General features: G+C 39.6%; 1 protein-coding gene across 2 annotated transcripts; it reads left to right on the plus strand.

Moving 5' to 3' along the window:
• The first annotated feature begins 6024 nt into the window (after positions 1-6024).
• On the plus strand, positions 6025-81459 carry LOC109042693 (uncharacterized). Of its 2 annotated transcripts, XM_072295987.1 has the most exons (5): positions 6025-6384; positions 6834-7260; positions 72274-72572; positions 75795-76103; positions 80841-81459. In XM_072295987.1, exons 3-5 carry the CDS (start codon positions 72281-72283, stop codon positions 81257-81259), a joined length of 1020 nt encoding a protein of 339 aa, XP_072152088.1. In that variant the 5' UTR covers positions 6025-6384; positions 6834-7260; positions 72274-72280; the 3' UTR covers positions 81260-81459. The 2 variants fall into 2 exon arrangements, with proteins under 2 accessions (XP_072152088.1, XP_072152089.1); XM_072295988.1 differs by lacking the exons at positions 6025-6384; positions 6834-7260 and adding an exon at positions 40352-40360.
• The last annotated feature ends 20189 nt before the right edge of the window (positions 81460-101648 follow it).

Genomic DNA, 101648 nt, shown 5'->3' on the forward strand with positions numbered 1-101648 from the left:
TTACCGCGGGAACGCTCGAGAAAAAAGTCGAAAAGGTTCCATAAGCCTGGAATAATGATGATAGGTTATCAAATCATTTAGGCTAGACACCTATTGTATTTTTCGAGACTCTAGAAAATAGATTGTTAGAATAATAATGTTACGTAATGAGACCTCAACAACAAAAATATTTGATAAATTTTCTCGAGAAGAGGTGAGAAGACTCTCGGGAAGAGACTCCACAAATGGACTACATTTTCCAATTTGGAACTGTAAATTCTAGCCCGGTTTAAAAACAACGTATGTGCTGTTAGTTTCCCTATACACATATGTGTTTTTCCAGAAGAGCCAGAATCCATAGTTCCAAATTGCAAAATGAAGTCCAAATAAGCTGGGGAACTTTTCGGGTCATCGGTTATACATTTCTCCAGGGCAAACACGGCTTATCTATACCTAACTCCAGTCAAGATTTTGCATTTTTCCTCCAAACATTTGCTTCATTACGAGCAAGCATAATTACCATCATGCTTTCAGTTTTTATTTTATTTTTTTTTTTTTCATTTTTATTTTATTATTGTTTGGGAGTAAGAATTTTAGGTAAAATTGTCTTGTCCTCTTGTCTTTAATTTGCACATTCGGCCTTCATGAAGAGCACTAGGTAGCACATTTTTTAGGATTTTTTAAAATTTTATTTTGGCAAGAAAGAGCAAAGTCTTTAAATTTTTTTATCTAAAGTTGACACCTCTACGCTCTGCTCAGATGACGGAAAGTACCTTCTTAGTGATAATATTATCAAACCTCACCTCAAACCTACGTTTTTATCTGAAAACGTGTCAGTTTTCCTTCATTTTTTGAAAAAAGGACGCAAGTCCAAAATCTTAAATTTAGCTTGAGAGGCAACAAAAAATGTGCCCTCCAGAAAAACTCTGTAAGAGCTTTCAAACAAATGTCGCGGGTGACAGATCAAAGACACGTAACTTCATTTTTGTCGATTTTGAGTTAGCTGTATAAATGTGCATCGGGGGTTACACTTTATCTGTCATAAAAAGATTTTTGCCGAAAAAAGTCGGGAAGCTATTTCAAAACGACGAAAAATCTTATCACGTATCTCCCGCTTAGCTCTAAAAACTTGTATCTCCGAACCTTGTCCTTAGCGCCTTTTTTAGTGTGACATACGTCTCTTGTTTTCTCTCGAGGTCTAGTGCGAAAAAACTTTTGGAAGGTTCTTTTAGATACTGTGTGATTGATTCGTTTTCCACGAGTCGAATTCTCTGGTGCTTCAGTGCGATGACACTGCACGAAGCAATCAACAACGTGAGACTTTTTTACTTTCTCGCTACCTTGCGGGTGTCAATAAAACCATACTTGAAAAAAATTATGTCCGTCTGTCCGGCGGACCCTATTTCTGTGTACAGCAATATCCAGGGCCGGATTTACCTACTTGCCACCCATGGACTGCCTGTATTTTGCCGCTCCCTTCTCATTCGTTTTGAAACATCAATAAAAACCATCAAGTGAAGGGAATGCACCCTTGCACAAGACGCGTTTACTCGTGTTGGACACATTTTTTGCGAAAGTCCTGTTAACACTACTAGATAAAGTTTACGGAACTTTGCGCGAAAGTTAAGTTCCCTAGACCTATCTCTCTGTGGACAAGGTCTTCCTTAAGTAAGAAATGAACGAAAAAATTATGAAAGAACAAACATAAATGTGGCCCGCAGCGCTGCGCTGACCGCACTGTGTTTGGCGCAATGCGTGAAGTATTTCTGCAGTCTTGTAGGCGCTATGCGTTTCACGCCGCGCCGACCGCTGCTGAACGCACTGTGTTTGACGCAATGCGTGAAGTATTCATCCAGTCTTGTAGGCGCTAATATGTGTTACATACCGACAGCGCCGCGCCGAGGGCTTCTCCTTTTCATCCCAAGTCCTCGTCATCATTGCTCCCTGCGCCGCGCCGTTCTAGGCCAAATTACGTGTTTGGTTTCTCTCTTAATTCGACTAATTAATGGTGCTGTCCCCTGTATCATCGAAAGATGACAAAATTAGAAATTGCTATACTCTCAGGAAATGAGAGATTTTGTCGCCTTTTCTCGTTTGTGATTTTTTTTCTGAACCCTATTTTTTTTATACCGCATTAAAAAAAAACTGCAAAATTTGCCGGCCCCTAAATCCGGCCCTGATCTCAAAATCTACTTGTTCAATTTCATTCAAAACTGACTTGATGAACCATATCTATGGTCCCTTTATGCACGTCAAGTGATTCTGGGATACGCCAAAATTTGGGAGTGGGGGGCTAGAGGCAAAACAAGATTTCAGCAAATTCACACAGTGTGCGTTGTGCGTGGGCTGGTTTGAAATGACTGTAAATTTTGAAAATATTCCCTTTAGTTCTTTGAAAATTGGCACCAAGCACCACCGGACTCTTTAATGTAAGTTATTAGCTAAAAGATTTTTGGACTAGACTCAAAATTGGAGGACTACGAGTCATCCAAAGAGGGCACATCTCCCTGCGATACCAAATGGAAAGCTCATTTTGAAGCGTTTTTTCTACAAACTTTGGCTCCTACCTCACCGGGTTTAGAACTGACCGTAGGTTGATGCACATTTCTGGGTAGACTTTTTTATAACTCTTCCTTGAAGGAAAAAATCAAAGGAAAACGATGTAAAGTTGTGCCTCGAAAAATGTTTCCTGGAGTGTCCATGACCATGACTCCGCCGCACTTCTCGTCCTCAGGCCTTGTCCACACGAGCGCAGTTTGGACAAATTAGTTCCACGACTTGGGGGTTCAAGGAAAAAGTAATAGCTAAGTTATAACAAGGTTCTGAACAAGTTCGCCCGAAGTTCCTCGAACCGCGCTCTTGTGGACAAAGTCTTTGGTTTATAGGCGTAGGGACAGCAGCTCACATTTCAGGACGGAAAAAGTGTAATGCATATAAACGAACAGACACTGGAAAAAAAAGTCGCTTGGATCTAGAGTCCAGACTCTCGACAAGAATGACAAGAAAAAATTCTCTCGATTCATTCGGATTTTTGCTTGAATCAAAAGGAAATTCGCTTAAATTGAAAGGATTGATTTTCGATTTAATAAAAAATCCAATTAATTCAAGAGTATTTTTTCTTGTCAATGTTTTTAAGATTCTGGACTCTAGATCCAAGCGACTTTTTTTCCAGTGAAGCAGACTTCGGAAAATACTTTCAACAATGTCATTGTAAAAATTAGTATTAGTTTAAGTCATCGGTAAATACAATAGGCAACGCTAAAATTAAGTTAAAGTATGAGAGAAACATGCGAAGTGCCCTCGGTTAGTATTTAATGCGACAAACACTCAACGAATCTCAGTATAACGACAGGATGCAACTATTCGGGCTTCACGGATGTGCGTGATGCATAAGCACCGAATTGAAGGCGTTTTGGCTCTCCAGCTACTTGTCGCTTCATCATCCGCCACGCGGCGGGCAGTACTTACTGCAAGAATTCGAAAAGACAGAACGGCATGAATTGTTGCATGCATACAGGCGCAGGATATGATTATCTTTTTCCTTTAAGGTGATTCGTCAATCGCAAAATTAGTGGTCGAACTGGCATGCGATATATCGCATCTTTCAGGTAAAAAATCTCGGCAGATTTTGAATTTTTAGCAAAACAGAGGACGACAGCCCCTGCGCATGAGCCTAAAGAATTATTCTATACCCAAGAATCGGCAAAACTCAGAGAAATGAATGCAGAATAGTGTTTGGAAAAAAACCTCGTATTCGATTCAGCTACCGATTTCTGTATCGAAAGCGAGGTTTTTTTCCAAACGCTATTCTGCTTTCATTTCTCTGAATTTTCCCGATTCTTGGGTTTAGAATGATTCTTCAGACTCATGCGCAGGGGCTATCGCCGTTTTTTTGCTAAAAATTCAAAATCTGCCGAGATTTTTGACCTAATCGATGCGTTATATCGCATGCCAGTTCGACCACGTCACTTGAGCTTGACGAATCACCTTAAGTTTTGGTAAGTGCTGAGCATGACTGGTAAAGTCCCTGGTAAAAATTGGCGATAGGACCTGCGTTTCAAAATACCATAGGAGTTCTTATAGCCGACTGAAGAAGGCGATAGAAAATCATATAGCTGGCTGTAGAAAGTGGAAAAACTTATACGGCCGGGCTACACGAAGCGATAAAAAATTATACAGCCGGGCTATAGTTCCTATCGCCGGGCTTTACACTTTATCGCCTGGCTGTTGCTTTTCCGCCTTCGGCTATAAAAGGCTATAAGAAATTGTGTAGAAATTCGTGTGTTTTTGAAATCATTAAGTTTGATACGGAACCACCTTAATATGTACAAAACACACATTATATTTTCCTTTACTACATATTTTTTTTCCATCAATTAAAATGAGAATAATCCATACAGAGTGTGCAAACATTTCAAAGTCATGAGTTAAAAAACACTGACTCCACGAGATTCAATATTAGAGCCTAACACAAAGCGGAGTGACGACGCACTGGCGCACAGAAAAAAAGAGATGGTGCTGACGACAGAACCTTCTGTTCATAGGGCTCCCGCAGTTTCTTTGTTACACCTACAGAATTTTTCTGTTGTGAGAACAGAACTTCGGTCGTGGGAATAGAGTACTCTGTCCTCATAACGGAAGCTTCTGTGACTGTTACAAAAGAAGTGCAGGAGCCCTGTGAAAAAAAGGTTCTATCGTCAGCACCATCTATTTTTTTCTGTGCGCCTACAAACCTAACAGGGATACTTCACGCATTGCGCAATGCGTGAAGTATCCCTGTTAGGTTTGTAGCGCATGCCGCGCCGCAGCGTACCACGGCGCTTGAAGCAACTATTTCACACCAGAGGTATTGCACAGTATCGTACGAAATTGAAGGCGCACCAACTTATTAGGAATGGCAGGCATCCTTCAAAAGAACGGAGCTTTCCTCGCAAAATAAATCAAGATACTACGGCCCAAAAAGAGAGCGGTAGTCCATAAACTCACTAAGTCCTAGCATCCGTAATTAGTAACGTTTAGCATACACTTTATCGCCAGGCTGTTGCTTAATCGCTATCGGCTATAAAAGGCTATAAGAAATTGTGTTGCCGGCTATAGAAGCTATCGGAAATCTTACAGCCGGCTGTAAGTGTATGGTATTTTGGAACCCTAACCACCATTGTGAGCTAATTTAACCACGGGGGTGGTTAAAGCAGCATTTTTTTGTTGTAAAATCAACATTGAAACATTGCGGTCACTTTTTTTTAGCAATTGAATTGTTAAATCAGCAATTTGATTTGTTTCGTATACGTTTCAAGTTGTTGATTTGGAAGCATAATCAAAGGATAGAAGGTTCCTAAAATTGTTGTACATTTTGTTCCTAGTCATTCCAAAATTGAAAATAAACTCTACCCTCTGGTGCTTCAGAGCCTCATGAAGCTTCGAAACTATTGAATTTGATTTACTTACTCTACTAATTATTACTATTGCTACTTCTACTACTACAACTTCTACTATTATCACTACTACTACCAGTGCAACTATTAGTATTACTACTACTACTACTACTACTACTACTACTACTACTACTACTACTACTACTACTACTACTACTACTACTACCACTACTACTTCTATAATAACCATCACTACTACTACAACTACTACACTGCATTTACTACTACCACCGCCACTACTACTACTACTACTACTACTACTACTACTACTACTACTACTACTACTACTACTACTACTACTACTACTACTACTGCTGCTGCTACTACTACTACTATGAATTGTATTTATTTAGTTTTTTATTCGTTTACTGTTATTTATGTAGATATATTTCATTATTTGAGGAAGCATCAATCTGGAGATTGTCAGTGCATTCTCGCATAGATGTTAAGAGAGGGCGATGATGACGCGGGGGGCGGGGGGGCGAGGGGTACGAGTAAAAGCGGAAGGAGCGGGGCGCGGATCAATAGCCGGTGCTGCTACCTGTGCGCGGGGGCCCGAATTTCGCCACGCCCCACCCGACCCTCCAGCCCAGCCCAGCGGCAGTGCAATCATAACCGCAATCCTCCACTCGCGTAGTGTTTCCCGCTCAAATCTCACTTTTCCAAATATCCCGGCAAGTGCACGAATTTTCATAAACAAAGTGTATTCATGAAGATAGCTTGCCCCTTCGGAGTTGAATTTGACCAGAATTTATTTCCGTTTTGAATAAAACCATTGCTGACATCCTTTAATTGTCTTCACGATTGAAAACCCAACCTATCTCTATTATTTTACATTGTTTTTAATGAAGGATTTCCACTATCACTATGATTTTCCTTGATGCATCATCTGAACTTTTTTCCACCATCTGATCATTGTGCATACCTTAGGATGATGTAAGAGTGCATGCTAGACTGGACAATTTTCCAGGTAAAGTAAATAAAAATGATGCAATATTATAACTCTCCCCCACTGACCCACTCATAGTCATATTCTGGTTACTGCCTCTGACATTGACTCCCCTAGGGTCCAACATGTGTGACCACCCTCTTAAAGTATCACATTGATACTTGTGTAGTGGAACAATTCAGATAGATATTACATTGAAACGAAGTCCACCTATTTAATGCTTCAATGTATGTATTGAAATATACTGATCGGAATGAATCTTATAAAGTCCAAAAATATTTAGATTTAGAGCAAATTCAATTTCGTTATGAGTGATACTCTCGCTCAAGTGTTAAACCCCTCTCTTCTATTTCCAATGGCTCTCTGGGATTTTTTCTCCAAATCATAGTTAACAGTCTCTGTTTTCTTCTGTTTATATAGATAGTAATAATCTAAGATTGTTAACCTAATACATTTTATTTCTTTTCCAGGTTACAGCAGAATACTCAAGATTCTCTAAAAGTCAAAAGGTCGATTGTGCGAAGCCGAGCTTTCAAGTGTTCTTCCTGCAGTGGAACAACTGAGGGATTTAGCGAGAAAAATATTCCTTGAGACGTGAATAAGTTGTAAAGTTGTAGGCGAAGAACAATCGTGACTTTTCCGCCTCGCCTAATGTCATTTCGCGCGCGAAGACCACATGTGATAAACACGGCATTCTTCATCCTCCACTACGCGCAAATTCCGGACATTTTCGCGTGAACGTTTCGGTTAAGTGCAGTGAGAGAGGCGCTCGTTTTGGCGCCAAAAATGGGGCGCAGCTGTTAAGTTGCCCCCTGCCAGTGCTCTGTCGAAATACTAGCGGGGTCGGTGACCCTTCCATAGCGATCCAGCGCCCTTCAGTCAGTCCCAGTCTAAAAAGTGAGTGAATTCTTACTTTCTTGTCTTTGCATGTAACTAATTCAGACAACCCATCTATCAGTAATTTTCTGCAATCGGAAATTATGGATCATACCCACTAAAAAACGATCATGTTGGTACCATGTTAAATCATGATGTTACTAACATACTACCAACTTGGTCGTAACGTTACTCCATGATGGTACGTAGCACCATGTTGGCTACTGTTTATCAATTTAACCTACTTTTTACCATGTTGATACCATGTTAGCGTCAACATGATATACTTGTTTCACTCACTAACATGGTGGGTTAAGCAGGGCACTGCTGTATTGGGAAAGATTGTAGTATCAGTTGAATGTTCGATTTTGGGATTATTTAAAAAATTAACATAGTTTAACCACCAGGTCCAGTAAGAGGTTGGCGGGAGGGAGTGGAGGGGGAGATCAGACGGTGTAATCTGCCCGATGATTTGTGGGAGGATCGATTCCGATTGCGATTTGGAGTCGCAGAGTAAATCGCCAGCAAGTTTAAAAGAGAATTATACACTCGTTTTACCGTATGTGGAGTGATCTGGTGTTGCACACTATTGGTAAACAACCCTTACTCCTCTCACGGGGGGAGCCAAGGGGGGGGGGGCGTAAGGGGGCGTGCGATGCCCCCGTTCGCCCGAAAAAAGAGGAAGAAAACGAGAAGGATAAAAGACTGGAGGAAAGGAGGAAAGAAGAATGCAAGACGCTTACATTTAGTAATTATGTAGGACAAAATTGACCCGTGCTGCATATTAGATGCTTCAAAAATTTTCTGGGGATTGCCCCCGGAACCCCTTACGCCGCCTTTTCGAGGGGTCGGGATCCACCTATGACTCCTCTGGACGAAAAGTGTGGATGTATCCATACAGCTGTTTTCATGCTACATGCCAAAGATGATCGTATGCACGAGCATTGTAGAGGTTGGGATTGTGTTTGTGTGTGTGGTGGGGGGGGGGAGGGGTAGGAGTGTCGAGGGTTGTAGTTTGTAAAAATATCCGTCCGGTGCACAGATTTTGCATTGACTGATCCGTGCATACAGTTGACTTCCTTAGCATCGTTATACCTCAGGATCAAACTTTTAATAATTCAAATTCATCCTACTGCTCTCTTTCTTAGTGAAAAGTCCCTTCAAAGGTAATTTCGAGTCATCTCATTGGCAGTAGGTCGCATCATATACCCAATTTTCGAATTGGCCTTCCGAGAGGAATTCAAAACTGATTTGTTGGAGTCATATATTGAGATCAGAAAAGATCGGAAAAAATTACAGTTATCCATCTTCGAATGTTGTCAGCTGTTTTGTTTGCAAAGTGGTGAAAACTACATTTCATTAAAAAATGTTTATGAGATCCGATCGCGAATATTTGCTCCATGTCTGAAAGTTCAAAAACCCATCAGACCCTCACTAATGCCGGTGTGAATTAGCTAGGCTCCAAAGAGGGGGCCAATCTAAGCTCACGAACCACCTGTTCTCATTGCCAGTTATCTCATATTACTACACTGAAATCAAGATTAGCTCACGAAAGCTTAGTGAAATCATACCTACAGAACACGGGTTTGAATTTGTTATTCACATTGCTTTTTGAGATTTCATGAACCAACCATAGAAAATTTGACTGCTTTTTGGAAACTACATGCTTTTTTCAAATTACGTGACCTTATTGTTTAATCCCCCTATCCAAAGCTCCCATTTCATGTCCGTTAAAAGTTCCGAGGTTCGGAACCTTTTTGTTCCAATTTCTCCCACTCCATGACCGTCAAAAGTTCCGAGATTCCTTATAGATTTTTTAAAAGTTCCGAGAAAGTTCCGGAAAATGCGAAAGATCCGGAAGATTTTGGGAATTTCCAAAATTCCGGGTAAATTTTAGGCAAATCACAAAAGTTCCGGAATTCGGAACTACTTCCGGGAAATGGGAGCAGTGCCCCTATCTATAGTTTCTAGACCGTTGGTTGAAACGCATTTCAAAAAGCTAGTATTACAAAGTCAAGGCACGAGTCTAGCTGTAATATTTGCCTCACTTTATGTTCATTTTCTCGTGAGTTACTCAAGGCCGAGGAACATTATTCACTTGGTTCCTTTGTGAGATGTAATCCAGGGATGCTCCTTATTTGGTGGGAGAGGAACGGATGTGTGAGGTCGGGAGCGCGTGACCTTTGGCGGTTTACCCCGGTGTAAACAACCTCGACTGACCTCGCCTGCGCGCCGCGCCGTGGCCATGACGCAACCATCTCTACATCGAGACTCAAAGACTCTATATGTTGATTATTAGGTCCCGAATTCGCTCAATTGCACGTTACAGAATTAGAAAATCAATTCCTACAGACGATAAGACACATGTGGATCGTATTCGATAGTGGTTCGATGTATCGTTTGGTTCAAAACAATTGAACATAACTTCAAACATAAATTTTAGGATTTCAGTCGAAAAAACTGAAAATGAGAAAGTTCCTGACAATTTCACTTTTCATTACCATTTTGTACTCATATGAATAAAAAATTTATCATAGAAAACCCGTTTCCTCAGACTACTCAATTGACTTTCGAGGCTATGTTTACATATCGAACGAATCGATATCGTTACAATCTCACCTGTTTGATGTATCGAACACGCACTATAATACTTACTTGATGAATAATTGAAGAACGTTTGTGAGAATTCTATGGGCGGACACGCACCATATTCTATTCAATCAGAGCCTGTTCTATTGTGCCATAATCTGACCTACACCCGTATTAACTCACCCAGAGACTATATTCGAGAACTCGCTCTGCTGTCTTCCCATTGGTATGAATTTGTTGTTTTTGTTGCCCGTTGTTTACGATTTCGCACGTCAAGAAAATTAATCCAAAAGAAAAATAGGAGAAAACCCCAAAAGAATGACGACTCATTAAAAAAGTTTAAAAATAATTTTACATGCCGTGCTCGGACACCACCATTTTTTGCAATTTCTAGGACCCGCGGTAACGTTGTAATACATTCAAACGATCAATGCGATTGCGGGAAAATTGAACATTTCGCTATGAAAATCGGTAATAGTTTACTTCATTGGTACAGTGTGAGAGAATCATACAAAGAGCTCTCAGTTATCGCAAGTGATGAACACTCGACTAATTTCATAATAACGCCTGAATGCAACTATTCGAGCTCTACGGATGTCCATGATGCATAAGCACGGAATTGAAGGCGTTTTGACAGTTTAGGCGCTCGCTGCTTCATTCGCGGCTCGCTGCAAGGATTAAAAAAAAAAAAAAAAAAAAAAAAAAAAAAAAAAAAAAAAAATCGGCATGAATAGTAGCATTCACGTGGGGTTTTTTTTAAAGCTTTGCTCGTCTAGTGGGAAAATTACTGTCAGTTATCAACGCCAAGATTCGCCTAATAATTGAGTAATATGTTTAGTAATCCTAGCCTAATTGGCCAAAACTTGCCTAACAAACTCTCTTCCCCGACATTCATAAGGCATCATTCTGGGCGAATTGTATTTTATTTTTTGATCGACAAATTGCTCATCAATCCTGGCCGAAAAAAGCTTTGACTTCCGATCTAATTTGCCTTACCCAATTGCACGCACTGGGAAAAAAAGTCGCTTGGATCTTAAGTCCAGACTCTTAAAAACATTGCCATGAAAGTATACTCTCGATTGAATCGAATTTTGCTTAAATTGAGGACCAAGCCTCTTAATTTAAGCGGATTTCCTTTTGATTCAAGCAAAACTCCGATTGAATCGAGAGTGTTTTGCTCGGCATGAGAAATATATTGTCTCTGACTTCACTTTAAACTATTGAAAGGTAAGTGGAAAAAAGGAGTTTAACTGAGTAAAACTGTAGCAACTGAACCTCTTAATTTTGGGACGCTGTGGAGATTTCGAATTGTACGAAAAGTAAGAGAGCAAATTTCATGCTTGCAAGAGGGGGCAAAACCCCCGTCCTCCGAACGCTTATTGCCTTTAAAAGTTTAAAATGCTGTTTGGTTCATTCTCTACATTTTGCTCCAGGGCCAGCGAATACATCATCCAGCTGCTACATTCATTCAGTTGCCTGTGGAAGACCATACCTTTGAAGTCAAACTTACTTTGACCCCATCGATACCTTATCCAGTCCTAATCTGATCTCAATCGTAATATTCCTCGCATCCGATAAATCTTATCATCTACGATTTTATAAAATCCGTATGCTGACATTTTGAGGCGCTCTTTGAAGGTTCCTTCACTTGAAATCCCTTTGAACTGTTCTTCATGTGAGGTGAGCTCCCCTCATCCACGACCTTATCAAGGAGATTTCACGTCGATGCGGTTTTAAGTAACGTCTTAAAATGTCGGCTTCAATGTTACTTGACAACCTCTACTCCGTCGAACAAGTGCACTCAGACTGAAGACTGAAATTTCGAGTATAATTTTTGGTTACGAGGTGTTTCGATATTTTAAATGCAGTCGTGCATTTGACAGGTTTGCCGCTGGGAAATTCAGGGAGTGACGTGACTAAACTTATCTATGTACCGCCTACGGAGACAGGCGAAAGGTATACTGCCGTGCTAAAGAAGAACTCAGTATGAGTCCTTGGTCGTTGTCAAATTTCCTTTGATAAAGTACAAATTGTCAGAAAAACTTATTCACGCTTTTCCTCCAATTTTTCGAAGAATGTAATTCGCTTTTTAATCCAAAAAATTTGAAAATTTCAAAGAAAAATATTCATAACTTTAGTCGAAAATGAATATTGTACGGGAGAAGATCTGGCAGCATTCGAATGTTCATATAAGGCTTTATTTTTTATTTTATTTTATTTTTTTTTTAGCACGACCGTACAGCATCCATACTCTGCTGCGCTTGGGCAAAACGCCGTTTGAGCCTTCAGTTGTTTTCAAATTCCCCTTAACCAATTGAAAATTACCGGGAAAATTTGTGGAAAATTTCTCTCCCAATTTTCAGAGAATTTTGTCCGTAATTTGATCAGAGGTGCCTGAAAATTTCTAGGAGAAATATTCACGACTTCCCACAAAAATAAATATTTTCTGAGAGGAAATTCGGCAACATTTGAATGCCCATACGGCGTTCTTCCTCAGCACGGCAGTCAGTACTTCCGTGTTAAGGAAGAACGCCGTATGAACATTCGAGAGTTGCCAAATCTCCTTCAATAAAATGTTTATTTTTGAAGAAAGTTATGAATATTTTTCCTTGAAATTTTCAGGAACTCTAGGTGAAACCACAAGCAACATTATCTGAAAAAATTTGAAGGAAAATATTCATAAGTTTACCAGGAATTTCGTGTTTTATAAAAGAAAATTTGGGAACGACTGAAGGTCCATACGGCGTTTTTCCGCACACTGAAAAAAAATTCTCGGCGTTTTTACCAAGGTCCGTTGGTACCTTTACCATCCCATTTTTTTTACCAATTATTGGTAATTTTACCAAGACAGACTGGTAAACTTACCTGAAAACCGGTATTTTTACTGTTTTTTTTCAGGTAAGAATACCACTTGTATTGCTAATCAATTCCCGGTAGGTAACTTTGCCATTTTATCTCGGTAATTCTACCACAGTCGATAAAAAATATTGGTGTTTTCACCAAGGTCTAGTAAAATTACCGAGAAAGTTTAATAATTTTACCGAGATTTCTCGGTCAAATTACCAATTCCATAAATGGTAATTTTACCAAGAAAAAACTGGGATCAAATAGAATCCTGAATTCTTGGTAATTTTACCCTTTTCTAAGTAAATACACCGATATTTTTTTTCAGTGTAGCCCGGCAGAGCATCCCTTGCCGGTTTGGCTGTCACCTTCCTTTTTTCTTCTGCTCCACATCTTCCTTACTTTTTGTTTTGATTGCGGAGGTGAGCGACGCTCTCCGCGGAAAGGAGGGGGGTAGGGGTAAGGGATTCAATCACACCCACCTCCTTACTAACACTGAAAGCATTTGCAGCGCGCATCCCGGTGTATATTAGTTTGGACGGCATAGGGCGACTGCTCCTGCAACGCAAATAGCGCTGAATCTTTTCCGCGCGCTCAACGTTGTGCAATAATAAATAACCCGTCATCTGCTTTTGCCTTTGTCTCGTTTGCAGATGGTCGCGGTAATCGCTGGTCTTTCGCCACAATCGGGATGGGGTTTGCCGAACACGCGAGCGCAAATGAAATGATTTATTCATAGAGGCTAACAAGACATTGTGTAAATACTAATACTGAGTCGTGCCAAACGACGTCAAGAATCACGGAGGGTTTTGGAACTTAATTCAGTGCTCCTTAAAGAGTGCCCCCTGTATTCTTTTCTTTCGAGGCAGGGATTTCTTTTATCCTTTAACTCAGCGAGCACGAGACATGCAAGGAAAGATCCTCAATTGGTATCTTGACAATGGTGAGAGCTTTTACTTTCTCGGGATTCCAACATTCAACTATTGACCTACCCCTTAGATGGATGTTCAACAGTGTGTTGAGCATTTTTTCAGCAAACAAGCTGAGGTTTGGCGTATTGTGTCTCCCGAAGCTCCTCGGCCAACTAGTAAGAAGGTCAACAGACAACACAAGGGCGATGACTATTGCTAATTTGTAATTACTCATAAGGCAATGTTGAATCCCTGAAACTAAAAGCTTCCACCTGCTGCCGAGAGTTTAGTTTGGGTCTTTCCTTGTCTCTGGTCTCGAAATATGACGCCTAGTGTTTGACAAACAATAATAATTTTGATGGTAAAGTAATTGCCTCATATAGAATGCGTATTCTAAAAGAAGCACAAATTACCCATCTTCAAATTCCAAAGATATAATACAATATTCTAATATCTCTATGATTAGCTACCTGAAAGCTTAAACTTTCTTAAATCGAATTAATACCTACTTTAATAAAAAAGCAAAGCTTGAAAGCAGCTAAAAAAGTGAAGAAAGACAGAATTTCTGCAACTTTGAGGATTAAATCAAACTTTACAAATCAAACCTTACTAAACTTACAAACTTTAAAAAATATTTAAGTCTATAAAGACGGTGTTCCAAACTTCTGCTCCTTGTCTATTTTTTCTCAAAGAGTAGGTACACTTCTAGAAATTTTCTTGCGTACAGCATTTTCGGAAAATATTAGTGAAGAGAGCCAAGAAAAATCTCCAAAAACTTTGTGCAGCAACGACGATCAGTCATCCTTTGAAAAGTAAAGCAAATAATAATGTAGGATATTCGACGTGCCATTGAAAAAGAAATTCTGATTCTAAGGGCGGAGAGGCAGAAATTAAGAACCAACTAAAGAAAGCAAGCGAATATTTAATCAAGGTCAAACTTCAAGGCCAGGTAGTGGAGATATTGAAGAGTTAATAACTTTGAAGCTCCGCCATATACCTTCCCTCTCTCCTAAGTTTTCGCCAGCTTAAAGTTTTACGAGTAAGCAGCAAGCGCCCCTCTTCAAAGCGGTATCCGTCAAAAATTGAAGAGCGAACGTAAAACCGCCTCAATTTAATCCGTGTTATTCTCTCATAGTTAAAAATGAAAAAAGAGAAAGAAACTATGAAAGTCTCTGAAAAGTAGCTTTTTTAATCTGCCTTAGAGCTCAGTCGGAAAGGGAGAGGATGGGTAAGAGCCAGAGACAAGGACTTTTAAACAAAATAAACAGAGCGCTACTGTGCCTTTGAGCCATAGCCCCTTTCACTCCCCGATGAAACTACCCTTGCAGAAGCGTGTCGTGCTTTGAGATGAATCGATCGATCTGCCATTTAAACCCGTGAAAAAGGATCGATTATCGAGGTGTTTGTCGCCAACACCTTGGTAATCGATTCTTTACCTTAGGTTTAAATGGGAAAATATCGATATGATGATTCACACTTTGCCTCCGAACCCTCGTGCTTGTGAGTCTGTGGGACAGACTGTGTGGATATCAGTGGCGTGGCGTGAATGATCGATTATCGATATTTCCCCATTTGAAAGCTATGGTAAAGAATCGATTACTAAGGTGTTCGTTGCGAACACCCTGATAATCGATCCTTTTCCACAGGTTTAAATGGCAGATCAATCGATATATCGCAGAGCACGCCACGCCATTGGTGGATATTCAAACTACGGATGCGCAGGTCTCTTTAGATACAAAGCCCACAATGAGTGCTTTTCAAATGCTCGAACCCTTTTCTGAAGCTTCTGTCTAAGCATGATTCTCTTTTCGGCATTGTCGTATTGGAGTAATGTATTGATTGAATTCAATGTGTCTTTATGTCTCGATGTGTGTGTATTTTCGGAGCGGACGAAATTGAACGTAGCTGCCGGGGAACTTTATGCCTTTTTAATGACTTGACTTGGTGGTGAAATGTCGGAGAGTAAAAGTATTCGATTGAGGCCATGACTGACGGAGATGAAAAACTCACATGTTCCACCACACGAGCATTACGTCTTTTTTTTACTTTCATTTAAGAGGACTATAAAAAATTCTGAGCTCAAACATTACGTGGTGATCTCAAGATTTGCTGAAGTCGTACCATGCACGCGACGTTGTTTGTCTCATCAAAAGGAGGATGGGGCGGGGAAGGAGAGTAAATTATTGTCGGACTCTAAACTTGAGTTGAAACTTTCCACATTTAAAGTGAAGGATCGAAAAGATCTCCTCAGTTTGCCTTTCATCAGGCACAAGCGTAATTGTTGTTCAACATACAGACTTGAAGAAATCTTTTACTTCTTAAAATCAAATCCCTGACTAAATTTCTGTTTTTATACTTCTTTAACCTCTTAAAGTTTCAAGCTTTGATCTGTAAATGGTACTGAAAATCTGATGTCAGGTTTGGCTTGAGCCCCATTTCTCCTTTTTAGGCACAAATGGATGAAAGTTTACAGAGACGCACCAAATTACATCAAATTTGGACTTAGAGAAAGATTTCTGAAGTTTTATCCTTGCATAAGACTCAATGTTAAGGACATACTTCAACAACTATTTTCATGTTCAAAATATTTTTCTCGACTTTTGACAGGAGATAATCTACGACTAGCCGAGTTTTAAACTACTCCTTATTCTCTTTACCCATGAAATTAGACATTGTGCGTTCAATTCGATCCAAGTGAGGCACTCCTCGATCCTTACCTTCCCCTAGGACCCTGAAATAATTGGACGTATTTCTACCAGACAGAACTACGTGCAGGTGGGAAAAATGGGATGTGCTCGTTAGTCGAGGGCCGTAAGAATGGATGGGAAATATAAAGCGCCAGTGACGTCAGCGGCGACGATGAAGCCGGAGAGTGAGGATCCGACTGATGAATTCATGAGCCTTGCCCGCAACGCACTATGGTCAAAAACTCAAGAATAGGAAGAAATAAGTCGGATAATGACTGAAAGAGTACGAAAGTTTGGTGACAGATGTTTTTGAGTCGCTAATTTCGAGTTTGATGTCAAATTTCCCTACATTTTAACACCCTGACCTGTGAATTGTGGGCAAATTTAAGGCACCCTGCAGCACGACGTGCTGCCAGCTTGAAACGCGCACCGACGCCTACAAACCTAAGGGGATACTTCAAGCATTGCGCAATGCGTGAAGTATCCCCTTAGGTTTGTAGGCGTCTGTGCGCGGTTCGCGCTGGCATGGCAGTACGCCGCACGCCGCACTGTGGATCGAAGGATAGGGCGGCGCGGACATAGGGTTATCGTGTGACTGTCAACCGCCATATGATACACAAATATATGTTTTCTACGGTAATTTTTCACGAGAAAGCTGAATATCATATTGAAAAGGCGTTAAAGTCAGCGGTTTGTAGGAAAAATTGATTTTTTTTTCCTCTTTGAAACCCTTCAAAAAATAGTAAATGCTCTAATAATTATTGCGATTAATTATTCTTTTATTTGTTTCTGCTGAGCTACAAATATTTTGTTTTCTTCTTTTATTTTGCTGTAAACTCAATGTGAATATTTTTAAACAAGCAATGCCCCCCCCTTCCCCCGCTTCCAAAATTTACTAGCTGGATACGATGCGCGGTTAAGTGAGCTGTTCAGGTACAAAGCAAAACTTAATTAAAATAAAAAAGAGAGTTTATGACTCACAATGAAAACTGAGGGGGCAGAAATATTCCACTTATACAGGGTGCTCCAAGCACTGTTCCTTGACGAGCAGATCCAGAGCTTCCGGTAAAAGGAGTTTTGACTTTTTCTTCACCGTAATTTGGGGTCGGAGGCTCGAAATAATAGGATCTGAGGAGACCAACAAAAAATGCATGATGCCTTCATTTGCAGTTTCGAGCAACTTGCAGCTTTGAGACGTACTATCATCTTGATTCAGTTATCAGTATCGCTGATTGATCGCTTATCGTAGCGAAGTAGGAACAAACGCAAATCTGAGGATATGGTGACCGCTCAAATCGTCGCTCCTCTGACGTAAAGGCGTAGCTCAATTTCAACGTGAACCCCGTTTTAGACATAAGTTCATCTTTCTGGGGCTCATGCGGAAATAGAGATAGGTACGCCTTCACGTTAGAAGAGCGACGAATTGTAAAAAACTCAAACCAACAATCAAGTCGAACGATTTTTCATGAAAACCAGGGGCATCATTTCTGCAGAATTGTAGGAGGTTGAGAGTAACATTTGTTTAAAAGAATAAAAATTACTGAAAGGGAGGGGAGAGTAAAATTTTATAAAGTCAAAAATCCCTAAAATTGATGCATATATTGACCAAAATAGAAATCAAATTGCGCTACGATCAATTGACTTAGTGTTCCCTCCTTTTTTTCGATATAGAAAGAACAAGATTGTGGTGCAAGATGATATTATTGGCGTTGGAAGGGAGAGGGGGGGGGAGGGCATGACTAATTTATTCCGAAAGCCAATTCGAAACGGTGGTAAGTTATACCAACCCAATGGGAGCCTTCCAGCCTTCCTAGATGCAAAAAACTAGGACTTTTCATTTAAAATTCAAATATTGGTTTTTTCGAGGAGCGAGTTGTCATCACATTTATAGGCCTAACTTCTAAAAAGGCAAAAAAAGGCAAAACTTCTCAATTGATATTGGTTCCTAGGGATATAAGGAACATTCCTCTAGGTCGGTTTTCTTTGAAATGTTCTGAAACAATGTCGAAATCATTCACTGAATTTGGAAAACCGGTTTTTTAGGGTATCATGTCTGTGCACTGATATTAGTATTAAAAATAAGGATGAAAAATATGGCAACGGGTGTTTCTCTCTCCCCATTGCATCAATAATAGAGGACAACCCCAAAATTTGATACAAAAATGCAGGATAATTAAAATATAGGAGTAACGTCTAGGCTAAAAATGTACCCGAAATTCACCTCAATATGGACACGGTGTATCACACGTCCGTTACATCGCTTTAAATTTTTTTTCAGATGTAATATTGGTATTTTATGTTCGGCTAAAGAGTCTACTTTAAGAAAATGCCAAGAAACATTATGTCCCTTCACTTTCATTTTTGGGCCTATGTCCGACCTTTACCATTGGCTCGATCCACTGTGCGCCGCGCCAACGCTCAGGACACATGCGTGCAGCTCAAACGGCCCATGGCATGGCGGAGTCCCGTATACAGCTGGTGGATAGTTCCGTTTGATAGAATGTGAAATCCCGCTTTTCCAATTCAGCAAACGGATCTATATACCAACTGTATGCGAGACTCTAGAGCCGTGGGCATGTGTCTAGAGCGTTGCGGGATCCTCTCTCTCCGGCTTCATCGTCGCCGCTGACGTCACTGGCGCCTTATATTTCCCATTCATTTTTACGGCCCTCGACCAACGAGCACATCCCATCTTCCCCACCTGCACATAGTTCTGTTTGGTAGAAATACGTCCAATTTATCAACAGCTTCTTAAGTTTAAATGTAGTTTAAGGTTCACAAAATTCCTTGGCGAGGACCACTGAGCCATGACGGAAGCGGTGTAAAGGTGTATGAAATCAAATTCATCCACGCACTCACCCACCTATCCCTTGTTTAATGATACAACAAGAGGTCCGTTTCCTCCAGGAAGAGCTTTATTTCAAGTTAATGGTGGTTTAATAAAAGCTCGCACGAAACCGTGACACGATTACTCTCTTCCTCCAAAAATGCTCGGCCTTAAACCTTAATGGCCATAGGGTCTGGCTGTATTTTCAAACTAAATCAAGTTCGTTAAACGAAAATCTAACTACCCAACAATAGTTGAAGTATTTTTAGCCGAGCACTGCTTTGTCAGCGTCTGAGAACAAGCGTGGCATAGAGAATTAAAAGGAACAATGTCCGTTTTTTGGTGAAAACTCAATAATTTTTGCCGCTTCAAATTCTTAATGCTGATTTCTCATGGCATTTGCAACATTTAGGCTCTTTCGACAAATACCAAAACGACAGTCGTTTGAGATGCTGAAATAAAAAAGTTAAAGATTGTTCGTTAGGATCCTACACACCTCAAGCAAGACTTAAGCGCATCCCTGCGTTGAGCGCCAACAAAACCGGGGCGCCTTCATCGGTATACCGAAGCAACACGCACAGCCATAAAGCACGAATAGTTGTATCTAAGCGCCGTGTTGCTTCCTGTGTCAGTTTAAGCGAAGAAATGGCTCATGATTTACTAGGAAAACGTTCAGAGTACCGACAAAAGAGAGCTATTGTTGAGGTTCCGTTCAAGAATATTGCGCCCGATGTGTAGCGTCTTTTATTTCAAATTAAAGAAAAGCAGCGCACTGCATAACTAGGACTATGCACCGTAGTGATTATAAGTATCTTTTTTTTCGACCGGGAAGCAATCATTGGACTCTCTGAACATTTGTAAAGGATCTTCTCGGTCGCAAAAGATAGGGGATTCTTTCGAAATAAAACGGTCCTCCAGATTTTCTCCCCATCTCCCTCCACCCTTTTTTGCCAATGATTCAAATTTCGCAAACGCTGCGTCAGGAAGCGTCGACCCGAAAGAAAAGGTCCCCGGCCAAAGTATCACAAGTGCCATGCGACGTTTTAAAATTTTCGCCATTTTATTATTTTACAGAGAAACTTTTGGTTGAATCTGTTTGAAACTTTTACTGGATTATATCGACAGTACAAAGAAAATTCAGCGAAAGTTTCGGACAGCTATTCTGAACAATTTCTCTGTAAAAATTAAAATGGCGGTGGAAATTTTGTGACGTTGCATGGCGTTCGTGATACTTTGGCCGGAAGTTAACGATATCTCGCTTAGAAGTTTATTTCCGAGGTTTCCGGTGTATACTTCGTTATCTACGTATAATTTGGAAGCGAAAGCATGTGACGGTTTTTCTAGTTCAGACCTTGTCTAGTGGTCGCTTCGTACCCCTCCCGAAGCGCAAAAGTGGGTAAAACGAAAGTGTGTCAGTCGGGAGTACGGGCTACGGTCTGTCGTCGCGACTGTGAGGGGTCGGAGCTCGTCGGAGAAACGGGGTCAATGCTCAACACTCACCGAACACAACTTGTTGGTATGTCTGCTCGATGCTCTCTGCAGCCCCCCGCTCCCTCCTGACGCTTGTCGTGGGAAATGACACCAGTCACGACATCGCCGGCGCCAAGAACAGGTGGGAGGGGGCGCTCGACGGAGGGGGCGCTCGACGGAGGGGGATGCGGATAAGGCTGCAGTTCCATCCCCTCCCACCACTTTCCCCCACTTGCACTTGCACACGCCATGGATGTCCCTTCATGTAGTGTAGTCCTCACTCAGTCAGCTGCCATTTTTAGGGATCCAGCAATTTGGCAACACAGGATTTCCTCAATTTAAACCTATGTTAAATAATCGATTCTTGTCAGAGTACCTGGCTCCTTCAAGAATCAATACATTTCTGTAGGTTTAAATGAATAAAAGACATTGTTGCCAATTTGCTGGATATACCAATGGGGACCGAATTTTTGTGAGGGGGAAGTGAGCATTCCCTTGGACGAGAACCGTTATTTTATAACTTCTGAATTGAGTTTGGAGAGGGTTAATGCGTTCATCAAATTCTACAAAAAATTTCTTTGAGGAAACATATGTTCCAGTACGCAATTTTATGCTCTGTCTTATGATCCATCAATAAGCCCCAAAACCATTGGGGAAAAACTGAATGCAGCAGGTAAATATCCTCTTAAACGCGAAAAAAGAAATAAAAAGTTAAATTTCTGAAAAACTGAGCAAATTAGAGGGGTGAAAACTGCTCCAGGTCATTTCAATTTTCTGTGACGCACTGGGTTTTCGCAAAAAGGTCAGCACAATGCCCTGATCAATTTTTTTTTGAATTTTCTGTTGATTTTAAGATGTGTGCCAAAGCCGCATCATTCTACAAGAGTTGAAAATCTGAAAATTGAAAAATCTTCAAAAAATATTCTCAGAATTCCACAATCTTTAAGACAACTCCACAAGTTGGTCGCGACTGCAGGGTCGATAACAATTAAACGTATTTCTGTCTAACGGAACTATGTGCATCATGACCTGAGCTCCTGTTATGCATATATTCTCACGGGTCTCAGGGCTCATGTCTTAATGCAAATGCACATAGCTCCGTTTGCCAAAAATACGTCCAAGTTGCACCCTTGGCACATCATTAATACTAGCTCTTTACTTTCGCACGAAAGAGAGTGTTCTGGTCTTCTAGATGAAATATAAGTGTCTACGACGTCAAGAGGAAAGTAGAATGCACTCAGAATACCCCCAACAATGAGGTCAGTGCAATAATCATCCAATGAGAACGCAAGGGAAACTTAACGAGTCGATTCATGGACGAGAATTATGCAGGGAGCTCGACCATCGTTCCAACCCGTTGGTGCGGGGTGCGTCCACATGACGTCCAAGAAACCCTTATAACGGAAGAATTCTTGGAGCAGGGGTAAGTAAAGAAACGGTCGGTGGAACGCAATGGTCGGGACGGAAGGGTTCGTTGATTACCTTCCGTTATTAGTCCCCGTGCCTCTTGCAAACACAAATATATTCAGCTCATACACTCGGAGCTGTTGACTGAACGAAACGTAAACGCAGGTATGTATACTGCCTTAAAAGAAAGAGCACAATATGTAGAAGAAAATTAGATTTTTACCATATGTTGTTTTATTGAGCGCGCTATGCAATGGCGCACTTATTGCAACACATCTGTCGGCGGCCCCTAAGCTTCCTGGGTTATTCTTAAAGCCTCTTTCTGGCGAAAACGGGTTTATTTTTGCATCGTCACGGTTTAACGTGGAGAGCGTTTAGGGTGCTGCGGGCAGAAGCGGATCCAGCAAATTGGCAACACTGGATTTCCTCCATTTAAACCTACGTTAAATAATCGATTCTTGTCGGAGCACTTGCCCCCTCCATGAATCGATACATTTCCATAGGTTTAAATAGAGGAACCCCGGTATTGCCAATTTGCTAGATCCGCCAATGGCTGCGGGTCGATCGTTGAATCTATATCGAATGACCTTGATCGATAAAAAGCATTGCTAATATAAGGATCTATCGATCAGGATCATTTGGACGTATTTCTGTCAAACGGAACTATGTGCACTATGACATGAGCTCTGAAACCCATTACATGTATACCAGGGCTCGCTCATAATGCGCATAGTTCCGTTTGGCAGAAATACGTCCATTTGATAACGATCCAACAATCGACCCGCTGATTGTGGTCTTCAAATCAATGTGAGCATGAAAGGTACCCATCATACTTTTCCATGTCTCGCTAAACCTCTCCTCTTCACGTGGCCACCAATTTGCTTAGAGCAAATAGCTATTCTAAAATGGTCTCTTTGTTTACACGTGCAAGCACGGAACACGGTTTGTAAGCGCGTCTCTGATTATGGTTGTTACTATTGCACATCGAGGTTGGTGGTGTACCAATACTGAATCGTTGGTACTTCACGTTGTCACGGTGAAATGCTATCTCGGTTCCTGTTAAACCGATTTTCGTAAAACTTGGAATCGGGGACAGGACAGTTTCAGGACGTTTTGTCAACGATTTTTGTCCGCGCACTTTTTTTGTCCAGTAATTTACGCCCACACGTAAAATAAGCAACAGTGACTTGGTGTAAGCGTTACATTTTAGTCGGTATGTAAAATTATATTGACAATATGGAAATGAGAAATTGAGAGAGAAGGAGGTGTTGTTATGGTTGCTCATTTTCTAAATGAAATGTTATTACTTTCTCCTTTTGAATCATCTTTTAAAATTGTCATTGGTGAATATTTGTTTTATTTCTATCCTTAAAATGTTTAATGTACAATATATCTTATATATGTATAGGTACTTTTTTATATTTTTTTTTTATTTTTTTCTTTACGAAATTATTACTTCATTTTGAAGACATGTATACTTTTAAAACGTGACAAATACTTGTAAAACCTTTTCCAAGCGACATTAATCTCAATGAGCCGCAGTTGTGCCGACAGAAACTGCAAAAATGAATAAAAGAGGAAAAAAAACCAAGAAGCACGCAATCTCTAGTTTTAACCCACTCGTACATCGATCTTTTAGAGTCAAATACGTCAAATTTTGAGCATTTCTTTGCGCGCACACCTCGCTGCAGCACAATAAAAGCAAAAAATGTAAAATAAAAATTAAATTGCTTTGGAAATCACTAAATTTGACACGGAACCGCCAATATTATAAAAACATACATTATATTATTATTCTCCTTTGATAAATTGATACATATATTTCCCATCAATTTAAATAGGAATAATCAATGCAGAGTGTGCTAACAGTTCAAAATCATGAGTTATAAGACGCTGACTGTGCGAGTATAAATATTAAAGCCTAACAGAGCGGAGCGACGTGCTGCCAGCGCGAGAAGCTCACTGGCGCCTACAAACCTAAGTGGATACTTCACGCATTGCACAATGCTTGAAGTATCCACTTAGGTTTGTAGGCGCTGGCCGCCCGCCCGCCGTGCGGCGGCGCCTGAAGCAACTATTTCACAACAGAGGTTTTGCACAATATTATACGAAATTGAACGTATTAAGAATAACAGGCATCCTCTAAAAGTACAGATCTTTCCTCGCAAAATAAATCAAGATACTTTTCGTACACAGGAAAAATCTAAGAGCCTTTATCTGAGGCAAATATAGAGGTTTATCCGGTTCAGGTATAACAAGGTGGGAATTTCTTGAAAGATAATTAAGTCCTGCTACACCAAAGAGGTGTAGAGAGTTTTAGTGAATTTTGTCTCATGGAATTGACGCTCCCCTATTTTTACCAAAACTCTCAACTATATATTATTCTCCGTTGGACCAAACAGACAAAACAAAAAAACAAGCAAACCCTCATTCTTCCAAGACATTATATATTTTCATCCAAAAACGTCGTGAGCAATTGTCGTTTGTATTTACATGTAGGCCAATTAACTTTGGGTCTCAACTGGCACGTGGACCAAGAATCCCGTGCCGAAAAAACGTAAATTACTGGAAAAAACAGGTGAGCGGACAAAAAATCGTTGACGAAATGTCCTATAACCGACAGGACCTTTGGATCTTCCTTTTGGATCTTTTTACAGGACACTTGATTATTTGGTCGAATTTTCAAAATCCCAAAATCCAAGCGGACGAGCGGTAAAACAGATCTTATTATTTTTTTGCTAATCTATAAGTTTAAACCATCAAAACTTAATTCTGTGAACAGCGCAACTAATCCATTAGCGGGAGACAAACTTGCGGGTCTAAATTAGTATTTAGCAGGCTTCTACAATTCGGATGATGAAGTGAGAATTTATCAAATGAATGGAGTATTTTGAGCACTTCACTAGGTGTCACAAAAAGCTATAAGTTCCTTTTAATCATAATTTGTCTCGAGTAACCTTCCAACCCTCATCTCCTCCCTTGCTGTATCCTCGGGCCGCTGCAAGAGTTCGAAAAGGGAGGAACCTTCCCGATTAAATTGGTGTAATATCTTTTAATGCTTCTCATTCGCCAAATGAATGAGGTCATGAAAAATACTTTATCCCATCTTTATGAGTTTTAACATTTTTTAAGACTTTGCCCCATTTCCTCTAGCTCGTTGGAAAGTGGCTACGATTCTGATAGTAATGAGATAGACAGATTAAAGAGAAAACATGAGAAAAATACTAAAGTATGTGTGATGCAAGTTGTCTTGTTTGTTTGGTTCGCTAAATTTCCCAGAACAAGTGACCGCAAAATTGTAAAAAAAATAATTCGCGCCCAGCTGCGGTTTTTTTTTTGGCGAAGACGCTGGTAGATGCGGGGCAAAGCGCTCTCTTTGTGCATATATTTTGCTACTCAAGAGCAAATTTTACAAGTCGTTCTTATTTGCTTACTTTTCTACTTTCTCATTTATTTAATTTTTAAAATGCAAAAATCTTCCGTTATGTTTCTCACGCTCTTCCGTAGCTCTTGAAGCATCACTACAAATAAGACAGGCGGAATGAATACTACGTAAAAAAAGAGCAAGGGAAAGGGCTCGCGTCGATGACGGCGTAGAGATACAACTATTCGTGCTCGGTGGATGCCCGTGTTGCGTCTGCGAAATTGACGGCGCTACGGAGCGAGGTGTGAACTCATAGTGCTCCGTTCTTCAGTGCCAATGAGGTGTCTCTCAGATTCGGGTGAAAATTTTAAAAAGGAAGCCCGATTATGTCTTTCTTATGTTCGGCTGTGTTGGCACTTGATGTTTTTCTTTTTTCCCCATTTGATCTGTATTTGTAAATACCCTCATTTGTTAATTTTTATCAGAGAAGTAAATGGCTTTCGGTGTTAAGGTACCTCTTAAAAATAAACTTATGATACTTCTACTGTTGATTCTTTTTATATGATGTATTTGTAGACCACTCGCGCAACCACTCTGCGACACACTCGCTTAAAAACAAAAAAAACATGTTTTTTTGTTTTCTCACTCTCGTAACCCCTGAGAAAAATCATTTGAACTGCGCGAGGCCTAATTAATGTGACCTTTTTCATCAGTTCAAACAGCATTTTGGGAGGGCTGAATGAATTTCTAAGACTCTTGAGTGACATCGAAAATGCGGAGAGAGTCGCTCTCGCCATGCTCTCTCGAGCAAAAAGGTAAACGCTCAATAGAAAGTTTTAATGGGCCGTTCCACTTCCATTCCTCCTTCGTAATTTAACGTGCGCTGAAAATTTTCTGAAAATCTCTTATTAAATTAATATTGAATTAATCTAACACCTGGAGATTTTAAATTACGGTTGATTTCACGCCTAAAGTTTATTTTTTCTTCGTCTTTATGGCGTTGATAATTTTCATCACTTTTAACTGGAATACAATACAAATTCCCTGAAAATAGACAACACGGTCTGCAGTTCAGAGAGTCGCCAATTAAGGGAGAAAACGGGAGAGAGAATTTATAGCTGGGGGGATGATACTGCGTCCCAAACTTTTTAAACGATGGAGAGAATATTGACTTTGCTGTGTGGTTGAACTATCGACATCACCCGAATAGGAGTAATTCATCAGTCTAATAAACGAGTATTACACGTTTAATTAATGCACTTGGGAAAAGTTTGAACTTTATCCTTTGCTTAATTTAACGCCAAAATATGCAATTAACGGAATTTTCAGCCTTACGCTAGGTCAAATTCTCTCTTCATAGGCATTTTTCAAACTGTAACTAAGTAGTTTTATGTTTCCAACCCGCTTCTTAAATGCCTGGCGTAGTTAATGGGCAGGGTAGTTCCGGAACCTGCTCACTAAGAAGATAAAAGATTAATCAAGAATAAACTTTTAAAACAAGGAACTCCGTAATGTTTTACTTTTAGAGAGAAAATAGTGGATATTGGAAAAGGATTACTTAGCCATTTACATATTTACATAGTAATTTAAGTTTCCACCTGACCAGCATACTTAGCCTGGCTCAATCAAGTATTATGAATTTGAATATCTGAGAAATATTACAAACTTTCGAAGAGTTTAAAGTATGTGCTTAACCTTCCGCTCGAACTTCGGCGTAATTTTTTGCAAGATAAGCGAGAGGCCAATGCAATGCAGTCAGCTTTTTTTTATTCAATTCACTTTTTTTCCTCTTTTTTCTCGTAGATGCACATCGTTGTTCTCAGGATATTTAGGAGATACCATACAAAATAGAAGATACAGTTGAAACATAGTTGATTTTGTGCAGCTACCATTATTAAGGGGCTTGGAGGACAGTGCGTATGAGTGCAGTTTTTGCCATTTCGGGGAATACGTGTTTAAAGCTTCAAAATTACATGGAGCCTCATGGCGGAAAAAAAGTGCAAAATATATTTTTGATGCTTCAAATTTGGAACTTGAGAGGGAATTTTTCACAGAACAGAATATTTTTTTAAGGCTAGATTTAGTTTCAATCACTAATACATCGAGTTTTTCAAAAACTGCACTACTGCGACTTGTCCTTCAAGCCCCTTGATTCAGCCCTGCCCGATTTTCAGTGAAATTCTGTTGTTAGCCGGAAAGAGTTACCAATCAAATTAGCACACCGAAAAAAAATTGAAGTTGATTTAACACTCTGGATGTAGAAAAAGTGTGCGAGAACTTATAAAACGCTGAATTACCCACTGTAGCAGTTAGTTTTACATCTTGTCATTGCTATAAAGTAACTCCTGTAGCGGGTAATCTAGCATTTTATAAGTTCTCGCACACTATTTTACATCCAGAAAATTAAATCAACTTCTCTTTTTTTCGGTGCATCTGTAGAGTGGCGTCAGCAGCTTTGAGACAGTATCTGTACCCATGAAAATAAAATAAGTTTCTCCTGCCCACTGTGCCTCGTCGTCCACACAGTTAATTCCCAGCAAAGGCTAACGGTGCGTAGATAGCGGGGTGTGTTGGTGAGCGGAGGCGAGGGCTTAAGTTAAACTGAAATTAAGAACTAAAAACAAAGCTGGGTCCCTCTCTCTTCTCCCCCTCTCCCTCCTTCACCACAGCGGAACTTAATTCCAGGCCCCGTTAACCTGACCCCACCCTAGGGCTTGAATGAGAGTAGTCAATCACTGCACGGCTCACAGTAGGCAGGAAAAAACTTTTCGAGGCTACAGAGCTGGGGTCAAGATTGATCCAATGTAATTTTGAACCTCGTAGTGACTTTTGAGTCGCATTTGTTACACCTTGTGTGCGATATCATTTAACTCGTGGAAACAGAATACACATTTCATCAAATGATTTCATATCGATGTAACCGTGAAACTACCAGACCACGAATCTCATTTGGGATGTTAAGAAATCTCCGCTCCCCTTTTATTTTTTTTTGACGGAGAACGACTCAATGTCATTCCTTGGAGTCTTCACTGAGTTTTCTTCGGGTTGAAAAAAAAAATCACGAATGTTTTGAAGAATTGACAATTGGTAGTTTTCTACTTAAACAATAAAGTATGGCAGGAAGTATACAACGTCACAAACCGAGATACGTGCTCTGATAATTTCACCGTCGATATGCTTCCAATCAAGTATGAAAAGTTTTCTTCCGTAGTGTAAAGTACCTAATTTTAATTTTTTGCAATACTGAAAGATCATAATTATCGACGTGAATATTATTGCAAACTTGAGGCAATTTCACTGTAAAACTGTCTCTTCGACTTTTAACCAACACGAAACAAATAAATAAAATCAGATAGATGGATGGATAACAATACAATATAATTCCACCGACTCTTTCTAAAATTCCAAAACACAGAAAGCAAAATGAGTTGGTTTCCTAACTTTCCGTTGCGTGAACATTTTTTGCGCAAGGGTTTGAAAAGAGAACATGAGACTTTTTTCATTAGACCAGACCTTGTCCAGTACACTGAAAAAAAAGTTCCGTAAATCCGAACTAGTTAGGATCTTATGGAACCAGGTTTTGTTCGGTACACACAACCGCATTATTCGGTCTGTTCAACCGAATTGTTCGGTTTGTGCGACCGAACCATAGTAAATTCTTACAGTTTGGTAACAGTTCGGCTGAGCAGATGGAATAATTCGGTCGTGTGTAGGGGAGACCGGGGCACAGTGACCTGGGATTTTTCCTTTTGCTTTCTCTGCTCTTCCTGAAGAGGTTTCTGAAGATCTGCTATGAGGGGATGATAAGTGTATGTCAGTACCTTAAAACCCCTGGAAGTTCCAAAGATCTGCGCCCATTAGAAAAATTGTGAAAAATCCAAGAAAGTTGAAAAAAATGTTGGCCACTGTACCCCAAGGCTGGGGCACAGTGCTCACGGGACTAGGGCACAGTGACCATTTCTCTTGTGAGTGGCCTTAGGAACCCTCTCTACCCATACAGGAAAGGAAGTTCGAACTTTCTTATCCTGGAAGGGAATTAGGATTCATCTCCTACTCAGAGGAGGGTATTAACGAAATCGGGGGGGGGGGGGGTAAATTTTTGGAGGGCAACAATTTGCCAAAATTCACCAAATAAGTCAGTATTTTGGTCAAAGAAGTGATTTAAAGAAAACGAAGGGGGGGGGATCTTCATCCCATGCTCCCCGACGAGTTAGGTTAGGTTGGGGGGGGGGGGGTGCCTCCCCCCTCTCTGCCCCTGAGGAAAGAAATCAGTGTGCCCCTGTAGGAGTTTTCATGAACATAACCTTATGACGTGATGATTCTGAAATAGTGGTAAACTTTTCAGTACAGGGTAATACACCCAAAGACATGTGCATTCGAAAATAGCAAGTAGATTTTCCTTGATTCATAATGTTAACGCCAAAAGAAATCAGAAATTAAATATTTAAAATGTGCAAAAACTTCCCTCAAAATAAAGGACCTGTTATCATGTAATTTCCGTTGTCAACAAACTGAAGATGCACAGCATAGAAATGAAGTACCTATAGAGAGCTAACACCATACACAAACAAATGTTTCCCCGAGACAACCATAGGAGCGCTAGCGTCGCTTTGTTCACTGTGCCCCGGTGGCCACTGTGCCCCGGTCTCCCCGAAAAAAATCGTGGTTCCATATGATCCTAAATAGTTCGGATTTACCGAACTTTTTTTTTCAGTGTAGCTCATTTTATGGACCGTGGTTAACGCAATTATTCCAATTTTTCCCCGCACTGTTTCCCTCTCGTGACCCAGTGAACCAATTTAGGTGCTACTAAAATTAAATCAAAGAAAATGGAGCCCCGCCTCTCCGACCAAACACGGCTTTGTTTCCTTTGAGATATGAGACCCAGAGGGAAATCAGAGAGATATAAGTGGGGGTCATCGGTGCTGCGGTGAAAAGGGACAATTAGTCTTTGCGGCGATATGCTGCCCGCTCGTCCGCGGTCGCATTGTCACCACTCACCGTTCACCGATGTGGTTGATGGAAGTTGTGCGGTGACATGGGCCATCATGTCACGCCGGAGCCGCTGAATTAATTACAGGCCAGCTTCGCGATCCCAGTTAAGCTCTCTAATTACAGCTTCCCCGTGGAACTGCTCCGCGACGGCCCTGATTCTGGCGCCCTGTCACCGTGACGAGAGAAAAGCGGACGATCGTTATTTTTTTCAAGAGGGTCGATAGTGGGAACGCCATTTTTATTTTCAAATAGATAAGACTATAGTGTATTTAAACATCGTGCGGATAACAACAATAAATAATGAATAAAGGCCATGAAAGCTCTGAATGGCCATTAGCTGAGATCAGTTTATTAAGTGCGTTATCACGCGTGCATTTATAGTGTATTTGATGGCTGTATGCAAAAAGTGCGTAGAGTAACTGAATAGAGACTCAGAGACTTTAGCCGTTGAAAAATTAAATTGAGCAGTGCTTATAGGAAAGAAACCGAATCGCTTACAGATTGAACCGAGAGAAAGATGTTTGCAGTTTCATTCATCCGTAAAATTCTATGTCAGAGATGAACTACAACACCTGTTTCCACACTCAACACTGGAAAAAAACACAATGGATCTTGAGTCCAGACTCTGAAAAACATCGATAAGAAAACATCGACTCTTGATTCAATCAGAATCTAGCTTAAATCAAGAACCAAGCATTTTAATTTAAGCAGATTCCGTTTTGATTCAAGGAAAAATCCGATTGAATGAAGAGTATTTTTTCTTGGCAATGTTTTGAAGAGTCTGGACTCTAGATCCAATGTGTTTTTTTCCAGTGAAAACATTTTTTCAGGACTTTGAATTTTTGGTAAGAAAAAAAGAGTGTGGTTAGTAAGGTTAAAACTACATCTGACTCATTTCCCCCCCAAGATTTGACTAGCTTGTTGCATGTTGAATTCAGTCTAATTTAGATAATGGAGCAATTTCCTGGAATATTCCCGAGGAATCAAGATTGTTTATTTTTGCGGAGAACCCTGGAGGAAAACGCATATCATCATATGTTCATGCACTGAGTAATCAACTAAATTATCTCACAAATTGAATGTCACCCGAGAATTTTCCCGGAAACTTTCACGAGACCTCTGCAACTCCATTTTTCTCTCCTTTCATGACATCAGCTTTCCTTGGAAACTTTGATCGCTAGCCTTCGGCCGGAATTTGTGGCATTTCTGACGCGAGTGTGTGTGTATCTCTGCTCTGAGAAGGGACTTTTTGACCATATAATTCCTTGCTTGTCAGGGCTCGTGTGAAACTTTGAGCACGCTTTTACGTAAAAAAAGAGACGAATTGCAGTCTAACGGCCCGCCATTAAAGGCAGGGCTTAATGGCAAATCATATCAGTTCCAATTTCCCATCGTTTATCTCCCAATCACAAGGATCATTTCATTCTTTCATTAATTCTCATAAACTTCGGTATGGTTGGAGTAATTAGAGATTCTGTATTTTACGGCGGAAAATAAGTTTAAACTCACTTTTTGATGCCTTAAAGTTGGATTTTCGCTGTGCATTTTTCACAGCACATACTTTCAAACTAGTTCTTGTTGAGTTCATGAATGTCTCAATTTTTCAAAAACTGCACTTATGCACCTTGTCCTCCAAGCCCCTCATTTGTAATTCTATCGAACCAATGTAATTTTGTAATTGGTGTTATCATCTTGTAATCCTAAAGAGAAAACTGTTATGTAGTGCCTGATTCATACCTCGTCCATAGAGGCCCATTAGCGCCTCCTCCTTTCGAGGAGCCATGAATGTGGCAGCAGCCTTATAAATGGTCAATTCCGGACAGTCTTTTTCACTCGGTCTGAGATAAGCCCATTTTAGACGCGATAAAATTAGATCTCTCAACTCGAAAAATTTACGACATTCCACCCCTCACCGCGTATGATATAGCCTGAGTTATGGCTCGACACCGAGGCAAGCTGGGAGCTCGATTTCAATATTGGAGCATTTATAATCTATGAAAGTTCAGATGAGATGCCTTCGCCTTGGCAGTAAAGCTGAAATGTAATCGTAAAAAAACACCAACGACCCAACTTTGGCACAATCTTTCTGCTTGGCATTTTTCATTTTTTATTAGAGACGAGAATGGGCCACAAGATAGAGTGAGAATTAGACCTCTAAAAAGCTTGTTTTCTCATCAACATTTCATGAACTTGTTTTTGAAGATACTTTCTGAGAACACCTAAAATTAATTCATGAGTCAGAATTAACGCTTGTAGTTTACATTACAAATTGTGAATTCAAATTTTCCGCTCACCGGGATACAAAATTCAACGTGGGTCAAACTAACTATGAAGAACAGCATACGTTAGGCTAGAGTACCCCCATACACAAGTGCGACAAGCTGAGTATAAAAGAAACACAAACGGATTTCATTTTGCAAAAAGGAACCAAGAGCATTTCAATGTTGGTACTATTGTGCAACTTGAATTCTTTGCAATAACAATGATTTTCGTCTTGACTTCACAGTTTATTAAGGGGAAAGATAAAACTTGTTTAGATGATCGGTTTATATATGCAAGGTAAAAAAAGTTGCAGAATCTTAACAAAATTGGAATGCTCTTGGTTCCTTTTTGCAAAATGCAATTCAAATATTTGTCTCTCAAAATTTTCTTTGGGAATGGTCAAGGAATATTTCTTTGATTCGGCCGAAACTTCCATCGAGGACTTGATGTGCGAAGCTCGACGTGCAGTGTTCACGGGGAAAAAAACGCCTTCATTTTGATAAGATACCATCTTCCAATACCGGAGAGTTAGTATAATGGTATCCTGAAATGTGTGCAATTAGAGCGTTTTTCCAGACTTTTTCTAATGATTAATATCCCGACGACCCGTCATATACATCGTAAATTCCATATGGATTGCATTTTGCAACGTAAACTGCCGTGTAAGCTTTAGAAAATTAGTGACCATTAAGGTGCCCTGTTTTTTTCAATATGTATGTTTTTAGCCCTTTCCACCCGTTCTCTCGTTCCTTTTCATTTGTTAGATTATAATTGTATGGCTTCTCTTTAAGAAAAGATAAAATGCGCCGCTCGCAATTTACTTCTGAAACCTTTTGAGAATTTTTTCGTCGAAAACTGAACTTCAGATTTTTTTTTAGGCAACTCGATGAAAATTACTCTCCGAAAACCCTCACCCCTCTGCGGGAAGGCCTTCTCCCCGCGGAGTTCAAGCCTCAAGAATAATGTCGCAAAATATTCTCACAGGTCGACGTCTCTCACGCTGTCAACTGCAGGCAAAAATTGGTAAAAGACTACCCCCTGTAAACGCTTTCCAGGGTTTCATCTCTCCACCTCGGGTGTAGCATGGAGGGTGGGAACGATAGGAAAAAAGAGAGATGAAGGCCGAATACGAGTGAAGCGTGGACTCGTTCGTGATGATGTTGATCAGATGATCATTCCCGAGGGAGACATTCGGTCATTTACGCGACGGACCGCCGACCCCCCCCCCCCTCTTCCCCCCGCTCATACATGCCCAGTTTTCGCTCAATTGACCGAGGTACACCCTGTTGCCGGGCAAGGACTGAGTAGCAGAATTGAGGGGCTTGGAGGACAAGGCGCATAAGTGCAGTTTTTGCCATTGCGAAAAATACGTGTTTGAAGTTTCGAAATTGCGCGTCTCTCTGATCCTGTGCTTCAAATTATGCAGCATATTTTTATTATAGTTACAAATTTGTACAGCGCAGCTCGAGACAATGGTAACAGTAGAAAAACAAGAGGGGGAAAACGGGAAACAAGACTAAAATGCCCAATTTAAAAAAAAAAAACAAAAACGAGACGTTTCGGCTTAAAACCGAGTCATTTTTAGTCGGAAATGTTACGATAAAAATTTAGAAAAAAAAAGATGAAAAATCTGAGCCCTACATGATGGTGGCCGGGATCCAAAATTTTTTGTAAAATTTTCATTGTAACATTTCCGACTGAAAATGACTCAGTTTTGAGTAGAAACGTCTCGGTTTTTTTTTAAATTGTGTATTTTAGCCATATTTCCCGTTTTCCCCCCTTGCTTTTCTACTAATTTAATCATATCGATGGCAATTATTTCCCGTTTAGACGCCACTGGGTCCATTTTCTAAAAACTCCATTTTTGTACCTACTGTTCTCTCAGATAACACAGCAGCACCATTTCAGGCGCAACTGACTCACGATCGCATGACGTGTGAAGCTGAGTTAAACGCACCGATCGAACATCAAAAAACGCGCCGCTTCCACCCTCTTTTACCGGTCATTTTTTTCCACCAAAAAAGCCGCAGGTGGTTCGAAACTTGAACTGACAACGTAGAGAGTACTCCTGTCGAGTACCCTCTTCGTCCCCCTCCCTCCACCCCCCGTCCCACCCTTGTAAGCCGCTCCCCGCTACCCCTGCTCACACACCGGCTAGCCTTGTATTTACACTAGGTCTCCGAGTTCATCTCGCCCCGACCAATGAGGGATGCCTTGCTTACGTACACACGCACACAAGCGCGCGAGGAATACCCGCACACACCCGCTAAATAAGTTAACAGCTTTCACTTCGCGTTACGGCCGCTCGCCATCACGCCGCACAGTGGAGCGAGACAGTGGCAGAGGTCGGACATAATGTGAGGAAACTTCAAGAACTCGTATATTTGTTAATCCGGAACGCAGAAGTTTGAAATTGGTTTCGTGTGTTGCCTATTGGAATTTCCGCATTAATTACCCCTCGGTTTTAAAATACGATCGAACAAACACTAAAATTTGCAGTTTTTTTAGTGAAAAGAATACTTGTCTTACCTCTCCCAATGATTCGCTCCGCTGTGCGCCGCGCGCCGTTTACGGGCCGAGTTATGATGTTCCCGTAGGAGAGCTACCGTGCCCTGCTGAGGAGAAACGCCACACCAACATTTCGACGTTGCCAAACTATTTCAAATAAAATGCAAATTTTCTAAAGAAATTGAATTTTTTTTCTTCAATTATTTTATGCAATATTCTTTGCATTTTAATCAAGCATTTGTGAAAATTTCTAGGACAAATTTTAAGAACATGTGTTTGAAATAAATGTTTTACTGAGAGAAATTTGACAGTATTAGGATGATTCACGTCGTTTTTTCTTTACGCGCCATTTAGGGGCCGTAAGCGGGGACGGGGAGGGAGATAGGTCGCTCCAAAATGGGCTTTTAACAAATTGAATAGCGCGGTTCTTTTTTGACTGCGAGAAGTAATTTCTCAGGATCTGAACGGGAAAGATGCTCGTGATCTCATGCAGGTTCTATGTGATGCGAGAGTCTTGGTTGATTGATGTTTCAATGCTTCGTAGAAATTGTACTGATGATCTGGATCACGACACTGTGGAGCATAGCTTTAAAGTTAACCATGACGATTTAAATCCTTTGAAAAATCGTCGTGGTAATGCCTCGCCGTCTTTGTTGATTAATATTCTGATGCCATTCTGTAAGATTATGCCTTAGTTTTTCATCCCTCGTGTTTGTAACATTTTCAACATACAGGTCTAGTAAAGGGTTTTAATTTTAAAAGATGGCTTAAACTAAGGGTGCAACGACTAATCCAAAATTGAATCATGAAGGTTCAAAACGCACCATCTTATTTTTTTCTAATAATCTTTTCTCCATACTCTTCGTCGCGGCGTGACTGTTATAATCATCTCTTTCCTTCAAGTAGCGGAGGATCTAGCAATTTGGCAACGCCGGATTCCCTCCATTTAAACCTATGTTAGCTAATCGATTCTTGTCGGAGCATCTGGCCCCTCCAAGAAACGATACATTTCCGTAGGTTTAAATGGAGAAAAACAATGTTACCGATTCGCTGGGTTCGCCAATGCCCGCAAGAAGGTGATTTTAAGCTCGAAGCGCGTAATCTATTCAACCGTGCATGACCGCCATTTTAAATCTAGAGGAGGCAAGGGTCTCCGGAGTTTTTTTCCTGGAAAAGTTTTTTTTATCCTCTGTCTAATGATTTATCACTTGATGGAAGTCATCAAACCAAAAATTTAATCGGCAAGAAAGGAGGCTGTCAGACTCTGAGGATATCATATTTGTTCGTAAAATCTCACCGAGTGATAAATCATTATTGAGAAGAGGATGAAAAGAGAAACTTTTCGGCAAGACTGAAGTGCTTTATCTTTTACCAAATTTGAAATGACGGCTCGATAAAGTTAGAATTGAAAAAACTCCGATCGACCGTCATTTTGACTCTGACAGCACGAGTTTCGGTTTGTGTTAAAAAATGACTATTTCTTCTTGCTCTCTCCAAAATACAACAAAATACAAGGGGGCGGGCGGGGGTGTCTTTATTTGAAAAAACGATATTGTGGTCCGTAAACGAGCCCTCTCAAGAAGTCTTCCTAATTTTACAGTGGAGAGAGGGAGACTTTAAAAATTAGTCCCTTCAATAAAGTAGAAATGTGAAAATTGCAAGGTATCAGATGCTTGATTCGAAATCGCGATTTTGAATTACGGCGATCAGCAGAAATTTGGCAACATCAAATTATCTGTATGTGATTTTTTCGAAGCATGGCTGTCCTATCTACAGAGTATTGAAAGAAACATGTAGCCGCGAAAGTTCTATTGATCGAAGTTGTAAAAATAGCGTGTGTACTGTAAAACTTCAGGATTGGAGCGCCTTCAATTCGAGTGATACTTCTAGCTTTGCCGGAGAGTTAGTTTAGTTGCGTGACCTAACTTAACCCAACCTGACTCTCATGCGATCGGTTACTAAGCTTTGTGACCGTTCAGAATCATAAAACTTGGCATACTCAATTACTATAAAGACAAAATGTGCTTTAACATTCCGGAATTACTTTTGATGAATTAATTTTTACCAGGAAAAAACTATAATGTTGTGTTTTTCCAAGTTCTCCGTGAATTTGTGTCATTTTGTAGATATACTATTTCGGCTCTCGTTCAATCGATTTTTGTGAAACTAGGTATTACGGAGTATTTTTTGACGAAAAACTCTATTTTTTGGTAGAATTTTCAAAATTTCAAAATCCAGGATGGCAAACGTTGCTTAAAGTACCATATTGGCTTTTTCAACATAACCTATCCTTACATTCAATATATGCATTTTTTCAAATCCAATTCACCTTCAAGTATTATAGATAAGATTTAACACTGATATGTTGAAACTGCTAGTTTTATTCGAATCATTTCAAGAATTACAGGAATATCCTACGAATTTCGGATATCTTTATAAATAGATTAAAAAAAGCAATCCTATGACAAGCGCAGCCATCTATTAAACTGCTGGTTTTGATAAGATTTCAGCATACTTGGAATGTCGAGGAACGCCATGTAAAATTATACCGCCTTTTGTGTAACCTAACTTCCACTTGGACTACATTTTGCAATTTGGAACTATAAATTCTAGCCCGGTTTAAAAATAACCATTAGCCATTAGTTTCCCTATGCACATAAGTGTTTTTCCAGAAGAGTCAGAATTCCAAATTGCAAAATGCAGTCCATTTGATCTGTGAAATATAATATGGTATACATAGTTTATACTTAATATCTCGTTAAAGAGTTGATTTTTTAACTTTCCATGGTACAATGAATATTTTATAAGTAAGATTTGGAAGCGAAAACATGTGCCTTTTTTGTTTCAGACCTTGCCTAGTGGCCCATTGGCACAGAGCTCCATCGTCGAAAGAAAAGAGGCTAATCCAATTTATTTTGAGAAAAATTCACCTGGGATTCGAAGGAAAGGGTAAAACTTTTTGTACTGGTGGATTAGATTTGATGGATGAGGCACATTGCGAGAGCCTTCGAATCACTCCCAGCCCGGTGGGGGACGCTTAAGGGCAGCAGGGGGCGTGGCGTTTTAATAAAATCATCCAGCAACCATCTCGCTGTTCATTGTTGGTAGCTCAGTTTGTGCTTTTGTTGACGTAGAATGACTGAGGCTCGCCGCGTGAAGCCCAGGTTTTTGTTTTTGAATCAATGCGCACTCCTGCAGGCAACGACGACGCACCGACGTAGACGCAATCTTGTTTAAATCGGTGTCTGCTTGACGGGCGCAAGCCCAAAAACTCATGAGCCTTGGCTTTTGTTTATTAACAAGGACGTTAGGGCTTATCAGTTTTTGAACTCACGCCCATCCAGCAGACACCACGTTTACAGGTGCTGTCGAATTGAATGGCTTTGTTGTGCCACAGAATGAATAATTTTCTGTTGCGACAAACACGGCTAATATTGAGGGAGGGTTTTTTTTACCATGAAGAAAACTTATCAATTTTTCTTGAAAATTTCTGTAAATATTTTCACCCGTTCAATTACAATTACAGGTATTTCAAGGATAATATTCCTACGTTTATCTTCTTCTAAAAAATCAAACATAATCGAAAATTTTGAAACGTCGCGATAGAGATACGTATTTACCGACTAAAATCTCGGTGTGTCATTGTATATGATCCGGTTTGATATGGCTGACATTCGCCGTGTCAATAGACTGTTTTGGTAGTTACCTCATTCGAGACCTATACTGCAATTAAATTGTGCCAACCTCAAAAGGCGCAGTAAAACAGTCGAAACCAAACAGTTGATTAATTTATTTTGGGTTTAACCACTGAATGTATCAAAAATTGAATGACGTGGTCATTAAATGAGTCTATTAAGAAGCCCCATGATAGCGCCATCTGAGGGACGTTCTCATTTGATCTCATTATGCCATCGTTACTTATTTTTTCAATCAATTTCAAAGTTATTACGAAGTTTGATGCTGCAACGACTAAGCATTGCTGAGCTTTCAGTCTTTGTGGAAACACAAATGAAATGTAAAAACGTGGCTCTGCTTTGTTATAGCGTTGCGATTTTACGGATGAGTTCAGGGTCAATGGTTCTAGACTCTAGAGACTCTTAGCAAGATTTATACATCATCAAAACACACAAAATGTTGAAGGGTGACACCCCAACCTTGACTCTCGTGAGGAGAGGGCCCAAGGAGGGAGTCAAGGGTTTCAATAAACCCGCCTCGATTTTAAGTGCTCAGTAGTAAAATGACCCATCATAATTTCGACTCGAGTAAATTTAAGGGTCTCTTTCCGTCCGGCGAATTTTACGACGTTCTGTCTCGTATACGCTTTCCGGACTTCGCCCACTGACCCACTAACCGAAAAATACATCACTCAAGTATTTCGAATGCGGAATTAGCTCGTATGCGATCCAATCGTGCTGATAAGAAACGAATAAAGTAAGAATTGGACTACATTTTGCAATGAGATATTACTGCATATGGTTAATTTTAAAAACAGCGTTTGTGCTTTTAGTGTCTCCATGCATGTAGGTGCTTTCATGGATAAGCCAAAAATAGTAGTTAGTCTAATTAAATACAAAGAACCTCGGATTCTCTGAATGCCTTTGTTGAAACATATTCCTCACTTCCATTCGGCGGTCTGACCGTTCGCAGAAAAAAGTCACGGATTATTTTAAATAGATAAATTTCAAACAAACTTTTGTTTAAGTCAACTAAAGAATTGTATCTATCTTGTATGCTGAAGTATAAAATTAAAGTAGTTTACATTGATTTCATCGATCTCTACCACGAGTAAGATTTTTTTCATATCAGAATATTTTTTGGGAGTTTTTTGTCTCAGAATAGAAAGGAAAAGAAAGTAAAAAAGAGAGAAAAAAAAATACATACATAAATCGATTTTCTAATGAAGGCCAGGAGAAGACACCGTTTTGCTTATCAGAAATCGCGCATCACAGGGTCATCTCAAAGGGCGCATTGAATATAGATTTGAAGCCAATGCTCTCTAGTCAATTTTCGGTGATGCCACTATTGCGACGCGTATACATATTTTTTGCCTATACGGCCAAATGAAGGCTAATCAGCCGCCTCATGACATATTCATGTTGCATCTTCATCTCTGTTTCATTTATAAATTGATTTTAATTTCTTTGCAATTTTTCTCATTTTATCATCAGCTTTGTTCTTCGTGATTTTTAATATACTTTTTTTTGTTTTCTGTTTCAGGTATGTAATCGAGTTCATATCGTACATCCTCTCCCTGGTTGTAAGTATAATAATGTTAATTTGTCATAAAGTTTATTTTCCGATTCAATTAAACGTTTATGTTATATTGACTTTATCTCACTATATCTCTGGCGTAGAGCTTGAGTGGTACTCTGTATACTTATTTACAACGGAACTTCAGTACACGAAAAAATAAATTTAAAAAGGACTTCCCTCACAGTATAGTCCTATTCCGTTGTGTCATAACAAATGGTAACAGCAGCTCATGAGGTTTCGTGCGTCGCAACAAACGAGACCTAAGTTATACTTTGCTGTAAGGCCTCATGTAGTTATCAAACCAAAAGCCCTTGATTTTTATAGATCTGTATGTTGTTTAGTTCTTGTTTTTTCCTTAAACCCAATCTACCATAATAATCTTATACCAATTGTATGAGGAAGGAAATATCATGAAAATGAATCAATCATGTATGGCAGGATCGGAGGTAAACTTTTCTATTTGTAAATCAGAAGGGATCTTCACTAAACAGAGCTGTCAAATATTTAACAAGCGTTTTGAAGGGTATTTTATAGTCCCTATTACTGTATAGGTTCTCCATGTAATTTATGTGCGATTTCACCCTGGAAAAGTCTACTCAGTTGGCTGTGCACATTGTGTGCAACAGACTTACTGTGCATGTGCATTTGCCATTACGTGCCTCTCGTGAATATATAATTTATGGAAGAGCTTCCATATTGCTGAAGGATACTCGTATGAACGAGAGGCAAGAAATTAAGATAGGATAGTCTTGCGTAAATTAGATGCGGCTGAAAAGTGCAAAGCGTGAATTTTTAGTAACGCCTCAAGGCAGCTTCTGGATCCCTCCGCACCGCACGGCCGTGATAGGGAACAACGCTATACGCGCACATTGAAGCGTTGCCAAATTTCCTTCAATAATATGCAACTTTTATAGGAAATAATAGCGCTTGCCTGCAATCAGAGTACCTTCATAGGGTGAGTGAGGCTGCTAGAGGACCCTTTTCTGATCAGCTCAACCATCTTATAGACCTCATTGACCTTCAAGAATAGGTAAAAAAATTTTCTCATCCTTATCGACCACTATTTGGCCCACATTTTGCAATAAGGAGCCACTATTTATGGTCCATTTTAGAAACAACGTATATGTTATCGGTTACCCTATGCAGAAAGGTGCTTTTACGGAAAAGCTGGAGAGAGTGGCTCCTTATTTCAAAATGTAATCGGTTCAGCGGACGTTGCATTCAGATGATTCTAATGGGCAGATAATGAGGTTTAACTTGCTTGTACATATCACCATACACTTGACTCAAATCACACGTTTAGGTATGATTCAGTTTTAAAACCAAATTTGTTTATTATATTTGAAAAACTCCTTTTAACTTGAACCTCGACTACGCCGGAAATGAGTATGGCAAATTGAACCAGAAGTTTGATAAATTCTATATTCAGTCTCCTTGATTTTTGAGACAGTCATACCGCAGGGAAAGGATACCCAGACATATGGTAGCATTTACCATATCGACGGTAAAACTACCTGTTTGCGGTGTTTGAAAATGTCCGTTCCCATTTCATATTTTTAAAGAGGAACGAATGAAATCATTCCTTGAAGTTTTCACAGAATTTTCTTCACACTGAGAGGAAAAATCACGGAATCACGTCTCTGTGTCCCTTCAAGGAAAATGTTTAAATATTATTAAAAAACACGTTATATGAGGTGAAATTCGGCAATATTTGAAGGATCATACGGCGTTCTTCTCTAGGACGGGAGCGCAATACTGCCCTGCTAAAGAACGCCGTATGAATATTCGAGAGTTTGCCACATTCCCTTGATAAAACACGTAGTTTAGACGAAATTTATGCATATTTTTCCTTGACATTTTCAGATATTTTAGATTAAATTGCGTACAAAATAGTGTGAACATTTTGGAAACAAACATTTACAATTTTCTCAGTAAGCTCGGTTTTTATTGAAGGAAATTTTGCAACGCATGAGGGTTCATACGGCGTTTTTCCTTAGAGCGACAGAATACCCGGACGGAATTGGAATTCCGGCGATGAACGTTGCGTTGCGTCGCGGCGTCACCGCTACAACTCTCCGCGTGGAGTTCAATGTTTTCATAAGCTCTGACCCACATTTCCAAGTTCCCCTCCTTTTCTATCCCTCCCACGATGCGGTCGTGCACCTCCCCTCTGCTTCCTTAGGGTCGTAGCCCTTCCTCCCCGTTCACCCCCGCCGCCAAATTGCGAGGGTGCTCTTGTTTCAAGCACGATATCAACAACGAGCCAATGTCGGTGGGGGACACCCAACAAGGTCCAAGCTAGAAAATAATTCATTTTTTCTCTCTTCGAGATTTTTTGTAGAGAACAATTCACACAACGGAAAATTCGAGGATCAACTCCTGAACAAGATACTGACAAGAATTTTAACACTGATCAAAATGGAAGTTAGATTTTAAATATCATTAGTTTTTTTTTCCTAACCAACGAATGTTAATTCTAAATACTTATATCGCATCTAGGAGTTGATTTCCATCTTTTCCCGTTTCTTCGTAAAATTTTGAGGAGATATCTTATAGTGCGTTGTGTTTAAATTTAAGGCCCATATGGCACCATGTTTCCCTCGTCAATTTTCGGAAAGTGCATAAAATATAAAGTACGTAGGTAAAACAATAACGTAGTCCAAAAAAAGATGCCATTTTTGGGCTTACGTACTGACCCAAAGTGAGTATGATGACTCGCTTCCTCTTTTGTCATGTAATGACATGTTTGTCAGTAATGACTAGATAAATCTCCGCAAAAAGGAACAAAGAACTAATAACACATTTATAATATTTTTATACTATATTTTTGTAGGCAAATCAAAAGTAGATATGTCGTTATTGAAATAAGCCAAAAAAGTCGGTTCCTTATGGACAGATATTCCGTCAAATTGAGCAACTCTGCACCTGCTCAGGGCAGCAAAACGATTTCTCAAGAATAATCATGAGTTGAATAACGCTGACTCCGTCAGATTAAGTATTAGAGCCTAACACAAAGCGGAGCGGCGACGCCCTGGCGCCTACAAACCTAACAGGGATACTTCACGGATTGCGCAACGCGTGAAGTATCCCTGTAAGGTTTGTAGGGGCCAATGCGCGTTTCGCGCTGGCTGCCCGCCTGCCGCACCGCAGCGTGCCACGGCACTTGAAGCAACTATTTTACACAAGAGGCATTGCACAGTATCATACGAAACTGAAGGCGTTCTAATATATTAGGAATGGCAGGCATCCATCAAAAGTACGGAGCTTTCCTCGCAAAATAAATCAAGATACCACGGCTCAAAAAGAAAGCAGTGGTCCAAAAACTCACTAAGTCCTAGCATCCGTAATTAGTGACGTTCAGCGTACACTTTATCGCCTGGCTGTGAGTTGCTTAATCGTCATCGGCTATAAAAGGCTATAAGAAATTGTGTAGCTGGCTATAGACGCTATTGGAAATCTTACAGCCGGCCGTAGGTCTATGGCATTTTGGAACACAGATTCTACTGCCAATTTTTACCAGGGATGGACGCATTTAAATCAAAAGAAAATATATCCAGTGTTACATAAGCCCTTTTATGTATCAATTCTCATGGATCTTAGGGCTCATGTTAGAGTAGATATAGTTTCTTTGATTTAAAAACGTCCATATTATCAGTTAAATTATGCTACGACAGTTGAACGAGTTCAGAGAAAGATCAGCCTTGCAATTTCAGACTTATATTGCAAAATTTTACGTTTATTTCGTTATGATTTAAATTTTAATGGGTTCTTCTTGAAGAAAATTTTACGAGAAAACCACTGAAACTTCTTTTAAACTTTTCTGTATCATATAAAAGAGTATTTGAGTTTTCTACGTTTCAACATCTTGTCCGATATCTCTTGTTTACTCGATCCTTTGTGCGACGCTTTTAGAGGGCACTCTTTCGATGCCCGATATCAGCTCTGACGGAAAGCGGTCGATGACGTCACTAGCGAAACATCTTGTAAGATCAGTTTACGGATGCAAAAGAGGGGTTTTTGCGCGGTTTCAATCTACCTAGACCCGATGGTATCTCGGGTTTCAAGACATCGTCGCCAACCGGAAAGGAAAATCTCCGCATTTCCTCAAGAAATGGTCAACGATGCAAGTGAAGTTACTCGCCTAGAAACTAGCAGCGCTGGAGAGGTAGTCGGCCCCGAGCTGGAGGCTAAAAGCTACCCTTGTTGACGGTGAACGAGGAAAAATGAGGGCATAACAAACAATTTAGCGGGGATGATAAAAAGGGGGTGCGTGGCAGGGATGAGCCCTGCGCTTGGATACCGGAGGGAGTTTATCAAGATTACCGCGCAACATGTCAAACGATGCTTGCCGGATTGTCTCGTAAAACAACATGCGCTTTAGATAAAGCTTAGTGTAGTCAGCGTGTTTGGAATATATAGCCATGTCGGCTTCCATTATTTGAAGAGTGGACATTCGTACAACCTAGTAACCGCCATTAGGTGTCGCTTAGATTGTGTAAGCGTGTCTCCAATTTAACAGAAATATATAGTGGTCTGAGCAGGACAATTGGACCGCGTTAAGCAGGAAGGAACCAACAGTTACTGCCAAATTTAATCGGGCAATTTCATTTTTTACATGAAAACGATTGTGCAGATTTTTATACAAATTTCAGTTAATTTTCTGCATGGCAGGATGCAAAGTCCTTGAAATTTTGAAAGGAATCCGCACAAACGTTCTCTTTTAAAGAATTAAATTGCCCAATTAAATTTGACAATAGCTTGTGTGGATTGGTTCCTTTCTGCTAAACGCGGTCCAATTCTTATCATGAAAAGGAGACAGAATTATAAAGAAAATTTCGTAATAAAAAGACTATGAGGCGAATGCATCCCGGGTGTTCTCTGAGGCAATGGACAATCTCGGCAACACTTGAACACGCGCCTTTTCCACTCCTCATTTCTTGATTTGGAGCCGTTAGATCGGGAGCAGAGATTACTAGTTACACCACTGGGTAAAAGGAGTTGAAGCTTTTCTTGAAATCAAAATTTCGCGTGTTGAATGCGTCATTAATTGATGCATGATTATCATTGACAAAATTGTAATAAATAAAACGTAATTAATTTTACATAGTTGTCTCTGGAATTTGAATACGAGGTTTTGTGCTATTGTGTTTGTTTGAATCGCAAATCGATATCGGTGAAGCTAAGGAGCGATACTGCCTTCCTAAAAACTGACGATTTTCCAGGATGAAGAGAGAACTCCACCATTTTTGTAAATATGAGATTTAATTTTCAATTTTTGTATACATTACAGCGTCATTACTGCGCTTTGATGCGGAATAACTGGTAAAAACGAAATACACCAGCATGCGTATTTTATACTGTAGATTGCAGCAAAGTTGCTTGCTCATTTTCGCTAAAATCGTCAGTTAGGTGGTATTGTACCCAAGCCATAGATTTAGTATCATAGGAATACTGATACCATCGAAACTCGATATCGTCAAATTCCGCCCAAGGTATCACAAGCGCCATGCGACGTTTTATAATTTCCGCCGCCATTTTATTCTTTTACAGAGACATCGTTGATTGAATCTGTTTGAAAATTTCACTGAATTTTATCGACGGCACATTGAAACTTCTGTGAAATTTTCGGACACCTCCGTTCAACAGTTTCTCTGTAAAAAAATAAAATGGAGGTGGAAATTTTGAAACGTCGCATGGCGCTTGTGAATTGGACTGCATTTTGCAATTTGGAGCTATAAATTTTAGCTCCTCTGGAAAAACACTTATGTGCATAGGGAAGCTAATGACACATACGTTGTTTTTAAACTAGGCTACACTCAAAAAACAAGTATGAGAAGAGTGACTTACGGGCCAAGTTATGGATCATGGAGCCATAGAATATAGTTCGTGGAGCCATGCTTATTATAGGTTCACGACCAATGAAGTATGGCTCAGAAAGCCATACTGTGGACGGTAAGTCACTTTGGTTGGAAATTATGGATCTCCGAGCCATTTTTAGCTTTTTCTGAGTGTAGAATTTATAGTTCCTAATTGCAAAATGTAGTCCAATTGTGATACTTTCACCGAAAGTATATTGAAAATTGCAAGAATGACGTAGCTGTTAAATGAGTCTAAAAAGGATCTTTACGGTGAAGTTACCAGGAACGGTATCTATATCTCTCAGGATTCACCTCGAGATAAGTCACACGTCTGCTTTCGCTTTCGACGATGAGAATAAAACGATTTCGAGGGTGCTTTTTCCCCGCTGCGACCTCGGCGGTTGTCACGGTTCATTCGGAGGGCGGTTAATTTGTCAGGAAGAGTCTTGGGAGGGTTCTTAAAGCACTCAGGAGTGGCGGAGGGTCATTAGACCGCGTTGTCAACACCTAAGAACCATTAGTCGACTACTCATCAGCATTTCAACCGAGATTGTCAACCGATCTCTCGCTACTACCACCATGAAACGGGAGCCGTGTAAACACTCTCGCTCGCCGCACGGTGGGAAATTGTCCCACTTAACCTCTGATATCATATGTAGAAGTTATATATATGACCTCTGATATCTGATATCATATTCGTAAGAAACTAAGGGGTATGCTTCTGACCGCTTCACCGTGCAACCCCCCCCCCCCCCCCCAGAGCTAAGCTGCTATCACACGCACAGTCCGACTGCGTAATCAATGACACTCGCGGGCTGAATGGACAGTCGGCAGTCATAGAGAAAATACAGAATGTGGTGGCAAGGCAGCCTTCTTGAAGATTTGCTGTGACGTAGAAAAGTACACGGACTGGCGCGCTGTTCAAAAAAACTGCTGTTCATGCATTTCATGATGGAACCTGTTTCAAGACCTACATCACCACTCTAACTAAAATTGAAGGTCATATAATTGAACATTATTAGTTACCATGACTCTCCAATTTCTGCTTTTTTGACGCACAGAACGTAATTTCAAAATTATACCTTCAATACCCTATACCTACCTAACCTGGGCGATAGTCATATCTACAGATATTTCCGTCCCTTTCAACATTATACGTAAATTATCTCTATTTCTTTTTTGTAACTAATTTCTATCTTTCGTCTCATATTAATTACTATAAGAACTTATATTATGTAAATTGTTGAATAAAGTGAATGTCCTGGATAAAAAAAAAAAAAAAAAAATACCCTATACCTATTATACCTAATACCTAATATACCTATTATACCTTCAAAACGGGATGAGTCGAGATAGAAGTGGTTATTATATGAAATAAATATTTTTAAGTTCAGTTACAGTCGAACATTAATAGAAAAACATATCGAAACATAAAAAGTCATAGTTACGAGTTTTCAAGGAATTACTCGAAAACGGTTCCTATTCTCATCTTGGAATTTTTTCCTGAGTTTTCTGTTATTAAAAGCTTCCACTTAAACCTTGGTTCGATGGTTGAATCGAATACCGTAAAAAGGGCGAAAGTCAGCCCTTATTTTTGGAGGCTCTTTGGCAACGGCTGAAGTCTCATACGGCGTTCTTACTTAGCACGGCAAAGTGGTTATCGTAACTACCGCACCGTGGCTGACGCATTCTTCACCAGCCGCTGGTTGGGGTGACTATCTTTTTCTCCGCGTGTAACCACGCATAAAACTCAAAGATTGACCATAAAACAACTCCAAGCCAGGGCGGGGAGACGCTTGCAATATTTAAAGAGCATTTTCCGTGTAGATCCTTTCTCGCTAAAACTTGTTCGTGAAACACAAAGCAAAGTTTCGCATAGAGATGGTATTAGTGGACGGTCCGCAAAATACAGTTGTCTGGTTGGAATATCAACGATTCGCATAAGAAGGGAACAATAAACTACCCACATATTCCGGCCGTTGCCTTGCGGGGGCCGCCAAATCATTCCGGTTCTCAACCCTGACTGCTTCGCCCCTCGAGACGCAATCCGACGTTCCGAGAACTCTGATCATAACTGAATCGAAGAATCAATCCCCAAATTGACGCAGCCGTCAAACGGAAAAATCGCTCTCATAAAAGAGGAAATAAAAAATTAGATCAAGAGCGAGACCGCCGCATAATCTCTCGCGCTCGGGCAACTTTTCAATTTCCTTCAATCGACCCCTTCTCAGCGCTAGCCTTTAAACTCACCCTCGTGGAAATGAGAAGTGGTGACAGATTTAGAGCCACACTGGCTAATCCGATGGACCGAAAAACGGAGGCGAGTGATAAGGGTGGGAAAACTGGACAAGGGTTCATGAAATAAACATTGGTCAGGGTAACATATCTCCCATGTTACTGGAGAGAGCGGTAACGGCGTAACGCCAACATTTTCGAAATCGAGTCTCCCTCAAAGTTCGACTGATGTAATTTGAATGAAACATAAAATTGCCATTTAATGCAGAAAAAACAGCAAAATTCGTCTTAAAATAAATATTGGCCGGAGTAAAAAACCTCACTTGCAACTGAAAACATTATTAGTATCGGCATAACGCCAACATTTTCGTAATCAAGTCTCCTTTAAAATTTGACTGTTCATGTAAAAACAATTAATACTTAGTACTTATGTAAAAACAATTAATACTCACTAGTTTTGTTAATAAATTAAAGATATATTTAAAAAAAATCGACTGATCTAACTTAATGAACCTTAAAAATGCCCTTCAATGCAACAAAAAAGCAGAATTCGTCTTTTTTTTAAAAAAAAAAAACAAAACAAAGAGGGGTATCTCAGAAAGTACAAAACAATTGACGTCCTTATAAATGAAAATAGCAGTACGACGGTGTAGGTCGGCAATCATATAACTCGGAAAACGCGATTTTTCAGGAGAGGGAAAAAACTCTCTACATTCCTCATCTTTGAAGGTAGAGAGGAAATAATTCTTAGAGACAGTAAGTATAAGATGCTTTATAAGACTCTATCATCATTTTGAATAATATGCTCGTTTATCTGGAGAAATGACCGAAAAATCGAGTTATGTGTTAGTGGAACTAAAGTCCAACACTGAATTTCGAGATACGTGGTTGGCGAATTACTGATTCAAACCTATTCTTTGCCGATGTTAACTGAATAAAGACTGAATAAGACTCCTCTCACTTTAAAAGTAGCCTAAAGTTCCTTTCAACAAACTTTAATTGGTAGCGAATCTTTAGAATGACACCGGAAAATAATTCGACGGCGTAAGTTGGCAATCACATAGGTAACTCGGTTTGCGACGTCGCAGACTTCCTGTCATACTTCATTTTTTGATCGGAAAACTGCTCAACGGCAATTCTTTAAAGCTGCCGTGAGTTTTCCTCTCTATGCGAAGAAAATTCTGTATAAACTGCAAGAAATGATGTCAAATGTGTCGAACTAACTTTTAATTTTACCTCCTAAACTGTTCACGATTTTTCCCGGGAGAGCGCGTGTTTTGTAAAAAAGCGGCGCCGGCACGAGTTATGTGTTAATGGAATTAACGCCGAGATATTATATTGCAATAAGTTTCAGTAAATGGGGCCCCTTCAAATAGGAGCTAGGCAATATACACAACACTCAGTTGAATAGCAATATTTACATTATGTAATTACTACGTATTGTAATCGGTGCGACTTGGGGCCCCTTTGACGGTCACATTTTTATAGCTCAAAAAATGCGTTTTCCAGTTTGCGACGAAAAGTGAAAAATGCGTTTTCCAGTTTGCGACGAAAAGTGAAAAATGCGTTTTCCAGTTTGCGACGAAAAGTCTCCGATCATGTTTTATTTTTTGAGTGAATATCAACCAAAATACTTATAATCATGTATTCTAAGTAAATCATAGAAAACTTCAAGGAACCATTTTGGTTAGTAATCTTTGCAGAGAATAAAACATATAATCGGAGGTTTTTAAAACGCTTAAATTGAGATACATCTTTTTCGCATTTAGCCATCGACACATGACGAGCAGAAATTCAAAACCTGGCGAGCGTCATCAGGTTATTGCTAAAATATGCATGTCGCTCCTCAGCGTAAAAGATCCTAAATGCCCCGTCTTCATGAGGAAATTTTCTCTAAATTTGGTCTATTAGAAACTTAGAACATTAGGTATAGCAACACCTCATAACACTTACAAGATTTTGAATTTCTGCTCTGAATATAAAAAAAAAAAAATTCACAGCTTCTACAGCTTCGTGTTGCTCTCACCTGAAAATTTCAGTTTCTCACGGTTCAATAAAAAGATTCTCAGGTTTTGACGTTACTTATTTATGTTTTTCATGTGTACAGCTAGAAACTAGAAAGTACAACTCGAAAAGGAATGGGGAAACAACTTTGGAAAAGCTCATTTCCACACCACCTTAGGAGAGTCCGATCAGGAAAATGATACGGTACTGCTCCTGGAGGTAGAGCTTTCGGCGCGCTTTTTTTAACGTGGTGTCGCCATGAGCCCTAATCCACGGGGGAGGGGGGGGGGGGGGAATAACACACTTACAAACGCTGCCGCAGCTCCAGCTTCCTCTGCTCCATGCCGTTCTTGATTCTGCTAAAAAAACAGCTCTGCTCGTGAGACGGAAGTAGTGCCCACTAAAACTGATTATAACCCTTACTTATCTAGCAATGAGGCGAAATAAAACGGTATCTTACCTTCGGTTGCGAGAACAGCAGCAGCAGCACCTGAAACAGAAACAGAAAAAAAAAAAAAAAAAAAAAAAAAAAAAAAAAAAAAAAAAAAAAATTCGATGATCCTGGTACGACGATCCCGGTACGACGATCCTGGCACGACGATCCCGTTACGATGACGGCCTCCCCCAACCCCGGCTTCCGGCCCCCAGGTTCCTTTCCCACCTCCTCCCTTTTTTTTTTTTTTTTTTTTTTCCCACTCGTGGCTTGCTGAGATCCTCCGGGGCGTAACGCCCCGGAGCCGCCGTCGCCGGCAGGGGCGCCCGCCGGGACCCCATAAGGGTCCGCTGGGCGCCCCCACCCCCAACCCCCCGCGAGGGGGGAAAAGCCCCCCCTTGCGGGGGGGCAAAGACCCCCCTCACGGGGGGTCGGGGACAGGGACGCCCAACGGACCCACGGGGTCCCGGCGAGCGCCCCTGCCGGCGACGGCGGACCCCGGGACGTAACGCCCCGGAGGATCTCAGCAAGCCAGTCGCAGAAAAAAAAAAAAAAAAGAAAAAATCCTACGCCTCCCCCCGTGATTCTACACCGCGGCCCCTCCCCCCTGGGAAACCCTACTCCGCGATCCTACTTAAACCCTACGAACATCCCCCCTCTCCCCGGGAGCCCCATAGGAAACCCTAGCCCGCGATGCCGCACCAACCCCACGTACCCCCCTTTCCCCGGGACTCTCCCCCCTGGGAATCCTCAAAACCGCGGTACTTCCCAACCCTACGAACCCCCCTTCCCTGGGAACCTCCCCCTCAGCGATCCCTCCCCCCAAGCCCGTTTCTTCAGCCGCATCTGAAACAAACAAGGCAAATCAAGAATTATTAGCATGATTAGCAACAGGTGACAAAACTGGCTTCTACGTTTCTATTTAATCTCTCATCCACGTTGTTAAAAGTTCTGTTCTATGATCATCAGTGGCTTGGCGTGTTTTGCGATATATTGATTGTTATGCCACTTAAACCTATGGAAAAGGATCGATAAACAGGGTGTTCGTAGCGAACACCTTCATAATCGATTCTTTACCATAGGTTTGAATGGCATATTAATCGATATGTCGCAATTCATGCCACGCCACTGATTATTAATCTGGACTTATGGATGCTAAAGAGAACTATTTGCATGCAACATACTTCCTTTTAGCGTGCATAGGTCCGATATCCTTATGTCCATTTATCTCTTGTCAAAATTCTAGTCAAGGCACCATGCCAAAATGTATCAAATTTCAGGTATTACTTTTTCAAATTAAAGTTGCCGTTCCGTGTTGCTTTTTGACTATACCATGCAGCGTTAATTGCAGAAAGGTGGTAAAATAGTGCTGCATCCACACTATTTTGCGGGGGAAACGAGGCCAAAGAGAACTTCTTGATTTCTTTTTTCTTGAACTTTTTGGCCTTGTTTTCCCAGCAAAATTGTGTGGACGCAGCACTATTGTACCGTTTGGCCTATTTTACTATTGATTACTATTGTACCACCTTCTTACATAGTGTCGCCCTTTTGACTTAAAGGCATATCTCAATTTCCACTTGAGCTCTATTTCGCATATAAAACCATGATTTTTGAGGCTCATGCGGAAATCGAGGTACGCCCTTACGCCAGAAGAGCGACAATGCGTTCAATGCTTTGCGGTTTTATTTTTCTCGATAATTTCAAGCATGCATTCATCTGTAGAGTAACTGAACTACATCACGCGAAAAAAAACCAATTTTCCTGGCTCACTTAGAAAAATGTATGTCTTCGCTACAATAAACCGAAAAGCTAACTCCTTTCTACATGATTCAGTCTAATTACTTTCAGTTGAATGCAGTATGGTTCGATAGTATCACAAGAGAGCCATGCAGAACTGAAAGGAATTGCAAATACTTTTCATCTCGCGCAACAACTGAGGGCATTCAAGTTAAGGATACGATAGAACAAATAGGTGCACATTTTGGAGGGCACTACTTCCGTCTTCAATGGCTCATCATGCGGAGCATTTTCTTCGTTTTTTGCAGGCCTGAAACAAACTAAGAATAAAAAAAAGAATGATTAGTTGGAGCTTAACCTAACTTGAAAATAAAAAATTTATAAGAGAATTAGTTTTCTTCATGTAAAATCAGCTAGTGTTTTTGGACTTGTGCCTTAGCTCCAATAATGGGGTTCTCATGTACGTAAATATAATAAATAAATAAATAAATAAAATAAATTTGATAAAGCTGATACCCATCTCTTATTCTAATCTAAAATTAATAATTTATTTGGAATGTAATGAAGCTAATTTTCACTTTTTTCTTTTCTTTCGCTATTTGATAATTCGTCACTTGCCTTACAGAAGGGCGTAACTACACATTGAGATGAGCCCGGAAAAGCATTGAATTGTGTCAGGGTTCAATGCAGAGTGTAGTTACTCCCTTATGTCAGGTAGGCGATGATGTAAGCGACTAATAAAAGTCATTTTAAAGTGATTATAAATGTTAAAAAAGTGATAAGTGATTAAAAATGTTTTAGTATTTCCTGCTAAATTATGCGAAAATCTATGTTAAGGCGATTCGATGGACGCCATATTTTGTGTCAGAACGGCATGCAATATATCGCATCAATTGGTTCCATTTTCTCAGCTACTCGTCATTTTTCTCCAATTTTGAGATCGCAATTTTGTTGTCAGGAGACAAAAGCACTCACTTACCAATTTTAACAAATAAATTCAACGTAATAAAGGCGTGGTTTTTTTCGGAGAGAAAACATCACATTCGATACTGATATCGAAACTGCACTCGAATGCGATATTTTCTCTCTAAAAAAACCACGCCTTTATTACGTTGAATTTATTTGTGAAAATTGGTAAGTGAGTGCTTTAGTCTCCTGACAACAAAATTGCGATCTTAAAATTGGAGAAAAATGGCGAGTAGCTGAAAAAATGGAACCAATTGATGCGATATATCGCATGCCCGTTCTGACACAAAATATGGCGTCCATCGAATCACCTTAATATTTGCAACACTAGAAATAATGAATGTGAAATTCAATGATCAAAATGCGTGTAAAATTGCTTTCACTGTGAGCGTACTAAATTATGCGAAAATCTATGTTTATATTTGCAACACTAAAAATAATTAATGTGAAATTCAATAATCAAAATGCGAGTAAAACAGCTTTCACTGCGAGCGCTTCGTTTCTTGCCGATCTGAAAAAAAAAAGATACACAAAAGAAAATTAGGTAGTTTGAGGTTTACGGAATATAAAACGGAAAATGAAACCAAGCTGAACAGTTTGAAAAACTATTTTTCCTATCAGTCTGAAGCTATGGAAAAAGAGGAAAAGTAGTTTAAAGTATAGAAGAAGAACACTAAATAAAACAAGGTCTTTTACTGCGTCTGTTTCATACTAATCTGATAAAAAATAAATGAAAGTAAAACACAGAGACTAGAGTTAATACTTTGCAGTTCTCTATATTTTGAATGAAGAGAAAAAAAAAAAAAAAAACACACGCTATAAATTCTGAAAAAACACGTACGTGCATAGGGAAACTATTGGCACATACGTTGTTTTTAAACCCGGGCCAGAAATTAAAGTTGCAAATTACAAAATGCAGTCCAATTTTCCTTGTGATTAAAATGCTGAAAATCATCTAACCGCATCTCTCGTAAATTCTGAAAGATTCATACAAATGAGAAAGAAAAGTAACTGTGAAGCTTTTGAAGAGGGGAAATATACGGCTTAAGGTGATTCGATGGACGCCATATTTTGTGTCAGAACGGCATGCGATATATCGCATCAATTGGTTCCATTTTTTCAGCTACTTGTCATTTTTCTCCAATTTTGAGATCGCAATTCTGTTGTCAGGAGACTAAAGCACTCACGTACGAATTTTAACAAATAAATTCAACGTAATAAAGGCGTGGTTTTTTTTAGAGAGAAAATATCGCATTCGAGTGCAGTTTCGATATCAGTATCGAATGCGATGTTTTCTCTCCGAAAAAAACCACGCCTTTATTACGTTGAATTTATTTGTTAAAATTGGTAAGTGAGTGCTTTAGTCTCCTGACAACAAAATTGCGATCTCAAATTTGGAGAAAAATGACGAGAAGCTGAAAAAGTAGAACCACTTGATGCGATGACACGAAATATGGCGTCCATCGAATGACCTTAAGAAGAGTTTAACAGTTAACAATCTTTACAGTTTAAAAACTTCATTTTCGATTTTTAAAATTTAATTTTTTTTAATTTCAAACATTTTATCTTTTAAATTTTAGAAATAAAATTTTTACCTTTTAAATTTTAAAATTTTTATTTTTCAATTTGATTTTTATGTTAATGTTTTACATCATTTTTAACAATTTTTTCAGACTCAATAGATCAATAGTATATATACATACTAAAAACATAATAGTAGTGAGTATACAGTGAGTAGTATAGTAAGTAAATCAGTATAGTACGTATAGTAAGTACAGTAAGTAAATAAGTATAGTATGAGTAGTAAGTAAGTATATAGTTGTGGTAGTAGTAATATATGTGTACTATTGACCTATTGAGTATGAATCGATTGGAAAAATGATGTGAAACAATTAAAATAAAAATCAAATTGAAAAGTTAAAATCTTAAAATTTATAAAGTAAAAATTTAAATCTAAAATTTGAAAGGTAAAAATTTTGAAATTAAAAAAAATTAAAAAATAAGTTTTTAAATTGTAGAGGATATAAATTTTAAACATTAAATTTTGTGACAGTAGAAGTTATGAATAAGATATCATACGGTGTACTTACGGATTAGAACCTGCAGCAGAAGTGTTGCAATTCAAGTATCTGACTGCACTACACCACTACAACACAACAACACAACATCACTGACCCACTGGCCTGCTCACCCACTGAACTATTTCACTTGCTGAACCCAAACTGACATAAGTTAGGGGTTGGGGTTTCCCTTTTATAAGCTCAAATCCTGTTTGTCTGTATCCACCACAAACGATCCCATCTCCCCCTCCCTTGCTGACCCCTCTCGCAATTAGGGTGTATTCCAGAAACTTTTTCCTGTTTTCCAGTGGCGGGAAACCCGAACTTTACGGATTTTAGGAAGGGGTGCAGTATCCCATCGTAAAATTCATTAGTCAGGTGGTGCGTAGGGTGGGTCCTTTGTTCCACTGCGAGGTGGATGATGGACCTCACGGGCGTCATTGTAATCAGGACATGGAAATCCCTTGTTTTGTTTCTTTGGCGGTCCGGTCAGGGAACCTCCGGGCTGCGAAACAATGAAAGAGGGTTAACTTTTGTAAACAGGAAAAAGAACACGGTAATAAATAATTTCGGAGACGTCCGTTATAGTGAAACAGCAAAAAATACTGAACTACAAAAAAAGAGAGGGGGGGGGGCAAAGAACAGAAAAAGTCTCTAAGTGAACTGCGTCGTGCGTAGTTCCACAAACAAAAGCGGTGCGTATCACGATAATATTAATATTATTTTTTGGTAAGGTATGGTATGAATATTTTTCCTTGAAATATTTAGATGGTTTTGATGAAATCGCGATTAAAATTCATAGGCAAATGGAGAATTCGCAGGTGTCTGATATTTTATGAATTTCGTGTTTAAGTGGAAACTACTGAGTGAACTGAACACGAGGATGCCTTTGGTTCATAAATTGAACAAATATTGGTATAGATATGACAAAATAACCCAATCTGCTAAAATCCATGTGTTACAGAGTTCGGTCTGACGGGATTTGAGTATCGACCTCAAACATTTTTTCTGCCGATTAATTTTTTCGGCTATCGATGAGAGATATTCTCCAGCTGAACCCGCTCTCCCTGGATCAGGGTGTCTACAGGTCCGGAAAACCCGGAGTTTACTGCTTTTTTTAGAGTGGCTCGGAAGCACTCATAATGTGTGGTTTTTAAAGACAGCCTGGAAAGTATGCAATCTCTTGCGCATCAATTCTTAGTCCACCTAAGAGTTCGCCTTCAATTTTCCGCATAAGCATGGAAACCTACCGGGAAGCTCGAATAGTTGTTTATTCTAAGAGAGCAAATTTATCTCGCATAATAAGCTTCAATAGAGAATATGCAGGTGTCTTAAATTTTGTGATTTTCATCTTGAAAATTGAGTACGAGAATATCTTTGGTTTCTAGGTCGAACAATTATTGGAGAACATATGTGTTTTGAGTTCTACGTTTTTAGGTGACTTCCAGATTTTTTTCGACTGAAATATTTTGATAGCAGGTAAAGGGCATCTACTACACTTCATTTCTGCAGCTTACTCAAAACCGCCAAAAATCGAGTTATGTGATTGCCGACTTACACCGTCGAGTAAGTTCTCATTATTATACTAGAGAGCTGTACGAGGGCTGTCCCAAAAGAAACCGGACTTTTGTCATAGAAGGCGAACCGAGCGTCGTAATGAAGTTTTCTTGGGCTTGTTTGAAAGCTGATAAGCTACTGGAGATGATTGTTTTTACAGAATGCAAAAATTCGTCTTGGTAAGGAAACTACACGCTTTGGAGTAAAGGAAAGTCAAACTCGAGTTGCGATTTTTGTCTTTATTTCAAGAAAAATTTGGATACAACTTAAAAATAAACCCAGGTTTTAAGTTAAAAACTTCGTTGCTCTCTTATTCAAATGCTTAAAAATAAGGAAATTAACATTTTAAGCAGCTTACCAAGTCATCACCTATCCCCTTCAAAATACTCGCCAGCTTTGTCGATGCATTTTTGCCACCGTTTCTTCAATTGGAAGAAAAACTGTTGGAAATCCTCAGGTTTGAATGATCGCAATTCCTTCAAGGTGTTCTCTTGAATTTCCGGAATGGTTTGAAAACGTCGACCTTTCAAGGTAGATTTAAGTCGTGGAAATAAGAAAAAATCACACGGAGCCAATTCCTGGTTTCTGCATCACGATAATGCACCTGCCCATGCATCCCTCCAAATTCGCGAATTTTGTGCAAAGAATGCCATGAGTGTCCTCCCTCATCCCCCTTATTCACCTGACCTGGCTTCGTGTAATTTTTTCTTATTTCCGCGACTTAAATCTACCTGGAAAGGTCGACGTTTTCAAACCGTTCCGGAAATTCAAGAGAACACCTTGAAGGAATTGCGATCATTCAAACCTGAGGATTTCCAACAGTTTTTCTTCCAATTGAAGAAACGGTGGCAAAAATGCATCGACAAAGCTGGCGAGTATTTTGAAGGGGATAGGTGATGACTTGGTAAGCTGCTTAAAATGTTAATTTCCTTATTTTTAAGCATTTGAATAAGAGAGCAACGAAGTTTTTAACTTAAAACCTGGGTTTATTTTTAAGTTGTATCCAAATTGTTCTTGAAATAAAGACAAAAATCGCAGCTCGAGTTTGACTTCCCTTTACTCCAAAGCGTGTGGTTTCCTTACCAAGACGAATTTTTGCATTCTGTAAGAACAAGCATCTCCAGTAGCTTATCAGCTTTCAAACAAACCCAAGAAAACTTCATTACGACGCTCAGTTCGCCTTCTGTGACAAAAGTCCGGTTTCTTTTGGGACAGCCCTCGTACGTACTGCTGTGTTGAATAAAACGGTGAATTTTTCTGCAAATTTTTAATTTAAAATGTGTTCGTTGTGTGTTCAATACGTAATCATACCAACGTAACCATAGCATACAATAATGAACGTACATATGAACTTTGTACCGTGTTTAGCAGAAAGGAATCAAGCCATATTAGCTAATGCTAAATTGGGGCAGTTTAATTTTTACGAGATAACTTTTGAGCGAATTTCTTTGATAGTGCTGCGCAGCAAATTTACTAAAGATTGCACAAAAATCCGCACAACCGTTTTCATGTAAAAAATGAAACTGTCCAATTAAATGTGGCAATAGCTGATGGTGGCTTGGCTCCTTTTTTATTAACGCGGTCCATTTAATGTACAAATTATAATTGAGAGCATGGCATATACTGCTGTCTTGCCGTACATGAAATGGAAAAATCCCTTTCTATATGTGCAGTCGAAATTAAAATTTGTCGATTTTCAATCATTTGAAAAATGTCCAAGAATGTTTGAGTGTGTGAAGATCATTGAAAATTTAATGAGGAACGGAGGATTCGCTCAATTAATTAAACATTGGATCAAACTTGGATGCTAATGCATCAATTTCCTCAAAATTTCATTCTTGCACTTACCGCTGGAGGTAAGTGAACCGACCTTTCCACTACTGATCATCCAAAATCGATTAAACGTTCCGTTCTCTATGCGTCTTGTTTCAGACTTGACGGGAAGCTTTAAAAAAAAAATGCCGGTTTGAAAAATCCGACTCTCATTGGTTCAGTGGCTCCTCGCACAGGAGGCAAGTGGATAGGATACCGATCACAATTGGACGGCATATTGCATTTAAGTATCACTATTTCAGGTTCATCCGTAATCACTTATCTACACACGTATCTACTTAAGAAAACTAATGCCACATACCTAGTCTCTAAAATGAGCTGGGAACATTAGTTCCTTCCTGCAAAATTTAGTCCAAATAATCGAAGATTCCCACACGACAGTGGCCACGACAGGAAATTACCCCCGTGAAATTTGCCCCACGCGCAGTTGCGCCATTGCTCAGAATATTCGAGGACAAGTAACTTAGTCTGAAACGGAATACTGCCGTGCTAAGGAAGAACGCCGTATGATCCTTCTGACGTTGCAAAGTTTCCTCCGATAAAAACCGAATTTACCGGGGAAATTGCGAATATTATTTTCTAAAATTTTCGAACAATTTTGTACGCAATTCAATCTAAAATATCTGAAAATTCCGAGGAAAAAAATGCATGAATGTCGTCAAAAATACAAGTTTTATCCAGGGAAATTCGGCAACTCTCGGATGTTCATAGGACGTTTTTCCTTAGCACGGCAGAATACTGCTCGTAATATTCGGTGTTTTTAATGGAGATTTCCATCGCTGAGTGCGACAGTCGTCACGGAGGGATAGGGTAGGCGTGGATGTTTAATGGGGCTTATCGTGTAAACACCCGTGGGAAACGCCACGGAATTATCCTTGTCGCGCTTATATTTCTTGACCCAAGTTGTCAGATTTATGACGTCATCGAATGCCCCGGGCCGGCCAATATAAGGAAAACAAATTATTCTCGGCGATCTGTCACTTTGGACTTTTCGCCAGGCTTCCAGGTCATGTACATAGTTGTAATGCTAATCCACAACTGTGTGGATGAGGAGTTTATTCTTAGCATAGGCGGTGCTCGGGCTTAAAAAGGCGAGGAAGGGTTAAAATTGGACGTATTTCTGTCAAACGGAACTATGTGTATTATGACGTGAGCCCTATTATGCATGCATTCTTATGAGTCTCAGGGCTCATATCTTAATACACATAGTTCCGTTTGATAGAAATACGTCCAATTGGAGAATCTTTCTCCTCCTCATCTGGACGTATTTATGCGGAAAGAAAAGATGTGCAAAACTGTAAAATCAAATTCTTTATTACACTGTCCCTTCTAGCATGAATGGACATAGCGTTTAGCAGAGAGGAACCAAGCCACATCAGCTATCGCCAAATACTTGGCAATTTAATTTTTTGTAAGAGAACTTTGGTGCGGATTCCTTTGAAAATTTCAAGGGATTTGCTTCGTATTATGTAGAAAATTCACTGTTTGCACAAAAATCTTTACCACTGTTTTCATGTAAAAAATTGAACTGCCCAATTAAATTTGGCAACAGTTGACGTGGCTTGGTTTCTTCCTGCTTAACGCGGTCCAAATGTGCCCGGTTCATTTTGCGAATCCTCAAGGTTATTTTTCTATTCTTTATTCTTTTTCGTTTCCGTCTTTTCTTCAATGTCCTTTTTTCTTTTCCTTCCTTCTCCTTTTCGTCTCCTAACATATTTTTATTTTTCATTATTTCCCTTTTCCTTTATATTCTTTTTTTCAATCTTTTCCTCTCTCTCTATACCACATGTTCTGGAAAGATTCTTCGCCATGTTTTTATTGACGAAGCAAAAATATTAGTTCCTTATTGGGAAATGTAGTTCATTTATAAACAGAGAGCGTCGCCACTGAGCGAGGCAAAGATCGATGAAAGAGAATGAACACGACAGCTCAGAATACAGAATCCCAGGATATTACTATTTTAACACCCATGTCGGGCAAATTACATACTTTACAGTTTGAAGGCGATTTGCAGGATTACACGTCTTACTCTCTGTCCTATCTATCAGATATAGCCATACTCGCACACCACGCAACTACATACGAACTTTAACTTTTTCTTCTCGCTTTAAATTCGACTGCGTGAGCATCAGAGAGCCGATATGAAAAGATAGAGGTCGGAGATGAAAAGAAATTCTAAGCCCCCCGATTTTATTCGTGCTTAAGTACTTGTATGTCATCTTTGTGAGGAGAAGTATCGAAAAATAAACCTCACGTCACAGGATCAAAGGAATTTAATTTTGCAATAAGGAACCGCTTTTTGGACTCGTCGGTGTAGACACACCTGCGAGGGGAAACAAATTGGTTACATTTCTTCTGGTTACGGCTCCTTCACAAAAGCACATTTCTGCATAGGGAAACCAATGGCATATATCGACGGTGAAACTACCAAACCACGTATCTCGGTTTGCGACGTCGCAGACTTCCTGTCATACTTTATTTTTTAAATGAAAAACTACTTAACGTCCAGTCTTGAAAATTTCTGTGATTTTTCCTCTTCGTGCGGAGAAAATTCTGTGAAAATTTCAAGGAATGATATTTATTTGCTCTACTTCAAAAAAATAAAATGTGAGCGTAGATTTTTAAACACCGCAAACGAGATACGTGGTTTGGTAGTTTCACCGTCGATATGTTGTTCCTAAAATGAGCCAGAAATAGTGGTTCCTTATTGCAAAATGTGGTCCAAATGATACATGCGTTGTTATTGAAATGAAGCAGAAATAGTGATTTCTTTTTGCAAAATTAAGTCCAAACCTGAGCAGTGGCGTGGCGTGCTTTGAGATTTATCGATTGATACGCCACTCAAACCTATGAAAAAAGATCGATTATCAGGGTGTTCGCAGCGAACACCTTAGTAATCGATTCTTTACCATAGCTTCAAATGGCGAGATATCGATAATCGATCATTCACGCCACGCCACTGAACCTGAGAGTGGCAAGCTTAGATCAACAATGTGGATACCTACGGATAAGTTATCTAAATGGAAAGTTACCATTTTTAGGCAATTTTTTTAAATAATAAAGCATAGAATGTTGAAAATAATTTCGTGAAAGAGGGGAGGATCAGGTGTAGAGCGGAACGTAAAGTTTTATGCACTCATTTTTTTTGTATATTCTTCGACTTCCCGGAAACTAGTGTTTTTCTCTCTCTGTGGGTCTGATCGGTCAAACTGCGAGACACGCTTATTTTTCAAAAGTATGATGTTTCCCCCGGCGAATTACAAAACCACCGGTTGAATGTTATTCGGAAACTCTTCGCCCCAGATTTATTTCCAAGGGATAAAAATCTGCTTTTGACGGGAGGCGAGAGAACAGCGATCGCAATATTTTCTGCACAATAAGGTGGGGGAGATGGATAGAGAATGGATCAGACAAAGTGAGGGTGAAAGAGATGTGCATTATTGATGCCTCTCTGTAAATCTTCATCCAACAGTAATTCAGTGACTTGCGATATTGCCAGGTTAAATTCAAATCATCGGGGTTCTTTTGCTTTTTCTTTCTATCTTTTTCTTCTTTTACTTTGTATCATCTTCATGTTTTTTCTACCTTTCATTTCTCTTTTCGTTTTTGCCTTTTTTTCTTCATTTTTTCTCTTTCTTTCCTTTCTACCGTCCTCTTTTATTTTCTATCTATCTATACTGTTTATCTCGTATTTTGTCTGTAAATGAACGAAGTCATATGAAACTTAAAATTCAGGACTTGTGTTTCAACTTACATTTTTCACCCATGTCCTCTTGCCATCGATCGAGGAGCAAAATTTAGTGCTTTTGAGGTCAATTTATTTTCAAAGGTTTCTTTTGAACGAGTTCTGCTCAAAATTTACTACGTCAATTTTTTACACAAAATACCGTTTCATTTACTGGGGACCTTAGTAATCTGAGTTCATACGATTCTCATTTTTCATGTTTTCTTGAATGCTGCTATACATTCAAACATTAAAAGTCACGAAATTTCTGTTGCAATGTTGCTTAGTTTTTTGGTAAAAAATTAAAACATGAAAATAAAATAGGCAACCTCTGTTATAGTTAGGATGTTTCTGGTTAAACATGTTCAATTGATGTATAAGGAATCCTCATGCTTTCAAATTTTCCTTTTTCCAGTGCCCGTGCTTGAAATTTTGTTAGATTCCTCAGTCGTCATTTTCGGAGCGATATCCTCTCCGAAACTGAGTCTTCAATCACCGAAGATTGAAGCAAGGGATGAGAATCCGGCAACGATAAGGACAAATGATATCTAAACTCATGAGCTCATTTTTCTCGATCACTAATCCGTCTCGATTTGTGATTCTCGATCCCCTCTTTGAACTTTCCTTCCCCGGCGCACAGTGGAGTGAGTCAGTTCAAGAAGTTGGACTTGATATATTGACTCGAAATACAAGTTTAAAAGTAGCTTAATTGGTTTAATCGCTCACTTTTCCTCCCAAAACATCCCTGATATCTATAGTGACACGAATTGAATCTCAAAATTTGGAGCTTGAGTCTGATTTTTTTTCTTACCTCTTCTGAAATCTCGTTCCACTGTACGACGCCCCTTCATCCCACGGGTGATAAATATCCATCTCAGGTTCATCGAGCCATCTCAACCGACGTCCATCACTAAAGCAGCTCGGTTTCAAATCGCGCTTCGCGGTTACAAATTGTAGTGCGATTCATTTCGAATCATCAGATTAAAATGTATTGAAGTTGATTGTTGATTCTCATCAGCAAATTAGATTAAAGCAACCATTTCACGGTCGAATCCTTCAGATTTCTTTACAGTTTTTAGTAAACCTCGGCTACAAGGGGAATTCGTGGGTTGAGTTCAGAAAAGCAATCGATCCAGAGAAAATATATTTTAAAGACCCTTCTCTCTTATATTCTCCATATAGTGTAAAAGTTACTTTGGGAGGTCACCGCTCGATTCGCTTAATCATGACTGGTAGCCAAAGAGTTGAGCCATTAGTTTGGACAATTTAACCTAATTTGCGAAAACTGGCCACACAAAGTGCACACCCGAACATCCGTCAGTCATCATTTTGCAACTTTTATGCAACAAGTTGCTCGTCAATTACGATCGGTGGATTTAGAGTCGACCGTTGAATTGAAGAAAAGTTCAGGACAGACATTCAAAGACATTCTAAGTGAATTGAAAGAAGCAAAAGCTTCTTTCAATTATATCACTTAGAATGTCAGTCCTTAAATGTATTGTTTCTTGATGGATTAGTGCCACTAGTCGTAGGATCATGTTTTGCGAGTTGAAAATATTGAAAAGCAGATTTGTCCAAAATTTTAATTTTTCACAGTAAACACCAACCATCTAGGCAGATGATGCCAACTGTTGTGTCCCATTAAGTTGATTCGATGGTTTGTCAGGTTGAGAAACTATGATAAGAGATCGCGCCACAGTCGACTAAGAACCGCGAAATTCGAAAAGCCGCCATTACGCGACTCTCGCGAAAATGGACTCTCTTTGAAAAAAAGAGTCAGAATATCAAATTTTTGGAATCGCACTTGTTGCCAGACGTTGTATCAATTTGCACTCAAAATTTTATTGCAGAAATATTGAATGCAGAACTGTGCTGTTTGGGCAAATTCTACTAAATTTGGCGAATAAATGTATCTTCTTGGCCTCATGTCTGAAAAACGTCAAACGTAAAACGCCACAAACCGAGAGAAGTTTCTTACTTAGTTTTGCCATCGTATACAAAACAATTATCACTCTTAACACTAAAACCGTAGGAGGTGTCAGAACTGACGAATTATGGACACCTCCTTAACCAATATATCGACGGTGAAACTACCAGACCACGTATCTCGTTTGCGGTTTCTGAAAATCTCCGCCTTCCTTTTATTTTTTTGGAGGAGAACAATTCAGTATCATTCCTTGAAGTTTATGCGGAATTTTCTGCGCACTGAGAAGAAAAATCCCGGAAGTTTTCAAGAATTGAAATTGTGTAGTTACCTATTTAAAAATCAAAGTATGACAAGAAGTCTGCGACGTCGAAAACCGACGTGGTTCACCATCGATATTCAACAGGTTCACTGAAGTCTAATGCGGAATCATCAAAATTTAAACGCGCATTGGAGGGCCTCGCGTTTTCCATTGAGTCCGGAGGAAATGTAACAAGCTTTGTTTTCCACCGGTATTCTTGGACTGGAGCAAAGCAACACTCGTGTAGGTTTTAGACAATAAATCTCGATTCCCCATTTTTACATATAATGAGTGTCAGTCATTCAATAAAAGCCTCACGTGGTATGATCCTCACACTTTTGTTCCCTGCGTTCAATGCAGATAACACAAGGACCGTTCCAAATCCAGATGATGAATGTATATTTCATTCCATTAGGCATCGGTTTTCTCACTCGATTCAGCATTCATAACTTGGTCACACAGAAGGCGAGACTGACAATTTCCATGAATTAATGATTCCATGTAGTTATATGATAGAATAGAACTGAGCAGCGGGCCGATTATTGAAATTGATAGACAAAGCTATAGACAAAGATGACAAAAGGGATATGGTGGATTCCTATTGGTGAAAGCTGGTGGTTGCAAATGGACAAAGGCATGGGTAAATTAGAAACTAACGGAAACCCCGAGAAACCCGACAGTTAGTCCATAATTTTCTCCTTCGTCTATAAGAACCACGATTTTCAACAATAGGATCGCTCCATAACCCCTATGTCTTCTTTGTCTATAGCGTTGTCTATCAATTTCAATAATCGGACCGCTGAGTCATTACTGCCGTCCACGGTAAAAATGCCGTAACTCCACTCAAAATTTTGTATTTTTTTCAAGCACGCACTGTTCTATTCAAGAAAATTCAACTGCCAAAAGGCTTCATTTTCTCATTTTTAGTTCCGAACAGTATGGCGGAGGAGAATCGAAAAAATGAAAGATGAATATTTGTTAGATTTTTTGTAAAACAACATTTTGTTAGAAGCAAATTGAAAAAATGTTAAAATGTTGAGATACGGCATTTTTACTTTGGATGGCAGATTAATACAATGATTTTAAAGACAGATGGTCAGACAGGAAAAAAAGTACTCCATCATATTGCAAATCTATGCGTGGTCGCAATTTACTGCAATTTTTATCTGATAATTTTGCAAAATCTCGACGTCGATAAAATTGCCATACATTCTCCGATCAAATCGCAACTAGCGATTACTGCTACTTCGGTATGAGTAGAATTTTAAATAGTATACGAAATTTGCTAATTTCTAACTTTTAAGTAAAATTTGGAAATTTTTAATGTGTTCAGTGTATTCTACATGAAACTCTGATAGAGAAAAATATCCATTTTTAAACGAAAAGAAGCGTAACTCGATTGTGGTTTTTCAAAATCTCCCCTCTCAGATTATTTTATCCAAGGAGCACAAACCAAAATCACTCCTGGAAATTTGCCCAGAATTTCTATGCAAAGAGAAAAAATCAAGAAGATTTAAAGAAATGACTTGAGTATATTTCCACTAAGAAGATGTAGAATGACAGGAAGTCTGCGACCTCTCGATCATACTGAAAGCGATTATGGAACATTTGCACATTATCGGAATGATTACTAGTGCACATGACAAACAAAAACGCCTTCAATTTTCTGGATGCAACACGGACATCCATCGAGTAGGAATAGTTGCTTGTAGGCCCCTGGGACCAGAGTTTCACCGCAGTACCGCAATCGATAGACGCTCTGAAAGTTTTACCGTCGATGAATTCGTTGCATGGCTCACATAAGGGCGTAACTACACATTGAGATGAGCGAAAAAGCATTGAATTGTACTGGAGACAGGGTTCATTGCAGAGTGTAGTTACGCCCTCATGTCAGGTAGGCGACGAATTGTGGTCTTTTTTCATACTTTGTCCAGTGGCCATTACTCACATGAGTCCAGCAACATTACAATGGAAGAGTGACAAAGACGGAGGTTTTCTGCCGTGCTAAGGAAGAACGCCGTATGAACATGCGAGAATTGCCAACTTTCCCGAATAAAATAAGTATTTTTGAAGAAAATAATGCGTATTTTCCTTATTTGCCGATATTTTAGATTAAATTGGGAACAAAATTTTCCAAAAAATTTGAAAAAAACTATTCAGAATTTTCCCGGTGAATTCGTTGGTTATTAAAGGAAATATGGCAACGCTTGAAGGCTCATACGGCATTTTTCCTTAGCACGGTAGTTTTAATTGAACAGGTAATTTGTATTCTTTCCGGCCGAGGCCGAGCGTGTTGGGGGGGGAGGAGGGGTGTGACAGGGGACTCGGGGGAGCAACAAGTTGAAGCCCTCTCGGTGTCTAACGCTGTCGCATGTACAACAGGAGCCGATAGAGGGATCCCTTCAAAGGGGCCGCAGCCTCAATAATTGATCATCGGGCAATCGATTTATTATCCCCGGCCGCCCCGACGCCATCCCACCGGGACGTGACGAGCCGCGTGGGGCGTCGCGACGCGTCGCGGGCCCATCTCATTAACCTGGTTTCCGGCATTGCCGACTCTCCGGGCCGTGCCCTCCCTCCGCGCTCGGGAATTGCAGTTCCTTCGATCGTTTCGCAATGGAGCTGTCGGCTCCGTTGACTCGACTGTCGCGACATCAAACATGTCGCGTTCAATCTCAGGCCGCGATATATGCTCGGGAACACTAATTGGGCCGCGTTTAGCGGAAAGGAACCAAGTCACACCAGCTATTGTCAATTTCTATTATTGTCAATTGGACGTATTTCTATCAAAGGGAACTAAGCGCCAATTTGAGTTCCTTTTGAGGAATCTAGAATGCCGAATAGCGCGTTCTGTCAAACGGACCTGAGCGCCATGGAAAAGCATTGCGAGTATAGGACGGAATAAGCCGGACGCCCGATTTCGCCGCCAATCCAAGCCCCCCTCTACCTTCCTCACCCTATGGCGCTTAGGTCCGTTTGATAGAAATGCGTCCAATTATAAATGCTCTGCCCTGGAACATCAAACAACAACTCCGCGATGGCGAAGTAAAGAAATTCTTCAATTTACTTCGAAATCTCCTCTTAACCAATGCATTTTATGATATAAACGAATTTCTGACTTCAGCTGTGGAATAACATTCTACCAACCACCACTTAATTTAACATTTTACAATTAAAATGTATATTTTTAATCATTGTATATTGTAATTCCTAGTGTTTTTTGACTTGTGCCATAGCTCCGATAATGGGGCTTTCATGTACGTAAATATAATAAATCAATAAATAATTAAATATTCAATCGGGCAATTTAATTTTTTACAAGAGAGTTTTTGTGCCGATTCCTTCGAATTTTTTGAGAAATTTCTTTCGTACTATGCAGAAATTTCACCGAAATTTGCAGAAAGAGCCGTACAACCGTTTTCATGTAAAAATTAAATTACGCAGTTAAATTTGGCAATCGCTGATGTGGCTTGGTTCCTCTCTGCTTAACGCGGTCCAATTGGCAGCTATCTACTTCTGAGATCTGCAAATATTTACCACGCATGTGAGCCCCCGGATTCCGGCAGCTTGTCGTTTGCTTAACGCGAAGTTAGCACGTGCTAATATCAACACGACGGAAAAAATCAGGGTAGGGTTCGGCACTACCTATGGGTAGTTTTAGGGTCGGTAGTCCTGAGGAACAGAACATGTATTCGTCAACGCTACCTCTCGCTGTCCGTAGCGCCTACCCGCCGCTTGACTGACACACACGCAAGCTTGTTTCCACAAGTAGAATTTCTCTTGCGGAAGGCTAGAATGTCCGGGATGCGTATGCGCCGTGGACTGCTCGACTACGTCATCGTATTCGCCTCGGACGAGGAAAGAAAACATGGCTGCCCCGCGTCGCGTTGCCCAGTCCGGCGCTTTATTTAAAGTAATAGTTTAATACTATGAGGAAAGAATCAACACCCAAAAACTCAGATTTTCCTTGACATAATCAAGCTGGCCAGGTTGGCCTAGTGGTTAGCGCGTCTGACACTAGACCCATAGATCCCGGGTTCGAATCCGGTGTGGCGACAAATTTTCACCGAACTGATGAGTGGATCTGCAGAAACAGATTCTACTCGACCTTAATCCCTGAAAATTTGAAAGCCGGAGCTATGGAGCATGAATGTTCTAAAAGTCCCCCTGATGCCCGTTGACAATCAAATAATTTCTTTGTAAAAACTCGTGTCTATAGCTAGCTTTTGGCTTCCTGAGCAACAAAAAAAACAGGAAGAAAAGCCAAATAAACTGCAAGAAAAATTTAAAAAAATAAAAAATTAAAAAAAATAAAAATAATTGAAAAAACTATATTGTGCGCGATGAAATTATGCTCTAACTTGGGTGTAAACAGATTTTTTTCGCACATTTTGGCAACTTTGCATCAAGTAGGCTTCAGCCCTGCCGGATCTATCCTTGGAGCCTTCTGTTTCTGTGCCTACGCGCTGCCAGATCTGTTTCTGAACGTCACGGGTCATCTAGCGTGGAACGCAAGCGCGAGGTAGGCTTCAGCACTACCTTGGCTTACGACTGCGAAATCAGGTACCGCGCGGTAGTGTTGAAGGGCAGAAACTAGTCCTCAACCCTAGCTCATTTTTTTCCGTGAAGGATTGGATTTTTTACATCAGATTTATCCTGATTGACACGATTAATGCTCGTAGGAACAAAAATGTAGGTTGGGCTCACTGGGTCGTATTTTAATTTAATGCAAGCTTAACTATGTGCAAATATCTGAAATCGAAAGGAACTGTTGACGCAAGATTTGCTTACTCCAGGGTTCGTTTTGATTTCATTCAATTGTACATAGTTCGTTTGAGCATACATACATACGTCAAATTAGTGCTCTGATTTAGTTATTCACGTGGACTACATTTTGTAGAAATGTACCGAATGTATTGTAGTTTGCTAATAAAAAAATAAGAATATTTTTTTCAAATTTGAACTCACCACTTTTATTTACAATTTCAACATCACAAATTAGTGGTATTTCAAAACGGATGAGGAGACTTTCGCCATGTTGAAAATCTATTCATAGGCAAAAGCTGTCCTGTCGTGTCAAAAGCACTGAACTGCTGCTAATTTTGTGCTTTTTTATATTCAAAGTGAAAACACAAACAGAAACTTAAATAGATTTTCTTTATACACCATATGAACTTTGCAAAGAACCAGCAAATCTGTTGTTTTGTCAATCGTATTTATTTTACAGCAAATAATAAAGCTACATAATCTTGATATCATACGACTCCCTTGGTTTACTTTGAAAATATGCAATCCGTACGATATTGCACTCCTGGTATATTTTCCTTCAAGAGTAATCTCGGATTGATTAGAATGAAACGCGATACCTTACACTTGTGTGCTGAATGGAATTCAGTCTGATATTTTTTATTCACTAATAATAATAATATATTTGGGGCTAAAATAAAATATTCTATCCTATTTCAACCTGAAATATCATTTTAATGTATGAAAATTACTCATCATTTTGCATTCGACATATGTAGCACAACAGCGCTCAAAGTCATCACGTCGCACCTCTCTACTCTTCGGAGGTCGCGGTCGGACCAATATAAAACGCCTTCAAATGAGTGTGATACTGTGCAACACACCGAAGTTGATATAGTTGTATTCTTAGGTTGGAACCTAACTGCAGTGTTTTGCTCTATCAAAATAAGACATGTCAACCTGTTATCTGCTGTATTTTAAGTTATTTCGCATATTTGATGCCCATTATTGCTCGGAACAAAAATTTAAGCCTCAACTGATGAAAAAGAAATAATTATTAGTATGAATGTGGTCAACGAATGAGGCTCACCCGAAAGGGAAACTGTTGAAACTTTTGTAGGTTTTGAGAGTGCCCGTTATAAGGCGAGGGTATTACTTCAGAGGAAATTCGAATTTCCGGTCAAAATTTTGAAAATTCCAAAATCGAAGATGGCATATGCGCCTAAAATGCTATCTCGGCTTCTGTCCGATCGATATTTGCGAAATTTGGTACCAAGGGTTATTTTTTGCCGGGAAACTAGATGTTTTAGTCAAATTTTCAAAATTCCAAAATGAGAGATGGTGGACGTTGCTTAAAGTACCAAATCGATGATGAAACTACCAGACCACGTATCTCAGTTTGCGACGTTGCAGACTTCCCGTCATACTTTTTTTTTTTTAGTGAAAATCTACTCAACAGCAATTTTTGAAAATATCCGTGATTTTTTTTCTCTATGTGAAGATATCTTTGTGAAAATTTTGAGGAATGATACCGACTTCTTCTCTCTCGAAATAATAAAATGGGAACGGAAATTTTTGAACACCGCGAACTATTTTTTTGGTGAAACTTCCAGACTACGTATCTGGAAGTTTCACCACTAATACTGGCTTTTTTAACAGAAACTATCCTTGCAATCAAGATATGCATAAATTTATTTTTTGTTCATTTTCAAAGTTAATATACCCTCAGCAAATATAGCCTTTGACATGATCGCACAAACGAGATACATGGTCTGGTAGTTCACCGTTAATATTTGCTTTTTCAACAGAAATCCTTGCAATCAAGATATGCACAAATTAATTTTTATAGAATTTGACATGATCGTTGGTCGCGCTCTCCAAGATTAAAGTGCCAGATACACCTGTGACCTAGACGCGCGTCTTGAGCAGCGAGTAGGCCTTCAGCCGTGTTCGGCAATCTCCGTAGCCAATCAGGTTGCAACTCACCACTCGTAACTTGCTCAAAGTAGGATTGGATCCTACTTCTTGTCTAGATTAGAGTACCTATATAGCGAGAGTATGGACAGATCGCTCCATGGAGGATTAGGGCCCAAAAGTGCAGCCACCCTTCTAACCAACTTCTAACGCACAAAACTTCACTGCCAGTCGGCAAATTCCAATTCTAGCCAAGATGGCTAAGAATGTACATAAATGAACGTTCTTCCGCAAAAATGAGTAAATTTATGCAAAAACTAAGTCAAATACGTGCTTTATAAACGATGGTTCGTGATAATTGTACTAGCAAATCGCCCTGGACGATTGAAATTCATAGGTTGGCTGCATTTCTGGGCCCTAACTTTATTCGCGGAGGCATCGGTGAAGGCCTGATGGATTTTCGGAGTTTCACATCTGTCTGTACTCTCGCTATATACAGGTGCTCAAGTCTAGATGCGCGTCTAACAAGCAGGTGTATCTGGAGCTTGATGTGCTGAAACTGGGTGTTTTTACATTTCTCCTTGTACAATTTTTGACTAATGCTTGTGTATTGTTCTGTTGCTAGAGCGAAGATGCACGCGGTGGGGCTGCACTCGGCGCTGGCGATCAAGCGACAGCGGAAGCGGCGGCAGGAGCAGAAGGTGGCCCGAGAGCGGCGCTTCTCCTCCAACTCGGCCGAGTCCGGCGTCGGCGAGTCCCGCTCGACCTGTCCCAGTCCGCACTCCAGCGAGGAGTCCGGCGACCACCCGCACCACCATCGCGGTCACCGCCACTCCAGCGTCAAACCCATGAAGAAGCACCTCCTCTTCCACACCACATCCAACATCGGCATGCTCCACCTTGGAATCATGTTCCTCATCATAGGTCTGTATCCAAAACAGAACGCCCCCAATGCAGTGCTGCCATTTTATTTTATCAGAGGATTCCGAAATAATCCCCCCCCCCCTCCCCGATCCGAGTTTGATGGTCTTTAACAAGGGTTGCCTGGGACTAGTTCTAGGGACCGAGAGGAGACGGGTCAAAGCGCAAGGATTAGCCCTTGTGGGCTTTTTAAAGTAGTGAAAAAAAAAAAAAATCCGATTTCCGGAAACATATTCTCATTTGCCAAAGTTCCGAGAAAAATTCCGGTTTACGCCCGGAGTTAGTTCCGAAGATCGTCAAATTTGATCAAAAAGTCCCTAAATTTGATCTAATATATGGTCAAACTGGCGGAAAACCTCAAATTTCGAGGAAATTCCGAAAAAAGCTGAAAATTCCGGGAAAAGTTTCGAGCATTTGAAAAGCTCCAAATTTCAGAATTAATTCCGGGAAATAGTAGCACTGCCCCAATGGATTTCTTTATAATAACTTGATATAGATAGTGTTGCCATTTGGATACGACTTTTGATTGGCTCCTCCATCTCTCAGCTTCATGCAGCTCTTCTTCTTTTTGTTCCTCTACAAATGACTAGGGCATAACCCTGTTTATCTGTCTAACCCTGTTTTATAAAATACAGTGAGATCAATTTTTGCATACTTGCAGATTTCCCATTCTTTTTTTTGAAAAAACAGAGTTATGGGAAATCAGCAAGCACGCAAAAAGTGATCTCACTGTATTTTATAGAACATCCTGTGTATTTTGAGTAAAGTGTTCATTCCAACACATTAATTATGAAAAAATTCTCACATAACAATAGTATATACATATTTAAAACTATCTCCTCATTGGCGTGCTCACTAAGAGCAATGTCATGTCACGAATTAGCAAAAATTCCACATCGCGAATCCTAAAGAGGAAAATATCGACCATTTCCCGGGGTGTTTGGCGGAATGTCTAGTTTGAGAATTTGCCTGTGAAACACAGGAAAGAATAATGCCCTAGTTAAAACTCCGCTTTGGTTTGAAAATTTTTGTGCCAAATTTGAAGAACACTCTTAGAAGTAGACAGTGGTACTAATCTCTAAATCTAGAGTTTTCCGGCACAGTAAAGCCTTTTTTCATGGATAGCCTCACATCGTCGCTCCTCTGAAGTAAGGGCGTAACTCGATTTCCAGGAGATCCCTGTTTTACATGTAAATTTATGCTTTCTGGGGCTCATGTGTAAATCAAGATACGCTCTTACGTCAGGGGAGCGCCGATTTTATCCTTCGGGAAACCACGAGGAAACACGTATCTGTTTTTACTTCCGAAGCCTTGCATTGGACCTCGACGGGCAACTGTCCAGATGGCACCACGCCCGGGTGATACTGCATCATTGAAGGTGGGAAGGGGTATTCGGTCATTTCCTTCCCACTCTCATTTCGATTCTGGCCCGCTGTATCTGCCGTTCTAAGGAAGAACGCCGTATGAGCATTCGGAAGTTGCCAGATTTACCTTGGTAAAACTTGTATTTTTGGGAAAAGTTACGCGCATTTTCCCTCGCAATTTTCAAATATTTTAGATTAAACTGTGAACAAAATTTTCTGAGGAATGAGAGGAAAATTATTCAAGATTTTCCCACTAAATTTGCCCAGAAATATGGAATTATGGAAATATCTGAGAGTTCAAACGGCGTTTTTCCTTAGAACGAAAGTATAAAGCAGAGGCTTTTCCAGGAGTATCTTTTGAAACCAGCCTCGTGTGACCACACGGCACCATGGTGTATCTAACCAGATTATTTTGTTGTTATACGCATGAGTGTAACTTTTTTAATGTAGAAATCTTGCATACCGCCGTTCTTTGTAAGCGCATGGGCTGATTCAGCAAGTTGGCAACGTTGTTCGCTCTCCATTTTAACCCAAAACTATGTTGAATAATCGATTCTTGTCGGAGTACCTGGTCCCTTCAAGAATTGATTCATTTCCAATAGGTTGAAAAAAAGAGAAATTGAACTTCATTAGGAACTAGAATTTCTGGCTCATCCGTAAAAAACACTTTTGTGCACAGGTAAACTAATGGTTTATACCTTGCTTGTAAACTGATCCAAAATATGTAGTTCCTAATTGCAAAATGTAGTCCAATTAATGGTAACTTAAATCTACAACTATGGAAAGTACGCTTAAAACTTTTAGAGCCCAATTTTCACCAACACTTTGACACCTTCCAGCCAAAGTATTAAAAGCACCACTGTCGACGAATTGAACTAAAAAATGATTTTTTGGGGCTCGGTACTTTTCTGATGTAGTTATAACAATTGGACTGCATTTTGCAATTCGGAACTACAATTTCTGGTCCAGTTTAGAAACAACGTATAGATTATTACTTTACCTATGTGCATAAGTGTTTTTACGGATGAGCCAGCAATTGTGGTTCCGAATTGCGAAATGAAGTCCAATTCAGCTATCAAAAGTGATTATAATTTTTACATTTTCGAGAAAACCTATCTTCTATCGTTTTATCTAAAGCTAAAGAAATAAAAGACACGGTATGGTATTTTAACTATCGGACACACTCTATGGCGTGGTTATACGCTCAAATTTCCGTCAAATTCCGATCAAAATGATGACCAAGATGGCAGTCGAGAGTTATCTAGATTGATGAGTAAAATTAATTAAAACAGCGTGTTGATTGGAATAAGCATGAAATAAGCACGGTTGTGTGGAAATCAGATGAAGGATGAGCCCAGAGACAAGAGACCCTCCACTAGTATCTTGGTCATGGTGGAAGCTTTTACTTTCGGGACTTCAGCATTCTACTGTTGACTTACCTACATGGTTGATGTTTAACAACGTGTTGGCAGTTTCTTTTCGCAAACAAGCCGAAAATGGCCGAAGTTTAGGAAACTTGTTTGGCTCATGACGTCACCCGAAGCTCATCATCGACCACGTAGGTAAGTCAACAGCCGAAAATAGGGTGATGACTGTTGCTCCCTAATAATTGTCCATAAGGAATTGTTGAAACCCCGAAAGTAAAAGCTTCCACCTGTCGCTAGGAGGCCAGTGGAGGGTCTCTTGTCTCTGGATGAGCCCCACAGCTCCATCATCTGCCATCATATTTTTTGCAGGCCGCAGAGATTTGATGGTCGATGGTGCGCACCAGTCACCATTTGATCGGAAATTGATGGAAATTTGAGCGTGTAACCAGCACATTATACCGTCCCTATAATCGTTCTCTTTTGATTGGTTGTAGGGATCTTCCTGATGGGGGCGGCGTTCGTGCCTGACGACGACGGTGACGTATCGACGACGGTGGCCAAGTTCGCGTACAAACGGACGCTGATGGCGACCGGCGGGGTGTGCATACTCATCGGCCTGTTCCTGATCACGGTGAACCACTGCACGACGAAGAAGGAGGAGGACGACCTCAAGGACTACGTCGAGCGGCAACTCACGCGGTCCCGCTCCGGGCGACGTCTCGTCAAGGACGTCGAGACCGGGGCTCTCAAGTCCAAGGGCAAGCCGCCCCTCGGCAAGGCCTGGAAGCCCGGCTCCATCGAAGGTAAATAATCACAACCCGGACCCGGGGTCAAGACACTCCTTATTGAGTGCCTACTCTCAAATGGATTGCGTTAAACAGAAAGGAATCAAGCCACATCAGCTGTTGCCAAATTTAATAGAGCAATTTAATTTTTTACAAGAGAACGATTTTGCGGATTCTTTTGATATTTTTGAGGAATTTGCTTCGTACTACTCAGAAAATTCACTAAAATTTGCAGAAAAATCCGCACAACCGTTTTCAGGTAAAAAACTAAATTGCCCAATTCAATTTGGCAATAGCTGATATGGCTTGGTTCCTTTCTGTTTAACGCGGTCCAAATCGTCGTCCCTATAACGAAAGGGTGGCCTATGAACCCCGGAAAGTATAGAGTAAAACGGAGAACAGGGCCAGATACAAGAGACTCTCTACTATACCTTGGCAATGATGCAAGCTTGTACTTTCGGGGTTCCAACGCATTCAACTGTTGACATACCTTGAGTTCTGCAGTGCTCAGGAAGAACGTCGTTTGAACATTTGAGAGTTGCCAAATTTCCCTTGATAAAACATGTATTTTTGACGACATTCGGGCATATCTCTCCTTGAAATTTTCAAATAAATTAGATTACGTTGCATAAAAATTACCTGGAAATTTTGGAAAAAAATATTTACAATTTTCCCAGTAAATTCGGTTATTATCGAAGGAGACCTGGTACCGTTTGAAGGCTCATTCTGGGTTCTTCCGTAGCACGGCAGAGTACCTGTATAGAGAGAGTATGGACAGCTCGCTTCATAGAGAGCGTAGGCCGTAGGGCCCCAAAGCATAGAGTACATAGAGTCGCAACATAAATGGGAGAGCTGGCGCCATTCTGGTTGACGAGTTCCGAGCCCGGTGTGCGCCGAGCTTCGGTTACTTTTTTGATATATTTTCGATCCAAAATGGCGATGTAGAATACGTGATAATTCCTATCCTCTTTGTTTACATCGGATGGCTGGGCCCCCGTGTATCGGAAAACAATCGATTATGTATCGAAAAATTGACCCAGCGTGACACAGGAGTCTAGGAATTCGGGACCAGGAAATTGCTGACAAGTGGCGCCAGCTCTTTCATTTACATTACGACCCTATGTACTCTAACACACAAAATTTCACTGCCAATCTTCGGATTCCAATTCTGACCAAAATTGTCAAGAATGTTCATGAATGAGTGATCCTCAGAAAAATGAGGTAAATTATGCAAAAACTAAGTCAAGTACGTGCTCTACAAACGAAGGGTCGTAACAATTGTAACAATGAACCGTTCTGGATAATTTTAATTCATAGGTTGTCTGCCTTTTAGGGTCCTAGAAGCGGTAATCCAGGATTGCGCGAAAGGTCTAAGAAAATATATGAGGATTGCGCGAATAGAAACCTAAACATCTGCTACAAGAATGCGCGCGAATTTAAAATGAAGTAAATTTTAGGTAGAAGTCTGGTAAAACGAGAAACAGTCGGAAAAGAAATGCATTTGTGTGTTAACGCTAGTTTAGGTTAGTTTGTTAACAAGTTATCGATATTTTACCCTCTGATGATAAATGAAGTGAAAAAATCGAATAATGATTGTGGGTAGAAAAAAAACTTTCCCAACGTTTCTCGGAAACAAATTTTAATCGGGAGAAGCGAGGCAACGTTGGAATGCTTATGCGGCGTCGAAACACCACAAGGGCCTTTTAAGCTCTGTTATTCGATGCCGCGATTATCCTGACGCAAGTTCGAATTATCGCGCCAAACACAGTGCGTCCGACGTTAAACGTATATTAGCGCCTGCGAGACTCAAGAATACTTCAAGCATTGCGCCAAACAGTGCGGACGGCGCGGCGCAAAGCCCATATTAGCGCTTACAAGACTGCATGAATACTTCTCGCATTGCGCCAAACGCAGTGCTGTCGGTTAGTTGGCGTGAAACGTATATAAGCGTAAACAGCACTGTAGGATATTCGACTTTTTACTTACTACTACTTACTTCGACAGCACTTTTTAGAGCGCAGGAAGCAATTTCTACTAATTGAGGAATCGCGTTCCAAATCGTTTGCATTATGGAGCCAGACTCGAAATTATTAAGGGGCTACTTCAGCACTTCGCAGAAAGATTCGATAGTTGAACGATCATTTGTATAACAAGTAATTGGATTTCAGAGGATAAGATCGCATGAGAATTACAATGGGCAAGTCAAAAGAGTCTGAAATTCTCTTTTTATCCCACAATTTGCATAGTCCTCATCGTGAATTCTCAGTTCCGCCGCCAATTTAAATAATCTAAAAAGGCGGGCAAATTTTGTCTCTGAAAAGGAAGATAAAATGGAAGAGACGATTCTGGATCTAGAGGTTATACGTTTTCTTCAATTTTATAATATGTTTTTTCGTATCCGAGGAAAACCGTCCGAAACGATTTTGTGGCGCCTTTCTAACCACAGCGTGGGCCGTTAAAACTTTCGAACTTCATGCGTTGTTCTGACTTCATTCGTCGTCTAAGCGAAAATTATCCCGCGTTATGGTTATGCCGATTTAATATCCCTTCAAATCATCATCATTATTGCTTCCAAGCACGCTGCGCTGGTCCTTGCCTCCACGCTATCCAATTCTAAATAGGTGGAAGTTCAAAGTGCAAACAATTTCTAATAGCCGAGCCGGATTACCAGTTTTGAAGTTGTCATATTTTTATGAGGAAAAAGACCGTCACGGTAACATTTAGTGTTTGATTTCACTCTAGTACATTATGTTTTTTCTTTCTTTCTTTTTATTTTTATTTTAAATGAGCAGGCGGATAACGTTAATATCTTCGTTAAGAGTTCCTGTCAGTAATCGTTGTGCAGTCGTGTTTCACATGAAATTGTGATGAGTAACGCTTTATTCATGACTAAATTGCGAAACCAAGTATTTCCATTGCGGTGTTTCAAAATTTTCGTTTCTATTTCATTTTTTCGAAGGAGAATAAGGCAACTTTATAGCTTGTATCTGTATAAAGAATGCTCTGCTAACGAGGGAAAAAAATCAAAGGGAAGTTGAAGAAATAACGCTGACTGGTTTTCCAGAGAAAAATAAGCTATCACAGCAAGTGTGCAATGCCGGAAATGGAGGTACGTGATTTCGCACTTTGACCATCGATATGATAATGCTTGAATGGGGAATTTGCATATCGACGGTGAAAGTCGGCAATCACATAACTCGGTTTGCGACGTCGCAGACTTCCTGTCATACTTTATTTTTTAAACGGAAAACCACTCAACGGTAATTCTTTAAAACTGCCGTGATTTTTCTTCTATGTGCGAGGAAAATTCTGCAAAAACTTCAAGGAATCATGTCCATTTGTTCTCCTTTAAAAAAATAACATAGTTGCGGAGATTTTCAGACACCGCAAACGAGTTATGTGATTGCCGACTTGCACCGTCGATATGTCTGAAATTGATGGATTTCGTGTTCAAGTGGAAAGTACTGAGTGAACTGAACACGAGGATGCCCTTTGTTCATGAATTGAACGGTTATTAGAGGAGATATGAGACAATGATCTAATATGCTGAAAAGCATGTGTTTAAATGTGAAATTCTGCCAGATGACATCATTCGGCGGATCATTTTCTGACTCACACATCTATTTTTATACTATATCCCATATTAGAAAAAATTATGAAAAATACTGCGAAATCAGTTCTTTAAGCACTCTCAGATGAATCAATCAAAAATTTGCGTTCGAGCTCTCCATTCTCACCATATTTAGTGATCCATTTAGACGTATTTCTACCAAACAGAACAATAGACGAGTGGAGAAGATGGGGTATGCTCGTTGAAGCTGCAAAAGAAACAATTGGACTGCATTTTGCACTTTGGAACTATAAATTCTGGCTCTTCTGGAAAAACACTTATGTGCATAGGGAAACTAATGGCACATACGTTATTTTAAACTGGGCTAGAATTTATAGCTCCAAATTGCAAAATGAAGTCCAATTTAAAAGTGGGCTTGGTTCTGTTTGGAGAAGTAAGATTTCACATTCTGACAAACGGAACTATGTTCCAACTGAATGCGGCACTCATGAGCCATAGGCATGGGACAAGAGCGTTTTGAACACAGTGCTCATGCGTTAGTCATTCACCCGGCAACCGCGATGCCGGCCTCGTTGCCGCTGACGTCACTGGCGCTTTATGATTCTCATTCATTCGACTAACAAGCACACCCCTTCTTTCCCACCTGTTTCTGGTTCCGTTTGGTAGAAATACGTCCAATGGAGATGTTGCATGTGTGAGGAATTTGCGGTTTGACTGTTGATTCTTACGTAAAAGTTCGCGAGAAACACGTTGGTGCCACTGGTTTTCTCTGAAATCATCTCCAAAGCTCAAAAAAAACTCACAACTTGAGGCCAAAATGGAGGGGATATCCCACGCTATCCTGAGAGTCCACCTTTACATCAAAACAAACTTTCCATTCAGTATTAGAGTTCCCAAATGAAGTGGCAGCCCTGTCCATGTATTTGCTCCCTATCTTTGCATGGAGAGTTTGTTTTGATGTAGAGGTGGACTCTCAGGATAGCGTGGGATATCCCCTCCATTTTGGCCTCAACTTGAGAGCTTTTTCGGAGCTTGGGAGTTGATTTCAGGAAAACCAGTGGCACCATCGTGTTTCTCGCGAACTTTTACAAAAGAATCAATTGTCAAATCGCAAATTCCTCACACATGCAACATCTCCATTGTGTTAGACATCCCGTATCCTAATCCCACGATTCATGTTCCAGGTGACGACGACGCCTTCGAAGCAGCGCCATGCCTGAACATGGTCCGAGAAGAATCAGACGGGAGCCTGCCCGGGGTGCACCACCCCCACGGGGGCCACCCACACCCGCATCCCCATCACGGGAGCCACCCCCACCACGGGGCACCGCTGAGCCCGACCTCGAGATCGGCGCCGGAGTCGCCACACTCGCCTCCGCCCCGCCTCGACCTGGAGCGGATCCTCGAAGAAGAGTCGTCCTACGAGGAGGAGGAAGGACGGGTGGCTCGCCTCGCGGGGGGTGGCCCCGGGTCGGGGGTCGCCATGGCCCCCGGCGGCTGCCTCAACCAGTTCAACCGCGAGACCATGTCCTCCAACAACGACGGCTGCTGGAGCGAGACCCAGGAGCTCCTGACCACCCGGTTCGTCTGCACTCGAAACTGAGGCGACGGATGGGTCGACTGTACATAGACGCACTCTTGCCGATTTTTACGTCGTTTTTATTTTTCGCAGGTCTTCATACAAAACCAAAGCCCCGTTGAGGTTGAGACGATGGTATGGAGGTACGGACCCTCCACAAATACACTGAAAAAAAAAAAAAAAATGGGCTATATTACTGTTCGTTCCGGGCTGAGAGGCCGAAAGTTCCGTATTAGTCTCGGGTACGGGGTAAAACTGAGCCGTAGTATAATATGCGGTAAAGTATGCGGCTTTCACGGTCGGAGTTTTTTTTCAGTGTAACTTGAAGCTCTGTTTCTACAATCAACAGAGCCGGTCGGTGAGCTCATTATTGAAATTGAAAATAACGTGATGGACAATGAAGACAAAAGGTAAACGTAGCGATCCTATTGGTTGAAACAGGTGGTTCTAATAGACTAAGAGAGAAAACAATGGACTTACTGTAGGGTCTCGAGGTCATTTTTGAAATTGAAAGAAAAAGTGATAGCCAAAGAAAACAAATGGGAAATGGACCTATTGGTTGAAACAGGTGGTTCTTGTAGATGAAGGGAGAAAATGATGGACTTACGTGAGGGTCTCGGGGTAAGTTTAAGGTGATTGATATCCAATTCCAAAATGCCTAAGAGAAATGTCACATGGTTGGATTGGAAGTATACCACGCAAAGGATGTATAATATCATAGAGTCATCTTATATCCATCATGGTCATATTTTATATAAACTTTTTTGGTGCGAGTGGATTAAGTTTAACTCCGTTCCTTCCTAAAAAAAAGTAAAGCTATTCTTTCCACTAAATTCACTCGATTAAAATATAGAAAGGATCTCGCATATTTGAGCTTATTATAATAATCAAAGGGAACTACTTCCATTGTGACATGTCGACGGTGAAACGCCAAAACCTCGTATCTCGTTCGCGGTGTTTTTGGCCTTGAATTTAAAAAATACATTATATGAGGAAGAATTAATTACATTTTTGGGTGGGAGCGACGTAAAAATTTGATGTGGAGCAGGTCCTTACCATCCATCCACGATCAGAGGTTATGATGTATTTTGCCCTCTCCTTTTCCCCTTAGAATTAACCTGCGTGGCTAATATCCCGTATAAAAATACGGCGTTTAATTAAAAGGTTGCGCAAACACAGAGTAAGATACCATTAAGACCATTAAGATACTCCAGGTGCAAAGGAGGAAATAAATTCATTTCAACATTGCTGTCGAGTACTGCTATTGTGTATACTCCTTAATTAAATTTTATTCACAGTCTTGTTTGTTCTCTAGTCCTTTATATCAAACGAAACATCGTTTGCACTATGTGATGAAATGAAAGACATTCTTTTTCTTATCTGTTTTTGAACATAACATAATGTCAAGATACCACTCAAATGTAAATTCAGATTTTTAAATGCCTCTGATTTCTAATTATGGGAACAGTTATGTAAAGCATACTCTGACAATTGATCTCAGCAGTGTTTGAAATGTATAACAATCTACCTTTGGGTGTGATCTATAATTTCGTCTTGTGATTACAAGTGCTTAGGTATGAATTAATTTCACTTCAGGATATGCTTCAAGGTTAGGCCTGGATTCATGAAGTCAGATTGGCTCAAAATCGTTGAAAAATTTCTGGAAAACCAAAAAAATTAGATAAAGTTATCATTCTATTATGCTACAGTTGAGCTGCTATATTCTCCATTAGTGCGAGCATACTTGAGAAAGACTCAAAGCAGACTTTATTAGTGCCTCTGTAATGTGAAATTAATCAAAAGAAAAAGTTCAAAGTGTTTTAAATTTTTGAAAGTAGCTGATAAATGTGCATTTACGGCTCTTAAATGATAATACGAGCAATGGAGGCTTGTGAAGATGATGTTTATTTTCACAAAGCAAATCCAAAAATTCAATCTCGGTCCTGAATTTTCCAGGTTGATTTTGTGAAATTGAAGTACTAATAGTTGTATCCCTGCGCCAACATTAACATGTTTGTACAGCTAAAACCTCCTTATTTACAAGCACGTTTCTCAGTCACCGTTAACTTCCTCCTCCCTGAAGATGAAGGATGCAAACTTCATACCAAAAAAATATCCGATCCTTATATATTTTCTTAATCTCTTATACACTGGATCATGTTATACAAATTTGCACATTATTTCTTACTTAATTCATGCGCACACACTTAACTTTCTTTTTAAATCTAAAAACTATAATGCCAAAAGAATTCGATGTGAATTTTAGGAAATATTTTGACAGTCCTTCTAGACATAAATATCAAACTTATCTTTGAGCGCTAAGAAAATTAATTATATTTTAAAGAATTGTTACGTCACCTCAAGACGCATAATTTAAGTGATTATTAAGTGACTTTACAACACTCATTAACTCAAATATCATCACATTACGTTGGGCGTGTAGTATGAAGTCCTTTAAATGTAAGAGATCAATTTTTTTTCGCATTTAGTTATTTTCATTATTTTTTTGATGTCTCACCGTTGACTATTGCGCCAATTTTAATGTGGACAACACGTCAACTTTGCTTGAAAAATATTTGAACGCTTAGTTTTGTCATCGAATTAGTTTTTTTACTTTTTTCACTGTATGTATTTTGATAATGATTTTCACTATATATTTTTGAATATTGTTGCCATTTCAAACAATCAAGTAACGCACAGGACGAGGTGCCGAAAACTTTTGGCTGTATGAATAAAATTATTACCGGGACGTAGAAGGCGCTCACATCGTTTGTAAAGTCTGGAGAGGGGTAGATAAAATTAAAACTTGCACATAAAAGGAATACGAACATTTGTTTTGGGGGGGGGGGGGAGGGGGGGCTTTCGTAAAATTGGAAGAATTTCCATGCCCGTGGCCTTAATTTGTGTCGATTACGGGTGAATAAAAGATTACAGATACCACAGAATATAACTGTGTCCATAAGCTTATCATAAAAACGATTTCAGACCCAGGAAAAAAGTATCTTTTTTATAACTTTAAAAGAACTGCGCAGTCTGCTAAATGACTCGCATTTGAAAAAAAAAATCAATTTTCATTTAAATGACAACATAATGTTGGTAACATGAAATATACGATATTCATTACTTTTATGTTATTTTAATCAAATTTTCTCTGCATAAGCAGGTGCATTCGCAGGTTAAAAGAAATGGATCTATAATTTTAAGGAAGTACGTGCCATTTATAACCTCTGATAAATCCACTGGACGAATTCAATAGGAATCAGACCCAATTTTTTTTTATGTTTTAGCCTATTTTAAAAATCACAAAACTAAACAACTCGTAACTTGAAAGGTGGGTACATTCTTAATAACGAGGGATAAATTCACAGGAGATTTCATGACGTGTATTTTGTTTAGTTATTTTGTCAAAATAATGAAACATGAGATTAAACTAGGCAACCGGGAGGAAATACAGTGAGGCTGATTCTAGGTGAGGCCGTCCAGTTAATCCTTTTCATTGTCATTTACCAGTTACTAAAACATTTCATCAAGTTAAGGTCTGAAAAAATAATAATAAAAGGAAAAAAATAAATAAGATTAAATCGGAATCTCAAAGGTTATTTAATTTGTACATCCCCTCATTGGATCCACCGTTGATCTTTGGTTATACATAAATCAAATTTCGCTTGGCCATTGATTTTTTAGTTTTAAACTAAAACCTGTGTTTAAGTAAGACAACCAAAGCCTCCATTTTTCAGAATACAATTTCGTCCCAATCAGGGGGAACAACTGTGCAATTTTTTTTTCGGGAACAATTTTTTAACCTCTCCTCATCAAATGTAAGCTTTTGTTGTATGACTCAATGATCTCCAAGTTTGATCGTGCTAGCTTAACGTATGTGATTTTTACCTTTTTCAACAACATTTGTAAGATTGTTGTAAATACATGTCTCATTTACTTTACTTGTAAATATGATCTCAGGCAAGAGGCCTAACGAATCCACTCTGTTACGTTCCAAGTATTTTTTCAACTATTTTACAGATACAATGTAAATATTTAAGTTGTTCTCTTTAAAAAAAAATATTTTACTCAGTGTAATTCTTTACTCGTCAAGGAATCGTTTTCAAAAAGATTTGATCAAATACTTCGGGAGTTTTAATGTTCCTCTGAAATCAGGCTTTAATTTTCGTGGTTGAGGAAAGAATCTCGAAGTTATTAAAAACACAAGCAGTAGGACAGTTCCATACGAGAAATAGTGCTATATGCTCAGAAACAACAATAATTGGATGTGTCTGCCAAACGGAACTATGTGCATTATGACGTGAGCCCTACTATGCTTATATCCTTATGGGTCTCAGGGCTCATCTCTTAATGCACATAGTTCCGTTTGGTAGAAATACGGCCAATTCAGGGATTCATATTGAGAATAAAAGTTGTTTTCTTGCCTTCTGATAATTCGCCATGACATGATCTCACACGAGGGCCAGAGGCGCACATATTTCTATACATTTATTCTACCACATATTTCTTCGTCAAGTATTAATCAGAGGCGAACTGGAAATTGGTACCACCGGAAAACGCATCGATGAGCCTTTGAGAGCTCTAGTTTCGAGCATTTCGAGAAACGAGACCGATGAGTAAAAGAATACCGTGCGCTGGTTTCGCCTAACTTTTTCTCATCTTGTCCAAAATTATATTTTCTTTGTCACTCATTCCATTCCTCGCAAATGCGAAGGCTTTTATCCAGAAAGACTTGTCCATCATCTTCATTTATTTGCTTATCTGTTTTTTTTTTTATTGATGCTACTGTATTCGGAACGTTTGCTAACGAGACTTTGTTCGGAGCTTTGCCTCGACTACTTTTCAATCGACTTAATCTTACCTCTCCTAAGCAGTGGCGTGGCGTGCTTTGCGATTAATCGATTGATCTGCCATTTGATAAACAGGGATAAACAGGATCGATAAATAGGGTGTTTGCAACGAACACCTTGACGATCGATTCTTTACCATAGCTCCAAATGGGGAAATATCAACAATCGATTATTCACGCCTCGCCAATGCCTCTAAGATTGAGCAGTTGCGAACAAATATAGCCCGTTGATGCCACTTCAAGGGGAAAAATACATATCGTAACACCCAAAATCTCTGATCATCATCATCTTGTAGCTATGGCACTGAGTCAAAATATTTTTAATCTGAATATGCGGAGACTTCGGATATCTGCGAATATCTGAAGAGCTTCAGAATTTGTTTATAGATGTATTTCAGTAAATTGTCATTAGCTCAGAAGTTTTCAGCAGTTTGTTACAGTTGCAGTGTGTTTTACATATGGACGGAGTTCAACAGAAACACGCCGAGTCGTATTTTGGAAAAATGTGTGTTGAGAGTAGTTTTTCATTTAAACTTGCAAAGTCGAGCAAAAATAACTTGAACGTGAAAAGAGTCTTTAAACTTTGTCCATATAACATTTAATCCTACGATGGTTTTATAATTTCCAACCTCTTTTTCTCTGTTCAAACGGAATGCGATTTGGTGCGTTTCCGTTAAAATTGGTGCATAAGAAAAGCGTTTGCTGCACAATCGCCCAGGGAAAAAAGAAGTCACAGCGACCCAATTTTATGGAACTTCAAACAGCCTCGCTTCTTTCATCTGAGTGCATTCGCTCTATTGTTTGAATCCTCCAATCAGGGGCATTATGTTTTTCCACTTTTCCAGGTTTCAAACAGTCGTTGAGGAAAAAAACTGGAATCACTCAAGCGCACTCGAAGGAATCCTTCTTTGTGAGAGCGAATGTGCGAGAGATAGTAAGGGGTTATAGGAACTTTCAATTTTGTAACTGATAATTTTTTGGTTCACATACCACACATATACGATTTATTTCGCCGATGAGAGGGATCAATCATCTTACATTTTATTCCAAAAATAGGGGAAAGATTTTTGCCAGTGAAGCTATTTTGAAAATAAGTAATTGAGGAGGGGTTCAAGTGGACAGGAGCATACTTGCTGCAGTGACTGGTGTGGGGGTAGATGAGAGTGAAAAATTGGTTTCAAGTTTTTGGCATTTTCGATGAAGACGTAAAGGTGCCATGAGACTTTTTTCTCAATTTTTGCTGGTGCACCGAACTTACTTATAATCAAACCTCCAGACTTTTTTGCTGGTTAATTTTCCTTTCAAAAGCCAATTACTAGTGGTATGAAATTCACAATATGCATTTATTCTATTCTGACTACGCATGAAAAAATTAATTCACAAATATACAAAAATTTGTTGATAAATAAAAACAAGAATTACACTCCCAATGTATGTTGCCTTTGTGAAAATTATATCTTCAGGGGAACCTTGCACAATTTATGTTACAAACAGAGACAACCCCTATGAGTTGTTTGTATCTAGTTCTGATTATTATCTATTACTGAATTTCAAACAAAACTGCTAATAAGGGTCTACTACCTCTTCTTTTTATCTCGTTTCCGAGGCACATTAAAAAGAAGTTGCTCATAAAATACAGAAGGTGTAAGCAAACGTTCCAATAATTTGGCAATTATTTCCATTTCATTCATTTGTTTGTGATTTTGACCTTTTTAAGACTGATATTACTTTAGCAGCTGTATTCTTAAGTGTACATTTTTTTACCCCTTCCGCGCTTTGAGAGGCTGTTTTGCGCTGTGATTTTTGAACAAAGGCAGAAAGCGATCCCTATTTCCAAACAAATATTTGTTCCCAAATTAATGGCTATTTTTCGGAATTTGTACTCCCTCTTAAACAAGTGTAGCAATTCACAGTAATTTAGACAAAAACTAGAGATGGTTCCCTCTTGTTTGACCATAGTTTCTATTTATTGAAAGAGAACAATTAAGAAAACACGGAAACTTTCTTACACTTAATTTCTAATAGATGTGCTCTAACTCACACTTATTTCCCAAACATTCCTGTTGAATTATATCATGTCGCGTGAACAAGAAGCACTTTTGCTGCAGGAGATTCTACCACATTTTTGCTCCATTATCGAAAAAAAGTATAATAAAAGTTATCAGCATGTCATATTTTTTTGCCGTTCAAAACAATCTCAGCGCTTTGCCAATCTTTTTTTCTTTATCACACGTCATTCTTTTAATTTCCCTTTAAATTCATTGGATAAAGATTCTACTCAATGTGATTACCTATATTCAGATTTTTATACTTCGCCTCTTTTCTGTTGGGTCTGTCTCTTTGTATTATCAATACATGAATATCAATAAATGATTTGAATCTGACTAAATGGTGTTTATGTCTAGTTTTGTCGTCAGGTATTCCTCAACCTAAAATCTTATTCGGTACCTGAATAAGGCAATTGTGCATCAATCATAAGGGGTAAATTAGTAATAATCACCGAATTTAACGTTTGCATAATCCGATTACAGACTACAAGGCTTGAATTAAAAGCTCGAGATAAATAAATCGAGGAATATATTTGGTTGAAAAGTTCTTTTCACTCATAAGTGCGGGCTAGCTTGGAGCTATACGTACACACTGCCGTTCTGGAAAAACGCCTTATGAGCGTCCAGACGTTGCCATATTTCTTCCAATAACAAATCAATTTACTGGGTGAATTCCAAATATTCTTCATTCAATTTTTCAGAAAATTTTGTTCACAATTTATATAATATATCTGATATATAATATCTGATATATAATATAAAATATCTGAAAATTTCAAGGAAAAGTATGCACGACTTCCTTCAAAAACGCCTATTTTATTCGAGGAGATTTGGCAACTCTCGAATGTTCATACGGCGTTCTTCCTTAGCACGGCAGCACAATACCCATATGATTTTAAAGTAGGTGATGTCATTGACATACCTTAACGACAGGCCTGACGGGAACACTTTATCAGGATAAGTGGTTTTAAGCGCAAGAGCTGTAAAATAGTGAAAGAATGATAGAGCTTGCGGCTCAGAAATTCATTCGATGAATTCATGGAGCCGAGACGGAAAGGGGATGAAAATGAGGGTTAGATGAGGCCAGAGGCGCCGCGCTTTTTCGTAATTATTACGGTCGGCCGTCTTAGCGTCGCCTCAAACCGCCCGTTAAGGCTCAGTATTATTCCGCATAGACTCTTTGCGTATTCCGTAAGTTAACTTTAAATGCTGGATCCTATAGACGCAGTATTTTAGACACTCCACGCTGGTTGCTGAACCAACGTAAAGGGTTTGCCAATAAGTTTTTTTTTCCGTAAAAACACTATTTTTTGCCCAGGGGTGATGCATTTTTCCATGCCCTAAAAATTGCCTACTCTAACTCTTTGAGGGGTTTTTGATCACATACATTTTTAGTCATCGTATTGTCTTGATTCTCACTCCTTAAAAGTTTCTTTTATTACTTGCCTTGACAGAAATAATGGAGTCTATTGTTCGTTTAATTTTTTTAGGTAGTGGGCGGCCACTGGGCTGAAAGTTTGGGTAAGTGGCAAAATTTGGAAAAATGAAAGAGGAAGATCTGGGGAGTTTCCCCTAGGCAAGGGGCGAAAAGGATCCTCCATGGGGGAAATTTGGCAAATCAAGTTCCTGTAGAACACAATTTTCAGTTGTTTTATGGTAAAATATCACTTTTCTGGGTTTATTTTTTATTTCATTATCAAATCATTAGAGGAGAGGAGGGGGCTTGCGGCTTGCCTCATACACGCACCGTTTTTGCTCTTAGGGTAAGAATTTCCAAACATTTTCAAGTCTCTTAGCTTTACTGTTTATACGGCCTGAAAAATTAGCACATTGGTTGAAGATTGAAGAGGAGGAAATAGCTGTCGACTCTCCAATAGCCAGAGAAAAAATATGATACCCCCTGGGCAACACATATCTTTTTTTTACCAAGTCCTCTCATTCAATTCAATTCAATGGGCAGTTGTAGCTTTGAAAGTTGTCATAAGCCTTGGAAGTTACTGAAAAAGGGAGGAGAACGGAAGAGGATCAAACTTGAAGTGTCACAGAAACAGAGTCTCCCGGCCGCATTGTAAAACTAGGCAAGAAACTTATTACTTCAACGTCACTGAGGCAGTCCTAGCGACGGCTATAGTATCATATGGATTGCATTTTGAATAAAGAAACTATATTCAGTCACAATTTTTTCATTATTTTTTTCCAGATGTTGATTCGACATTATTAAGGGTTAACATACTGGTACTGAAGATATTACTCTTACAGCATCCGCACATAGGTACATATTTTAAAAAAATATATTTACAAACATATTATCAACAACATATATTTAAAAATATATTTTTAAAATGTTTCCAATGACACTTTTACAATGACACGCGTTAAAACCACCGGTAAAACATCACATTTGAATGTATCGGTGAAAGGTATCAAGAATGTATTGGGACCAATTTTTTAAAAATGTTTTGAGGGTGTTTTAGAAATATTTTGGATCTTTGCAAAATGTAACCAACATTCAGGACTATCTTTAAAATGACTGACGATTGCAAACATTTTCTTCAAACTATGGATTCCAAAATGTTTTATTGACAAAAAAATGTCACGAGTCCTTTGAAGTTACTGGAATCGTTAATCTCGAAATGCTCATGGTGCACTCCTGGTCCCACATAAACTGCTCGTTGTAGTTACAAATATTACTTTTGTGATGAAAAATAATTCGATCATAGTAACAATGCTACGGTACTGATGGAAAGTCTGTATTGAGACCTTTACCAAAATTATTGTTACCTACTTTAAATGAGTAATATTACCACAAATTAAGACTAGAAAAGTAGGTATAAACTCGGATCCAATATGAGAATTCTAAAAGCAATGTTTCTTTAAATCTGTGGTGCATGAGGCGGCTCAGAGGATTTAGTGTTCACTCTTTTCCCCTCAAAAAAGTAAGCTCAAAATAGTTGAACCATTTATTTCAAAAACACGCTATTTCCTTTTCTTTGAACTCTTTAATCGAATCCCTCCAATTTAGTTCTATTTTACTCTTTTGTTTTACTACATAAAGGTAGTTCTGGGCCCCAAATGCCCAAAATTTTCGTTTTTGTTAATTTTAGAGACTTAAAATGGATTACATTTTGCAATAAGGAACCACTATTTCTGGCCCATTTTAGAAGCAACATACATGCCATTGGTTTCCGTACACAGATATGTGCTTTTATGGAGGAGCCAGAGATAGTGGCTCCTTGTTGCAAAATGTATTCCAAATGGTATTCACTGACCCGAATTTGCCAGAGAGAGCTTATAAAAACATGAGATGGCGCGTTTTCGAAACATACTATTCATCGAAGTTAAAAGTTAATATAACTAGAGGAAATCACTCTAAATTGTGATAACTTTTCGCTAAAACTTAGGAGAGCGTGATGCAAGGCTGGAAACATCAGTCCTGAACTTAAGCAGAAAATAAAAAAAGTAAATAAAGTATAGTAATAGGATGAGGCAACGCTGTAGGGCATATGATTAATGAGTCTAAGGATGAAAGGGCAGCAGTGGTCGCGAATTTAATGCGTCGTGGTTCAAAAATAAATTTGAGAAGGTCTCCTTGGTAGCGGCTATCTATATACTTCCATTTGCAGCTGTGGTAAAGAATCGATTATTAAAGCGCTCGTTGCGAACACCCTGATAATCGATTCTTTCTCGTGGGTAAAAGGAAGTACCAATCGATTCATCGAATGGTACAGCACGCAACTCCTCCTTTTGATACGTAGCATCGCGTCCGTGAGTTGATTGCTGTCATCTCCGTGCCCCTTTCCGCGAAAAAAGATCGACGTCCATTCATCGTTGTAGACGTGAGTATTTAGGTCAAATAGATCTAATATAGCAAATTGTTATTTAAGAAACTAAATTATTGCGAGAAAATCTGTCGCGGATTATTTAAGTATCAATCCACCTGGAAAAAAAAAAATCTTCAAAGGGTTAAAGGATGTCAAGAAAATTAAAATAATCCCACCAGGTGTGCAGTCAGATATTTTTTATAGATACGGGGAAGGGGGGGGGGGGTCACCTTCGATTTTTGCAAAAGCTTCGACGTGAAGATATTTTAGGCGCTCTTTTATAATTTATCGTGAAAAAGTACATTTACGATCGAATCACAAATTACGATTGCATTTTCCGACCACGATCAGCGAAGAGAGTCTATATAAAGAAAGAAAACGAATTCCTCAGCATCTGTAGGTGTGCTGAACCAACATTAATCTCCGCCCGATCAGGAAACTCTGATCCACCGTTCTTACGCATCTCTAGTTATCGTAAGTAAACTCACATACAACTTATTTTGGCGAGCATTCAATTTTCTTCTTCTTTTCATCGCGGGATAAGACAACTCATGAATGAAATGGAGAGTTCGCTAAGTCCAGGAGGCTGAGTGTTGACATTTGTCGACAAAGCGAAAGACAAAGAAGACAAAAAGGACATGGAGGGATCCTATTGGTGTAAGCAGGTGCTTGCAATGGACAAAGGAGGCAGGTAGTAGACTAATTAACGGCAACCCATGGGAGACCCTATAGTTAGTTCATTATTTAATCTGTAAGAACCACTCTTTTCAACCAATAGGATCGCTCCATACTCCTTATGTCTTCTTTGTCTATAGCTTTGTCTATCAATTTCAACAATCAGCCCGCAGATATTTCTCAGAGAGCTCAGAGAGATTTTCCGCTCTGCAGTTTGTTATTGCTAGGGAACAATGTTCGAATAGAAATTTTGCTTCCCGCATTTCGCCTTCGAATGCTCGGCCAAGTGGAAAGGACATTGTTTAACGCAGAGTGATTGAAAATCGATTTTAATTTAGTCACAAAGGCCAGCAAAATAAGTGCCACTTGTATAATTACTCCAATCTAAAAAAGAGGTCATTGTCATTCTTATTCTGGCACAAATCGTAATATCCCCCTCGAAAGAGTTTTTCAAGCTTAAATTAAGACTTGCAAATTATCCTCTCATTTTCGCACAAGTAATAATATCCAACAACACATCTAGTTTGGAACAGCCTCGGCTAAAGGTTTTGAGGAGATATGACATAAATCTACGGCGTAAGTCTGCAATCACATATCTCGTTTGCAGTGTATGAAAATCTCCGCCTCTATGTTATTTTTTTTAAAGGAGAACAAATTGACATCATTCCTTGAAGTGTATGCAGAATTTTCTTCGCACAGAGAAGAAAAATCACGGCAGTTTTAAAGAATTGCCGTTGAGTTGTTTTTTGTTTAAAAATTAAAGTATGACAGGAGTCTACGACGTTGCGAACCAAGTTATGTTATTGCGACTTACAACTTCTTAATGCAATTTAATCTAGCTTTTAAAGTTTTCATTAGAATCAGAAAATAAAAATTTGTTGCATCAAAAATCCAAAAATCAACGTATTGAACTCAAAACCAGTAACTGAGATCAATCTTATTGTTTCGCAACTTTTTCAATTGAAATTTACAGTGTACTTTAACGCACGGTGCTCCTCAATGCTTCTCTGCGATAAAAATTACGAGTAGAGCAGTTTCGAAATGTCAATTAAACGTTACCTGTTTTAACTGACATCAAACAAATCTTCTTTAGTCAGTGCAAAACTCAACCGTTTAATTTATATTTCGAAACTGGTATAAATTTTGTGCTCTTCACTTTTATCAAAATAATCGAGCTGTTCAAAAATATTAATGCATTGCAAAAAACGGTTTCAGGACATTTTGTCAACGATGTTTGTCCGCGCACCATTTTTGTTCAGTAATTTGACACGGAACCACCAATATTTAAAAAAACACACATTATATTATTATTCTCCTTTGAAAAATTGATACATATTTTTTTACCATCAATTTAAATGAGAATAATCAATGCAGAGTGTGCTAACATTTCAAAATCACGAGTTAAAAAATGCTGACTATGCGAGTATAAATATTAAAGCCGAACAGAGCGGAGCGGCGTGCTGCCAGCACGAGAGGCTCACTGGCGCCTACAAACCTAAGTGGATACTTCACGCATTGCACAATGCTTGAAGTATCCACTTAGGTTTGTAGGCGCCAATGCGCGTTCCGCGCTGGCCGCCCGCCCGCCGTGCGGCGGCGCCTGAAGCAACTATTTCACAACAGAGGTGTTGCATAGTTTTATACTAAATTGAACGTATTAAGAATGACAGGCATCCTTTAAAAGTACAGATCTTTCCTCGCAAAATAAATCAAGATACTCATCGTACACAGGAAAAATCTAAGAGCCTTTAGTTGAGGCAAATATAGAGGTCTATCTGGTTCATGTATAACAAGGAGGGAATTTCTTGAAAGATAATTAAGTCCTGTCACGCCAAAGAGGTGTAGAGAGTTTTAGTGAATTTTGTCTCATGGAATTGACTCTCCCCCATTTTTACCAAAATTCTCAACTATATATTATTCTCCGTTGGACCAAACAGACAAAACAAAAAAACAAGCAAACCCTCATTCTTCCAAAACATTATATATTTTCATCCAAAAACGTCGTGAGCAATTGTCGTTTGTATTTACATGTGGGCCAATTAACTTTGGGTTTCAACTGGCACGTGGACCAAAACTCCCGTGCCGAAAAAACGCGTGGACGTAAATTACTGAAAAAAACAGGTGCGCGGACAAAAAATCGTTAACGAAATGTCCTATAACCCAAAAACCATTGAAATTAGTTTAGTGCCCGATTTGACTCAAGTAGACTTTGGTTGTTTGTCAAGCGTGAGGGTTTAATCGTCGAATATAGAAAACGCTAGTTTCTGGCTTGTTAGTTAAAGTTGGCAACTTTAGATGTGCTCATTATGTTTCACCTGGTATTTTGATGTGGGAACATGTGTTACGATGCTCAATCCTTTGCTTTTTCCTAGTATTTTTTGTGTATCTTTATAAACACTGGCATTCTCAACCACGCCATCGGAAGCAACAAGTAGTGAATTGAACCTACGGAATTCAGAGGGGAGAAAAGTTTCGAGCGCGTAACAAAATTTCCGGTTCAAACCGACGGGGTCGGAGCATGGGAGGTTCTCGAAATCGACCCCGCATTGCGGATAGCATCTCGCATGCTCGAAGGGGCACGACCTCTCGCATGGCGGCGGGCGTTGTTGCGTCAGGGATCCTTGCAGGGGCACAAGCTTTTAAAAGGAGCCAGCAGCATCTCGCCACGCTCAGCTTCACCCCTCACACTTTATCTCAATTACTTAGAATTTGGGATGAGGAGGCCGCAGTTCCAACGACATCGCTCGACCCGTAACCGGCCTACCGCCTCAAGTTCGGCTTTATCAGAAAAATCCACGACGCAATAATGTCCGTAAAATATTGAATCAACGTAGTACACTGGGGGGAAAAAAAAAAAAAAAACACACACACACATATTGGATTTAGATTCCAGACTCTTGAAAACATTGACAAGAAAAATACTCTTGATTCAATCGGGTTTTTGCTTGAATCAAAACAAAATCAGCTTAAATTAAGAGGCTTGGTTCTTTATTTAAGCTAGATTCTGATTGAATCTACAGTACTTTTTCTTGTCGATGTTTTTAAAAGTCTGGACTCTAGATCCAATGTGTGTACCGTTCCAGTGTATACCGTTCGTTAAATTTGCGCTTATAAGCCAGAGTTTTGAGAGTAGTTTTTCCAATCCAGATCTCGTCTCAAGAGATTAAACATCTCATGGACCTTCTAACACTCAAAGAAGAAAACAGAAAGATTTCGGTGCGAGATACACATCGATGGTGAAACTACCAGACCACGTATCTCGGTTTGCGACGGTGTAGAATTCCTTTCATATTTTTCTCTTTTCATGGAAAACCACCCAACGTCAACTTTTAAAAACTTCTGTATTTTTCTTCTCTAGGCGAAGAAAATTCTGTGAAAACTTCAAGGAGCAAAATTGATTTGTTCTCCGTCAAAGGAATAAAATAAGAGCATATATTTTTAAACACCGCAAACGAGATACGTGGTCTGGTAGTTTCACCGTCGATATGTATTTTTCGCATGGATGACTATTTTCAGGGTGGTAAAATAGCGCTAGGTTCACACTATTCTGCGGGAAAATATAGACCAAAAATGTCCTTTAGAGTAAAAAAAATTGGGCTCTAATGAGTATCAGAGCAAGATTGAGGGGTAAGTGTATTCAGTTCTGGCAGATGGACTAGTATGCTGAATTGAGTGCATCCTGAGCGGAACTTTTTTCCGCGCCTCTCAGTCTTGCATTGATACTCGTCAGAGTGCATTCGATCTTAAACATTAAAAGCGATCGATAACACATTAAAAAACCGCTTTCAATGTAAACTATGTACATAACAAAATAGACGGTGGATTTCTAGGGTTTATTATCAAATCGTAATTTTTTAGGGCAGGCTAGATGAATCCATTTTGCGAGAAAATTCTTCAATTTATGATACATGCAAATAGCTTCCTTCACTCTTTGGGAGCCCCAAATTCGCCCCGAAACGTCTCGTCCAAGAGGAAATCGGGAAAGAGTATGGTCGCACACTCTGTGGGTGGCAGAGTCAACTCTACAGTTCGCCTTCCGCCCGACAGATCTCACTCCTATTTCTTTCTCGGCTCCCACAAATATATAGCACACACAATACAGGGTGAGCGAAAAGTCCCCGACCCCCCCTCTAACTTTTGAACGAATTGAGCTAAGGAAATGAAACTTTGGGAATGTTCCTATCTCAAAGGGGACCATCTTTTGAGGGGGTCAAAATTTTGGTCCCCCCTCAGGGGGGACAGGGGCCCCCCAACTTTTTTTTTTCAAATAGCAACCCCTATCTTGTGATACCTCATTCGAAAGAGCATGAGAAACTAAGAATTTTGGCGCAAACCGCAGATCAATATCTCAATTTTTGACCGAGTTATGATAGGTCAAAGGTCAAATTTGACCTATTTTCAAAAAATCATAACTCCGGTTCAAATTATCGTAAAGAAAAAAATAAAACGGAAAAATTTACCAAATTGTGTTCGCTTTTACGTAGAAATTGCAGAAATCACTTCGATTTAATTTTAAGGGGGGGGGGGGCTCGGACCCCCAAATACGTCAATTCAAAGGTCATTCAATTTTCCTGCGAAATAAGCCAATTTCCTCTGGATTTGCCTATCCACATTATCTCAGTAAGGTCAAAATCAGTTCAACATGACGTTGGTAAGTCCCCAAATTTCGGGAAAAGTTAAAAAAAACGAAATTTAAACGGTCAAATTTAATCACCTTAAATTTCGTTTTTTTAACTTTTCCCGAAATTTGGGGACTTGCCAACGTAATGTTGAACTGATTTTGACCTTACTGAGATAATGTGGAGGCAAATCCAGAGGAAATTGGCTTATTTCGCAGGAAAATTGAATGACCTTTGAATTGACGTATTTGGGGGTCCGAGCCCCCCCTTAAAATTAAATCGAAGTGATTTCTGCAATTTTTACGTAAAAGCGAACACAATTTGGTAAATTTTTCCGTTTTTATTTTTTTCTTTACGATAATTTGAACCGGAGTTATGATTTTTTGAAAATAGGTCAAATTTGACCTTTGACCTATCATAACTCGGTCAAAAATTGAGATATTGATCTGCGGTTTGCGCCAAAATTCTTAGTTTCTCATGCTCTTTCGAATGAGGTATCACAAGATAGGGGTTGCTATTTGAAAAAAAAAAGTTGGGGGGCCCCTGTCCCCCCCTGAGGGGGGGACCAAAATTTTGACCCCCTCAAAAGATGGTCCCCTTTGAGATAGGAACATTCCCAAAGTTTCATTTCCTTAGCTCAATTCGTTCAAAAGTTAGAGGGGGGGTCGGGGACTTTTCGCTCACCCTGTATATTCTTAGTAAGATACTTAGAGCATACGTTTACTGTTCCTCCTTTGAACCAACGATGAGACTATATTTTACAATGAGGAACTAACATTTAAGGCTCATTTTAGCAACAACGCATCTACTCATTATGTTCCTATGCAGAGGATTGCAGACAGCTGTTTCTTTTTCTACTGCTTCCTCTTCTTCATCTTTCTATTTTTCCTAGTTTCTTCCCCTCTTCGATGTCCTTTTTTACTCTTCTTCTCCTTATTTTTTCTATTCTTGTTCCTACTGCTCTTCTCCGTTCTCTCCTTCTTTTCTTATTTCCTTTTCTTTTTCCTCTTTCTCCTCTTCTTCCTCTCATTTTCCCTATGTTTGTCTTCCTTATGTGTTTTAACTGGAAAAACGCATCTCGCGTGCTGTTGTGGTAAAGATGAAAAAGATGAAAAAGTATACCGAAACACGCATATTGTTGAATAAGGTGTTTTCTTTATATTCGTCGTCTTCCTCCTCTCCTTTACTTCTTTATCGTCTTCCATTGTTTTTCTTCCACTTCACTTATAGGTCTTCTAAACTCACCTTCTTCTTCCTATTTCTCTTCTTATTCTTTCTGCTCTTCCTTCTCTTTTCAACTAAGATTCTTTCTAGCAGATGGGTTCTTCCTTGGATGAACCAGAGATTGTAGTTCTTGCTACAATATATAGTCCAATTTTCCACGCTAAAACAGATACCTTAACCTGTACTGCTCTACACCAGGTACCTGCAGATTTGTTGTTTTTGATGGAAACTCCAAAACACTCCGTTTGTTTATATTACAGTAAGGCTCGTGGGAATGTTTCAACCGTCTCTATTTTGCATTTTCATGCCGATGTATAAGCTATTAATCATTAATTCACAGGATAAGACTGATTTGATCAAAATCAGCCGAACTCTCCTAGGCGGCGATAGTATTGCGCGAATATCCCCTTCACCTTCTTTACCTTTTTGGGGATGCATAGTAATGTGCGAATTTTTCTGGTACTAAAAACGTACATGTTTGCGCGAATATTCAATATTCAACGAGAAAGCGTTAATCTGGCAGCATTGGTAGTTTGTGTTATAGATAACTATGTTGCGGAAGACTGCTCATTCCCTCCAAATTTAGGGACATGACTCTGTTCGATGGATAGCCCTGGCAGCACGAATGGCCCAGAGAGCTTTCATAAGATGAGAGATGAATGGATTCAAAACTTGACGAGTGCACCCGAAAGGAAGTGTATATTCATTTCTGTTTGCAACGACATGCACCACTTTTATGTTTTATTTTGAATACATGTTTTTGAAAAGCTACACACAGTTTTTCTGAAAAATTTCTGCGAATTTACCTCAAAGATCTCAAATAAAAGTATCGAAAAGTTCTACGCAATATTTTCGTTCGTTCTATTTTCTTTTCATGTAACCAAAACAAAATTAAATATCATCCGAGTCTCTGAATCGTTACAATAAGGATACATATTTTCCCTTTAATTATGGTAAAAACTGGAGGAGAAAAGTCAAGAATGATGATACCCAGTCCTACAGCATTTCCACAGTCTTGTAGGCGCTAATATAAGTTTCAGGCCAACTGACCGATTTCACTGCGTTTGGCGCAATGCGATAAGTATTCATGCAGTCTCGTAGGCGCTAATATTAGTCCAGGAATTATACGTAAGTTAAGGGAAAAAATTAATAACAAGCCGATTTTTGACACAGTGAATCCTTATGACCCCCAGAGTTTCCTCTAAAAAGTCCGTATTGATAGCGTGATGGCTTTGGGTTGGGGGGAGGGGTTAAGTGCCCCGAACTCGGTTTTCCGGTCATAATATGAAAACGGTTGCTTGTATCACTACGCATAGCACCATTTTCTGAATCCTTGTAAAATTATGGAGTGATATGACCCATTATCAATTTTCCATAACCTCCTGAATCCCCCCAAAATTGCTAAAACATCATTATCAAGACATATTTTTGACGATTATTCTGCAGAAAAAGTTCGCTTGCGGCTGTTCAACAATAAACGCTGCTTCATGTCACTCTCAACTGTTGGGACGATTTAATGTTAGCACATTAACCACCATTTTCGAGCCAAAGTCTGGGAGGTTTGGGGAGAACGGAGAATCCTGAACATCGTAATGAAAAGCACTCATGAAAAGAGGGTGTTCAACCTTCAAAACTATTCATGCAAACTTGAAGCTCTGCTCTATGAAAATGACTCAGATTTAAAGTACAAGTACAGAGGATCATTTTCAGAGAACAGTAATATGGTTTTCCAATAATAATATATCGTTCTGTCAGAAAGGGTTTCCTCTCCGCAGAGGAAAGGTTCGTCTCGGCAGAGGAAAACATATCTCAAGAAAACACCTACTCAATGTAGCGGGGAGAAATATTTTCTCTCCCGAGCAACTAATTTGTGCTTAGGAAAGGATACATTTCTCTCCTAAGCACCAACTAGTTGCTCGGGAGAGAAAACATTTCTCTCCTCTGCATTGAGTAGTTATTTTCGAGAAAAATGTTTTTTCTCCCGAGCAACTACTTGGTGCTTAAGAGAGGTATTTATCCGTTCCTAAGAATTAACTAATTGCTCAGAGGAGAAAACATTTCTCTGCTTCGCTATTGATGAGGATTTTTTTGGGGGAACTCAGGGGGTCATAAGGATTCACTGTGTCAAAAATCAGTTTGTTTTAATTTTTTCCCTCAACTCGCCGATTATGTCGTATAATTCCTGGACTATATGGGTTTCACGCCGACCGCACTGTTTGGCGCAATGCGTGGAGTATTCCTGAAGTCTCGCAGGCGCTACTATACGTTTGATGCCGCGCCGGCCGACCCATGTTGGGCGCGATTATTCGAACTCGCGTTCGAATAATCGCGGCATCGAACAATAGAGCTTAAAAAGTAAGACATCGATGACTTGTCATGTCAATAAACTTATACCTAAACTAGCACTAACATAAAAATCCGTTTATTTTCCAACTGTCTCCTGTTTTGCCAAACTTCTATCTTAGACTAACTTAATTTAAAATTCGCGCATTCCTGTAGCAAATGTTAAGGTTTCTATTCACGCAATCCTTGTGCCTTTTTCGCGCAAACTTCGTATATTTTCTTAGACTTTTCGCGCAATCTTGTAATACCACTCTCGCAGATATAACTTAATGTCTTCTCATGTTTAATTTATTCAGTAAAAATGAAGAAGCTCTAATTTCAAATTGGGTGTGCATATTCTTTGTAACTCGGGGGTAATTCTCGGACAGGTTTGAGACGTAACATCACTCAGTTTTCTCCTAAAAACATGCATGAAACAAGAAAATGAAAAAACTATAGGCAAATTGAAATGCAATATAGCTGTCTCTGAGCACCTTGTTGGAGAACAACAGAGGTGAGATTGAATGAATCGGTCAATCTCTACCTAGTTCGTTCTCCGACAGATTGCCCTCCTGGGCACATAAAACGCCTTCAGAGAATCGAGTATGCAACGAGGTGAACTCAGCGCGCATAACATATTCGTAACAACGATTGCTTCAGACGCAACTGAAGGCGCGCATTGTTCAGTTATGATGGGTAGCCTGCATATAACGAGAGGGTATGTGTTCGATCGATGTGAATCGAACAAAAAATAAAAACGTGAAGCGATCGATACCGATTCAATGTACAAATAAATAAAAAAAGCAGATCAAAATTAGTAGATAACTTGCATTCATAATGAAAATTTCAAATTGC

Source organism: Bemisia tabaci, chromosome 2, assembly GCF_918797505.1.
Source record: "Bemisia tabaci chromosome 2, PGI_BMITA_v3".
Classification (NCBI taxonomy): Eukaryota; Metazoa; Arthropoda; class Insecta; order Hemiptera; family Aleyrodidae; genus Bemisia; species Bemisia tabaci.

Excerpts from the sequence above, each read along its gene's own strand:
- LOC109042693 (XM_072295987.1), top strand. The coding sequence starts at position 72,281 with ATGCACGCGGTGGGGCTGCACTCGGCGCTGGCGATCAAGCGACAGCGG. Across the intron at positions 72,573-75,794 it reads AATCATGTTCCTCATCATAG|GGATCTTCCTGATGGGGGCG; the intron begins GTCTGTATCCAA and ends GATTGGTTGTAG. Across the intron at positions 76,104-80,840 it reads GAAGCCCGGCTCCATCGAAG|GTGACGACGACGCCTTCGAA; the intron begins GTAAATAATCAC and ends TTCATGTTCCAG.